This window comes from Sceloporus occidentalis, unplaced genomic scaffold, assembly GCF_023333645.1.
Source record: "Sceloporus occidentalis isolate IW3139 unplaced genomic scaffold, rSceOcc1.0.p SCAF_6, whole genome shotgun sequence".
Classification (NCBI taxonomy): Eukaryota; Metazoa; Chordata; class Lepidosauria; order Squamata; family Phrynosomatidae; genus Sceloporus; species Sceloporus occidentalis.
The window spans coordinates 106,741,070-106,885,248 of NW_028316986.1; the positions used below are offsets into that span (position 1 = coordinate 106,741,070).

The window sequence follows — 144,179 nt, forward strand, 5'->3', positions numbered from 1 at the left end:
CACAAGAGTCGGTTGGATTTGCTGCAACAGACTAATATGGCTCCTACTTTGGAAATGTTTTCACCATTGTGACTTGGGTGTGAGCGACCTGTAGGCATGTGGCTGAGCCATTGTGGTAAACACAGCATAGTACTAGAATATGGACCTTGTTTGAGGCCAACAAAATACTTCTTAAGTTTGTCTGTTACTCCCACCCAGAGGGTTATACATTACAGAGGCACCTTTTAAATATATAACAAACTTCTGCCATGAAAAGGAAGTGCAGTGTTTTTTAAAAGAGCCCTAGCAAAATTTCAGCAACCACCAATATGGCAATGGTCCATGGAAAAGTACCTCTAGTTAACTTTTTTTTTTTTGGTGGGTGGGCTTTCTTTCTCAGTTTCTTCTGTTTTTTGCAAAGTGAATAAGATCCCCTCCTCAGACCGTGACATAGTTTGGTTCACAGCTTCATTCTTCCCAAGCTTGTCTGCAGATTTTTAAATGGATTCAGTCTATAAACATTTTCTTCCCAATCACTCTTGCATTGTGTAACACCTGGCGGATGCTCCTGGAGCACTGAAGACCCAGTACATAAAACTCTTAGCCGGCATAAACAGTGCTGTTAACTGATGACAATTGTGTTGCGTCAAAAGCTTTTGCCACCTGCTGTTCTTACCCTAAGTCAAACGACAGATCCTTCGTGTCGCTGATGTCTAAAGCGCAATACTGGGCCACATTGCTGCATGACTGGGACAAAGAGATGATGATACAGTCTGGTTACTATGGCAACAAAGGAGGGATAGGGTTTTTTAATTTAAAAAAAAAGGTTCCAAACACCCACTCTCAGTGCTGTCAAAGAATTCTTGTTGCTGCAAGGAACATGGTTTTAAAAATTTAAAAAACAAACAACCCTAAAGTGCCAGAGCTTTTACTGATTTATGCATACTTTCTAATGTGACACATTTTCCCTCTTACTTTAGCTGCAGAGAGGGGAAGAAAACACAGCACACACATACACACACATACAGAGGCCACGTTTTCTGCATGTAAAGTGTGTGTGTGTGTGTGTTCTTAAAAAGGCAGTGGTTGGCTGGTTTTCCGGACATGATGTGGTTGAAGCTGTCATCGTAATGGAAATTCATTGCTGTAGCTATGGTAAATCGAGTTTTCTGCCTGTGCTGAATGCATTAGTCTAATGAGATGTTTGCAGCTGGAGAGCGGAGCTGCTGGAGATGTACGGTGTGCTAACAGACAGGGAAAAGATGGCTTGTGGAATGGTCTGTGGGCATGTGCTCCAAGTCTTCTACACTTTGGGCCAAAATACCTGGTGTCTGTAAAGAAGCCGACCCATCACTAAACATAAGCAATAGGTAAGGGGGAAGCTTTCTCTGTGTGTATGTTTTTCCCTGTGCTTTGTTGCTGCCATTGAGTTGCTGTGTTATTAAAAATAAAAATCAGCTGTCATTATATCAGCATGCATTGCTATAGACATCAGTGTTTCTAAACAGCACCATATCTTCATATGGTTTGCGCATGTGTACATGTCTGCACATATGTGCTTCAAGGTGTATGATGACATAGTCAAGTTCATCTTAAGTTTAACCATCTTAATGCTAATTAATAGTACCTTCTTTGGAGGAGCTGAGTGGGATAGAACCCATCTTCCCACACATGAATATGTGGGGTTTGTTTTTGTTTTCTCTAAATGTGTGTGCTTGTATATGACTGGCAGCCTCTGTGATTCTATGTGTATGGTGATAAATTTGGGTGTCTTGAAGATTTTTCCTATGTCTGTCAAAGTGGACTTTCCCTATTTCTGATGAGTGGGTGTGTTTTATATCTGCTTCTTATTGCAGAGCACAAAAAGCATGCTCTTGCCATGGATTTTTAAAATCAGACCATGAATGCCTTTCAGCATTCGTTCCAAAAATGATCTATTTATTTATTTTAAAAATTATTCTAATATCTCTCTGCTGAAGTTAACAGGAAACCTCTCTCTATATCTGCAATTTTAGCATAATGATTGCAACTTGAAAACCATGAAGCATGTAACTTATACAGAATGCAATTTTTAGCCTAAGGGGTGTGTTTGACTCCTTTTAAAATTCCTTCTTGCTCTGTTAAAAAACAGTATTTTGGAACATATGTATAACCGCTATTCAATTTTACACTCAAAACCAAAAAAAGCCAGGTGAAAAAAAATCTCACTTCATAAAGCTCTCACAATATTACTAACATCATAACCTTGCACTTTAGACTAGGACAATTAACATCAAGTAGTAATTAAACAATGAACATTTTTGGCATTTGTTGTTTTCCATCTCCTCGTGGTACTTTGTAAATAAGATCCTATGAATAGAGTTTAGGTGAACAGGCTCGTCCCAATAAGAAAGAATAATATGGAGTTTTCTCTCAGCATTTTTGTGACATTTTTCTGAAATTCAAATTATTATTATTATTATTGTTATTATTATTATTGTTTTTGTTGTTGTTTTTAAATGCCTGTGTATTTGTGGTCTAATAGCCTCTGAATAGTGGATGCTTCTAAAAAGAAAACAAAAACAAACCTGGTTATTCTTGGTTTCCAACACTGGAACCACAGAAAAATTGGTGTGTGTGTGTGAGAGAGAAAGACACACAAACAGAAACAGAACATGCAGTGTGTTTGTGTATTGTGTATGCAGGGCTGCAGCCTGAAAAGCAGCTGGAATTAAAAGGTTTGTATCTTTTAAAAATATATTGTGTTTAGGACAAGCCTTTAAGGATAATTCCCAAGCTGCTATAAGCCAGAATTGTCCTTAAAGCCAATAAAGCTAGAGAAGTTGGATTTATGTTGATTTGGTGTTGCACAAATTCAGTGAGTTACTACATCTCACGATTCTGATATAGCCTATCTGTGGACCAGGGGGAGAAGCTTCAGTTGCGTATGTCAGCTTTAATCATCAGTGAATCTGCTGACCTTTAGAATAAAAATGCTTTGAGAAAGAGAGAGAGAAATCCTTTAGCAATTTTATACAGTTTAATCTTGTCCACTTGTATGCATGTATTTTATCCAGCAAAAAGCAGTTGAAGTATTGCTGAGAGGAGAGAATGGTGAGAATGGTTTAATTTCCACTTCTGGGGAAACGAATGGGATGATGTCTTGTGCTAGATCAAAAATTTGAGATGAATCTCTTGTCAGAATCAATCCTGACATGTAGCTTTGCACAAAGGTGTCAGTTGGATAGATTTGATACCTCAGTGTCTTCAGAGACCTGTTTGAAGCATTTGTAAGCAGAACACTTTGTAATACACAGGTGAATGCCATGGGGAACAGAATTAATACTACAAGCTGATGTGTGAGTTTGCACAGCCTTCTGAAACAGTTTATATTGTGAATGAACAAACAGTGACCACACAGTCTGTAATATTTTTCAGGTACTTACCAAGGCAGCTCAGTTCTCACATTCACCTGGAGACTATCACTACTTAATTTTGATCTGCATCCTCCTTTTTACAATCTCCACATAGAGATAATAGTTATTTAAGATGGTGTGGTGTTTCCCCCCCATCCAAATTGCCTCCCTTACAAGCCTCACCGCCCTGCTCTTTGAACTTGTTGTTTTAAGGTGAATTAAAGAAAATACAAATGATATTCTCCATCTCACTCTTTGGCTCAAAGCATATATTTTCAAGACACCTAGTGTGGTATAATGTTTGGAGCCTTGGATTATGACTCTGGAGACCAGGGTCTGAATCCCTCTTCAGCCATACAAACCCACTGGGTGACCCTTGGGCAAGTCACACTCTCTCAGCTTCAGAGGAGGGCAAGTCAAACCTTTCTGAACAGATCCTGCCAAGAATATCCTGTGACAGATTCGCCTTAGGGTTGCCATAAATCATAAACAACTTGAAGGAACACAACTTGAAAGCATACAACAACAACGTATATTTTTCAATAACATTTTAAACTGTGGTCTGTTCAAACCTGTACTTATAGCAGAGGAATATGCTATGATTTTTTTAGCTTCTGGGTATCACAGTTTCTGTGCCTCTTTCTTCCTCTTTGCTCAAGCACTCAATAAATTAACCTCAGTGATGCAGCATCATCTTTACTTATTATTACTATTATTATTATTATTCTTTTTTTAAACCATAAATTAATGCTAGGAAACATCTGTACATATTTCAGATAGTACACTGTAAGATGGTGCTAAGGGACCCCAAAGTAATGAGGATTTAAGTAATTTGTGGTCAGTCAATAGTACCAATCAATCAATAGCTATAAGCACTTAACAGAACCTCTGTAGCTGTAGATGGTTTATTAGATGCTGGGGGACAAAGAACAAGGAAGGACTTTCTTGTTTGTATCCTGTTCGTATGGTCTCCTGGAAGATCCCACCTGGACACAGTGGGAATGGGATGCTAGACTAGCTATCGCTTTAGGATGATCTAAGAAAACTTTCTATATATTTGTAGGTCCACCCCAGAGCCTTTTTTCCTTTGTGTCATCAGAAGCTATAGCATTTAGAAGACCATGGTTTCAACAAGAACAGAGCAGTGACAAGATGGCACACCTTGAAACAATACACTTCTGCCATGGATAAACTCACCACTGTCCATGGCAACTGAACACTTGCTTTATTCTAGGATCCTAATGCTTGTGGCTTTTTTGTTTTTGTTTTCTCTCTCTAAAACACAAGCTAAACCCTGAAAACTTGATTCCACCTTAAAAATACTCATGTCTTTCAATTTGAACTGACTGACTGATGGCAAGAACAAGTGTTGCGTAGTGGCTAAGAGACACAGCTGTGAAGCAGGGGGCCTCTGAATCAAACCTAATGTTTCCCATAATGTCAATAGCCTTCAGCCAGTCAATCTCACCAGATCTCAGTCCTGCCCATTTCTTGGGCAAAAAATGAGAAAATAAATAAATAAATACTTAAAGTTAGTAATGTATTAATAATTTCAGCAAGAGGATAGATATTACAGAGTAAAATCAAAGAAGAGAGGGACAAAATTGATTCATCTTGCTCCAGTCTGAAAAGATCAGGAACTTGATTTATTAATTTGTATATTATGAATCATTGCAAGTGTGTATGTTATTTTATATATATTTGTTTTATTTATCCTAACTTAAACATGTAAAATCAAAGCACAGGCTTAATATTACAACTACTATAGTTATTACTGCTTTAAGTAATAATGCTTGTTGAAACTACATTTGTATGGAAAGCTAAAAAATATGAATAATAATAAAAAATGTTTTGTTAGGGGTAGTGGATTTTCCCTGCACAAGGACCCTGCTGCCTTTAGGGTCCTTGATGAACAACAGTTTTTATTTTTATTATTATGGGCAGGGAACCATCTAATTAAAAATAATAATTGTAAGCTGCTCTGACAGCCTTTAGTGCTGAAGGGCGGGGTATAAATACCATAAATAAAATAAAATAAAATAAATAATTATTACCTGTTCAAGTTAATGTAAGATATGGTCCATTCACTTGAGTTCAGTAGAAGATGATAGCTCCAATGTCTGCAGGGTGGTGAATCTGTTCTGTTTTAAGATAACTGTTAAAGGAGTTGTCCAAGGTACTGAACCTATTGTAGGGCTAGGGTTAAGCAACTAAGGTAGCTCCACTGAAATTGCATACTATGTACTGTATTAGCTACCTAGAGTATCTTGCATCTCTCCCACACTGCAGAAATAAAACAGTTTGACACCACTTTAACTGTTTTGGTATTCATCTTGGTCTGTCAGAAAGCATTGGTGCCTCACCAAACTACAAATGACAGGATTCTGTAGGAAAGAGTCACAGCAGTTAAAGTGGTGACAAACTGCTTTATTTCTGTAGTGTGGATACACTCCCTGTTAGGTGTTGAAAACATGAGCACATCAAATCCCAATTCTAAGGTTCAAAACATGTTGCAGAAATAATCCACTTTGAGACCGCTTTAACAGCCCTTACTCAGTGCTAAGACATCCTGAGACTTGTAGTTCATTGTGGCACCAGAGCTATCTGGCAGAGAAGGCTAAATGTCTTGCAAAATTACAATTCCCAGAATTCCCTAGAATTGATCCAGGGCAGTTAAAGCAGTCTCAAAGTGGATTATTTTTGCAGTGTGTTTTGGACCTAAGACATGCTTTGCTAACTTAGTGGCAAAAATCAGAATAATTAAAAGAACCTTTAAGACTAACAAATTTTATTTGGCATAACTTCCAAATAACTTTTTATTTGGTATAACTTTCATGGAACTGATGAAGTGGGCTACAGTCCACAAACATTTACACCAAATAAAATTGCCAGGCTTTAAGGTGCTACAGGAGCCTCAGTTGTTTAACCCAACATTACATGATCAGACCTTTACACATGCAATGGGGTTTCCATGTTTTCTTCTATAACCCTGTACCCATGAGCAGGTGCACACAAGAGGCTACCAATGGTGTCCATTCTGGTGAATGACTGACATAGCTGGATGCAACTTTCTGTTCTGTTTCTTGGCCCAAATTACAATATACAGAATGGCAGAATGGAACATGTAGCAAATGCTTTATGTGTGTTTTACCAGAGTAAAAATGTTACTTAATGATAATAGAGAATATGTTTACTTATGCATATGGAAAATACATTGATTTATTCCTGAATATATGACGATGGGAACTCTTCCAACTTGAACAGTTCCCAAAAGAGCTAACAGTTTTCAGATTTTTTTCAATGCAGAGTAATTTACAAGAGTCAAATATCTTTTTTTAAAAAAAATCATATCATTTGAAAATATCTCACTTTTCATATGCCTTCACAAATGAGAATAAAGAGGACTAAAAATAAAACATGTGTGTTTAAATCTCTTGACCTATTCCTGTCTACTTTTCCCCACCCCCTGCCCATTTGCTTTTAAATGGGTGAAATTAGCCATTATTAATATGCAGGAATATATTAATAACTGAAGCAGAGATGTGCTGATTAGTGAAATGGCATTTCCCTCTACTCAGGATGCATTTTTAAGGAGGGTTTCTCTCTCTCTCTCTCTGTGTGTGTGCTTAAGAAATCCCTTGAAAATAAAAATAACTCAGTAGTATTGTATGCCTCTATAGCAAGAAAATCTTGGAATTTTCTTGGAATTACTGGAATGTCTAAGATGAAAGTGTGTGTGTGTATACAAAACATTAAAGATTTTAATAACTGAAGGATGAATCATGGAGTAATTTGACTTGTTTCTTTCAGTCGTTTATTTATTGCCCAGAAATCACAAATAATGGATTATAATTGAACACATTGATTTCGTAAAATGTATAAAATTTAAAATGGTGCTTAAAACCAAGTGGAGAAAAATTGAATAAATATATTACCATAATCTCATAATCATGGAGCAGTCATAAGTGTAGAGCTAGGTGACATGGCAGCATTTGTATCCCCACCTCCCTTTTTCTTTTCTGCAACATTCTCTTTAATTGAATTGTTGGAGCCTGAATGTAAAATGTTAGGCAAAGATTCTGAAGAAGGTTCCCCACCAAAAAGCTTTTTTTTTTGTGTGTGTGTGTGTGATGGTTTTGTGAACTATAATCCCTCCTCACTCTCAGTTCTGCTTTTCAAGAAGAAACTATAGTTATAAATGACTTGTCTGTCCATGGAAGACATAATATTGTCTGTGGACATGAAAATGGGTCAAAAGGCTGCTAAGATAGGGTGAAAAAAGACCCATCCTTTATAATACAGTACTAATTTTGAGAGAGAATTTCACACCTAAAAGCAGTGCAAAAACCTGAAAGAGAATATCATCTTTAGAACTTGTATACATCTTATTGTGTTGTATACTAGGATCACATCTTGATTGAATCTTACAGAATTCTTGTAAAATATATAAGAAGTTCCCATGTCTTCCATCTCTAAGAATTCTCCTGAGGATAAATTACTGTGGAAGACGGGGGGAGGGATTCCTCAAGCCTATGCCATTGAGCTACAAGTGGACTTAAGAGTACGGGAAAATGCTAATGTTGTCAGGAATCTTCTAATCACAGGTATTGCCTAGGTAACCAGAGACTGTGAAGGAAGGAACTTTAAAAAGATTAACTGTTGCCATGTTCATTGTTTCATGAAAGATGATGGGCATATCTTTATTAAACAGATATAGAGACAGAGTGTGTAGTCAAATTCTGTGACTATATAACATTGGAGAATGCTGGTCTTCACATTACCTCCAGTTTTGTAAATCAGTTTTCCCCAGGCTGCTTACACCATTTGTACTATTACTGATTCTCAAGACACTTGTAGGGATCTTCTGTTTTCCCTGTCATCAGAGCACAATCTCTCCTCTCTTCAAGGGCCAACAGCAGGACATGGAAGGCTGACATTGTCTCAGGAAATGTGTCAGGTCCCAGTATCATCATCAAAAGCAGAAAAACCTTCTCTTCCATTTGAGTCTTTCTTTTTATGCACATTGACAGATTCCTCCTTAATGCAAAAAATGACAGTGTGTGAGGAAAGGAGTGGAACCACAAAAGTGGACATAGTCTTAATTTCTTGGTTGCATGATTGTTAACTGCATAAGGAAGAATGTCCAGTTAAAATTGATCCAGACTAGAGCTGGGGAATGCCGCTGTTATGGAAAGTAGATTCTGTGAGCTGTACCCTCCGAAAGTAACTTTTCCAACCCCTGAGCCAGATTGGCAGTTTTCTGAGTGAACTGCAATTGATACTGGAGTGAGGAACAGGTTGTATTTACCTAATGCCTTGCACCATATCCCACGAATTGTCTCTGCCTTGACTCCATTTTCTCTGTGTTTGTTTTCATACTCTCTGGCTTATGAATGAAATAAAACTCCTGCATGATTGGCATGACCCCTTCCACTTGGGAATTCTTCATACATGATGCGTAAATCACCATTTAGTCTTCTTGAATTATTTATGCTCATGTCTGAGCATTGTTTATCTAGGATTACAAGCACAAGCAAAGCAGCATTATTTGCAATGTGATATTCTGGCCAATGTAGATTATATCTTCACATTAAAAAGTTGTTAAGCCCCATGTATAGGTACTTCCAGTTTCTACTTTTCCCCATGTATAGTTTCTGTCTGCAAACACACACACATTCACACATGCTTTTAACCATAGATTTGTGCAGTTGTTCCCCAGTTCCTGTTTATTTGTCAGAAACTAAACCTGCCTACCAGGTGAATACTGAATTTGGTCATGCTCCCAATGAATGGAATTAAATACCTCTTGATAAAGGGAAGGCAACTTATTTGGTTGCTTTGAGGTTAAATGGATAATTGTGTATAGGCCATGCTGAGTTCCTTGATATAAGTGAAGGAGGGATAAAAGTGTTAGAGAAAAAGGAAAAAGGATGGAAGGATGGAATGAAGGAATTTTATTTTATTCTAATTTTATTTATATCCCGCCTCTCTCCCAGCACAGCACTCCAAGTGGGTCACATCCCATTTAAAACAAAGTACACTTCCTTATGGGAAGATGTTGGATGATGGTTAACTTTGTTATGTTTTACATTTCAGGTTGAAAAACTCTATAAAACAACAAAATATGCTAAAACCCTTTTTGATACAAAAGTTAAAAAATTAAATAAACAGTTCTAGTAAAACATTAAATTAGAAGAATTAAAAACACATTAAAACAAATTGTAAAAGTAAAAATATACCATGCCCCATTAGAAAGCTCAGTTTCCCAGAGTAAGCTAAAAGCCAATGGTCTGGCGGAATAAAAAGGGCTTTGCTTGCTGACAGAAAGAGAGGAATCTGGGGGGCCAACTGAGGCTGCTGTGGGAGGAAATGCCACAAACTGGAAGTAGCCTTATCCTCAGTGAATCCATTGGATGGTGGCAGGACAGAAAGAAAGCTATAAAACCTTTCCCCAAACATCTTAAAAATCAAGCAGGCTCATACTGTCATTAAGAAAGTCTGAACCCAAGCCATCTTATTTAGACGCTGTCCACTACATGTACTCTTTAATAATGAAAGTAATATCTGTATGTCAGTATTAAAAATCTTACAGAATATTTTTAATAGATGCCCCAACTGCAGCTGCCATATTCAAGTTTAAATTCCAAACTGGGGAGGAGAGGATGGAGTCCTACGAATAAAAAAGTAACTCATTGGAAACAATTTTTTAACAGGTTAGAAAACAGCACAAAGGCTCTCTCAGGCACTGATGCTAGCATTCTTAATGCAGGAAAACATCAGGAAAAGAGGGAAGGGATAAAGCATAATGCCTAAGATTCCTGAGGTTCAAAAAGGATGGGGAAACTGAAGAGGGCTTTCTGAGGTACTATTGCTGGAATGATTCCTGATTATTATTATAAACAGATGCTGGCGAAATGTCAGTAAGAAACTCTTCCAGAACATGGCCACGTAGCCTGAAAAACCCACAAAAAACTATGGATGCTGGCCATGAAAGCCTTCGACTCCATCTTTTGAGTGTTAGGAAAAGGTCCAGGAAGTGGCAAGTACACTGCAAATAGCAGCAAATTATCTCAAGACAAAAAGCAAACTATCTAGCAGAGTTTCTTCCTGATGTTTCACCAGCATTCTCTGAAGATGCCAGCCACAGATGCTGTGCCTGAAAAACCCACAAAAAACTATAAATATAGCTTGGTTCTAGATCTGGGAATCCAAGGGTTTAAAGGAAACAGCTTACTAACAGAAGCACCTATTTATGCATGTCAGGGTGTTGACAAGCAAAGTGACAACTAGATTGTGAGTCATTATCCTATAATAGTGCTGTAATTTCCTGTTGGCCTTTTTATAGGTAAAATGGCAACCCCCATACACAAGGGGAAAAGATCAGAATTCCAAAAAGCTCTTTCTTTCAAAGACTTCTCACAGCCAGTATGACCAGTATTAGGTGGCCATGCTGGCTTAGGAATCCTGGGAGTTGTTGTGTAAAAAACCCTAACTTTTCCAAGCTCTGGCTTCAGCATAGTTGGAGAATCCTGAGAGTTACAGAAGGACTAATAATCTTTACAAAAGAAATGCTCAGAAACAACAGAGGGCTGGCTGATTTTTGGGGACAGATGAGAAAATGCATGGAATATCCTGAATGATTCTTAAGTTAATAATTTTTACCAAAAAAAAAAAAAAAAACCTAGGAAAAAGGAGTATCCTGAAAGAAGACACAGCTGATTGGCTAGAACAATCCACCGTGTGACATTTTGGCACCTGTCCCATTTGTAAATACTCTAATTGGAAAACAGAGCACTGTTCTGAAACCCTCAAGTACTGGCTCATAAGGCGGTCCAGTTCATTGAAGAGAGATTTGCAGTGTAAGTGATTATATGATCTGAAAATATTACAACACAGAAGTGGAGGCATCAGAGAGAAAAATGTGTGCATATGAGATTACTGTGAAGAATCTATTTATTATTAGTGCTACTGAAACTGCACACTTTACCCCTGCAACAGAGAAATATTTTGCATATATCTTATCTCCTGATTCCGTTTGGTGGCCTCCATCTATTTTCCCAATCAGTGATGAATGAGAGCTGTGCCTTGTAGCACTCTCTCATGGCTCAGTAAATATTCGAATTTATTTGCATATTGTTAGTGGCATAGCTAAGTGCAGCATTTTAAAATAACCCACAATGGGTCTAGATCATACGAGGAATTTATGTTTCCAAGATCATAATTAACAAGGGATAATTGAATTCAGGAAACTCTGGAATCATGTGCATTAATATTAGTTTTATTGAGTCTCCACTTACAGGGATTCTTAAGTCAAATGTGGTTATTTCAGGCAGTCAATTAACTGTTGAAATTAAACACTGGAGTTTCTCATTATTGCCTTTTAATCTGGAGCTTCTCTTGATATATTCCAAAATCCTTGTTTGTCTGTTTATTTGTTTTGGATATTCAGAATGTGCTATTTAAGAAAAGTGTGATTCTCAGAAAACTGGCCCTTGCACTTGGATACACAAGTCTGCTCACCCAACAAATAATTGGCACTGTCAAATTGTAACAGAAGGGAGCTGGAATCTGGCCCTCAGCAAGAAGTGCTGAGAGCTTGAATCCAAGCCGCCACTTCACTCCCTCCCTCTCCAGTTCCTCCAAACAGGGAATTGGTGTGACAGTACTGACTATGTGCGATGGTATGTTTGCTACTGACTACAGTAAAGAACCACACAAATAAGACCTAAAGATTCTGGATGCTGAAGAACATACCTGTGAATGTTGCATTCAGTACTCTCTGGCATGAATGCCCTCTCTCCCCCCCAAAAAACCCAGATAGAGCATAGATTAGAATATGTACTAATTTGCACACACTGATTTGGCAGACAACCCCATTCTTTCTTTATGGAGTGAGCTGGGCTACTAACTTAGATAGTAGTCCCAGTATTAATCAGTTAAAAAATAATTCAACATTCCTATCTCCCATCCCCCCGATGTCATCAGTTTGGAAAGACACACATCCCACTGGTGTGTAGTCTGAACCATGCCATTTATTAGTTTAGTCTGTAGCTTGCAAGTTAATCCTTACTGAGATGACTTGGAAAAATATCCAGGAAAAGGTACATTTTATTTCAGTGGAGTTTAAGTTCCATTATCCTGACAGCCATGATGGCATGCAAATCATTCTTTTATTTATTTTTTTAAATGCAAATAGAGACTAACAATTGTTCCTGCAAACTTTATATAAAAAAGGGTTAGTTATTATTTATTAGTCCTTACTAGAGTAAACCAATTGAATCAATCCCACTTCCATAAATGTTGACTTACCCAGGTCCTCTTGATTTTATGGTAGGTTAGCTGAGGATAACAACTGGATTTAGTTCAATGAAACAAATTGGATTGTTCTCCTAACCTGTGTACAATGCTTGCATAATAATGAACAGGTTTTTGCTTTGCTTGGATAAATGCACATTGAATGAATAACAAAATGGCTGTTTTGACTTTCATTTCCCCCTCCCTCAAAATGTCTCCTAAAACATCTTCCCTCATCAGAATAACTCACAGGATGTTGTTGTGTACTTTAGGTCACCTTTAGCACACAGTGACACACACAGAAAAAATAGAGAAAAAAGATAGAGTTCAGAGTGTACAGTCACCCCTCTATATCCACAGACTTTTTTTATCCATAGATTCAAGCATACACTGCTGGAAATTATTTTTAAAAAATATAAATTCCAAAAATCAAACCTTGATTTTGCCATTTTATATAAAGGACACCATGCTGCTATGCTATTATATTTAATGGGACCTGAGCATTCATGGATTTTGTTATCCACATACTGCCTTAAAGATGTTCCATATATGTTCATCCTTAGTGGTCTATACCGAAAGCTACAGTTTACAACTTGTAGCATGATTTGTAAACATGAAATATTTTGTAGGGCTTCCTTAAATTATCACTATTATTTTGTGCTTACTTCATGTGTTTAATTTTGGGATTTAAAAATTTAATAAATGAAACTGATGCATTCTTAAATTCCACATTTCAGACATGCTCCCTTTTGGTGGGGTCCCCATTAGTACACCACTTGATACTGCCATAAAAATGGTGCATGATAATGCAAATTAAATTTGATTGAATCACAGATGTACAAAAAGTTAGTTTGTGCTTCCAAACTTCCAGGTTTAAAGCTTGCACACTTGCTGATCTGAGAGATCTCCTCCCACCTGCTCCCCCTTAGAATGGCAGTTACAATGGTTGTTTTGGAAGAAGTCTCATGCTTGATAGGATTTGTCATGTATTTGTAGGAAGTGGCTTTTGTGTTTTACGTTATTGTTTTTCTCTCTGGCAGTTAGTTTGATTGCATCTGAAATAATCCAATGTCTTTTCTTTGAAATGACATGAATGTATTAATAGTCATGGATGTTACCTATCCCAGGTAAAACAAAAAGAAGCACTATCCCTTGAATGGCAGTGTTGTATGATAGATAGGATTAGGACTGGGGCTGAATAATGTTTCTTTTCTTACCAATGCTATCTTGTTGTCCTTGACAGGAAATGCTGCATGCCACTTCTTCCCACTATTTTGTAAAGAAACCTAAATATCCATGGAATAGTTCACTTTGTATAGTGAGCATTTTGCCTGGCATTTTATCTAGTTCTCCAGTCACTGAATAATTCTCAGGTCCCATCGATGTTCTTTGCTGGAGTTGCACTCTTCAGTCAATGTGGAAATATGTTCCATTGCCATCCTTAGGACTTAACACCCCATTCCTCTTATCTATGTTTAGTCTTAAGCAATTTATTAAGGATAATTGCTATGTATCCTAAGAAGAAATGCTGTATTGTATTCATTTTGCTCCAGTTATTTATTTGAATTGAGGGTTTTGAGTATGAACTTATAGAGGAAAACAGGGTAACCATTTTTTGTCTTTGTTTTGGACTGCCCTGTCAACATAGGGATTGAATCCACAATGAAAGAAATATAGGTGCTTTTTCTTTTAAATCTGACAGTCCTATTATCAAAGCTGTGGAGTTTGTCACAAGTTTACATCTATTATGACATTATCCCCCCTGGGGATGGTCTTTTTCTTAATTGAATTTCCATAGCAAATGTGTTCTAGACATCAATGACAGGAGGATGAAAGTCCCTTGGATGTATTCCCATGATGATTTCTCTGTTAAAGAGTATTGTCTGTATTTCAAGCACCTGCAAATTCCTGGGAGTTTACTCTTTTAAATGTCCTGTACTGGTAAACATACTATTTGAAAAGATATGGTTCCCCCCTCCCCCAGTTGATATTGTTGGACACATTTGTTTAGTTGCATCAGCTTGGCTCTCTAGTAAACATGAAAAGTTTAAAAATAGATTACCAACAAACAAATTAAATGTCATATTTTGCTTACTCTAATGAGAGGCACACTGTTTATAATCTGCTCTGTTTTTATTAAATTTGAAGGCTGCCTTTTGCAGGGAGAAGAACTGAGTTAGTAAAGTATGCTAATTCAGGCTGTAAGTGGGATGAGTGTAATATTTTTATTTGTTCCCATATAAAAAAAGAAGCAGGAACAAAATCTGTGGCATTAGAGATGAAGGTTCTAATTAATTGTGCTAGTTTCCTACTTGCAGGGGACCTCCCCCTCAACAATATCACATCAGTAATCTAAAGCTATGCAGCCGGGATACACACCGCCATATAGTACGTATTGTATACATACTAGGGTTAGGAAGGGGCGGTGCTTCCGCACCCCCCTAACCCTAGTACGTATACAATACGTACAAGATGGCGGCGCCCCTTCCACATGGGCGCCGCCATCTTTACGTACTGGACGCATAGCGTCCAGACGTGTCACGGCGCCTATGACGTTGCGAATGCGCCAGCGGCGCTTCGCGACGTCATCAGTGCGCCGCAAGAAGAAGCTCCGAAATGGAGCTTCTTTTTTGCTCCGCGCGGTTTGGCTGCTGCAGCTCCCGCGCGGAGCAAATGGCGCCGGCGGGGAAGCGCTGCAAAGCGGCGGTTTGTATCCCGCCATAGTTACACTTAATACTGCACCCAACATAGACCAGCCAGGAATGTAATTGATATGATAAAGATTATTCCAGTCCCATACTCATCAACAGTCCCCATTTGACAGGAAGAGTTCCAATTAAATCTCTGTTATACCACTTTTTCAGATGCTTTTAAAATGCCCTCTTGCTATTTTCTCTCTTTGTCCTCACCTTACATCAGTTGCTGCAAATTGGATTCAAAGCAGAATAGTTTGTTGTTGTTGTTGTTGTTGTGTGCCTTCAAGTCATTTTTGACTTATGGTGACCCTAAGGCAATCCTGTCACAGGATTTTCTTGGCAGGTTTCTTCAGAAGGGGATTGCCATTGCCATCCTCTGATGCTGAGAGAGTGTGACTTACCCAGGGTCACCTGGTGGGTTTCATGGCTGAGCAGGGATTTGAACCTTGTTCTCCAGAGTCATAGTCCAATGCTCAAACCAGTACACCAGGGACTCCATTAACTCACCGGGGGGGAAAGGAGAGATGGGAGTAGAGTCTTGCCCTTCCCATTCAGCCAGGCAAAAGCAAACTGTTGCAGCCTCTCCTAGCTTGTGTGTTCTTCTCATTAACAACATTTTCCATCTTGACCACACTCTGATGTTGTTTGGCTTCATGTGGCCTGGTTTCCATCTGTGAAATGTTGGAGGGTATGCACTTTTGGTATGTAGAGATAGGTTTGAAGTTTTAATCATGTTTGCTCTAGACTTGGCTTCCTAGTCCCTTTAGAATCTCCACATTTAACACTCAAGGTCTCTTCTCCACTTTGTCATTTCACCCAAACCACTCATTAAACAAAGCCTCAGCTGGGTCCAATGCATTCAGATTTAATTTAAATGATTTCAGAGAGGCAGGTCTTATTGCCATTATCTTGAAGGATTCCCTAGTTAGCAGTATTGTTTTCTTTTGTTTCATTTTTAAAAAGCTAAACAATTTCCCTAGAGGTTTTAAGATGAAGTTATCCTTCTAGAAAGTAAGCAGCTGGACAATGAATTAGTGTGAACAGGGTTTTAAACAGGTGTTTTAACATGGCATTTTTAATTAACAAAAATGCAACATAGGGCAAAATTTGTGCAAACCCTGGTATTCCAGGTACTTATATACCTTTAGTGGGTGTCATACATGATTCCTGTTTGTTTGTTTGTTTGTTTGTTTGTTTATCAGTTGGAAGACAATATTGCAAAAGTAAACAAAAGAACTCTGTAGCCATACCCAGTTATTTTATATAGTTAGCAGGGTCAGCTAGCTGTATGGTGCCAGCAAGGAGACTAAGGGGCGGTACAGATTAGCATTTAAACGCTGGCCCTTTTTGCTATGCAGTGTTACCGCAGCAATCAAATGGAGCGATAATGCAGTGCAGCAAAAAAGGAGCCACCTAGAGCGGCTCCTTTTTTGCGGCTTCGTAAAGGCTGAGTCGCAGCCCTTACGACACTGTTTCCTTGCTGAGACGTGTGGGTGCTCAGATGCCCATACGTCATCCCTACACCCCCCATGTGGGTGGTGCCACTGAATAGTGGCACCGGCAACAGGTAATAGGGCACAGGACCATGTGGTTGGTGCGTGATCTCGAGCCCTACTATCACCACCAGGATGTCACGTCCTGGCAGTGTGTATCGGGCCTAAATTATTTTACTAAAAAGCATGCCCATTCAACAGTGGTTCAGTTAACATCAGCATGTCAGGTCTTTAACCCTGATAGCATTAAAAAAACCTGTATTTTCCAGAACATTCAGGCACAAGAATCCACATTTGTCCCCCATTTTGTAAGAAAGAGTTATTTTCTTACTTTTAGGTAAGCATTGCTTTAAAACCAAATACCACAAACTCATCCTGGCAGATTTACATACAGCTTCTTTCCCTACTCACATAATAGAGGGTTTAATATACCATACAGATTAATGTTTGAGTTGGTAGCTTCAGACTAAAACCCATGTTATGTTATTGTGCAACTTTCATCATTCGTAAGCCAGGATCCAAAAGGTGTAAAATACCTTTCTTTTTTGTTGTAGAATGGACAAGCTCAAATGCAAATGTAGTTTCTTATTCTGCTTTCCTGGTGGCTGTATTTGGGCAGAATGAACAGTACCAGAGGTTATTGTAAGCTGAAATCAATTTTAAAATGTACACTGATAATTTGTTAAAACCATAATTGTACACAATTCTTTATTTGATAAAAAAGTGTGATATTCCTGTTTTCAAAATGTTGGAATTCCAGAATGCAAGACTTCCAAGGCAATTTGTATTTTCTGCATTTGACTTTTTAATGTGTGTGGCAGTCTTGCTTGTTGCAACTGCCATAGATTTGTTGACCCACTGAGCAAAGTGCTTATGCCCTCTGATATCATTGTGCTGTCATGAAGGGAAGAAACCAGTTTGTCCTCACATTGAACTTGTAAGAAGGTAATGGATGTCACATCACTCAGATGTTTCATCAAGTGCTCAGTAGGTAGCATTTACTAGATATGTCCTCTTCACATCTGTTTGTGGGCAACTCAGCAGTGCAAACTCAGATTTGCTATTTCAGCAGTCATTATTTTCATTAGCCTTGTCCCTTGGAATAAGGATGGCAATGGCTGTGTTAAGCTTTAACTCTTACATTCTAAAATTTGGTTTTGGTTCTTGAAAAGCTAAAGTCAACAAATGCTCCATGGCAGCAAGGAAATCTAAAACATAATGTACTATAGTGATAATTCTACAGTATCAGATGGTTGTGTGTCTTCCTATACAGAGAATGGTTTTTGGTTTGTCCTGTATTTCTACAATTGTTAATTTAGAGCAGAGGTTGGTATAATGCTGGTGATGAAGCCATTCCCCCTTTCTCTGGAGAAACAGGCTTTCTGGAAAGTTCTTTTCTCCAAATTCTACTGGCACCCTAGGGATAATGCCCACAGGCCCTATGCAGCCCACTTCAAGTTTAAAGATAAAGATCTACAGTATAACATGAAAAGGTGAACTGTGTCTTTGAAGGTGTCCATCAAAAGTTATACCTGATCAATAGAGTGAGGAGTCACAAAGACACTGATCATGTCATCTTTCCTAGTGTGTTGACAGGTACTGCATTTCTGTTTGAGTTATTGTACTTATTTCTAAGCAACATCAATGCATATCAGTTAGTGAAGGCAAATTTTAAGCAAAATGTCTTCCTTTGGCCTCTTTTTGGTGCTGCACATGTGGTCATCGTAGAAGTCTAAGAGACCAGCTGCAAAGAGCTGAAACAATGGCCTGTTACAAACGGGCCTTTTAGTACGGAGTCAGTCCGTACTAGGGTTAGGAAGGTGCGGTGCTTCCGCACCCCCCTAACCCTAGTACAGACTGAGTCTGTACAAAATGGTGGCGCCTCATCTACATGGGGGCCGCCATGATGACGTCACGACCGTGCCGCCTCTATACGGGGCGGCGTGGATGTGACGTCGTCGCAGCTTTTTCCAGCAGCTGAAATATCTGTTAATACACCTTCATCAGAATCAAACAGTTTTGAGTTCTGTATTGAACAATTGAATGGAGTGGTCAAAATATAAATATTCTATATGCTTAGGTCCAGCCATTTGAAAGCGCATATCTCCTCATATGAGCCTACTAGAGTCTTACTATCCTTGGGGGAGGGCTAGGTTGGTGGGCAAAAGGAAAGAACCTTCATGGCAGCTGCTTTCAGGCTTTGGACCTCCATGCCAAATGAAGTCCCATCTGCCCCTCTCTGTTGTCTTTTTACCAAAAGGCAAAAATCTCTTTGTTTAAACAGTTCTTCAGCCTTGGCTGACTAGGGTAGCTTGATGTGCAACTGGGTGTGCTAATAATATGCATTGTGTATTTCAAGTGTTTAATTGTTTTAATTTTTAATGTTTTAAAAACAGTGCTTAAATTGAAATTAATCTTTAATGCTCTTTAAAACGTTTGTACTTAGAATCATAGAATCATTTAGTTGAAAGAGACCACAAGGGCCATCCAATCCAACCCCGTGCCATGAAGGAGTACTTCATATTGTTTTAACTGCTCTGTTTCAATTTATGCTGTGAGCAGCTTTGAATCTCATTCAGGAGAAAAGCTGGATCATCATCATCATCATCATCATCATCATCATCATCATCATCATCATCATCATTTTTAATATATAAATTTTGAAATTAGATTGCTGCTGTAGTCCCCTCCACCCCAAATAGTGAAGAATTAAGCTCTCCAGACTAAAATCTTTAATTTCTGAATGTAAACATGAACTATTTTCATGCATCATTCCTTGTAGGCAGTATTAAGATTGATAGATGAATAAACAGATTGATCCTATGTTTCTAATGTTGTAACCGCCTTAACAAGATTCTTAGGCCCGGGACAGACTGCCCCAAAAGGGCGGGCTGGCAGCAACCTGTTTCCCTCCGGATGGACACTGCAGCCATCAAACTGTACGGTGTCCTTCTGGAGTAAAAAGAACCCAGAAAAACCAGGTTCTTTTTCAGTTGCCAGGTGGATATCACAAGTGCGCCAATGGCTCATTTGTAATGTAAGCGAGGCGCAGCAATGTGTATATGCTGCTCGTTGCTTACGTCAAGATGGCAGCGCCCATGTAGACAGGTCACCACCATCAGGCCACCACCATTACTTACTAGGGTTCCGGACCATGCGGTTGCTGTGTGGTCTGGAACCCTAGTATCGCCCCGGCCACACCCTTTTCGGCCCATCTGTCTCGAGCCAAAATCATTCAGACTCCCCTTGTCTCCTGGCCTTTTCACTTTTTGAGTAAAACTATTGAGTTTGTTTTTAGTTTAGATAGTTTGCAAGACAGTAAATATATGTCTATACTTCACATGAGATTGTCATAATCTCTGTTTAAAAGTATACATTGGGAAAGAATTGTTCAGTGAGTCAGTGCTTCCTCACTCTGCTACCTCCCATACTGGGTTTGGGCTAGCTGAGGAAGTCACAAACTTGTGGAAACTGCTTCAAAGGTAAAATGATTCTAGAGAGAAATCAACACAAATTGGTGCACTGGTAATTTAAAAATACAAAACCAAATCATTAAGTTTGGAAAAAGGTGTACAAAGGAAGAACAGACATGTTAGGGATTTATAAGATGTTCACAGTGCATAAAAAGTTATATACTTTTTTCTGTCCAGCAGTCTATCCACACTGTGCAATTATTGCATTTTTATACCACTTTAACGGTCACATCTCCATCTTATGGAATTCGTATAGTTTGATAAAATCCTTAGAATTCTCAAGTGTACTGTTCTGAACTACAGTACTAGAGCTTTCTGGCAGAGTAATCTAAGGACCTCGCCAACCTACAAATCTTGGGATTCCATGGAAAGGAATCACAGTATTATCAAAGTGTTATAATTTCATGGGGTGGATGCACCCTAAGTGTTCTGCATACAAGTCTTTCAGTTACAGCTAGAGAAGATGAGAGTACATATATGAGAAAAGCATATAAATTAAGGGAACAGGCAGAGATCTTAGCATTGCCACAGGAGCTGAATCCATGGGACATGACTCATGTTATCTCAAAATGCACTGAACTGCATACAAAATGTGTGATTCCTTCTCCTCACTTAAAATATAAATATTAGATTTAGAAAAACCCTTTTTCATATCTGTACTTAGTTACCCATCATTTTAAGTTATGAACATACACTTTTGCCTTTTTTTCAGATTTGTGCTTAGTTATCCATCATTTTTCCTTATGATCATGCATTTTTGTAGGTTGGAAATACCCCAACCCCACCCCTATATTCTTGAATGACACTAAAATATGAGGGTCAGATTAAAATGTTCATACAGCAGGTGGGGATTCAGCCTCACTTGCAGAAGTAAGTTATGGACTCCTCTTTTACACAATGGAATGTGTTTTAATTCAACACGATGAGTGACATGACAAAAATTACTTATCCTAGTGATGTTAATGGAGCAATTCACCTGAATATGAGTGTGAATTTTCTGTGCATATCCTACAAATAGTATGAAAGACTTCATTAAATTGCATGTCTGGCTCTGGAACATGCATATATGGAATGCATATAAGTTAATTTACTCCACTGAGATTTGAGTCCTGCTTCAGTAAATAAATGACTGGAACAAAAGAGTGTGTTGAAACAAGAGTGTGCTGAAACAAGAGAGTGTGTTGAGAGGCCCTCATAATTATGACTCTGGCTGCTGTTTGATATCACTTTAACTGCCAAGGCTCAGTGCTATGGAACTTTGGGATTGGTAGTTTGTGAGATACTTAGCCTTCGCTGTCAAAGATCTCTGGTGCCTCACAAAACTACAAATCCCCAAATTCCATAGCACTGAGCCATAAAAGTTAAAGTGGTGTCAACCTGCTTTATTTCTATAGTGTGGAAGCAGGCTGTGTAGCCTCAGACTCTGCTTATGAAACTGATGAGAAATGGAGCAGGGAGAATGTAATAAATATAATTAATGGGTTAGGAAGAAGTGGCATAAAGTATATATGAAAGCAACAAGGGACATGTCTCAAGATGTTCAAAAGACAGTTGTTTAGTGGAAGCAAAGCCTGAGGTATTTTGGCCTATTAAGGCTTTCTTCAAGGAGCTAATTACAATCAAAATTCAGAAATTTCTGAATCAAGAATTCTAGACTCATTTATTGGGCAAAGGAAAGGAAAGTATGTAGGAGTGTATCTGATGAGGTTAAATGCATGAGTGGACAGGCAGTGAAGATGCAGTGAGTTTTAGAGGATGCCTCAGGACTTAAAATGTCTACATGTTTGTTCACAGGTACTTTCCCCTTTACTCAAAGCTTGAATGTTCATGTTCCACACAGAAAGTGCAAATTCTTGTGCAGAAGAGAAATATTTACATTTATCTTGTGCAGCAAACCCACAGAAATAACTCAGGCCGCAGTTGTACCTTTGGCCAGCCAAGTACACAGCATCAAGTACACAACACAGTTTTGTGGATTTTGTTATATTTTTCTGTATGGCTAACTCGGCTACCCCTGAACACATTTCCTGATACTAAATTTAGCTGCAGCAGGGGAATCCTACAGCTAGTGTGATGTAGTAGTTTGAGTGTTGACTTATGACTCTGGAGACCAGCGTTTGATTGCTAGCTCGGCCATGAAACCCACTGGATGATCTTGGGCAAGTCACATGCTCTCAGCTTCAGGGGAAGGCAATGGAAAACCTCCTCTGAACAAATCCTACCAAGAAAACCCCATGAGAGGTCACCTTAGGGTTACCATAAGTCAGAAATGGCTTGAAGACACACAACAACAAAAAACAAAAACAAAGGGAATCCTAAACAAGAGGGACAAAGAATTGGAACTCTTTAAGGTTTCTATCTCCAACAATGGACTATGATTGGCAAGTGCTTTCCTATAGAGCTCTTAACCATTTTTCAAGATGTAATGATACTTTCTTTTATTAAGAAATTCAATGTTCTTTGCCTAAGAAAGGTGCTGGTAGCCTCCACAGGACAGGGACAGCTTGGATCTCAAGGACAGATGTTTTTCTGTTGGTAACGGAGTTGCAATTTGATTATCTAGATTTTACTGCTATTTGTTTCCTAGTTCCTACACAGCCAAAAAACATGGGTGCAGCCTCTGCCTGCTTGGTTATCTGATTATCTTATCTGACAACAGAAGTAGCATCTTAAGACAAGACTTGTGACTGTAATATCATTGTTTTCTTCTGTATGATTTTAAACACCTTTGTTTGATGAAGAAGCCAGTTGAGCTTCAAAACCTTGCATGAAATATTTTGTGCTTTTATAGGTGTCTCAGTAAAGGTATCGTGCTTTGTGGATTTTGTATTTTCTTGTATTTAGAATAACTACTCAGGGAATTATTTCCTATGGGAAAACAAACATAGATAGTTCCACTCAGACTGGATCCTTTTTCAGGATCCAGACTAAGTGGAACAATCTGTTTTTCCATAATAAATAATTCCCTGAACAATTGTTCTCCAAGTCCATAAGCATATTCACTTGGCATTATTCTGAAGCTGCTAATGTACTTGGGCTTTCTCAGTCTGCTTATTGTCATGTTCAATGTCAGCACCGGTGGGCCACAATGCCCATAGCATTAGTAATATTAATAAAATCTTACCCTCTCTTACCACTTTTGGCTATGGCACAGATGGATATATAGGCGTGGTCTAACATAAGTGCCAGTTCATGGGGGTAAGAACAGTGCTCCATCATCATCATCATCATCATCATCATCATCATCTGTCCTCATTATCACCTCCACCTCCATTATTCCCTTTAGATAAAAAGAAAAAATGCAGAGGTATAGCTACGAAGTGGACAAAATGAGCAATTATCCCACAGATATGGATTCTGCCCCCTTCATGAAATTATCCTGCAGCCTCCAAATTTCCAGCCAGGGACGTAGCCAAGGGGGGGATCTTGGGTCCGCCCCCCCCCTTCTGTTAGATAAAATGAATGGTGTGTGCTGCCACACCGCCGCACCCAAGCCCTATTATAATGGTGTCACTTAGTCTGGACCCCCCTTCCCAAAATCCTGGCTACGTCCCTGTTCCAGCATTGCATAGAGTGAGACACTGAAAATAGATTACTCTGAGAAGTCTTCTGTTTGCTCTTCTTGTAGTGTTTCCTGGCCCTTTTCTTTGGATTCCTAAACTATACTTCTAAAAAATGTTCAACTGAGGTGTTCCCTTACAGCAATGCTAGCAATGTGGGCTCTGGAGGAACATTTAATTGGAAGGAAGAAATATTAGCTAGCTGCATTCCTAGCTGTGCCCCTGGAAAACATAAGATTATAAGACCTTATAAGATCTTTGCCTCAATCTTGGCGAACCGACTTAAAAAGATTCTAAATGAATGGATTGAAGAAGACCAAGCAGGCTTTTTGCCAGGAAGATACCTGAAAAACAATATAAGAACTGTGGTAAATATACTTGATTTATGTGATAAAAATGTGAACAAAAAAATTGGTTTGGTATTTCTGGATATGGAAAAAGCCTTCGACAAAGTATATTGGGACTTTATGAAAGAGGTGCTATCAACATGTGGAATTCAGGTGTCTTATACAAAATGGATTAACATGATATATAATAAAAAAAGTTCCCAAGTAATTGTTAATGGTGAAAGAACAAGACCTTGTAACATCTGCAGAGGCACAAGGCAAGGATGTCCTTTATCTCCATTATTATTTCTAATGGTTATGGAAATACTAAACAGAAGAATAAGGAATAAATTATTATCTCAGGGAATCAAGATCAACAAACATGTATATAACCTTCGTGCATTTGCAGATGACCTGGTAGTCTTTCTAGAAAATCCAAATTTGAACATAAACAAACTACAAGAAATATTAGATGAATTCGGGCAGATAACAGGTTGTATGGTTAATAAAAATAAAAGTGGTATTTTGATTAAAAACTTAACAACTCAAGAAAAATCTGAGTTAACGAACAAAACGGAAATTAAAATTGTAAAAAAAGTTAAATATTTGGGTATAACTCTAACTGGAAAGAATACAGAATTGTATGAAAATAATTATACTAACTCTTGGAAAAAGATTAAAAGTGACCTGAAGAAATGGAATAATCAACAATTATCACTTATGGGTAGAATTGCATGTATACAAATGAATGTACTCCCAAAAATGCTTTTTTTTTGTTCCAAACATTGCCGATAATATGTAATAAGAAACCATTTAATGATTGGAACAAGGATATATCCAATTTTCTGTGGCAGGGGAAAAGATCTAGAATAAAATTTAAAATAATGTGTGATGATAAAGAAAAGGGAGGTCTAGGATTACCAAATTTGGAATTGTACTTTAAAGCATGTGTGCTAACTTGGATTAAAGAATGGATATTACTAAAAAATAAAAAAAATAATTGACTTGGAAAGTTATAATTTAATTTTAGGTTGGCACGCATATTTAAATTACGAGAAATGCAAAGATAAAAAATTGTTTAATGAACATATCTTTAGAAAACCGCTTCTGAAAGTTTGGAATATTTACAAAAAAAAATTTTATGGAAAAATCCCTAGATGGCACTCTACACAAGAGGCTTTACATAAACATCAAAAACTAAAAAGACAACATTGGCTGTGTTATGAGGATCTAATATGTAAACAGCGGGACGGTGTTAAGATAAAATCAAGGGAGGTCTTACAGAAGGAAGGATTTGATATCCATTGGTTCAGTTATATCCAAATTGTAGATGACTTTAGAAAAGATTCAGTAAAGTATGGGATAGAAGTAGAATCGAATAAAATAGATAAAATATGGAAAGGAGAAGGAAAACATATGATTTCAAAGCTTTATAAGATTCTATTGGAAATGGAGATGGAAAATGAAGTAGTCAAAAATAATATGATAAAGTGGATGCAGAACATTAGAAATACAATCCCAATGGATAGTTGGGAAAGATCATGGATAAATACCCATAAATCCTCAAAATGTACCATACTAAAAGAAAACTATATTAAAATGTTTTATCAATGTTATGTTACACCATTTCAATTAGCTAAAATTAAGAGATCTAGTAACACTAAATGTTGGAAGTGTAAAAAAGCCTCTGGTATGTTTTTTCACATGTGGTGGCAATGCAGAATTGTACAAAAATATTGGAAAAATATCCATAGGTACATCACTAAATACATGCAAAAACGTATACCTTTTGTTCCTGAACTATTGCTTTTGAATATAATTGATACTAACAATTTGAAATTAAATCCGGATGAAACTAGTAAAATATTGTATATGATAACAGCCGCCCGGCTTGTATACGCAAGGTATTGGAAAAAATCCCAAAGCCCCGTAATTACAGAATGGGGAACCAAAATTCGTGATTTTGCAATAATGGATAATCTATCAATGATAGCAAAAGGTAAATCTTCACAGCAATGTCAAGTAGAATTTTTTGTTAGAAATTTAAAGCTCAAAGATATTTTTTTATATATACGAGAAATAAGCAAAGAATCTAGATGTAAAATATGAATTTAGTTACTGGTAAAATATGTAAATCTAGTTTTTTTAATGATTCGAGTATATTTTAGGTTAAAACTGATAACAGATTAATTTTTTCAATATATATTGTCAAATCTGTAAATATAAGTCAATAAAAAAAAGAAAACATAATGATAAAAGAAGGAATTTTCATAGTTACTGTAAATAGTAGTATGCAAATAAAGCAATCAGGAGCAACAATGGCCATGCTGGCTGGAGGATTCTGAGAGTCACAGTCAAAAAAAAAGTTTATTAGTTATGACCAAGAGGCAGTGAAGTGGCTCCTCACATGTTTAAGGATTGCTCTTTCCCCTCATGTTCACCAAAAGAAGTAATTCCTGATAGCAGGTATATTTTGTTGATATATGGTGAAAGGCATATTTTATTGAAACAATGTCTAACAGTCTCAAACAAGTATGTGCTGGTTTGAATCTCTTATTATTTGCACCTTAACCTTCCAATAGCTATTCTCCAGAAACATGGCTAGGCAGAGTCTGCAGCAGAAAAAAAAAGGAACGTTTTATGCATTCATATAGACTGGGTGAACTGATTAAAAATTAAAATTGATTTAAAAATCGATAAAGGGGACTGTTAATTGCCGCCATTGCTGCTGTGTGATTTCAAGTGATATCCGACTTTTGGCAAACTATCACAAGGGTTTCTTGGTAAGATTTATTCAAAGGGGCGGTTGCCATTGTCCTCCTCAGAGGCTGAGAAAGGGTGTCCTAGTCCAACAGCTAAACCACTGCATGTTGGCCTTGGAGGATAATATTTGTGTTGTGTGCCTTCAAGTCATTTCTAACTTATGACAACCCTAAGATTATGGAATTTTCTGAGCAACTTTTGTTCAGAGGAAGTTTGCCATTGCCTTCCCCTGAGACTTGCATGTGACTTGCCAAAGGTCAGCTAGTGGGTTTTATGGTCAAGCGTGGAATTGAACCCTGGTCTCCAGAGTTGTAGTCCAACACTCAGCACACTGTGCCACATACCCAAGTGTAAATGAGCCATATGCAGATTGTTCTTATGGTTTTTGTTCTCTTTTTGTGAAAGTTCATGTAAACACATCAGTCCAGTATGTGTTGAAAGGTGTAAGATATTTTCTCTGCCTTGTTATCCCAAATCTCTGCCTCTTGCTAAGGCAAAGGCATATTTGCTGTAGTCCTTCAGGACAGAGTGTCTGAGGGGCAAGGGGAAGAAGCCACTGCAGATCATTTCCTTTTAGCTCAAACAATATCTCCTATATCTTCATCTGTAGTCTGGGGAAAAAGTGACATGTTGTTGCACACCAGTTGAAAAGGCAGCAAAATACAATTGTGAGTGTCCCCCTCATTTTCCCTCTTCGCAAGCAGACCAGCATGTGGTCAGGCCTCTTACCAATAAAAAGCAAGCTTATGCTGGTCAGACAAAGAATGAAAAGGAAGCTGCCCTCTGGGCTACTATTTTATCAAAGGTTGATTTAACCATCTCAAATTCAAGCAGTGTTTCTTCAGTGCATTGTGTTTCCAGATTAGATTAAACACTTAATCTTGTTTTCAAGGTCAAGCAGAGTTTGATTAAGTTTTCTGGTTCAACTTTATGTGATTAAAACCCACAACTGCTCCTTTCATCCCAGTTCAGGACAGATTTGTCCATATCCCCTTTGCTCATAGACTGTTTGTGATGGAGTACTTTGAAAACAAGAACTGTGGACAACATCCTCTTATTAGAATCAGGACTGTGGCCTTAATTTTGTCCTAGAAAATGCTTAAAATTGTAACTATTTTCTTAGAAAGATATGGAGAAAATCTATTCAGAAGAAATATCCTTTTATTTATTTCTGTTTCATTTGTGACCTTTTAATTGTGTAATCCTAAAATATGCCCAGTTAGAAATAAATGCCATTGTATTCAGCTGGGTTTGGTCCAAGAAAGTAATAATACTTAGGACTGCAGCTCAGTTTTGGTTAGGATCCAAAGAACTGTGCAATTGGTTTCACACAGCCCAAAATGCTTTGGGCTTGAGTTTATTGTTTATTTGTTTTTATTTTATTAATACCCCATCTTTCTTAATAAACAATTTTTAAAAACAAATAAATAACCCAATAAAAATATTAATTCATTTAAATTGCTGCTGCTGAAGTGGTGTCATTTCTGTTTTTTTGTTTTTTTTACTGACAAGAGTATGTTTCAGACATAACTTGTGTGGATGATCAAATGCATTGAAGCAGTGAGTTATTGGTGTTTTTAACATTTGTCTTTTATTTACAAATGTTACAGTTTAACCCTCATGGGAGCCACAACTTAAGCCAGGAATGGGCAAACATCATGGAGTCAGGGCCATTTTTCTGCCCCCTTCTGCAGCCTTTGCACAATAAAATGCACCACCACCACCCCTAGATAAAACTTGCTTCTGGTACAGTAAAATGATCTTTTTGAGGAAAAACAAGGTGTGTGTGTTTGAAACAACCTTTTTAAAAAAGAAAAAGATTTACCACAATCAAAACACAATTAAAGCACTGGAGAAATGTTAAACAAGAGAAGAAACAGACCTTCTCCTTTGTCATTAAAATTAATATTGTATTGTATGTGGATTTGTTTCACTCAGGCTCCTGAGCATATGAAACTTGATAGCCCAGGATTAGACAGCTGAGTAAAAATGTAAGAGGCAGTGGTAGTTTCTATTTCAGTTGGGTTATGAAGCTGCTGTATATATGCTTGTATCAGGTGATGTAGACAGTGAGCTAGTACAAATGGGCATCTTTGGATGGCCTGGGGGTTGAGTTGGGGTATGATGTCTACATGATAACACTCCGACTCTGTCCCCAGGCTGGTGTGACACCATGCACTGACCACACAGTGCACAACTTCATGGTGCCCCTCTGGCGCTGCATCTACATGCACAGCTATGGTGCCCTTTCCATGGTGCAGAAAAGAGCCACTTTTTGTAGGGCCTTTTTGCACCATGCAAAGTGAGATCAGGGCCATGGCATGTGGTTGCCGTGGCCTCAATCTGGATCTAAAAGGGGGATCTGCTGGCCACCCCTTAGGGGTGGTCTGTATAGCCTGAGTCTACAAAAGCTTATGCTGCAAACTTTGCTCTGTCAGTTAGTCTTAAAGGTACCACAAAGTTCTTTTATCCAGCAGTGTCCTTTTCCTGGGATATTGCCAGTCCTAGTAAAAATGTCTGACAAGAAGACTCAAAGGTGCTACAAGATCCCTTTCTATACTAATACAGACTAACAGACTGCCTATGGAGATTATCAGATGGGGGAAAATTGGGAAAGAAAAAGGCATACTCCTGGGATAATTGCATGATCACACTGAAGATTTTCAAATGACATTATCCAGGACTTATCCTGAGAAGAACCAGGAATGCTCCAGCAATAAACCATTTGTAGGACTTCCCCATGAATAGCTTGCTGCTGGAGCATTCCTGGATCTTCACGGGAGAAGTCCTTGATAAGTGCAATGTGTCTGAAAAATTTTAGCGCAATGGTGTGACTTTGCCGGAGTATGCCTTTTACTCATGCCTTTTTGTTTCAGGTCTGAAAATCTCCTCTGGCTTTGAGTATTTCTGCTGTTGGATAAATAGTGAGAATCACTGAGTGACACACAGTTGTTGGACACCTTTATAAAAAAAGTGAAATTATTAATCTACATGGCTTGCCAAATTCTGTCTAATTTATCATTGTAGATAGAAAGAGATGTTCATAATTCTTACTCACATATTGCAACATCACTCTCTTACTCTCATTAAACTGTTCATTAAAATTAATAAAATAAATACACTTTAACTGCAGTGCACTCCTATGCATTCAGTTTTGGGGCTAGCAGAATAGCTCCTTGCTAATCTATCCTCAAATATCAAAGTCAGAACACTTGGGGCAATTGTGTTATAATACAAAATGGATACAATTCAACATTTTGTTGTTATGTGTTTTCAAGATATCTCCGATTTATGGTGATTAGGGTTTTGTGTTTTTTGGTAAAATTTCTTCTGAGGTTGCCATTCTTTTCCTCGTTGGCCGAGAGAGTGTGACTTACCCAAGGTAAGCCAATGAATTTCCATGGCAGAGTGGGGTCTTGAACTTTGGTCTTCTGGAGTCTAATCCACCACTCAAAGCTGGCTCTTAAGTTTAAAACTAAGAGTGCTCTTTTGATGGCGCCCATGTCAAATAGATACCTCCTCCAGCACAGGGATACAGTTACAATGCCATACAAATGTCAGGAATGGATAGTCTTAAATAATTTGCAACATTCATAATTTAGGAGAGGTTTGGATTCAGAAAAGCATCAGCTGGCCTAGTGTTGACTCAGCTGGTCCTCTTCCATCTTGGCCAGTTAGGATACTATATGTTTGCAGAAAGCTACCCATCTATCCCCATTGTTCAGTATCCTTGCACCATAGTGCAGTGGAGGACCTCCAACTTTTTCTCACTCTCCTCAAATATCTCTTGTAAATTCTTCAGTGGATTGCAGTCTGCTTATATTATGATACCTGAGTATCGATTGACATAGGTAATCAGAAGAAAAGGAGAAAAATTAATAAAACATTCATAAAATGTTTATTCATTGAGAGTCTGGGAGGGTCTGGTATGCAAGGAAGAAGCTTTCATAGCTGTTAGTAAAAAGACTCCCTCCCCTACACATGCCTTCTTCTTGGATTTTACCTTTATTTTACATAGCCTCTACTCAAGTGTGTTATGCCCTTAACCTGCACCATGGAAGTCAGAGAGATGGTTGATGCCCTTGTGAAGGATCCAGCACTCACAGAGCCCTTGTCATGCTGATTCTCCTGCAAGGTTTATTGGCATCCATTGTCAGAATCATATTTATACGCAGTCATATTTATACCCCAAATTTGTTGGCTAAAGCTATTTCCCTTTCTCCTCCCTCAGACAGTTTGTCATTCCTCCATGCAGCAAAGATTTCTTAGCTCTTTTATCACCTTCAGGAAGGATAAAGGAAAGATTTTAATCAAATGCTCATACCTCATTCAGACATGTTCTCCACACATGCAACCCCCCACCCACAAAAATCCTTACACATCCCTGTAGGATGTGTGGTTTAATGTGCCACGTGCAGTACACAACAGATCAAGTACTGCAAACATCTAGGTGAATTTTATAGTATCCACTATATTTTTATATTTACTTTTATTTATTTATTACTCTTACTTATTCCTGAAATCCCTTATATGTCACTTTTATTGATTCCATACTTTTCCAGTTTGTTTAGTAAATGTATAAAGTTAAGTGACTATCACTTAATTGGAAAGCCCTGCCTTTCTCCAATGCATCAGCAGAACAGACTGAATTATATATTCATTATAATTACCTATATACTACTAATATACTTCAGATTTTCTTTTTTTAGTTTTAAAAGTTAATTTTTTAAATTTTATTATTTAATACAAACATATAAAATATATATAGATTTTCAAATGGTATGTGCTGATGACTGATTATGAGCCATCTCATGACCATTATGTCCTGAGTGTAAGCTTCCCAGAGGGATTTATTTGTTTGTTTTAGGAAGATTCTGCTAAAATTAACCCTCTTCCTAACTGGGTTGGATGTAATTTAAAAACTATATCTATAAGAATCCTTTAGCACATTTCAGACTAACCGAGAAATTTCTAACACAAGCTTTCATGGTATAGGGTCAGTAAATGGTTGCAGTAATGCCCGTATGAAGATATTATTTAGTAGCTATGGTGCGTTACAGACTGCCCAAAACGGGCGGTCTCGCACCGCTACCGGTTGCTCCGCGAGGGACCTGCAGCAGCCAAACCGTGCGGCTCCCTCGCGGAGCAAAAAGAAGCCCCAAAATGGTGCTTCTTCTTGCGCCCTGGATGGGACGCCATGAGGCGCTACTCGTGCACTTGTGGCATCATATCCGGGGGGCGACGTGCGGATGCTATGCGTCTGGCATGTAAAAATGGTGGCGCCCATGTATAGGGCGCTGCCATTTTTACGCCCCGTCACGTGCTAGGGGTGAGGCCAGTGTGGACGCTAGGTCCTCGGCCAACCCCTAGCATGTGACAGGGGCACCGCAAAGGCCCGTTTGTAATGGGCCTGAGACAACTATTTGTGTTTTAATATGTCTCGTGCACCAAGAAACCCCCATCTCTGTTCAAACCACTGCCACTGAAATGGAGCTTGTAGATACATCCTAATTTCTTTCTTTCTTTCCTCCTCCTCCTCCTTCTTTATCATGGACTGTTGTTTGAGGTCCAAGATAGAATGAACAGGAAGGTTAAATGTCGTGGAACTGTTTTTGAGTACAGTGGGCCCTCAGTATCTGTAGGTTCAATATCCATGGATTAGAGCAACCACAGCTTAAAATGAAGAAACATTTAATTTCATTAAACTCCTGATGCCCTGGCTGAGAAGTGGTCCCATGGCAATAGCAGAGGCTGCTGCGATAAGACCTGAGCAACCAGATGCCACCTTACCCCATGGAAGTCAATCTCATCACAAAACCACAATGAGAACTTAAACCTCTTCCTCACTCTCAGTGGCTTTAGTGTTCAAACCATTACCATTGGTTTCAAAACCGTAACAGATCTTTTACTACACAATGACTACAATATGAAAAGGCAACTAAGGCCTGAAATAGACAGGCCAGAAGAAGCCGCTTCTGGCTGCTTCTGGAGTGTGGTGTTCAGATGACGGACACATCCAAAGGAGTCAGAAGCCTCTCCGAGGCTGCCAAAGGTGGCCCAAAGCTGCCGGAAAAAGGAGCAGCAAAAGGCCACACCTGCCAGTGGCCACTGTTGAAACCGCAGTGGTGACCTGCTTGGAGAGCAAGCTGTGTGGTCACCACAGTCCTGGGCTGATCATGGCCAGAGGTCTCACTTTCATGTACATGTTTCTGGTGGACAGGTCTAAGGCCTGTATATAGAAACTATAGTATAGTATAATACAACTGTGCAAAGGGATCTTGTAGCACCTTTGATACTAACAAAGGTGCTACAAGATCCCTTGGTATATTCATATTCCAGACTAACATGGCTATGTCTCCATATACTGCACTTCAATACCCTAAGGCACCAGGTCCTGTCTGATCTTGGAAGCTAAGCAGGGTCAGCCCTGGTTAGTATTTGGATGGGAGACTGCCAATGAATACCAGATACTGCAGGCTGTATTTCAGAGGAAGGAACTAGCAAAACCACCTCTGAGTATTCCTTGTCTAGGAAAACTGTGTGAAATTCATCTGGTCACCATAAGTTGACTAGCAACTTGAAAGCACATAGACACACACACACATGAAAACCAGGTGCACTGGGATATATTTTTAAAAAAGACAACAGCAAACCACCTTTGAATATTCTTTCCCTAAGAAAATCCTATGCAATTCATGGGTTGCCATAAGTAGAGGGGTGACTCAAACACACACTCACTCACACATTCATTCACACACACACACACACAGACAAGATTATAAAAGCCCTTTAGACTTTTCCTGTTTTAAAAAGGTAGTGCCTCTTGTTTTGTTACCTCGTTAGAATTTTTCTCTTACAAGGCAACCTTTGGAATTTACACGGACATGCTGTGTGATTAGTGTAGTAATAAGGTCATTTGTGTGAGCCATCAGCTGACGGAGCACATGAAAGGGAACTTAACAATACAAACTTTCCAATTTCAATGAGATTTCTCATGGGTCAATTAAGCTGAAAGGTTTAAAGGCACAAGCTCCGTTTCGCCATGTTCATGGCAGCACATTTATTTCAGTGTTGTCTCATTAAAAATAAGTATCTTATACTGAGGCAACATAAATAAATGGTTCTATTTTAGTCCTCTCTGAAAGGGCCAGACTCTGTAGTCTGTGATTAATGCCAGATCAGCTTTTCAATTGACAGAAGTTATCTCATGTTTCAAACCTGTATTAAGCACCCTGTTAACTAACTATGGCTTTGGTCAACTCAGCAGCTCCCTTCCTTCAGTGTTATATGGCCATTTGACCAGAATTGGGTGTAATCATGTGCAATTCAGTTCCATGGCACCTCTCTGATGACCCCCACCAAAGGTCCCAAATTTGAATGATATTCTTCTGGAAAGTTATCTTATACACAAAATGAAAGGCCTGTGTTCCAGGCATCCTGCAGAGAGGAGAGTATGCTGAACATGGTTATGTGGGGTAATAAAGGCTATGTGAACCTAAAGTGGTTTGGATATGTACAGTCCATTTGTTTAGTAGCTAGCAAAATGGATACCCCAAACTGAAGTGGAATAGTTGTTACTGTGATAGCCAGCATGGCATAATGGTTAGACGGTTGAACAATGACTGGAGACCAGGATTTGATTCTTAGCCATGAAACCCACTAGGTGACCTTGTGCAAGTCACATTCTCTCAGCCTCAGAGGATGGCAACTGCAATCCACCACCAACAAAACAGATCTTGCCAAGAAAGCCTCATGATCGATTCACCTTAGGGTCACCATAAGCTGGAAATGACCTGAAGGCAGACAAAAACGAGTTGTTGCTGCATTGCCATTTGAAAGGTAATAAAGCAGATAAATTTGGAGAAAGTAGATGGATAATATGAAAGAACAGAACAACAGGGACGGTTGACACATTTCCTCCATATCAGCATATTATACTGGGAGTGAGCAGAGCAGATTTGTAAGAGTTATGTCTAGCAAACAGTTGGGGGGGGGGGGTTAATACAATCAGTCATTATGCCCCAACATTTCACATATGAAAACTAGGTGATGTGTGGCCAAGCAACACCAGAGTGTGGATATTAATGAGGAAAAACAGACAAGCTAGGAGACTCTGTAGCAGTTTGCTTTTGCCTGAGCTTACTAGGAAGTGCAACAATGTATTCCTTCCTCTTCTTTCTCCTTTGCTGAGCTGAGTGCAAACTACTTTTGCACTTTGAATTCAGTTTGCAAGAATGGAAATAAGCAGAGGATAAAAGGGGGAAAGTGGAAGGAGGATGGAGAAACTTGGAATTTTGAATGTATTTGAAAAAGTGGGAGGGCAATAAGATTAGTTGGGATTGCTCCTGCCAATTAGGAATGGAGGGTGTGATGGTCCTTAAAAAGTCAATAACTGAAATCCTCTTGACCAAGTAGAGTAGGCCCATTGATTCTATTTTTGAATTGTGAGTCACCACATAGAGAAATTGCACTGATTCAATGGATCTATTCTAGCATGGCTAACAGGCATTTAGTCTATTGTATACCAAAGTGTAAAAAAACCCTCAAACAAACCCCACCCCCCACCCCCACTTGTGAAATGGTAATGTTAGCCACACATATACTCTGCTTTTCCAATGATTCTCTTAGAACTTTCTATCATCCCTCTTACAGGTACTTAGTCTTATATATTTGTATGTATGTATGGTATATCTGCCAGAAATAGGATGAACAGTGCCAACAACAAACAAACAAGAAAGACCACCTGGGCTTTGAAAATGCACGGTATCAAATTAGAAATATTTAAATTTGACTTCCTCATTCCCAAAAGGACTTATTTCATTATTAATCCTCCTCTCCCCCTGTTATGGAATGTTTATCAAACTTTTACCATTGGATTCTTGAAACAAGTCTAGTGATCACAAGATGGCTAATTCTGTGCAACTAATCATTTGTTCAGAGAACCTTTAATCCACGTACAGTCCTACATCATATTTTTTCTTCTACTGAATGCATATCACAGTATTTTGCTCATCATTTGCATTAATTTATTCTTTCCCACTTAATTATTAATTTTTTCTCACTTAAATTCTGCCTTATTCTTCCAAATAGAATTTTTCACATTCGTCATCCCTGCTCTTTTAAAATTACTTCATCCTCCTTTAACATATTTCTTCTCTTTTTCCTATTATTATTTAAAGCATTAACCTGTTGTTGTAGTTGTAGTTGTTGTTGTCAATCTCGTAGATATCCAATTTCCTCCCACACTCCCTCTAGATATTTCATTTTGGAGGACACCCTCTTTTTCCTCTTCCACAGCAACTACACTATCTCCTGGATACCCTCACTTAGGTCCATGTTTCCTCATCCAACATCAACATGAAAGGTTCAAACACACACCCATTGGCCCTATGATGCCTGACATCACTGCCCCATGTCAGGATGTTCTGTGGAGGTACAGAGGGCAATCTGTGTTTGTGAAATCAGACAGGATAGTTTTTATTGATTGACCGGAGATAGGGCTAGGCTTCTTGGATCTGATGAGTTGGTCCCAAATTTCAGTGTTGGTCTCCAGTTTCCCAGCCCTCAGCTTGAGGGGTGGAATCTCAGGGTGAAAATCCTCCTTTTTCTTTTTTTAAAATATGTCTATGCTGATGAGTCCAGCAGGCAGGGTTGGCTGGTTTAAACCTTGGTTTGAACTGAAATACTTTTTTTTTAATGCACCTTTTTAAAAAATTGACTAAATCTCGCTATTATTATCATTTTCCAGTCCTCTTACTGGAACAGCTATGACGGTTTGAATTTAAACATTTTAACTTTAACATTGGTAGTTGTTCATTGGTAGACTAGTATCCAGTGTCAGTTGCTTCTTTTTAATCACTTTATTTTATAGTGCAAGGAGTGTCATGCAGAAACAAATCCCTCATTTAACATAAGTTCAACCAAAACAATTTCCTTTAAAAGAGGATTTTTTCAAAAAGAATACCTATTATTTAAGCTAGTGGCCAAAGCATCAGAACAACATTTTGCTTCTTAATTTTTTGAATTCATCTTATATTGGGTTTGTCCAACATTTTAATGCAAAAAGCAAACAAAACAACCAACCAAAAAGCCTAGTTTAAATTTTAAAAAATGGTTGGTCTACCCAGCCATCTCCTCTGATTCTCGTCTTTCATCAGAAGTTTCCCAAAACTCCTCCAGCACCAGTGTTCAGTGGAAGGGAACAGTCAGCAAGGGGAATTACTGAGCTTCCTAAGGATTTGCTACATAAGAAGTCGAGAGTATTGCTGCTTTGTACATTTTGTCATTGTTTTCTTATTTTCCATATCTATTCCCAGCTTCCTTACATTACCCTAGATCAACAGTTCTCAACATGTGGGTTGCGACCCCTTTGGGGGGTCAAATGACCCTTTCACAGGGGTGGCCTAAGACCATCAGAAAACACATATTTCCTATGGTCTTAGGAACCGAGACGAAAATAATTTTATGGCTGGGGGTCACCACAACATGAGGAACTGTATTAAAGGGGTGTAGCATTAGGAAGGTTGAGAAACACTGCCCTAGCTGCTTAAAAATGCCGTACAATTCCCTTTCCTTTTCTGAGGCATATGTGTTCTGTACTTAATTATCTGCCAGTAATCTTCACTAAAAGTGGTTTTGAGTAAATATGAAGAGAGTTACACTGTAAATTTTATAATCCTTGTTAACCAACATGACTCTGGTTTAAACATGTGTTAGATTCAACCTAAGAAAAAGAAAATTGCAGCACTTTGGAACTACATCTCCAGTTACTGATTTTTCAGTATTTGAAGAAAGGGGCTTTTGAAATCATATTTATCAACACATGCTTCAAACTGTCACATTCAAATCCATCTATGTGTTTGATTATGGATGGATCATATCTGTACTTTTTCCCCACAGCAGTTAAAAACAGAAAAGGATTCTCATAGCATTTTTAAAAGCAAGACAGAGACTGCTTGTTATGTGAATATCAGTATACACCTTGTTATCTAAATCTCTTTCTCTCACACACACACACACAATCCTACATTTTCATCAGTCTAATGAAATAAATGCTAAAGCTTGGAAGACTGAATTTTGACAATCCTCCCACTCCCTTTTAAAATTTCCTAGTTCATTTTGTGCTTATCTTTTTGTTCCAACCTGAAGGTGATTTCTTCTTAAATACACATTTTCTAATTTATTTTGTATGTAGTCATTCTGCTTGGCAAACATATGACTTTGCCAGAGACATTTTTCACATATTTACCTTTTTTTTTAAAAAAAAAAAAGAATATTCTGTCTGAATCATTCTTGTCTGTAGCCTCTTATACCATCAATCCATTGCCATAGGCAGCTAGTCTTCAACAAAAATGTCAGACCAAATGAAGAAAGGTAAGACTGCAGAAATGGAAGTTGGTCACTTCAACTCCTCCGGGTGCCATTCTCTCAAAGATTCTTTCAGGTTCTTCTGGCTCATTAAGCAAACCTGAGTTGGAGGCGTATGCAGCTCCTGCTCTTCCTTCTGTCACTAGAGTGTCATCCTTCAAAGAAACATCTCCTGAAGGACAAGAAAGTGTCACTGCTGGTGAATTCAGCTTTTTAAAAAAATGTACAGTGAAATGACACCAAGGACCCATTTGCTCCCATTCTCCTTCCTCCCTGAAGTAAGAAAAGAGCAGAGGTAGTCAGTGCTAATTTTGAGTTTCTGACGGATTTAGAAAGAATTCCTCTAGATATGACTCCACTGAGATTCAATCAGTGGCTGCAAGAAAAATATAATGGTTACATTCTGGCAGTAACTTTAATCCAAATACAGCCAAGACAATTAATGGCCCATGAAATGGTGACCATGAAAAGCTAGGAAGCTGAGCATGAACCAGGTGTGTTCAGAATTAGTGGAAGAGCAGCAGAGGAGCTAATTTGCAGATTAATCCTTTTGCCCTTTGTCATTGCCATTGAGTCAACAGTTCATAACATGAAGCAGCTTCTCTTTGCATTGCAATTATATGTGCAGTTGTGAATATTGATCACATTTGGCTGTATGATACAGCTGCTGCTGCTATTATTATTATTATTATTATTATTATTATTATTCAAATAAAAAATAAATAAATGGCTGGTCCAGCTAGGAGGGCATTTCTCTCAGTGAATTATTCATAACTATCTTGTCTACACATATTGCACTTCATTATTTTACACTCACAGGGAGCCATGTGTATGCCAGAATGTTAAGACATAAAGCTATCAATGTGGCATCAGCTTGTGTATAATTTGCCACTCAAACTTGCAGACATGTTTGGACAATTTAACATTGTCTCAGGATTTCAGTTCTGCCCATTCTGTTTTCGGAAAAAACAACATTAGTTATTAAAAATAACAAAGGTAAATAAGTGGCATCCCATTTGGGGTATATTTTTGCCCTCTGTCAATTATGAACATCATATTCCCCTTTGCTTTCTTGGTCCTGTGAATGTTATACAAAGTGATTCAGATGAACAGATGTAGAGGTGTGTGGTTTGTGGTAATAGCACTTATGAGATAAAATTGCTAGCATGAAGACAAGGTATTTGAGTGCCCTCACATGTCAGAGATGTGTGGTAAAATCAAAGTCACCACCTCTTGGAGAACTTATAAAATCTGGCTTTCACCGAGAGGTGGCAAGTTGCAATCTCACTATGGCTGTACATCTGTCACATATCAAAACAGTCCATTAGGTCATGCTGAAACAAGGAGAAAATCACCGGTTTCACCATTCTGCCATTCCCTCAACTGATTGGAAATCTCATAGTACACAGAAGAAGACAGCGCATAGAAGGCTATTAATGATAGAACGGAAACAAATGTAGTTTAATCCACCTTATATTGTATGATGATAACTTTTACAGAAAAATAAGGGCAATTTATTGCTTTAAAATTATTTTTCAGGGAAATGACAAAAATGAAAATGTATAAGTGCTATGCCACAAAATATCTCCTATTACACACAAACTGCACACACTTTTCTTATATATAAGCATAAATGTATAGTTCAATTGTGCCTTTTTTAAAAAAAAAAAACCAAACATACCCTGCTATCACTACTGTGATATAGGAAGCAAAATGGCTGTCACATGCAGTCTTTTTAAAAAATATTCCCTCTGGCATTGTTGCCAGGCAGTAATGAATTACAATAAAGTAAACTTTTATGTGTACAAGCAGATTTTTTTCCAATCTCACCACAAACAGAAACATTTACCAGGGTGAGTAATTTTAAGTTTGGCAGCCATTTTGTTGACTAGCTCATAATTTTGTCAAGCTCTGCAAGAATGCATATATTGGTAGAAAGAGTAGCCTCAGAGAAGTAATTAATGCCAGGATCCTGTGAGGTACATCCACTGATGAGAAAGCTTAAGTCAATGGAGCATCCCAGTGTTGCCCCATACGGCCTAAAAACCCTCTATAGATGGTTGAGAAATTATCCAGTACCATTTTCTGAGCTGGCAGTAGGGAGAAGGAGAGCAAGAGAAAATACTGTGATACTGATGCTGTAATGCCAGTGCAATGTTGGATTTAAGCCTATGGCCCTGTCTGCATGGGCCAGAATACACTGGAGCACCACAAAGTATTCTGGCCCCAGAATTGCCCCAACATCCTGTGTTACTTGGCATTTCCAAGGAGCCCTGGTGGCACAGTGGTTAAATGCCTGTACTGCAGCCACTCACTCACAAACCATAAGGTTGTGAGTTCAGTACCAACCAGGGGCGCAAGCTCAACTCAGGCTTGCATTCTTTGGAGGCTGTTAAAATGAGTACCCAGATTGTTGGGAGCAATTAGCTTACACTTTGTAAACTGCTTCAGGAGTGCTTAAGTGCAACAACAATAGCAAGTACATTTCTATACCACTTATCAGTGCACTTAAGCACTCCTTAAGCAGTTTACAAAGTGTAAGCAAATTGCCCCCAACAATCTGGGTACTCATTTTAGCGACCTCGGAAGAATGCAAGCCTGAGTTGAGGTTTAAACCTTTTGCTGATATTGAACATGCAACCTTATGGTTTGTGAGTGAGTGGCTGCAGTACAGGCATTTAACCACGGTGCCACCAGGGCACTGATAAGCGGTATAGAAATGTACTTGCTATTGCTATTCCCATTGTAATGCTGGGCAGCTGTTTGCAAGGATGTTCTGCTGTGCCACCTGCTGAGCAGCAGATCTTCCAGGAAGATCTGGAGCAAAAGGTGAGTTTTTCAAATTCGTTATGCAGGAGGGTGTATCCTGGTTTTGGTGCTGAACAGGCCAGATGTCATCTGGACTTTTTACAACAGCACAGGGGTTTGGACCATGCGGCATCAAGAGGATGGGAGGGGCGACATTTTATTTGACCTGTGCAAATAAGGCATCTGAGGTTTATTTAATTTTTATTTGCTATTTAGGCTACTCACCAAAATTTCTGCATTTTCATGCATGAGTTTTTCATTACATCAAATAATGACCAGTTCAGAAAACTACAGCCCTTCATTTCTTGGCTCTGGCCTCAAGTTTAGGAATCAGTGTCCTAGAATGTGGTTGAAAGGGGATGGAAGTTGAAAGATTAATACAGGCTGTAGCAGAAGGTTAATATACCTCATTTAGAACTCCACAATCTTGACCTTTAGCAAATGATATCAAAAATCCATAAAGCCATTAAAGCTGCCTGTTAGTACAGGTTAATTTATATAGTACTTCTCACATTCATGAGGCTCAAAAACATGAAAGGAACTTGCCTTCTTTCAAGTATTATCTCCTGCATATCAAATTTCTTGTCCTCCACAGGAACTTTTAACTCTCTTAAGCTAACTATATAGGAAACCATTATTTCATGAAATGGAATCTGAAAATTAACTGCTTCCTCCTCAGCAACTTTGCCCTAAGATATATAATCAAGTGGGTAGAGTCAATGTAGATGGAGTCTATGTGGATTCTCTGTGTGTGTCTGTGTGTTTTAGCAGGTAGCCAGTAACCTAGATGCTCTGTTTTGGTGGCTATTTATTCAAATCAACTATATTTAGCAATAGGGAATACCACTAGTAGTGGGTGAAGATGAAACTAGTTATTACTGCTTTGCAAGAACAGAATCACTTGCTAATGCAGGGATGCTTCTATGCAAATTTTAAATTTGTCCAGCCCATTACTTTTTCACATTGCTCAGAAGTGACTATTTTGAAATGTATAGTCATTTAATCAAGTGTTTATATGCAAATCAGCAATAGAACTCTTGTTGTCTCTGGCCCTGTACACACTGGCCATTAAGGTTGGCATGGGGGTGGAGTCAGGGCATAGCGTCTTCACAATGCAAGCCCAACTCTGCCCCCAAGTGCCCTAATGCCGAGTGCCGCTCCACCCAGCATGTGGCATCATAGCGCTCCTCCAACTATGGCACCCTTTTGAGGCTGTACATTTCCTAGCTGGATTGGGACTGCAGCAACCTCACACCATGGCCCTGATCCAGCCTTTCCAGGGTGCGAAAAGGAACCGCAAAAAGCAACTCCTTTTTATGTCCTAGAAAAGGCACAATAGCTGCAGCAGCACAGCTATGCAGCACTCCTTCAGCACTTTGTTGTATGGATGCAGCACTGGAGGAGCGCAGTGATGCCATGCACCATGTGAATTGGTGCATGGCATCATGGCACACTGGAGGTAGAGTTGGACCATGCATCGTGAGGATGCTATGCCCTGACTCAACCCCGATGCCAGCCCAAAATGTTGGTCTGTATAGGGCCACTTTTTGCAGCTCCTTTTTGCACTTTTGGCGGGTTACAGACCACCGAAAAGCGGCGGCCTGCACCCGCCCCTTTCCCCGCTGGATCGGGGCCTCAGCGGCCAGAGCGGCAGCCACTGAGGACCCGATCCGCCGCTTTCCAGGCTGTGGGGAAGCAGCAAAAGGCCCCTTCCCCAAGGCCTAGAAAGGGGTGTCCTTGGGGCTTCAAGCCCCAAGGACACCCCACGGCGGCGGGGAGGAGGAGAAAGGGGCTGCTTGGCCCCTTTCTCCTTTGCGTCGCCGGGCGCAGCCGTCTGAAGGCTGTGCCCAGCGACGCAAACGGCAAAAGGACCGCCGTTTCGGAGGTCCTTTTGCGGCCGGGGAAAGAGCGCACTATGTGCCCTGGCGTGGCATGATGACGTCACGTCCGCGCCGCCCCGTATAGAGGCAGCGTGGTCATGACATCATAATGCCAGCGGCCGTGTGGAACGGCCGCCGCCATTTCGTGTGCGCTCCACACATGCTAGGGTTGGGGGCGTCCGGAAAGGACACCCCTTTCTAACCCTAGCACGCACGGAGCGTGCACTTTAAGGCCCATCTGTAACGGGCCTTTGAAAGGCCAGATTTGGATGGCCCGAATCTGGCTAGGAAAAGGCCAGCATTCCACCTCCCCTTAGGGGCTGTATGTACCTCTCTCTATTCTGAAAGAGGAGGTAATGCTGCATGAAATAGGGGCTTGTCTACACAAGTGAAATAAAGTGGACTCACCCTGTCCTCACAGTGACCTGCCTTCACAACATAGAGCAAAATCCCCAATCTGGGTGCACACTGTCTTCACAATGTAAAGCCAATTCCACACCGAATCCCCCCTTTCCTTCTCTTTAAAAGGTTTTTTAAAAATTATTTTTTGCTCCAGATTTTGCAGGAAAACCCAGAGCTCTCTGTAGTGTCTCCAGGCTCCTGTCTACGCAAGTGTTCCATCTGTGCCACATGGGGCTGCTGATGCTGGCATGAGTTACTCCCTCTGAGGTCACAATGAGACACCCAGCCACATGATTACACTGGGCACCTTGTTTCTAATAATAATAATAAAAATAATAAATGATAAATAATTTTATTTCTATTTCCCGCCTCTCCCTACGGATTGAGGCAGGATTACAACTGGGTAAAATACAATCAACAATATAGCACCATATAAATGCTATCAACAATGATAATTTAAACAAAAAATTAACCCTCATAATATAATAAACAGAATTAAAAGTTAAAATTCTTATCTAACCTCTGACCTTAGACGGACAGACTCATTCCAGTAGTAGCGGTGCCAGTTGACACAGTGGGGACACATAGCTGCCTGTTGTTACTATGGAGTGTAGAGGTAACAGGTGAATCCAGGGCAGCTCTGGGACAACAGCAGCCCAGAGTATTCTGGCCATTGTGGATGAGCCCATAATTGTTGCTTATTGTGTAAGAGAGTTTGGATTCCCACTGTAATTTTTCCAGCTGGTAAGCAACCTATGGTTATGTTCTGTGGTTCACCAAGTATCTTTGGGGAGGTGGGGACAGTTGCCAGGGGAGATATGAGTTCTCTCAAATCTCCCCAACAATTCTGATGGGACCAAGAAAGAGTGCCCTACGCATTCCATCTCAGAAACGGAATTCTAGAGCTTGAGATGTTAATTTTTATAAAGTAATTTGCTACATATTAATTTCTTATTTTTGAAAAGTTACCTATGGCGCAGTACAGACTGCCAAAAAACATCGGCCTGCTGGCACGTGTTTTACTCCAGAGGTACAGTGCAGTCCCCAAACCTCGCGCCGTCACTCCGGAATAAAAAGAACCCAGAAAAAACGGGTTATTTTTCCACTGGCATAGTTATGTCGCAAATGTGCCAATGGCGCACTCATGATGTAACTGGCGTGGTGCAATGTGTGGATGCTATGCGTCTGTTACATCATAATGGTGCCTCCCGTGTACACAGGGCACTACCATTATAGCGTCGCCAGTACATGCTAGGGTTAGGGACCCTGCTGTTGCCGCACAGTTCCTAACCCTAGCTGCACTGCTGCCATGCCACAAGGGCCCGTCTGTCTTGGGCCTATGTTACTTCTTAACTTGTTATTTTGGATAAGTAACCTATTGCCATAACCCATTATTAAAAGAGTAATTTAGTTTATTTCTTATTGTTGTTGTTGTGTGCCTTCAGATTGTTTCCAACTTATGGTGATCCTAAGACAACTTATCACGGGATTTTCTTGGCAAGACTTTTTCAGAGGAGATTTGCCATTGCCTTCCCCCAAGTCTGAGAGCATGTGAATGTCACTCACTGGGCTTCAGGCCAAGCTGGGAATCAAACTCTGGTCTCCAGAGTCATTTTTTTTGTGGGTTTTTCGGTCTAGATGGTCTGTTCTGGAAGAGTTTATTCCTGATGTTTTGCCAGCATCTGTGCCTGTCATCTTCAGAGAATGCTGGCATGGAAGTGAGTGGGGAATATATACTATGTGACCTCTGGTTGAGAGGAAGTGATTTACATGTTAATCTGTGTATTGGTCTGTTGCTGAATGGCACTCAAACACTCAAACCATTATGCCACACTATTTTTGGTTATGTAAAACTTAGTTTTAAAGTATGTTTTAAAATACAAAAATGACACCCAATGGCCCCCAATCATCCCCTTTGTGGTCTTTCAGAGATGTTTTAAGAGTCTCAAGTAACCATTACTAATTATGTTTTAAAAAAAAGAAAAAGAAAAGATGTACTGATGCTACCAGCTGTTACGTTATTTTAAAAAGTAATGATGTTAGTAATGTTACGTATGAAGCAACGTAGTATAGGTAAAAGCCCCAAGCTGCCTTACTTTTGTGTTTCTTACAGTTTTATCCACATGAAACGGAATAGTAAAATGTCCAGATAATGAGAAGTACAGATAAATGGCAATCCAGTACATGTACTGTTGCATCTACCTGGGGGAAGGGAATAAGAGGTTACATGAATTCTGATAAAGAGGGATTTAGATTTTCTATGGCAAAAGTGTCAAACAAATGGTTTGGAGAGTGAATTCCCCATCCATCAGATGCCTAAGGTTTCTGCCCACATTTTTTCCACTAAAAAGCCAGTTCTATGTAGATTGGACATCAAACCATTAATTTCACTTCAGCTAAATACTAACATTGGAAAAAAGGAGAAAATGCTCCTATAGCTTGGAGTGAGCTTTCTGTACTGAAACTTGTAAAACAAAAGTAAAATATATCAAATATTCACATTGAATATACCCTGCTGTGTCCTCCTGTGGGCTTCTCAAGTGCATTTCATTTCCTACTGAGTAACCTCAGCAAGGATCTACACATCTGGATTGCAGACCAGGTTTTCTAAATCCCTTCCAGCAGATTTGAAATGAACGACTTTGCTGTTCAATAGACACCATTGACAAGTCAGGTCTTTGGCCTACTTCTTTTAAAAAAAAGACTTACACCCTGCCTCTCAGTCAAATGGTCCTCAGGGGGCACCCTACAATAGTGACTACTACAGGGCACAGCACCCTGCACCCACTAGAGCCTGGAAATTCTAGTTACAAATAAATTATTTGAAATTAATTCCCTTTCTTAATCATAAATATATAACCATGTTATCTTACATTATACATGAGGGATAGCATAACTCCTATTGCAGTGCAACTATAACTTTTTCTTACTTTTATAGTTTTAGGGGTGTAGCCTTGATAAATGGTAAAAAGGGGGATATCATATGGCTCAGGTACTGGCCTGTGCCATGCCCTTATGTTACTGCCTTCAGGTCTATTGTGAGTATTATGGTGACAATAAAGTGAATGGGGGTAGCATGTGTTTTGTTCCATGGGCCACAGGAATGTGATTTTAAAAATAGTAACACTAATTTAAAAGGCAACAATTTTAGGCACTTTTGAGAAAGTAAAACACTTTTTTAAAAAGCAGCTATACCAATAACTAAGTGTGGCTTTGACAGGGCCTAAATACCCTAAAGGCTTCAGATCCTGTCTGATCTTGGAAGCTAAGCAGAGTCAGCCCTAGTTAGTACATGGATGAGAGACTGCCAACAAATACCAGGTGCTCTAGGCTTTGTTTCAGAGGAAGGAACTGGCAAAACCACATTTTTCTTTGTCTAAGGTCCAAAACACACTGCAGAAACAACCCACTTTCAGACTGTTTTAACTGCCCTGGCTCAGTGGTAGGGAATTCTGGGAACTGTACTTTTGTGAGACATTCAGCTTTCTCTGTCAGAGAGCTCTGGTGCCACAATAAACTACAATTTCCAGGATTCTCTAGCACTGAACCATGGCAGTTAAAGTGGTCTCAAACTGGATTATTTCTCCAGTGTGTTTTGAACCTAAGAAAACCTTATGAAATTCATAGGGTTGCTATAAATTGATAGGTGACATGAAGACACATACAAGTATGCACACAGGTGTGACTGTAAGAGCCTTTGTAACTATATCTGTAACTAGATATTTGAACTTTCCTATCTCTGGTATCCACACACACATGCCCCACATGGTCTTTAGTCCCCTGTATCATGGAAGAGGCCAGAGTATGCTTGCCTTTAATCCTGCAGTCCCAGGGCAAGTAGCAAATGGAGCAGAGGCTCTTTCTAGCATAATTTTTAAAGGCGTCAGCTCTCTAACTCTGGGTATAGTGGCAGCTATCTTGATGAACTCTAAAGGTTGTTATGATATTTAGGCTACTATATCTTCCACTAGATGTTCTAGCAAGCTGAGTGCTGACCTCAAGAAGCTTTTGTGCATGGTGTATTGTATCATTGAGACAGGTTCCTGGATAACCACTCTTGTTGTCCTTTAGGCAGCCTATAATGACTTCTCTCCCATGCCCCCCTGGGTTTTTACCTGCTGGTGCTTCTTTTTAACTCTCCTGCCTCAGGAGTCTATGTGGCTTTAATGCTTTTAATGAAGATGTTAATAATTTAGTGAGATTCTTTTAACGATTAAGATGTTTACATTTCAGGGATTAGCCCCTAGACATTTGGTGGCCTATAATCTGAAAGCTTTTTTTTTTTTTTTTCTAAATAAGAGGTTATCTTTGGAACTGTTCCTTAATCTTCTAGTCCTGAAAGATTATATTTATGTTTTAATCTTCTGCTGTTTTTATATTTTCATGTAGTGACTGTTTACATTGTTTTATTGCTTAAAAGGGTTTTAAGAGAAGAGTGTAAAACTATTAAATAAATAAAACTGAGGGTCTGATAAAGACAGTGGGTGTGTTGTCATAGGTGATCAACAAGTTTTTATTTTCTAACAGATAACGAAAGCAGGCAACAATATAAACCAAGATAAGCAAATAACAATCGATATAGAACAATTATTAAAAATAAAATAAAAAAATACAAAAACAGAACAAAAACATTTAGCAATAAGTGAATGGCTGTAAAAATGACACATAAAATAAATGTAGACACAGGGGCTATGCAGACTGCCCCTAAGGGATGGCCTGCAGCTGCCTCTATCTGCACTGGATTGAGGCTGCAGCAACCTCATGATGCAGCCCTGATCTCTCCTTTCCATGGCGCAAAATGGAGCCGCAAAAAGCAGCTCCTTTTTTTCGCCATGGAAAAGGCACCATAGTTGCTGGCGTTTCCTCGCTCCTTTGGTACTGCATCATGAAGATACAGCACGAAAGGAGCACCATGACACTGTGCTTCATGTGGTGCAGTGCACAACATCACACCGGCCTGGGTTGGAGTTGGGGTGTGTGTTGTGTAGACGCCATGCCCTGACTCCTCCCCTAAGTCAGCCAAAGATGCTGGTTTGCACAGCCCCACAGTTAGAAAAAGACCTTCTATGCTTAAGAATTTGTTTAGCAAATGGTGGCTTTATGAGCAAGACTTGTTTCACTAGACAGTTAAAGCCTGTTCCTTTTCTTATTGTGACTTGATTTGATGTAAATGCGTGTGTTTGTTAGTGGGGGTGAAAATCCTGCATAATTACAGGAGATGTCTATTCTGAAAGATAACAAATTACATCAATAGAATATGCATATAAAGAGCTAGTAGTATCTATCTCAGTAGCATTACCACATTATTCTTAGACAATCTATTAATTTAGATTCAATGCATTTATCATCTCTCTTGGCAGCATGTGCTTTTATACAATTTTAGATCTTTTACCTTGTGTCTGAGAGTTTTTGACAGCTGGTGTTAATGGCATTGTAACCAGTCTTCCAATCTAACAGTATAATGGAGTTTTCTGAGCCCAGAAACAGTGTTAAAGGTACCTAGTTATCTGTTAAAGATAACTATTTAAAAATAAATGCATTTGATTCCGCACAATTTTGGAGGCCTGTCTGTTTCTACTTCTAAGGATTATTTTGTCCAAATATGCTCAGAAATATGGGAAGATTATTGACAACACCTACTATCATTGCTTGTAAAAAAATTTCAGGCTTCTGAACTTTGAAGTCACATAAACGATGTTTAGAGTTCACCTTGTCTGTTCAACAGAAACTGGTTATAGCCCCAGTACTTAGCACCAGACACTTTTCTACAATAAGGACAATTTTAAGGCCATTTGCAGAATGCATTTCTCTGACCACATGGGCAACTCTGCATGTCAGAGATTAAGAGGAAGAGGTACAACATCTGAATATATGTTTCTGAAGTGAACCAAAGTTTTTATATCTTTTATTTTAGGAATTAAGGGTTGTTAACCATAAGTAGGTATAATTATCTTAAGGGTTAGGAATCTGTGGTGTGTTACAGACTGCCGCTTTGCGGCGGTCTGCCAGCGCTGCTGTTTGCTCCGCAAGGGAGCCGCAGCAGCCAAACCGCGCGACTCCCTCACGGAGCAAAAAAGAAGCTCCAAAATGGAGCTTCTTCTTGTGGCGCAGTCATGACGCCGCGAGGTGCCAATGGTGCACTTGTGACGTCATAAGTGCTGCATGACGTGCGGACGCACAGCGTCCGCTACGTCAATATGGTGGCGGCCGTGTGGAGCACCGCCCCTTCCTAACCCTAATACGTAGTGAATATGTACAAAATGGCGGTTTGTAACCCGCCTGTGTCTTTTTTTAAAGCAAGTAGCACAAAAGGTTTAGTTTCATCATATTCAAAAATCAGTCTTAAAATTTGCATTAGAAGACATTAGCATTTAATATATTAGCTCCCAAAGTGTGTTCCATCTTGTAGGGATATATGAGGAGGCTCCTCCAGGTGAAACATGAAGCCATGAGGGGAAGGAAAAAAAGGGGCAGTATTTTACACTGGCTTCATTAAATATACCTTAGGTATAGCTATGTAACTTCTCCTGGCAGGACCCCCCCTCCTCCCACAAACATAAGGAAACACCATTCACCCATGCTCTGATTGTTGGCAGAGTTCACCTCCTTCCCATGAAGCAGATACCTGGAAATGTAGGTGGGGATGGGAATTACAACTGTGGCAATAATGTCACAGTCATGACTAAGTAGCAGTCCTAAATATGGCACAGTTATGGATGAGTAAATCTAGGTAACAGTTCCATATTCAGGTTGCTACTTTGGGTGCATCTACACTGTAGAAATAATGCAGTTTAACACCACTTTAAGTGCTGTAGCTCCATCCTATGGAATCCTGGGATTTACAAAGTTTTTTTAACTTTCTCTGCCAAAGCATGCTGGAGCCTCACAAAACTGGAGCTATAGCAGTTAAAGAGGCATCAAATTGCATTATTTCTACAGTGTAGATGCACTCTTAGGGTATTATTCAGACAGTGAAAACAATCCCAGTATAATGTAGGCTGAATCTTTGTTGTTCACATGAATTTTGAATGCAGCTGATTAAGTTTGGGGGGAGGGCTGCCAACTCCTCCCCCCCTTAACCCTGGATAATGGACCTCAGTCTTTTCCCTGATTTTTCCCTAAAAGATTTGCATTGTCAGCTGTGTGGATAAGCAATGCAAATAGACTCAGGATAAACTGCAATAAAACTCTGCATGCCTTGAATGTGCTTCAAATACATCTGCATCATTGACTCCATCTTTATTCACAATGTTGACACGTGTGAGCAACAAAACTCACAAAGATGCTCATAGATACAGTTCTGATTAAAAAATAGTGTGAACAGCAAAACTGGAATGTGAGAGTTAGATTATTTGTATAACAAAAACAACGCCTGAATGACCCCTTAGTCATGCTTGTGACACTATTACCATGACTGTAATTTCCCCCAAACTTGGAGTTTACTTTACGGGGCATCAGCTGCATGAGGAGAAGGAGGTCCATTCTGCCAATAATCAGCGCATGAGTGAGTGATTTTTCTGTCAGATTTGGGGAGGTCAGGGCAGGAGAAGTTACTTACTTAGGAGCTGTGCTCTGCATGTGTCATGTGGATCACACACCCTGACTCCACCCTCAGGCCGGCCTTTCCCACCAGTCTGCACAGACCCTTACATATCATTTTACTTATTGTTTTTGTATTGCTAATGGAATTCAAATTTTATCTCCTGGACTTTGGAATGCTTTGTTTGGCCAGAAGGAAGAGGGACCTGCTTGTATAGCTGTCCCGTCACAGAACAACACAACAGCAACACCTTGAGAAAATGCAGGCCTGTGACTAACATCATTATATATATATATCCTATAAGATTTTTTAAACAATTTTGTCTGATGAAGAAGCCAGTGGAACTTAGAAAGCTTGCATAATATATTTTAGGCAATTACACAACAGCAACACTTTGAGAAAATACAGGCCTGTGACTAACATTATTTTTTTATACATTTTTTTCTCCTATATGATTTTTTAAACACTTTTGACTGGTGAAGAAGCCAGTGGAGCTTCTTCATCAGACCTATATTTTAGGTATTTTGGTTAGCTGAATAAGTGTTTCACTGTTTCATGGCCAACATGGCTACCCTTGAATATATTACTTATGTACTCTTTAAGTGATGTGGAAAGCTGGCCGTTATTTTTAATGTCAATCACCTGCTTGGAGATTCCTTGGTCTTTGGCCTGTGGGGTCCTTCAGGGTTTAATGTTGTCTCCTTTGCTATTTAACATCTATATGAAATGACGGGGAGAGGTTTTCCAGAGTTTTGAAGTCAGGTGTCAACTGTATGCTGATGAGTCGCACCTCTATCACTCATTTCCAGCTAATTCCAAGAAGCTGTTCCTGTACTAAACTGGTGCCTGGTGGCTGTAATAGACTGGATGAGAACAAAGAAACTGAAGCTTAATCCAGACAAGACAAAGGTGGTCCTGGTCATTCAAGAGACAGATCTGGGAACAGGGATTCAGCCTGTGTTGGATGGTTTATACTTTCTCTGAAAACACAGGTTCACAGTTTAGGGGTACCCCAGGATTCATTGCTGAGCTTGAAGGTCCAGGTTTCTGCAGTGACCCGGAGCACTTTTGAACAGTTGGAACTAGTGCATCAACTGACCCCACTCCTGGAAAAGTCAAATCTCGCCATAGTGGCACATGCCTTGGTTACATCCTGTTTGGACTACTGCAGTGTGCTCTATGTGAGGCTACCTTTAAAAAGTGCTCAGAAAGTTCAGTTGGCTTAAAAGTTGTAGCCAGGCTGTTAACTAGAGCTGGCTACAGGGATAATACAATCCCCTTGTTGCAACAGCTTCATTGGCTGCTGATCCATTTCCGGGCACAATTAAAAGTTCTCATTTTGACTTATAAAGCATATATGGCTTGGGTCCAGGTTATTTGAATGACCACATCTCCCTTTATGAACCCATTAGAACACTAAGATTATCCAGAGAGGCTCTTCTCTCTGTCCCACCATCCTCCCAGGCATGTTTGGTGGGAATAAAGAAGAAACCTTCTTGGTGTCTTCTCCCAGGCTCTGGAACTCTCTCTCTCTCTGGAAATGCCAGGATGAACACATCCCCTGCTTTCCCTTTGGCAGCACGTAAAAACATTCTTGTGTTCTCAGGCTTTTTTCAAACTGAAGAAGGTTGCCTGAGTGATCAAATAACTTTTCAAAAAAGTAACTGGAGTATGAGGTTTTGTTGAAATCCAAAGAAGGACAGAGTAAGATAGCAATAGTTACATATGGTTATGTCAAAACGCATGGGAACCACTAATGCAGACAAATTAGACACAAGAGCATTTTTTTCCAGAAAAGGCAAGCAAGTAAGTAAATTGATAAATAAATAATACTGATTGCCAAGGTATGTGGCTAAAACGATGCTAATGAGATATGTAATATTCCTGTGGAGAGCCAACATAGCATAGTGGGGTTTGAGTGCTGGACTATGACTCTGGAGACCAAGGTTTGATGCATCCATGAAACCCACTGGGTGACCTTGGGCAAGTCACATGCTCTCAGCCTCAGGGGATGGCAATGGCAATGGCAATGGCAAACCTCTGAAGAAATCTTGCCAAGAAAACCCTATGATAGGTTTGCCTTAGGGATGCCATAAGTTGGAAAAGACTTGAATGCACACAACAACAATAACAATGTTGCAGTGTGCCAATGTATAGATGTGAGTGACAGGCTTATCTAGATAGGTCAAAACTATACTTCTTCAAAAACCCGGGAAAGCAGGAGACAGTGGGCCTTATCACACAAGGGGTTTTGCAGCTCAGATCCGGAGTCACTGCAGATCCAGCCATGCGAATTCACATTAAAATGTGATGCATTATCACATGTAATTGCTTTCTATGGGGGAGGGGTCATTCCGAGCCGGATCCACAGTCAATTTGTCGTGACTCCCCATTTTTGTGAATTCGGTAACAAGCTGGCACCTTGCATCCTATCCCTTCATCCCTAGCCTCCTCATTCACCCCAATCTCGCCCTCCCTGGCACCTTGCATTCTATCCCTTCATCCACAGCCTCCTCATTTACCCCGATCTCACTCCCCCCGTGGCACCTTGCATCCTATCCCTTCATCCCCAGCCTCCTCATTCACCCCAATCTGCCCCCCCCCTGGCACCTTGCACCCTATTCCTTCATCCCCAGCCTCCTCTATCACCCCGATCTCGCCCCCCCCGCACTTTGCATCCTATCCCTTCATCCCCAGCCTCCTCATTCACCCGATCTCACATACCCCCGGCACCTTGCATCCTATCCCTTCATCCCCAGCCTCCAGAGCCCCACTGAGCATGCGCAAAGAGTGCCGATTCGAATCGTTGAATGTACCGGTGTGGTAATACAATGTGCATTCGCTCCGCTTTGCCCAAGTAGAGACCACAATTTTGTTCCTCAGGTATGATAATACATCACATGAATTGCCTTGGATCCAAAGTGACTCTGCTCTCCCCTTGCTTTGGAAGGGCTTTGAACTGGAGCTCCTGTTTCACGTGTGATAAGGCCCATTGCTAATATTCTGTTCATTCAAGGAGGAGGAGGAAGAGGCAGCTTTTCTTTAGTTGAGGCCTAAATCCAACTAGGGACAACCACTGATGGAATTGCTTCTCTCAGTGCAATTGGGTCAGTGGTTGGGTGATATCCTTTCTCTAATCTAATCCTGTGGTAGACACCAAAAGCCTATTCAAGAGGGCAAGAAAAGCTGTTGCTACATTTTGAGTAGCTCCGAGGACTACAGGAGAGGGAGGAGATGAAGAAAGTTCTGTCACATTGGTGTGACAGTACCAAAGTGAGGTTACATCTAGGGCTGAGAAATGATGGAGAAAGCGCAGGAGGAAATTGTTTTAGAACAGCATTGTATGGATCAGGTGCGAGGGATCTTTGGTCCTCCAAATATTTTTGACATCAGTCATGGTAGTTGTGATCCAAAACATCTGGAGAGCTAAGGTTCATGTAGATGCACTATAACAAGTGACTAAAAAGTGTGGCAATTCCACAGGCAATGCCTAATGTAGAAGTTGAATATGCACACTTCTAATATGATACAAAAGCTGAACCATAGTGTATTGAGTAATAGGAGTTAACTGAGCACACAACCACATTGCCATCAGCAGTATGGATATGTCCTTAATCCTCTTTTAAAAAATACAGCTCTACCACTCAAATGTATGTCTGCTGCCTTTCTGGATGGGAGGTTTAATAACATGCAAAGTACCAAAGATATTGCATCTGTAAGTCTGATGAGGATATTGCCCACTGTTCATTAGGTTGCCTACTGCATAAATCCCTGAGGCAAAATGTCTTGCTTGCATTCCTTGTTCTTTATGAAACAGACATGTATTCCTTGAGGAGGCTGTGATATTTTCATTACTGTACAGGTTACTAATTTTGCTCTGGCTGCTATAGAATTAAGAGTCAAGCACCAAAAAATTAGCAAGGGGAACAGAATACACACAACAAAAATTTGTATCTATGTTTATTTTAATATGGGAGTGGCTTGGTGTGTCTTTTATATTAGAAGGGAAAGTTTTATTATAAATATTATTTTTCGTAATTTCAGCCATTTTAGGTATGTTCTTTCAGATACATTACACTAATTCTGTATTTTATTTTAGTGTACTAAATTGTAATGGACTGTGGCTATAAAAAATAAAGTCGGAGGTATAGTTATAGCTACAGTATGTCTTTAATCCAGAGGTTAGGTTTAAGGCTTTTTCAGATGATCATTGCAGAATGACACAGAGCAACAAAAGTACTGGCCCAACCATCTTCCATCAAGGAAAAACATGGAGATACTCCAGTTTCCCACTTTCCTAACCACAATATATTATCACTGGGGAGATGAAATTCTTCCCTACTTAGCAGATCTGAAGAAATTTTTACTGGGGGTCTGTCATCACGAATATTGAAGCAATTCTCATTACATTATTAATGTAACCCTCCTGTAAAGGCTAAAAATGGGAGCTGAATGGATTTGTTTCCATATTAAAGATGACAACTAATCTTCAAATTTTTTAAAAATTGCTGCTTTGATTTCCTAAATATGCACACTTCTTTTTGGGGGTTAGCAATTCTTCTTTAAAGTAAATGGTGGCTGCGGGACTTACCCACAGCTGTTTTGCTGCCCAAAACAGGGTAAGTGTTTGGTTCTCTCCTGATTGGCTGCACTGGGTGGTGGACCTGAATGAAGACTACTCAGCCTAGTCTTCATTCAAGTCCAGCCAGCCTGCATATCTTGCTGCCCTGCCAGCCTGCTTGGGCCAATTGCTCCTCAGCATTTCCCACCTTCCCTTCCTTTGTGCATGCCTGTTTTTGTCGCAACTCTGTGAGCACAGCATGGCAGTAGGATCTGGGGTGGATTCCAGTACTCTGGAAGGGGTACAGGTGGGAGGTCCCCTTAAGGGACCTGGGGAGGGGAGTGCACCAGAAATGGCTGCGCTTGGGGATTTCCAGCAACTCCCGTTCAAGTGGATGTGCTGGGGGGTCTTGTCTGGTTGGGTGGCCAGCCAGGCGAGTCCTAAAGGGCTCCACTTCCATTCTCCAGTTGAAGCCAAAGGTTTGTGGGTTTCATCTGGCAGCAGGTGGGGTGGCCGATGCCCTGATCCTATCCCATGCTAGTGCCAACTAACTGCAACTGTAATCAATAAAGAGTTGTGGCCTTTTGCAATTCATTTTTCTGTGTCAGGTCTTTATTTGCATAATGGCCATCCCCCCTGGACATGCAACACTATTTGTATAGTCATGAAATTCTCCACTATTTTTTTTTATAAAAAAACCACCCTGAACATTCTGTGGAGTAGAAAGGTTTTCTGAATTTCAAATATGTGTAAGAAAAGGCATGCCGGAAGAGATCCATCTTGACAGTTTTTTTGAAGCTGGTAATCTGACGGATCTCATCCGGCAGGCTGTTCCATAGTCTGGGAGCCATTGCAGAAAAGGTCCTCTGGGAGGTAGCAGTTAATCTGGTCTTTAAAGAGTGTGTGGGGTGGATTATATGAGAGTAGGCGATCCCTCAAATAGGTTAGACCCAAGCCATGTAGGGCTTTAAAGGTAATAACCAACACCTTGTACTGCGCCCAGAAACTGATAGGCAGCCAGTGAAGTGATTTCAAAACAGGTGTTAATCTGGTCACTCCTAGTTTTTCTGGTGACCAGCCTGGCTGCCATATTTTGCACTATTTAAAGTTTCCGGTCTAGGCACAACAGTAGCCCCATGTAGAGCGCATTGCAGAAGTCAAGTCATGAAGTTACCAGTGCATGTACTACAGTTTCTAGGTCCCTTACTTCTAGGAAAGGGTGCAGCTGGCATATCAGCCAAAGCTGATAGCAGGCACTCCAGACAGCCACATTCACCTGATTTGTCATGAGAAGTGATGGATTTAGGAGCACCCCCAGTCCTCTGAGGAGATCGTGACCCCATCTAGGACTGGAGGTTGCAATTTGATACCTAGTTTGGGGGGCCCTACTGTAAGTACCTCCATTTTGTCTGGATTCAACTTGAGGTTATTTTTCCTCATCCAGCCCATTACTGCCTCAAGACACTGATTGAGAGGAAAGATGCCATCTGTCATCAGAGCTGTTGACCAGGACACGGAGAAGTATATTTGGGTGTCATCAGCGTACTGATAACAGCCCGCTGCTTTGGAATTTAGTCCCAACATACAAGGTGTTCAACCCTATGTCACAAATAGGTTCATCATACTGTTTAACGCCTATAAACTTTTGATTAAAACTCAAAGTGGATTCACTGCTCCCATGACATGGAAGTCACCCATCATCACACCATATAGTATGATTAACTCTTGATAGTGAATGATATTCTAGCAACAAAGAAATTGTGTACTGCCCCCTGTTTTTGAACAGTGCCTCTATTTTTCCTGGTTGCAGATCCTTTCCTAATGAATCATTTACCATCACTGCCTCCAGGACTGGATACTGTTGACATGCAGTCTCCCAGAATACCTGGTAGAAAAAGAGGAAGGCCCCCACTGCATTCTGCTCCTATGAAAATGGCTGTTCATAATCTTTATTCTGCACCAGCTGGTTCTTTGCCAGTTGTGAAGATCCCAAAGAAGCGAGGGAGGAAGCCAGGATATAAGGTATGTGACCTACCTAATTCATTGGATAGATGGCTTTTGGGGGTCTCTGTTTAGAGTATATCTGTATCAATTGAACAGAACATTTTCTGCAATGCTATTAAGGATTTCAGTAGATAATCAAAGGCGGGTTACAGACCGCCATTAAAGTACGGACTCAGTCCGTACTAGGGTTAGGAAGGTGCGGTGCTTCTGCACCCCCCTAACCCTAGTATGGACTGAGTCCGTACAAAATGGCAGCTCCCCTTCCACAAGGGGGCTGCCATGACGACGTCATGACCGCGCCGCCTCTACACGGGGCGGCGCGGACGTGACGTCATCGGTCCGCCCCAGGGCGCCTAGGGCGCCCTTTCCATAGACCAGGAAGGAGCTCCGTTTCGGAGCTCCTTCCTGGTTTGCGGCAGCACTTTGCTTCACTGGGCGCAGCCTTCAGATGGCTGCGCCCAGCGAAGCAATGGAGAAAGGGGCCAAGCGGCCCCTTTCTCCTTCTCCCAGCCGCCGCGGGGTGTCCTTGGGGCTTGAAGCCCCAGGGACACCCCTTTTCAGGCTGCGGGGAAGCGGCGTTTTGCTGCTTCCCCGCAGCCTGAAAAGAGGCGGATTGGGGCCTCAGCGGCTGCCGTTCTGGCAGCTGAGGCCCCGATACACCGGGGAAAGGGGCAGGTGCAGCCCGCCCCAAATGGGCGGTCTATAACCCGCCTAAGACCTGTTATCTGACCTGTCAGGCCCAAGACCTTTGCTTCCAGATTCAGTAGGCCTGCTGCTCTCTTTAGACTGACTTTTGTCTGGGCCAGTTGTTGAAGGCAATGGATGCCACAATTTCTGGCCACATGCATTAATACAAATGGAAAAGATGTCAACAAATGTCATGATTCTTATGTTTGCTGTTGCTGGGTGCCTAGAGAGCAGAAAGCGCTATCTTGCAAAGTTGCATTCAGAGCTCAAAAGGTTATTTTTAAAAAGTAATTAGTGAATCTTGATCAACAATGAAAATAACAACACCTTTGTTTACTGGAAATAGGAAATAATTCCAAACAATGCAGTATTTATAAGTTATTTCCAAGCTCTGATCACATTAGGGCAGAACTGGTTAGAAGCCTGTTCAAAGCTGTTGCCATGATTATTTCAGGCCATTTCCGTCTTCCAGATGATTCTGTGTATACTATATATCATGCAGCAAGCAACCACACAAACTGCTCTCCTCCTGTTTGCCTTTTCCTTTGCTTCAAGCTCATTCATGAGAATTTTGCTCCATGCACAGTCACTCAGTGAGAATTTCAGTGGGCGCTTTTGTTGTTTTTAGTCTGATTTAGAGCTTGGAAATTATTCATTAGAAATAATTTGTTACATTTTAATTTTGTATTGCCTTAAGGGAGGGCAGAACATCAGCAATTTCACAGTTTAACATAACAAAACAAATTGCCCACAAGGTTAATGAGGTTTTATCTCTTTTTCATTCTCAGTACCTTATGCCTTATTCAAACTGGGCACTTTCCCCTTCATTGTTAAAGGTTTACTTAACATGCCAATTCTGTTGGTTAATTGAAAGGCTGAGCAGAGGTTGTGGGGAGGGGGAAGTGAAAAGCTGGAGTTGTGGATAAAGCTGGGAAGCTGGTTTAAAATCTGCTTAGCTGCGGTTTGCTTTTGACACTGCCTTAATCACACAAGATCTGTCTGTGGTATATATATCTCTTACCTTTCTTCAATGAATCCTTCCTGTTTTCCTCGAAATTCCCTGCCAAATTTAGAAAAAAGCTGCTCCTTGTTACATGAAAATTCTCAGTGTACAGTTTTTAATTCTTATTATATTTTAAGGTATCATAAACCTTTATACAGAATAAACTACTATCCCTTAATTGATTCTTTAAAATACTGTGCCTATATAGTGATAAATGTGATTTTGTACCTTTGTCATTTACTTTCATTAAAAAAATCATACACATGTCTATTCAGAGGTGATATATTACTGCACACAGCCAGCACAACGATAAAATACAATACAATAATGACCACTTATACAGTCATAGAAACTCTAACATGTGTCAACTTGCAGGGCGTTTTAAAAGGTTGTAAAAATGTTTCAAAGAATCTCTTTAGCATAGTCTGCATATCAATAACAGAAATTGATAAAAATAATAGAACAGTATAAAAAAACAACCCTATCGACCATCCTATAACCAAATAGGAAAGCCTCATCAATCAGTTTATAAAAGATAAAATTTCATACAACAGATTACATGTTTTAATAACAATATCAGCCATAATTAGACTTCCAGAGTTCACTGAATCTGTTTTAAACAGCCTCTCCGAAGAGTAATAGCAGCTGCAAGAAATTTAGCAACTCTGCTAGTTACATCTTCATTAATATATTACTGCTGTGAAAGTACAGCAAAGTTATATACATGCCTACCGTAATCCTATTTAGTCCAATAGGGGTTACTCCATGGCAAATGACTACAGCATTGCAGAGTTTATTTCAAATAAACCCATTTTCCAGATGTTCCATTTAAGAAATCCTTATTTCTTTAAGGTCTCTCCCCCTTTGCATAAACAGCTATCCCAATGTTTAGATCAAAGGTATAGTGTTTAGGGGGGAAAGATGAGTGATAAGGAAACTACCACAGAGTTCTGTGGTTGTTATGTACATACCCAATTCTTTAAACTAGAGAGGCTAAGAACTGTATTTTATATCCTGCCCTGACCCCAGCATGCAAAGCATATGCTCTATCACTGACCTTTGCAGATAGTGTTTCTTAATTCTAAGTGGTGAAGGAGAGGATGCAGCCACTCAGTAGCTCAGAAAATATCCCTCCTTCTCCTCCTTCTTTATTTCTATCCTGCTTTCCCCCAAAAACTGGGACTCAAAGTGGCTCATAGTTTAAAAGAACAATACAATTAAAAAGATACAAAATGTGAGCATTAAAATAGAATTATACTATTACAGTACTATAACATACCACACATTAAAAGAATAAAATGCAGTTGAAAAAGATAAAAGAGCTTTAAAATGTGTACTTTAAAATTGTGCTTATATAATTGTACAATTAAAACAATACAGGACCCCAGACCATGCTTTAAAATTTTTGTTTTAAAAGCCTGTTTGAATAGAAAGGTTTTGGCCTGCTGTTGGAAAGACAATAAGGAGGCGACCATTCTGGTCTCAGTGAGAAGGCAGTTCCAGTGTCTTGGGGGAGCCACCGTGAAGGCCTCTCTCATGTCCCCACACTTGCAATTGAGAGAAGCACCTCTTCTGATAATCTCAGGTCCCAGACCAGCTCATACAGGGAGAGATGGTCTTCCAGATAGCCTGGAGCTGAGCCAGATTCCTGGGTGCAATAATCTCCTGAGTCAGTTATATCCTAACGAGAATAAAAATAACCATTACTTACCTTTTCTAATTCAAGCAAACTCCTGGTTATGTGCAGGGTAAATGAACAGGAAATACTTTAGTAGGAGTGAAAAAATGGGATTAAAATGGAGATCAATGGCCAAACCTAATTGTACAGATTGTTAGAGCTGTAGGATAAACATTATTTAGTAATTTTTAAGTCACATTTTCACATCCTGCAATTTCCAAACATATTGGACAACAGTTCCCATCACTCCAGCTCTCAAACAGATTGTGGGATTTGTAGTCCAAGGATCTTGAAACTGCCAGGTTAAGGAGGGCAATGTAAACACTAAATATTACTTTTGAAGGAGCCAATGCAAAATCTGCTATTAGGAGGCGAAAAATAGTGACAACTAGTGATATGTGTAACACAGGAGTTCTGTCATTGCTCCAGTGTCCATTCTGTGTTTTTTTCTGTAATTATTATTTTCCTTTCATGAACTGTAGAATGGAAAATTGCTTCTATAAAATAGAGAAAATACATGGCAACAGAGTACATCTCCCTTTATGCTCCTTATGTATCATTCTCTCCCCTATCCTTGGTCTCTGTTGATTGCTGGTTTTTCACCATCCTTCCCTTACAATTTTGTCAGTCAGTAAAGCAATGAAGAGGCTGTAGTTTGCCGGTTTTTAGTTCAAGAAACAGAGTTCTGGAAGACTTTAAAGAACTGTATTTCAGTGCAATGAATCCCTCCTTAAAGTATATTTAGTCATCCATAATGGCCACTTTGAGCTCACTGAGGGTTGTTTTTTTGTTGTTGTTTTTTAGAAGTTCAAGTCTTCTGACACTTCTTCTCTACATACAACCCTGAATTTTTGAACATTTGCAACATCAAATTATTTTTGCAGGAGGGGAATTAGTAGAATCATAGAATCATAGAGTTGGAAGAGACCACAAGGGCCATCCAGTCCAACCCCCTGCCATGCAGGAAATCCATATCAAAGCATCCCCGACAGATGGCCATCCAGCCTCTGCTTAAAGACTTCCAAAGAAGGAGACTCCACTACACTCCGAGGGAGTTCGTTCCACTGTCGAACAGCCCTTACTGTCAGGAAGTTCCTCCTAATGTTGAGGTGGAATCTCTTTTCCTGCAGCTTGGATCCATTGTTCCGGGTCCTGTTCTCTGGAGCAGCAGAAAACAAGCTTGTTCCCTCCTCGATGTGACACCCCTTCAGATATTTAAATAGGGCTATCATATCACCTCTTAATCTTCTTTTCTCCAGGCTAAACATCCCCAGCTCCCTAAGTTGTTCCTCATAGGACATGGTTTCCTAGATTCCTAGAGACAACACTTCTTTAGGTACTTGTAGGTCCTCCAGCCCAATTCTATCTTCAATTTCCAGTGGATGTTGACCGTAGAGTTGGGCTGAAGAGTCTAGAGATTTGTAGAGAGGTATTCTCTCAGGTAAAAAAAAAGTCCCCCCCCCACATTCATGGGGCTCATAAGCCCCTAACCCCAGTGAATGTGGAGAGGGCCTACTGTGCTCTTGCCTACATTCTTTCCCCTACACGCCCTGTTTGCCCTGTGGCATTAAAAGAGGAATAGAATCATGGCAACGGTTCTTTTAATATGGTCCAGTTTCTCAATGTCCTTTTTGAATTGTGGTGCCCAGAATATCTTCCAACTATCCCAATGTGGCAAAGACTGTCCTGATTAAATGATGTGTTGTCTCACTTTTCAAACTGATTTTACAATGTCTCATTTTCTCTCTCCTCTTTCAACTTTCCCTCCTTGTCCTCCATTTACTTCAGTTGCTGCCAACTGAATTCAGAGTGCAGAAGCAGCTCTCATAGTCAGCACATAGGTTGAAACAATTTCTTTGATTCAATGGGTCTACTTTAGGAAGGACTAGCAACAGAATTCAAGTCACTATTTCTCTTGCTGCACTTTTAAACTTTACAACCTACAGCAACACAGATTCAGCTAGAGGTCTGAGTGAATACTTCAGTTGATACAAAAAGTTTGTAAGACGTACCGTATATACTCGTCTATAAGTCTAAAAATTTATGCCCCAAAATCCCAGGTTGACTTATTTATGGGTCACTATGGTAATGTGATAGCATCTCTTTCAGATTTCCCCATGCAGTTTCTTTCTCTCTTGAGCCAAGCAGAAAGAGTCCTGGGTGACTGATTGATATTGCTGTTTGTTTAAGAGTCTGTCCCCTGCCTGCACGAAGGCTAAAATGAAAGCTAACGCTGAGTCCCTCTTGCCACAGGCACACATACATATACTGAAGAAGCCTCCAAGTTTTACCCTTGACCTATCCATGGATCATAGCAAAATCCATAATTTTTGCTTCAAAACCTGCCCTCGACTTATACATGAGGTTGACTTATAGTTGAGTATATACAGGTAAGTGACATCTATATCTGGGTAGATCGAGGGAGTTCCATAGTCAAGGTCCTTGTAATTGAGAATGCTTTTGGGTTGCTACATTCTTAATCCTTAGTTTATGTGGCACCATCAATCCTCACTAAATGTTAACATCGGGGCAACTATATTTTAGTGTGGAATCCCCACTGATTTAAAAACAGCTGACAGTGGGTAATCGGGGGTTCTCACCATGTCCTCTGTGGAGTAATTAGGTAGGGTCCACATGCTTACGACAAGTGATCTGTGGTGACGAAGCTTTGGCCTACATTGTCATTGGCCTACAACCTTTGACTCTTTCGGAGGGGGATTTCATTGGCCTTTCAGATTTGTCTGAATTTAGGGTGCCCAGGAATGAACTTGGAGAGGTGTCTTTGAATGTGGAAAACTAGATCTTCACTAGTTTTTCTTTTAAGTTTATATTTTAAAAATTTGATCTGCTTTGCTTATGTGGTGGTCCATAAAGCCTTTTGATGATGATGTAGTGGACTGCATAAAAGTTTGGGCGCTATTGCTTTGTTCTGAAAGTTAACTTTCTTTGCTGGAAGGAACATCTTCTATTCTTCCCTCCCTCCCTCCTTCCCCTCCCCTCCACTTCCTTTCCCTTCTCTTCCTATCAAAAAACAAAGTTTTTTGATCTACCTCACATATGCTGTCTTTGGGCCCGAACAGACAGGCCAAAATAAAGCTGATTCGGATCACTTTGGAGATATGCTCTTTAAATGATACATGCATCTTAAGAAGCCAGAAGCTGCACCTAAGCTCTGCTCCAGTCCTTAGGACTGGAACATGGCTTTGGTGCAGATTCCGGACTCTTAGGACATATGCATAATTTAAACAGCATACCTCCAAAGTGACACGAAGCAGTTTTATTTTGGCCTGTCTGTTCAGGCCCAAAGTGACTACATATAGGCACTTATCCCATAGCCTAATAAAACGATTTACCTCTATCCAGCTTAAATCTGATATTATCACAAGGTTTTTGCCACCTAATTTGCTGCCTGAATAGAACCTGGGACCATCCCTGCTTCCAGGAGCGCTCCTCCTGACTCCTTTTGGATCTGGGAGTTTTCGGAGTTAAGAAAATGGCCACTGGAGTGCTCCTGGAAGCAGTAATGGACCCGTGCTGTATTCAGGTGGCAAATTAGGTGGCAAAAACCTTGCGATAATATTAGGATGCCACCCAAATTAAGATTTAAGCCACGTAGAGGTAAATTGATATCTTAAGCCATGGGATACGCTCCATAGTATTATAGAGTACAACAAAACTGTTCCTAAGTGTTCTTGAGTTCCTTCAACTATAAGGGGTTGGAGGCAATGTTGTATTTCAATTCCTGCAGCAACGATAACATTTGCATTAAAAAAAACATAATTGGTTTAATACAGCCTGACAAAAATACATTTTCTTTTTTGCACGATAGAAGAAGAAAAAGGAGGAGGCAGTAAATTGAAAAATCATACATTATTTATTGGGTCTAGCTTAACGCAATCATTCCTGTCATCTAGTATGTAAGACTGGCACGTTCAGGGGTGATGCTGTTTCTTGATGAATGAAAACCAGAAATAAGACATCCTTTAGTAAGCAATGGCTTCAGATTCTGAGGTTGACATCAGCAATCTGTAATGCTCAACACATCTGACTTTGCGCTGTTCATTACCACTGGAAGATTTGTACACTGAAGCAACATTTCAGTTTCTACAAGAAACCTTTTCTGTCTCTCATGCATAGTTCCCACTATCAAAACATACAGCTCTCACTCACAGTTCACTTGCTGGTAAATTCTGAGACTACATTTTCTGATGGGTAGATCTCTTGGTTTAATTAGCTCAGAAATGGCATGGGTCCCTGCTACTGTGAGACTTTTATGTGCATTTCTAAAAGCTTTTGCACACTCAAATGGCAGGCAACCAACTTCTTTATGGCAGCTAATTGCTGGATTATTACAGAACAGATGGATCACAATGTGTCTGTATTTCACACACACACACACACAAAGAATTTACAGTTTGCTTTAAAATTTATTGTGATGGAGATTTGTTTTTCTCCAAAAACGATAGTAAATTCATCTTTATTATCCCTAAGATATATTTGACATTTTTTGCAGTTGTCATTAAACCTTCATGTTTGATATAATCAGACTATTATAGATACATAAAGGCAGAAAAGAGTTTATACATGATCCCCTTTTGTCATCAGTGATGACTGGTAGCTTTTATGTCAGTGCAGTGAGGAATCTATGCCAAGTTTTAATATGAATTTTAAATGGGCTATCTGGGGTGCTGGCCTTTTTGGGGATGAAGCTCAGCACCTTGTAGAATTCTTTTAAAGTTTGGACTAAACTCTGAAATGGATTCACCACCCCACAAGTCACCAGCCCACCACCATTTGTCAGAATGATCTCTGCACTGCTCCCAGTGTAGTCCTACACATGTTAGAAATAAGCCTCATTATTTTTAATGGGGTTTTCTTCCAGGTGAGTGAGTTACATACCCCTAAATTTTACTCTCAATTTATGCACGGGTCATATCAAAATCCGAAGCTCAACTTATACATGAGTTTGACGTATAGTTGAATATAGACGGTAGGTACCACAGGCTGATATCATTGATCTACAGGGCATAGATATCAGAGATTCTGGGGTCCATGAAAATCCATTATGCACCCTGTGCATGTACCAGAGTCATAGGTTCATCAATATTTTGTCCTGAATTTGTATATCTTGACCAAATGTCTAAATTTTGGTCCATGGACCATAATAAATTATGACTGAATGACACTATTTTGTTGTTAGTTGCCTTTGAGTTGACTTCAACTCTTGGAGACCCTATGGATAAGACATCTCCAAGACTCCCTCTCCTCTACCTCTCTGTTCTTGTCCTACATGTATCTGGCATGCTATCTTCCTCTCTTTCTACTGCCTTCCACCTTTCCTAGCATCATTGTTTTCATTTTTCCTCATGATGCATCCAAAGTATGACAGTCTCAATTTAGTCATCTTAGCTTCCAAGGAGAATTCAGGCTTGATCTGTTCAACCCATTTGTTTGACTTCTTGGCCACCCATGGTATTCTCAGGACAGTTCTCCTGTACTACATCTCAAACAAATTTATTTTTTCCTGTTTGCTTTTTTTTTTACTGTCCAGGAATACAATGGCTTGGATTATCCACACTTCAGTATACAGAGTTATGTCTTAACAATTTATGATCTTGTCTGTTTCTTTCACAAATACCCTTCCTAGTCTTCTTCTGATTTCTTGCCCTTCCTTGTCTCCAGTCTGATCAATATTTGAACCAGATGTTTGTTTCGTTTTGTTTTTTACAATTTCAATTTTCTCCTTATCTAGGATGAATTCTTGTGGATCTTCCATGGTCATCATTTTTGTCATTACTTAGGTTAGACTAAAATCTCCCACAGTTGTGTCTGGTGCTATAAAACTGCTGTAAAACAGTGACCACTTTTATAATGCTTTCCCTTTTTTGGTTGATCAGCAAAATACCACAAAATACAAAATACACAAAACATTGATAGTATTATTGGCCAACCAAAATGCACAAAATATATCATGCAAGCTTTGGAAGCTTCATTGGCTTCTTCATCAGGCAAAGATCTCAAAAAGCACACATGAGAAGAAAGGTGATAATGGTAGAGTCACATACCTACATTTTGTCTCAGATGTTACTTCTGTTTTCAGTTAAGGTGGTCTGGAGGGATCCCCATGCAGGCAAAGGCCTGTCCCCTTCTTGTCCATGTAAGGACTAGGGACAAAGGACAGTAAAATGTAGGTAATAAAATTTCAATTCCATTAGCAACAGGGAAGTAACTTTCTTTGTGATCCATATGCTGTCCCAGCCCTGTGTGAAGCTAACTGCCTCTTTATTAAACAGAGAACATTGAATTTCTCATGAAGTAACTGATCTCCGTGGAGATAGATTGATCAGGAAATTGATTGCTTAGGAAACTCCTGTAGATAAATCAGATGCTGTTGGGTCAGTTTCCATCACAGGGCAAAAAATTAAAGACAGATGTTGTCTTTGTAATTATTCTAACAATTTCACAAAGGTACAGGCTTGACCTGTATGATAAAGATATATAAAAACACAGCAAATGGCAGATGTTTTGAATCCTTCCATCTTGAGTCTGTGTGACTCTCCATGACGTTCTCTGCATATAGTTGTGCCAGATCTTTACTTGGAGATGATAACTTGTATACAGTATTTTAAATGCTGCCCATAGCAATGGAGTGACGAGGGTTGAAGCATGTGCAGAAATCGGTTGGGAGGAAGAAACACTGTGGTCTGGGTGAGGATCTGACACAAAGGTGGACATTATTTCTTGATACAATAAACTATATACTCAATAAAGTAACATCCAAAATCCACAAAACAGTAATATCTTTATTGAGACAAGCAAAATGCATAAAATGCATGATGCAATTTTTTTTTTTCATTTTGATTGGCTTAATAAAGATATTGCTGTTTTGTAGTTTTTGGATGTTATTAGACTTTGTTCTATGGTCAACATTGCTAACCCTGGATACACATTTAATATTAATTGTAGATCATTTCACTTTGGCTTGTTGTTTATGCTTCGGTTTTCTACATAAGTAATTCTAAGCACAGAGTAAAATATAAACCATGTTCAAACAATTAACAGTTTAAGAACAAATAATTCCCTCAAATCCAAATCAGCCATTAAAACAATCAAAATACTGACAACTGATTATCAGTGGAGAATGTAAAACACCAGCAGTGGATTTAAAGTGCAGAGATTTTTTAAAAGGAATGTGGAATGGCTGTTGAGATGGTTAGGGAATGCAACTCCCTTCATGCCTCATCACAGACACTGGAGATTATCACACTGCCTTACCTCCCAACCTCAGTGCAGATTGAAACTTTTTAAAAATGGTTGTTAGCACACTCCTCTGTGCCCAGTCCAGAGGCATCCTGCACCTGATCTTGGCATCCCGTACTCGATCTAGACGTCTCCTGTACTTTGCAAAGTATGGGAAACAAGATCAAGTACAGGATGTCTCCGGACTGGGCATGGAGGCATGTGATAATGCTCGTTTAAAAAAAGTTTCAGCCTGCACTGAAGTTGGGAAGTAAGGCAGTGCGATATTCTCCTATGTTAGCTAGGACTGGTAGAGACTTCAGTCCAGCAACACCTGGAGGACCACCTGGTTCCCATCAAAAAGCAAAACAAAAGAGTCTTCTCTGACAACAAATAAGGAGGAAATATGGGCCCATTACTGATGGGCAAAATGTGGCGTGGCGGCAGTGGTACTAAGGTTAGGGAGCATGCACCCTGCAGATGCTCCCTAACCCTAGTACATATTCCGTACGTCAAAATGGCGGCACCCTGTCTACATGGGCACCGCCATTTTGACGCGACAAATGCTTAGTGTCTGCATGTTGCGGCACGCTTGTGATGTCACGAGTGCACCATTGGGGCACACAGGCATCGCAAGCATGACGCAAAAAGAACCCGCTTTTTGCAGGTTCTTTTTTTGCCAGCGGGAAACTGCGCGGTTTATCCACTGCGGCTTCCCGCCAGTGGAAAAGGAGGCACCAGCAGACCGCCCTTTTTGGGTGGTCTGTATCCCGCCATGCTCAATATTTACAGGTAAGCTCGGTTTAGTCTTTACACTGCCGCCAAAAAGTTCCTTTTCTCTTCCTGTCTGAGTCCATGGTTTGATAATGAGGTAGAAAACAGACTCTTTGCTGCTGATTTTAAGGGCCATTCAGGTTTACATGGAAATTGATGGTTCCTAGGGAAATTTGGTTATAAGGCCTTTGTGGCCAACATCAGCGCTTTCAATTGAGCCCAGGCATCCAGTCAGAATGTAGAAAAGAACTGGATAATACAAGTCTCATGGCCCATGAAAGAACAAAACAATAACACAAAAGACCTAGTTCTTTATCTTTGAAATTCAGAAAGTGGATAGTATTGCAATATCTCCCCACTGATGTTACTATTTCTGCTTTCTGCTGGCTAAAATTCATTTAGCAGCCACAGTATATTAGGCACTAACACTTACTCATTTTGGCACCAACCTTGTTCCAAGATTTTTATCAAGATTCCTTTGGCTGACAACTATAAATGTTTGCCTCTGTTTAGCTTAGTAGATAAACACTGTAAATGTCTGCCTTTGTTTGACTCCATAGTTTCTCCCCCCCCCCCCCCACATTGCCTAAACCTTTCCATAACTGAGGCTGAAGGGACACATTGGCTTTGACAGGTTCTGCTATGTGTCATGTTCTTGCCCTCGCCACATGGCTCTTTCACTTGACTGGAGCAAGTGCCTTGGGTATTGTGTATAGTCTTTTGTGCTGTCATTCTCTTCATCATATAAACATATCAAAAGTTACATCCCATCAGCATTCAAACAGTAAGATATGCCATCTGAAGCGGCAGGAGAAGTATTCCTGGCAATGATGGAGTCACCAAGCTGTGCTACGCTAATAATGTTTGGTGTGGTGATTCTTCATGATTGCCATATTGGGAATAATTTGTTTTATAGTTATTTTCATATGGGATAGTTGTTTTCCCTGGCACCCTTCATGTTCTGCTCTCATACAAGTTACATTCATTTTACCTAGTAGACATTTTTAAAAGAATTGACCCAGTTTGCTCCAGCTGAATGATTTCCAGTGTCAGCTTGTCCATGGGTATGTAGCAATATGTTAATTAAAAGCAAAAGCAGTTTGCAATTTAAAAGTAAATTCAAATGTTAACCACCTGCATGGGCTTATAACATGTGAACTTTTAGCTTGGATACATAGAGGTAACAAAATTTAAAAGTCACTCTACTCATTGTCTGGAGAGTGTACTCCCAGAATCATACTGAGTTCTAAAACAGGATTTCGTGATTTTGCTTCTTGTCTTTGTTTGGTAGAGATGGACCAATTAGGATTGATGTCTCTCTAAAAACCTGAATCTCTCTATTGTTTCCTACTGACAGCTCTTATTTCTGTTTTGTCAGTGAAGAAAAAGCCTAAAACTAATAATCAGAAAAATTTTGGATTAGCATTTTAGTGCACTGGTTTAAAATTAACCATTAGAAAGCTATTGGATTATCATTTTAATTCCATGGCTTAGTCTGTATCTAAAAGGACTGGAGACATGAAATGTTACAAAGTCAGCTCGAAAAAGGTTGGGTGGTTGACATGAGTGGCTGATTGATAGAGATGTGTGGATCCTAAGATACGTTAAGTGGAGGAAACTCATGGAGGAACAGGTTCTTGCACCTTTTTCATCTGCAGAGCCCTGTGATTCCTGTAAAACCTCTCAGAAAGATCAATCAGCATTGAGGGGCTGTTCTGAATGACATTGAGTTGGATGTTGAATGGGCTCTTGTTCCACTTTGGCCACATATCCCTGAAGGAATGTAGTCCCATAATAGTACCTATTGTTATGTGCCTTCAAGTTGACTCTGACATATGACAATACTACCATAGGGATTTCTTAACAAAATTTATTCCGAGATTTGCCATTGCCTTCATTGCAGGCTTCTTTTTGTCCAGTGGGTCTCCATGGTTGAATAAGAATTCAAACCCTGGTCTCCCAGAGTCATAGCCCAACACTTAAACCACTATGCCACACTGACTCCTATACCATGCTCGCTGCAGTCTAGCAAGGAGAAGTGGACTGCAACGTTGTGTGTGTGTGACTGTGTGCTCTTGTATATACCATTATTTTCCAAATCCTATCATTCAGGGTCAGGATATATTTATTCAGTCTCCTCCCATTGTCATATTTTTGTGTTTTAATGTTAGGACTATTGTCAGGTTTTTCCCTAATTTTCTCCCAGAATGAATTATAGGCAGTGAATGCATTTAGAAAATTTAAAACTGTGGCTGTAATGGTCTTTCCCTCTTTGGATGATGATGTGGACTATTTCACTCACTTCAAAATGTGGTACTCCATGCAAGAGGTCCTACCTGTTCGGTATGCTGGGGAGGAAGGGACCATGGACTTTTGTCCCAAATGTGCTACTGACAAATTCTCCTGTGCTGCAAATAAGTGATAAATTTTCCTGTCCTGCAAATAAATCCCATGAAACTGGGCAGAAAAGAGGAGCAACAGGTTAGAGCCCTGCTCATAATATGGTCCTATAGCTAAAATACTTAGATTGGATATGGACCACTTGGGATGGCTAGGACAAATCCATTATCAATGAAAGCATTTGTTGGGTAGAATGAACAAGCTGTTGCCCTTCTGGACCTTGTAGTTTGTAGTTTGTTGAAGTATTCAGCCTGGTTGTCAGAGAGCTCTAGTGCCTCACCAAACTACAGATATGTAGGACAGAGTCATGGCCGTTAAAATTATGTCAAACTGCTTAATTAATTAATTAATTAATTTGTTTTATTTATATACCGCTATTCCAAAGATCATAGCGGTGAACAGCAAGTAAGCTAATTAGCAAATCTGAAAATGTGTGTAAAACCTATACATGGTGTACACTGCAGGCCACAGCTCTTCTTTTTTTCCAATTGCAAAGGAATAGCTGGATGGAAACCCTGGCCCCAATTAGCTGTGTGTGGGGAAAAGTCCAAGTAGTGGTGGGGGAGTAATTGTAGAATGAGTTACTTAACACCTTCTTTTGCAAATACATATAAAGCACATAACTATAACAGGAGGATACACCTGTGTATGTCATCAGCAGAATCCTAGCCACTGTGTCCAAGCAATTATTGAGCATACACTTGTAACCCTAGCAGTTCAAAGAAGGTATGAAGAGCAATAAATAGTGACACCCAATGTTGAGTAATGAAACATTTACTGGTTTAGCAGAGCATTGCTCGATAACTCATACACTGTCTTAGCCTGCATACTGAGTGAACTGGGAAATTGTGATAACAGTGTAATGTGAATTGTTGTGTGGTTCTCTCTCACAACATGGAAATGAGGCAAGTATGTCAGCCCCCAACCTGGGCCATTCTTTATGCCCTCTCCCCAAGGTATCTTATAGGAACTCCTCCTATGGGACAAATGGAGTGGCTGGAAAGGTATACATTTTAATATGAACCTCCCCAGGAAAAGTTGGCTAAAGAACAAGAAAATGCAGATTTAGACTGCTACCATACTGCAAAATGAATGCAGTTTGACACTACTTTACCTGTCCTGGCTCCATCCTGTGGAATCCTGGGATTTGTAGTTTGTTCTATCTCCAGAGGTCTGAGACAGAGAAGACTAAATAGCTTACAAAACTACAGATCCCAGAATTCCATAGCATTGAGCCATGTCACTTAAAACAGAGTCACACTGTATTAATTCTGCAGTGCAGATGAAGCCAAAAATAGCTGATTAATTACTCTTATGGAAGAATTGGGTATAGCGTATACAAAATTTGAGGCAAAGGCATGCCTTTTATATTTGGCAAGTGGCACATTCACAGACAAAGGGATCATTTCACCTCCTGATTTATTGTGTTCTCTAAAGTCTATGTCAGATTCAAATTAGGACTTCTAACATGCAATTTTCTCCTCCATTGCTTTTGATTGTCTTCTTGAAAAGTCTCTTTATGCCAGAAAGGTTATTTTCCAGCTTTGTATACTTATGCCTTTATTACAGGAAGATTTAAAAAATATTATTATGTTGAAAATAGAAACATAAAAGCTGGGGGGGGGGACTTTCCTGAATTCTAGAATGTTGGTGCTTTCAGTGGCAGACAAACTAGCTAGAGCTCTTGCAATTGACCTAACTTGGACTTTAGTCCAAGTCTTCAAAACTTTCATTTGTTTCAGTTGGACAAAATTAGGTAGGGTTTACTTTGATTAGAAAATTGCTGTGGACTGGTCAGACATACACATTCTTTAACAACTGTCTAGTTCTCTTTAATGATTGGAAGTAACCATAATTTCACCCTGGAGTCAGATATAGGACTTCTTAAATGACCCCTTCTTATGAAATATCCTACCCCAGTATATGATCATGTTTTAAGGCTTTTTTTTTTAAAAAAAAGATGGGCCATTTATACTACTCAGCCTTGCTTGTGATTTATCCTTCTCCAATAGATGGTCCACTTTCATCCACTACATCAGCATAAGCAACTACTGAAGTTGGAGGGCCTTCCCATCCCATTTTCTCCCTCTTGGACTGGGAGGCTGTATCCACTCCTTTCAAAACCCCAAATGACTGGAAACTCTCTTCTAATTTTTTTTAAATGTCTGTTTTGGGCCTGAAACAGCTTTTAAATGGTTAGGTGTGTTCCTCCTGAATGATTTGGGCAGGGTGATCAGACATCCTTCTTTTCCAGGACATGTCCTACATTTCAGCTTTTTATCCAGGAGAAATTCCAAAATGTCCTCCATTCTGAGCATGACTAAGCAGCATGAATTTATATTTATATTAGTGTTTTAGCTATTATTTTGCAATGTCCTACATTTGCCTTGAATGTCTTACATTTTGAGGTGCCTTGTCCTCCTTTGCTGTTATGAGATCTGGTCATCCTGGATTTTGGGCTGCCCAGTTACTACACTGACACTAGACATTTGTGGAGACATTTGCTTCTCTTCCAAATGTATGTATGCACTGTGAAAGATCCCTTTCCTTTTTAGTGAAACTCAGGGGATTTGTAAGTTTACATGCTAGAGTCCAGTAGCTGCAGTGCCTGGCATTTTCAATGTTGTTGCCATCACATAAATCAATCCCAGATCAGTCTTGTCAGTAAAGTGCAGACCATTATGGCTTACTAATATAGGTCAGAAGAAAGACAAAGCAGGACTTGAGCTGGGGTACATTGAAACTACATACATGAAACCAGGATGTCTGTAGACAACTAACATCAGAGGGTGGTTAAAATGGCAAAAGCTGTTATTGAGGAAGAACAGACAAGCTAAGAGTGGCTTTTGCCTGAGCCTATTGGGAAGGACAAGATTTAGTTCAAATTACTTTTGCATTTTGAACTCAGTTTGCAGCAATGGACATAATCTGAAATTTAGGGGAGAAATAGGAGGATGAGAGAGAAACTGGGACATTTCAAAAGTAATTTTTATGGGATGTGTGATTAAAGAAGATTAAGTGGGTCTCTGCCAAATTGGGACACTTGGAGGTTATGCAACTATCAGTAAGTTGTGTATGGTCCCACATATAGTGTGACAATAGGAAACAATGAAAGGGAATGAAGAAGGTACAGCCCATGCTTTTAGAAAGTGCTTGCAGGAGAGTGAAAAGGATGAGGTTAATATACAGGAGTCTGTTTTTGTATGCATGTTTGATCCAGAGTGGGTTCCTCTGTGTGACTGCACTGGCAAACTCTGTTGCTATAAATTGTAGCTTTTATAGAAAATACAAAAGAGTTAATTGCATATACCCCACCCACCCAGCATCAATGATGGCAGTTCTGGAGGCACTGTGAAATATATTTACAGCAACTCTTGTTCCCGAAGGATATTCGACCAATGTATACATAGTTCAAGCACCCAAGCTTCAGCTACGTGGAATGCTTCTGTTCCGAGAGATTCATTGTGGCTTCTACACACTGTGCTAAGAATGGCATTTAAAAGGGTGGGGTGAGGGAAAGGTGTCGCAGAACATGTAGATTTCAGACAATTGACTTTTAAAATGTCCCTTTTCATGTTATCCGTCATCATATTACCTTCTAATGGGTAATAAATAGGGGCATAAATTTTGTTGTCAGGCAGTGACAGGAAACTGATGGGGAAAATGAGATGAAATACGGTATGTGGCTTTCTGTGTAGGCATTTGACAGTAGTCCCTGGTTTGTGTTTAGAAGTGCACACCATTTATCAGTTTTGTAAGACCACCGTCAAAGGATAGAATAGTCCCTTATTAAATTGGAAATGGCACTCTTCACAGTAGGGGACAGACACCCAGTTTGGACAACATGAGCAATCAAAGACGTGCAGGAACTCCAGCTTGTCATGTACATGTCAGTCAGTAAACAAGTCTCAAAACTGTACTCCATAGTTTATTTATTGTCCTGTCTGAACATGGGCACTTCCTTCTCTGTTGTTCTCTCCACCCTGCTAGCAAACTAGAGAAACATGCCTAAAACAAACCTCATATGCTTTCCCTAATTTTTTGGAAGACAAGCAAACAAGAAAGGAGAAAATGCCCACATCAAAACAAGATCTGCTCCCACTGTGAAAGGGAATAGCCTATGTTATTCTGGCAAACAAGTTAGTAAAATATGGGCTCAACAATGCAACCATTATGTGGATTTGTAATTGACTAATCAACCAAACTCAAAAGGTGCTCACCAATGGCTCCTCTTCATCCTGGAGACAAGTGACCAGTGGGGTGGTCATGGGCCAAGTGCTATTCAATATCTTTATTAATGACTTGGGTGAAGGAATAGAGGGTCATGCTTATCAAATTTGGAGATGACACCAAATTAGGAGGAATAACTAATATGTCAGAGGACAGGATCAAAATTCAAAAATACCTTAATAGATTAGAAAGCTAAGCCAAAACTAACAAAATGAGTTTCAATAGAGAGAGAGAAATGTAAGGTACTACACTTACATTTAGAAAAACTGAAATGAAAAGATGTAGGATGGGGATACCTGGCTTGACAAGTGTACATGTGAAAGGGATCCAGCAGACCACAAGTTAAACATGAGTTAATAGTGTGATGTGGTAGCTAAAAAGGCCAATAGAGGTATAGTGTAGATATAGGTATAGGGAAGTCATAGTACCATTCTATTCTGCTTTGTCCAGGCCTGACCTGGAACAGTGTCCAATTCTGGGCACCACAATTCAAATTGGAGTGTGTCCAAAGGAGGGAGACCAAAATGGTGACAGCTCTGGAAACCATGCCATATGAGAAGCAGCTTTAGGGATCTACCGCATATACTCATCTATAAGTCGAGAAATGTAGGCCCATAAATTGACCCCAAAATTCTGGGTCTACTTATATACAGGTCAGTATGGTAATGCCAATGATGGCAGCTCATTCAGTGGCAAACACACACACACACACACCTTCCTCCCCACTTTCCCTTGGTGCCTGGGAATGGACTGCTGGAAGAGAGAGAGTGCAGGGCAATTTTTATTTCTATGGGAGCAACAGCTAATCCAGTCACACACACACCCCTTCCTCCCCACTTTCCCTAGCCTAGCATGCATGCACACACTTTCTCTCCCTCCTTGCTCTAACTCCTTTTACTTTTGGCTCTCCCTCAACTGACTCTTCACCCCTGCCTCCTTCTCATCCTCTGTGAGAAGATAAGATGGCTGCTGCAGACAACTGCGGATGGGCCAGCAGTAAAGAGCTTCCATTCCAGGGAGAGTCTACTGTAAAAGTAAGTTTCTTGGCAGGATTGAAGGGACAGAGGGTGCCTGTGACTTTTTAACCACACTCTAAGGAAAAAATTGCTGCAACTGTGGCTCTTTGGTGCTTCCTCCCTGTGGCAAAGAAACAGTCTCTGCCCACTCACGGACGTAGCCAAGGGGGGGGGGTTTGGGGTCCGGACCCCCCCTTCCATTAGAAAAATGAATGGTGTGTGCTGCTGCACCGCCGCACTCAAGCCCCATTATAATGGTGGCACTTAGTCTGGAAACCCCCCCCCCTTCCTAAAATCCTAGCTACGTCCCTGGCCCACTCCTGGGGAAACGCTGAAAAGCCACCATGGATCTCAGGAGACTTGAGGTTTTATCTTTGACTTATCTATGGGTCATACCAAAATACATAACCTTGGCCCCAAAACTTGCCCTCGACTTATACATGAGATCGACTTATAGTCAAGTATATATGGTAGGTATGTTTAGCTTGGAGAAGAGAAGCTTAAGAGATGATAGCCCTGCTTAAGTATTTGAAAGGATGTCATACTGAAGATGGAGCTAGTTTGTTTTCTGCAGCTCCAGGATCTGGAGTAATGGATGCAAACTACAGGAAAAGATATTCCACACAACGTTAGGAAGAATTTCCTTACAGTAAGAGCTGGGCGATAGTGGAATATGCTGCCCTGGAGAGCTGTGTAGTCTCCTCCTTTGGAGGTTTTTAAACAGAGGCTGCAGGGCCATCTGTTGGGGTTGCTTTGATTGTGTCTTCCTGCATGGCAGAATGGGGGTTGTACTGAATGGACCTTGAGGTCTCTTCCAACTCTATGATTCTAAGTATACACCAGCATGATGCTGGTAACCAATAAGCTGGGGTTCTAGTTGATTCCCAGCTTATATTTTTGTCCAGAAAGAACCAATGTAGTAGAAGAAATCACTTTGACTAATCATTTGCTCGATGCTACTTGCCACTGCCTGAGCCCCATTATGAGAACAATCCCCCCCAGCAGAATGACAACCTGGAGCCCTCTGGGATCAAACTCACAATGTTGTGGCTGCAGTATCAGCATTTAACTGATACATTTAACTGTGCCACCAGGCCTCCCTTGATATGGGACCCACCAGACACCACTTTATTTGAACACAGGTACTGGGATGCAGTGTGGGAGAGAGAAGACTGATAAGAGATGGAATAATAGCAAATGGTTCTGTTAACATTAAGGAAAGGATTGCTGGTTGCTTTCAGCTTGCACAGACTGCTGTTCAGTCTATCAGTGGTGGTGGAGGCTTCAGCAAAGGGGAAGAACAGGTAGGAGAAACTGAAAACTACTTATGGTGAATATGTTTAGTGCATTTTTTCCTTTTTGCAGAAGAGGTTTGCCAAAGAGTAAAAGATATCAATTTCTCATTTTATATTGTTTTTCCCACCTATGTATATTGCATTTAGCATGCTTTGATGTGGGACTTGTCATTGGAAAACAAAAATTGGCTTAATTTACAAGCCTGATTACTGAGGCATGTAACTTTGAGGAAATGTCTTTGGGGAGAAAATGGGTTAATTGGAGGAAACATCCATTCCGTTTAATATCTAGCTTGACTTTCATGGAAATTAAAGATACCATAGAATTCTTTGGGATGCAGCCTAACCATCCTAGCAAAGATGAATTGCTTCAGAAGAGGAGTTGACAAAGACTCATGATATATGGAAACTGATACTGGCTATTCAAATATAATAGTGAAGCATATTTTATCATTACAAGTGTGAGGCTTCTCCCACTTTAAAATACATAATTTTAAATTACTACAAAGAAACATAAAGCAGCCCAATAACATCAGATGACATGTAATAAAGCATTTACAAGTCCTTTCAGAAAAACACAATAGGTAGCACCTAATATTAAATTCCAAAGCTTTGTAATTTTAATATATCATAGTTTCCTAGAGATCAGCAGGAGAGATTGGATGTGAAACTCAGCTGAGTTTCTGTTGCATATGAAATAGATAGGTATATTACATAAAACCTACCATTTTATCTATATTCATTTCTTAAAGATTGTATCTATAAATTATGCTTTTCCAGAAGGACCAGAGTTTGTCTTTCTACTGTGAAATGGATGAGACATTTCCAGTTTTGCCCAAGAATCAATCCTTCTACTAGGCATCCAAAACTAACCATGTCTTTATTCAATAGAGACTCATTAGTACATATAAACAGAGACAAAATACCTAAAGCAGGAGACATTTCTATAGGTTGGCCAGTGCTCACCTGCATTTTGGTGAACACATCTTGCCATAACTAGTCCTCTAAAGTGAAAAACAAGTGGTGTGCCTTCAAGTCATTTCTGACTTATGAGACCCTATCATGGGGTTTTCTTGGCAAGATTTGTTCAAAGGGGGTTTGTCATTGCCTTTTCCTGAGGCTGAGAGCATGTCACTGCAACTTCCCATACACACACACACACTAACATCTCCAGCATTCATCTGCAGCTACCTTAGTGAAATAACTTAGCTTGACAGTTGTTAAGCGCCATCAGCTCTCATGTTTAGGATTATGCTGTCTCAATTTAGAAGAAAAATAGTTAATTCACTTCATTTTGCAAATTTATGTTCCAGGCATTTACTTAAATAAAAATACAGAGTTCTTTCTCCAACAACAATTTTCCCTGTAGTGTGAGTATGTCCGCCAGGATCATGACATAATAAACTTGTCCAGCAATCCTTTTCATATTTGCTTTCAGTTGTATAATTGCCTCTTCGATGATGATGATGATGATGATGATGATGATGATGGCCAGAATCCTATATGGGAGTTGTGTCTTCATAAGAGGACTTATACATGCAGGAGTTAGAATTTGGCAGTTCTGTAATGTCCTTCTCCAGCAGTGGGCTGCCATTACGGTATTATATAGGAGAGCTGGAAAAGTGACTGATGTACATTGGGACCTATGCACAACAGGACTGAGGAGCATTGGTCCCCTTGTGCATCAAGACACTGGCTAGGAAGTCTCAGTGTGCATTGGTAGAGAGTCCAGTGTGCATTAGGAAACTCTTGCCACTACCCTGTTAAGCACCTTTCTAATTCACTAACACAGTTTCTTAGCATCTCTTGCTATGTAGCTAAGTATCGTATATGTAAAGTTGCATTATACAGAAAACAATATAGGATTCGTGCTGCAACAACATTTATATTCTGCCTTTTCCCCAGTAATGGGACTCAAGATGGCTTACAACTTATTAAAAACAATAATAATTAGAAACTGTACCAAAAAAAATCAATAAAAATATATAAATATGAAAGTTATTATTTAAAAAGCAGCTAAACAATCTGTACGTTTAAAACATTTAAAATTCATTAAAGGACTATTTAAAAATCATAAAAGTGCATGGCACACCATTAAAAGCTCATCATTTGCTATATTATTTGTTATCCAGTTGACATGTTGACCCTATGAATGAGAGACCCCCCCCCCCCAGAGGACCAGTCATTAACCGCCCCATTCACGTCTTGCAAACTCAGGGCTGTGGTTTCCTTTATTGAGTCAATCCACCTTTACTGCAGTCTTCCTCTTTTTCTTCTGCTTTCCTAAACTGTCAAAACTTCCAGGTCTCTTTGCAGGAGAGCAGAGGGGTGAGAAGCCCCAAGCTTGTATACATTACTGTAAACCAGGGGTTCCCAACCTTTTTGACTCACAGAGCCCTTACTTCTCTGGCGGAGCCCGTAAGAGGTCTAGCCTATGCCTTACAAGTTAATGGTGTTTAGGAGTATATATAAGGATATATTCTTAATCTTTAATTTCATCCGATTTTAATTTCTTTAATTCTTCTGGAGCGGCCACAGAACACCCGGGAAGTGCCCATGGAGCCGTAAGATCTCCTTGGAGCACAGTTTAGTATTAGATACGAATGGAAAGAAAGGGAATGGAAGATACATTTGTGTCTTTTTATAGCACACTTTTTGACCTATGGCCAGGGGAACATAGGAGATTATATACGGTAATCTGGGATCGATTGGGAAGGATATAGATCACCACTATGGCTCATTTAGTGTGCATATAAGTAGCTAGTTGCTTTTACTAGGGTCTTTTTGAAGCTCTCGTGGTTTATTTTACTGTAATCTTTGGCAGAGCCAAAACACTGACTAAAACACTATTACTATTTTACAAGCTTTGTTTGGGGTTCTTGGACACAGAATAGTGTTTCACCCTGAATTGTCAAGACCCGTCACATTCAAACCATTTGAATTTATGTTGTCTGTGGTTATTCCCTGTTTAGTATAGTGTTCAGAGATTATTCTTCTGTTAATGTCCAGTCTGGTGTATGAGAGAACCTGTGGATGGACACATTTCATTTTAAATAAGGCATTCATCTCTCTGTGTGTATTTCTTCTGCAGGATCATTATTTTTGCCTTTTACCATATATGGGAAAGGGGAATTATTGCTTTTTGGACATTTTGAGCTGAATGTGAAATGCACTGTCACAAGTGTTAGAAGTTCAGTCAATGCTGTGATGTAGCTTTTAACCTGAGATGAAAGGAGATCAAATATCTCACATGAACTATGAAATAATTAATTGACATTCAATTACCGAATTATTCGCTTTTATTGCCAGGAAGAATGACACTTGGGCAGGAGCAAAACAGGGGCATTGCCCCCATCAAATAAGAATTCTGCCATACCCAGGAAAATTTTATTTCAGTCTTCATCGAAATAACTTAAAATGTCAGCTGAGCATTTAGAAATACCATTTAGGCATCCAAAGAAAAAGAAGCAAAGTTACCAAGTGAATGCAAACACAGAAAATGTGCGAGTCCTAGATGTGAATGATTTTCAATGTCACACTCTCTACAATGCTAGAAATTTCAGAACTGAAGGAAAATTTCATTTGTGGGGACTGTATTCTTATTGGAGGGGGGTAATGCTATCAGTTTGCCTCCCCCCAATAGTTATACCCTGATTTTCCAGAAATAACATTAAGGATTTTGCATACCATTCTGAATGGTGTAGACACTGTAGTTTTCCAGATGCTTTTGGCCTATAATTCTCATCAGTTCTAGACAGCATAGACAATAGGAGATTATAGCAGAATCAGAATCATTTTTATTATGGTCATAGACCAGCACAGGTAAAAAGGGGATACAAAATAAAAGAAGGTAATGGTAAAAACTAGGTAAAAACACAGGTTAAAATCCAGTGTGGCAGGGCAAAATTCATACAAGCTTACTGCAGAAGTCATCACCGGAGAGATTTTAACCACAGCTGCACAGAATCTGGCAACATTATATACTCATGTATAAGTCTAGAAATTTTAGTCAAAAATTGATCCAAAAAACCTGAGTCGACTTATCCACGGTTCAATATAGGTACTGTAAGTATTGTACTTTAACTCTTATTTTTTTAAAAAGGAACCATCCCCTGTGAAAGGCAAAAGTATAATCTGTCCTGGAATCACTGCCCCCTTCTCTATTCTCTTATCCAGCCAGCCTTTATTTTGAGCACAGTTATGCCTGCTAGAATTTTGTAAGTTCTTTGGCATTGTTTTCCTTTGCATCATCCTTTAGATCCTTTGTTACATGCTCTTAGATTTTATCCTTGACTTATCCATGCATCATATCAAAATCCATAATTTTGGTTGTAAAACATGCCCTCAACTTATACATGAGGTCGACTTATAGTCGAGTATATACGGTATATCCAGATTGATGTTGAAAAGCAGCAAAGAAGTGTAAAATTGACTGGTGTGTCCTTGATGTTTATACAATAAAGGTGAGACAAGGCTGAGGTGGATGTCCCTGTAGTATGACCACTGGAGTAATAAGTGCTCTGTTGTCTCTATTTGGCTAGGGTCACAGGGACATAATCTCTCTGAGAAGGGGATCTTCTTATATCAGCCTTCAGCTGAGGGGAGGGCATGGCATCATACCAAAGTAAAGAGTCTCTGGTGTTTAGCTACTTTGAGTTTTGCTAAATATGCCATAGGTGATGCCAAGTATCTGCTGGAGTCATTAACAATAAAAGTTGGGGCGCTAGCTAGGTGTAGCTGTCACTCTATATCTATCAGTCATTGTTTGATGGTTGCTTTAGCATTTTAATATCCCATGCTGAGCAAATATCTGGAAAGAAGCCCAGTGAAGAAATTTTAATAATCACCATCTGTGAAGTCAAAGGCTTTCATGGCCGGCATCCATAGTTTTTTTTTTTTTTTTTTTTTTTTTTGGTTTTTCGGGCTATGTGGCCATGTTCTAGAAGAGTTTCTTCCTGACGTTTCGCCAGCATCTGTGGCTGGCATCTTATGTTTTCACATAGACTGGAATTAATCAGTCAGGGTAAGTGGAGCAAGGCTGGTGGGAAAGAAGGATAGTCTGAGCCAGTAGCTGAGTACCTACACTCTGGACCCCATTTTCATAAAGCCTGACTTCAATCTCAGAACTGCATTAGAGACACACTTTGGACCTTGAAATGCTGATATTAGACATTTGGATTGGACAAGCTCTAATGGTGCCTTATTGGGGAAAGGTCCCAGGTGGGATCCATAAAGCAGTTGTGCAACTAATCTGGCTTTGAAGAGTTTGAGTGCAGGTATATAGTTGTCATAAGAAATTTGAGGATGGCTGTTGAGCTCCTCTGTGCATTACCAGCAGCATAGTCCCCATGCACTCTCCTACTACCAGTAGCGTGAAAGATTTTCCCCAGATATTTGAAGATAATGGCAGTTGCAAACCCCAAATCCCAGGAGAGCCACAACACATCCTCCAACACTTCACAGATGACAATGAAGATACATGTCCAAATAACATTATAGTGTGGTTAATATGGCATAATTTATGAATGAGTAAGGATACAGAAGCTAAGAAAGGCAGTAGCAGTTTGCTTTTGCCTGATCCTGCTGGGAAGAATAGGATTCCACACCCTCCTTTCTTCTCTTGCTGAGTTAAGTGCAAACTACTTTTTCAATTTGCAGCAACTGAAGTAGGCTGAAGACAAAGGGGGAAAGTAGGAGGAGGAAAGAGAAACTGGGACATTTTGGCGGGATACAAACCGCCGCTTTGCGGCGCTTCCCCGCCGCCGCCGTTTGCTCCGCGCGGGAGCTGCAGCAGTCAAACCACGCGGCTCCCGCGCGGAGCAAAAAAGAAGCTCCATTTCGGAGCTTCTTCTTGCGGCGCCTCTATGATGTCGCGAGGCGCCTGGCGCGGACTCGCGACGTCATAGGCGCTGCGACACGTCTGGACGCTATGCGTCCAGTACGTAAAGATGGCGGCGCCCATGTGGAAGGGGCGCCGCCATCTTGTACGTATTGTATACATACTAGGGTTAGGGGGGTGCGGAAGCACCGCCCCTTCCTAACCCTAGTACGTATACAATACATACTATATGGCGGTATGTATCCCGCCTTTGAAAGCAGCTGAAAAAGTTGGATGATAGAGGATTAATTGGGACTGTCCCTACCAAATCAGGAAGGTATTCCACAATTGCCTATTCTTGGGACTGGCTCCTGAATATGTTAAAGAGAGCCATGCTGACAGAACAGGGACTTTCCATAGCCTATTTATTAACTGTACATCCCACCTCTCTGTCAAACACCAGCACTCAGGATGATCAGACAAACCCTCAGTACAATTAAAATATAAAAGCAGGTTAATGCTTTTAATGATCACTAAAAAGTAGCAGCATCCCTGTTAACATAAAATCCAGCTAGCTGCCAAGGTCTGGGTAAAAAGCAGTGCTGCAAGTGACTGAAAGGTAGTCCGATGGGCTCAGGTATCTTGTCCACTCTTGACTGTTGTAAATTTAAAAACAGCCACTCACTGTTTCTTCCCTATGATCATTTACCTCCAACAGTAAGTAGGATGGATTGATTTAAATTATGATTAAATAAATAAATAAATTAGGTTGAAGAAAGTGCAGCCAGCAGCTGCATGTGGCCCTGACAGCCAGCATCTCAGAGACCATGGGGCACCTGATACAAAATTAGTTAGGAAAAAGTGAAATCTGCCAGTGAAATCTGGAATTGCAAAGCAGTGATAATGCTGAAATTCCATTGCAAACCATGGCATTTTCATGTCTTGCAAAATGAACACATATCTGCTATTTGAAAATGCCGTTTATTGCAGAAACCTGTTTAGGAGGAGGTGAAAAGGGGGCATGTATTTAAAATGCATGTGCATATTTATATAACATCCATGTTTTCACCAGTGGCTCCTAAACTATGGAACAACCTCCTGGAAGAGATCTGTCTTATTACCTCTTTGGAGGGTTTCAAGAGGGCAGTTCACCCAATCTTCTGTAAAGACATCATTCACTCTTCTATTCAGGATCAGAATATTATATCTTATAATTGTTTGACTGTGCTGTTTTTAACTGTTTTAATGCTTGAAAATTATATGTTTTATTCTTGTATCTTATTGTTATTGTTGGGTTGTAATCCCACCTTGATCCACCTGGGAGAGGTGGGAAAAGATAAATACATTATTATTATTATTATTATTATTATTATTATTATTATTAGGTGCTTTGTACAAGGCACAATTTTTCAGAGGAGGATGGCAGACAGCGAAGGATATATCCATGCTATATGGATGTAAATGCTAGTGCCCCCCGCCCCAATTCACCATCAGAAAATTTCACACTGGTTGTTGTTTCTTTGAAAATTCTTTGAAACCCAAAGGCCAGTAGCTACACTGCTAAGCCCATGACACCATTCTGATTGCTTTAAAAAAATGTTTGCATTTTAAATTTTTTAAAATTTCAGCAATAAGAAAAGGACATTGCCCTTGAAACTTCTACACTATGCCCTCATCCTTAGCTCTCTAGCTGTCATTTTTATTCATAGAGTGAAACAAATACAGGTTTTCCTGTTTTTTCATATTTGATTGTAGGTAACTTAGTGTGTGAATGTGACAGTCATTAATTTGTTTTTACAAGAATGTAAAAATCACTCCATCTAGGTATTTCTGATGTTTGTGAGTTTCAGGTATGCAATGTTAGTTTGGGCTTTTAAAACTGTTAAAGATGGTTTTAACTGATATTTTAAAATGAGAGTTGAGAGAGAAATGTCATTAATTGTTTTTTTTAAAAAACATACACATTTAAATAAAATTAGACTTAAATGAAAAAGAATCCATTTTTTATTTTAAAAAATATCACCAATATTTACCCACCTGTTGGTCTTTTGTTCATTTTTGCATATGATGCATGTTTGGTCGTGCAGCTTCATGCCTTTGATGTCATGTCTGCTCAGATGAAAACCAATGCTTGGGGCTTCTGTACTCAAGTATAAGTTTGTTTTGTTATACCCTGCCCTGTCCTGAATGGCTTTCTTGGAACAATAACATCAGTATAAACTCACTTTGAGGGACTAGATTTCTAGTAGCTAGTATGACCATGGATATGTGGCTGAGGGTTTCTGGGACATAAAGTCTAAGAAAAAGTAACTTAGCCTTTGTGTGTGTGTGTGTGTGTGTGTGTGTGTGAGAGAGAGAGAGAGAGAGAGAGAGAGAGAGAGTGTGTATCAGACCAAAAGTGCTGTGAAAAGGGTGGATTTCACAATTGCCAGGGAATAGGTAATTCCCCAAGCCCTCTTTCCCAAAAGACCTTGGCACTCTGAGGACTCCTATCTCCAGAGATCATGGAATGCATTGAAGAAAGAAAGGGCTTGGAATTTGCAGCCTTATTTCCCATTGCCATCTTTCTCCTTTTTCCTTGATGCTACTGACCTGTCATTTTTCTTTTTCTTTTTGGTCTTGCTGTTGCCTATGCCACTAGTGGCAGCAGCATAATTATGCCTGCCGATCCAGAAGAGTTTGGCTCTTATTACCTAAGGGCTCCATTTTGCTTGTAGCTAAAATGGTGTAAATATAGATACAGTTTTAAAGATTAAATGGTTCATTTCAAGACAGATACTTACTCTGGCTAAGCGTCAGATTGATAACACTGAAAGAACCCGGAATCCAAATATTCATAGGATTTGGGGGTGTATTTTTTTAAAAGAAATAACACTTTGCAAAGTACATTCTTAATAAGCTATATATAGATAGTGCCTTCTAGGATGTAAATAACTATTTCATGAATTGCATAATATTTTGCATCTTACAGCATAAAATGGCAATGCCTACTGCAAGTCATGTGGCTTTTTTCTTCTGAAGCATTAATAGGTCTATAAAAACTGTGACAGTATAGAAATTTGCTAAAGTGTGGGAGTTCATAAATGTGGTATGATAGAACAGATCCTGTATGTATTTTCATTACTTAAATTGGTTTTGTCTTCCAGCTGAAATCTCGTGTTCTAATGACTCCTTTAGCAATCTCCCCACCAAGAAGCACACCAGAACCTGATATTAGTTCAATCCCACAGGATGCAGCTACAATACCCAATTCAGCAGCTCCACAAGCCCTCACAGGTATGTGTACTCAATAAGCCATCATAATGAAGTCTGTGTATTTGTGTGTGCACATGCACATTTATTTGGGGGATTTCTCTGTCATCAGGTTCCCTATGCAATGTTACAAAAACAAGCTGGCAGATTTCCTTTTAAAATGCAAAGTTTTATTTTTTGTTGATAAAGGCAGCTTTCCATTTGTTTTGTGGCTATCTATCCAGTTTTCTTTTTTACTCTCCTTTCCACAAATAAACAAGTCACATTCTAGGTCTGAATTAGGAAACACCATGTTCTGGGAATAAAGTCTATGCCATTTTGTATTTAAAAAATTGTCATCAGACCTTTGTAATGCTGTTTGTGTTCCTGTTCATGCTTGTAATGGTTTTCTCCTGTTTGTTTGTATGGCCTTTTGATAGCTTAAAGTGCTATGTAATGCTAACTATTATTGCCATTATAGTCCTATTTACTCAGAATAGATTGCTATGAGTCTTTTTATTGTTCAGCTTGAGCGGCTGCTAACACTTCAAGCACTAGATTTTCATTATGGTGATACTAACAGTATATTATCCTGAACATTGCACAGCCATCATCCACGTTCTTCACTCTGTTATAATTTCTTTTGTCACCTATCTGATTTCTGTCGCAGGGTAATGCTATATGTTCTGAGTGATGACAAGTCTGGCACGCTTGCAGCCAGCAATAATAATGTGTCTTATATTAGACTGATTTAGACCATGTCTGTGATAAGCAAACACACCCACCCACCGACAAGTCACAGAAATGCTGGAATCTCCATTATCCCCCCATTTATTTATTTAAAAGAAAAAGAAGTGTTCTGATATGTAAAATGGTTAGGACAATGGTGCTACAAACCATTTCATTAATTGTGCATCAATATGCAAAAGCTAGACTGATGTACTTCTTTCCTTTTAGCAGTGTCCTCTGTAGACAGTTTAAGCACGAAGAATATAGAATATAAGACAGACAAAAGCAAAATCTCTTACATAGTCTACTGTGAAGTATAAAGAAGCATCCAAGATGGGCTAACAAATAACAACAAGATTAAAAGGGTTCTTACTCAACAGGAGTTCAGTCTTCACTTTTTCTTAAGTGCTTCATTTTAATAATCTCTTAGCAGTATGGATTCCTAGAATTATCCTTTTTAAAACTGAGCAACTATAAAATGTAGTCTTGTGATTCTCTCCTCCTTTCCATATTAGTTGCATGAAACTTGGAACAATATGCTGGCATTCTGAAAAGATATATTTCAGACTGCCCCCCAAATTCACCATCAGAAAATTTCACTCTGGTTGTTGTTTCATTGAAAATGCATATTGCTAAGTTTATTTAGTTCCCCTTTTCCTGACAAGAGCTATATTCTGTTACAAGTCATTGGCTGGGAGCCACATGTCAGCAGTGCTGACACATGTCATTTTTGTTTGCTGTTTTCCAGGTTGATGCAGGAAAAGGATTTACTTTTGTGAAGCCTTTTAGAGGACTTATTTTGGTAACAACAATATTTTTTTTTCCTGTCTGCAGTCTGCATTTATGTCAACAAGCAAGCAAATGTGGGGCCATACCTTGAACGGAAGAAAGTGCAGCAACTCCCAGACCACTTTGGACCTGAAAGGCCTTCCATGGTGCTACAACAGGCAGTCCAGGCCTGCATTGACTGTGCACACCAGCAAAAGACAGTCTTCTCACTTGTCAAGCAGGGCTATGGAGGTGAAATTGTGTCAGGTAAAAGAGTGGGAAAGTCTTTTGTGCCAAGTCTCTGTTTTGAACAGGAAAAAGGCCATGGGACTTGAAAATGACATACTCTCCACCTTTTCTGATTTGGCAGGGATGGTTCTGAAGAATCCTTTGCCATTCCACTTTTCCAACTGCATCAAAAATGTTCTACTTTCTCTTTCTCTTCCACTTTCCTCCTTCATCTTCAGCTTACACCAGTTGCAGCAAACTGATTTCAGATTGCAAAAGTAGTTTGTACTCAGTTACAGTGTTGCCAACAAGCCTCAAAGATATTCCCCAGAATGTTTTACCAAAATCCAAAATCCCCAGAATTCCCCAATATTTACCAGAATAGTCAGTCAAAATCCCCAGAAAGAAATTAATTAAATCCCCCTGATTCCAGGGAATTCCCCGGAAATTGGCAAAGCTCCTCAGTTAATGTAACGGGGGGGGGGGGGGGGGGAGTAAGATCAGGCAAAAGCAAACTGCTGCAGCTTCCCCTAGCAGAGGTGTCACTAGAGTGTGTGCAGACTGCTCTGGGTGACACCCGGTAGGTGATATACCTGGTGGGACTGGTATGGCTACTGGGTGAGCAAGAAAGGGCATTGCCTCCTTTTCTCACTCACCCAGCAGCCACACCAGACTCCGAATGGACCCTCTGGAGGCCATACCACTGCCCCACTCAGCAGCTATTGTGGAGAGGAATGTCTTCTGTTGAGAGTCTGAATGTTGCTCACCCAGTAGCTGTGCCTGATCCAGAATCTGCAGCGCTAGGTGTCTTTCATTCAGAATCTGGAGTGGCTGCTGGGCAACCTGGGCAAGTGGCTGCTGGTTTGAGTAATGGGCTATATTTCTCAAGATACTCTCCTGGCCCTGTCTAGCCCCTCTCCAGACTTCTTGTTTTGACATGTGAATAACAAATAAATATCAGTTAATGCGGTTCTGAACAGACATGCCTCTTATTGTGCATATACTTGAACATGAACATGGGTTGTATTCCCTCTCCCACCTGACCATTTCATTTCTGTTTCATCTCATTGTTAACATTTTCCCCTCTGTATCCTGGTGTACCCCTACCTACCACCAAAGTTATGTATTTGAGAACATGTTCTGTATTTGATAAAGTGGAGTAATCCATAAAAAGATTTTCTCATAATATATCTGCAAATCTTTAAGGCACCATATTACTTTTTCTCATTTTGAAGTTCTCGCTTCTTTGAGATGGCTGGAACAATACACCCGCTAAAATCTCTTAACCCCTGTGGCTGAGATCACATTCCAGTTAAAGAATCAAAATATTATGTAATAGGCTAGGATAATACCCTTAATTTTCTTATGTATTTCTAATCCTGTATGAGCAACAACAACAAAAAAGGAACAAACAAGTGAGAAAAGGGAGAATGCCAACCCAGTATTTTCATGTGACTATCCATAGCTCAGGTCATGGGAGAGTGGCTTTCTTAAGAGGAGATTTTTCTTTATCTAGGGAAGCTTTCCACGTGATCCAGAAAGGTGGTTTTTCTGCATTCTGGATCATCCTCAGAGCCTCCATCCATAGTGAAGGCTCTCCCCTTCAGAAAGCCACTCTCTACATGAAGAGAATGAAGGACGTGTGCAAGGGGAGCTCACCCCTTGTCACATGGTTATTCTGTAATATCTGAAATAGAGTTATGGTCACCTATGTCTTTACAGATTTTCTTTTAAAAAACTGAGCCACAAAATGTAGTCCATAATTACAAAATTACTTGGAAATAAAGGATGTTAATTTTTAGATAATCTTGTTAAAATGAAAGTGAAGAACAAATGCTCTTAAAGATCTGTATTTTCTACTGAAGATAGATCTGGAGAAATCTGTTCCTGTTGCAGTGGTGATACTATTTCTATGGCATCACTGGGAGTCTGTGTGCTCAGTAACCCTAAGTTTTTTCCCCTGCTGTGCAACATTTAATTATATCCTATTTCCATATTAACTCCCCCCCGAGGCACTCTGTTCCCAGTTTGCACCCTTATTCAAAGAAACAAAAGGCTGCACATGTTCAAGAAATTATTTGAGCTAAGTCCTGAAAACATGCCAAGCAGTTGTGTCCAATAAGGTTCTTTTTTTCTTCTTATATGGGCATGACTGAATTCCTATTAATTTAAATGAGATGACAGCCTTATGGGTTCATGCTTTAGATTCATTATATTTAAGCTGAAACACCAATAAGCATATTACTGAGATCACAGTTTTTCTTTGTCAAAAGTATAAAACACAAAACTCTCCACTACTAACCCTGGTCTAAGAGATGTTGATTCAACAACAACAACAACTTCCAACCAATTTAAAAAGACATAATAGGTTTCTATAGACCTACAGTGAGAGCCAGAATGGCGCAGTGGTTTGAGTGTTGGACTACAACTCTGGAGACCAGGGTTCGATTCCCAACTTGGCCATGAAAACCCATTGGGTGACCTTGGGCAAGTGACGTGCTCTCATCCTCAGGGGAAGGCAATGCCAAACTACCTCTGAACAAAGCTTGCCAAGAAAACCCTATGATAGGTTCATAAGTCAGTAAATGACTTGAAGGCACACAGCAACAACAACAACAGATGTACAAGGGTACAAGCAATAGGTTATAACTGCACTGTTTGAGTACTAGTTGGTTCCTATTCAGATTAGGGCCCAGACAGTTGAACATATATGACATACCAACTGATATTGCCAATTTTGGGCCCATTTCCCCCAATGCCAGGCTTACCATTAGGTAGAATGAGGCAGGAAATTCAGAAAGCAGAGTCTGGGGGGGATCAACAGCTATTAGTGGAGCTGAATGGGCTCTGTGCCCATTCTGTGGTGTCTAAAGTAGCCTGCTGCGTTTATGTCCAGTGGAGGATTCTGTCCCATTGGCAGTGTTGATGAAAGGTTCATGAAAAGATTAAGATACTTGTGCACTTAGCTTTTGAACATGGAATGTAGATCTTGTTCTTAACTATATACTTTAAGATGCTTCTACAGTATTTCCCCAATCCATTGTATTTTCCCCCACTACAAATGTGAACTAGTGTGGATCAATCTGATTTGTCTGTTGTTTTAAATCTATTTAATCTATTCATTAAAATAAAGCTAAGGAAAAGGCAGTTAGCAGCCTCATGCTATTTTGTAACTTGTGTAAACAGCAATAGCATACATTGGGGTCAGTGTAGATTGGGGTTGGTGGTTTAAAATACCCCCAATGTGCTTTTGTGAATTCATCCTTTGTACCAGATTGGCAGGAAGCCATGTCCAGAGTACTGTTTTCCTCAGGCTCTGATGATTTGATTTGACTCAGCACAGGGAGAGGAATTAATCGCAAAGTTTGTATGTGTCCTTGGAAATGATCCACACAGTGATTCTGGAAGAGAAATCCAGGGTTAACTCTTTCTGTGAAATATTTAGAGCTGGAGTTTGGTGATTCCAGGTGCAAATATGCTTCCTTGAGACAACTGTGGGTTGCTGTAACCACCCTTAGCAAGAGACACTTGATTATTCCCCCCATTAAAAAAATCCTACCTTTATTTTCAAGCAAAACAAGGTGGATAAACCTCATTCTAAAAGAAAATTGAGCCTCCTGGAGGCTTCCATGCATGTGATTCTCCCCCTTTTAAATGGAAAGAGTTTGTGTGTGTGTTTATGTATGTTTGTTGCTGGCGGTTTCTGTGAGCTCCAAATGCTACAAAATTGGGTGGGAGCACGTTCACCCCCTTTACTGTGTATTTGTACTATCATGGTTCATGTATTCATTTAGTGGATGTTCAAAAGCGTCATCATTCTCAGTCATGCTTTCAGATGGACAGCACCCCATTAAGACAACCTAAATTTGTTTTAGAATGGCACTGTTGTTTATGTTGAACAATATCTCTAATTCCTGCAATTTTTTGTCTAGTTTCTGCTTCTTTTGATGGGAAACAACACCTATTGAGCCTGCCAGTTGTAAACAGTATTGGTTATGTTTTGCGGTTCCTCAAAAAGCTTTGCCGTAGCTTATTGTGCGACAATCTTTTCAGCAATCAGCCTTTCCCACAATACAGTACTTCTGAAAACCCTGAAGAATACGAAAATGGACGCATGGAATCAGGTAAGTTTTAACAGCGGGTGAACTATATAGCTGTGGATACCCTGCAAAACTGACCTTATTTCCCATTAAAAGTTTATATCACACAAGTCTGTGTGCATCATCAGTGGTGATGGAAGTTGCATGCCATATCCCAGAATAACTTCCCTTGTAAAGAGCTGAATTGCATGCAATGGAGAAGCTCTATTATATCTCCTGTCCCAAATATCTTTTTTACTATAAAAAATCCATAAGGGGAGGTGAACCAGCTGTTCTTCAGAGCTAAGTCAATCTCTACAGTTGCTTTTAGCCTCACAATGTGGGGAGAAGAATGTGGATATCTGACTCTTGGCTATATTTTCTTCCTACTGAAATACTGCATTTAAAGACCAAAGGAAGGAATTTAGACAGGGGAAGATATCAATATAATTCACATTGTGCTACTAACTAGGGTTGAAACTGGAATTCCTCACAGTAGCTTTAAAGAACACAGAAGTGGAAAAGTTGACCATGTCTCCCCCATTTGGGTTCTGGTTTGGCCTTAAGAAATGTGTTTTGTAAGACTTGCTACACATTTAGATTTTAACTCTCTTCTCCAACACAAAGCTGAGACCTAAGCTTTAATGGACATTCTGGCCCTCTCTATGCCATTCCATACTTAAGTTATGATGCATTCACTAGGTTGGGAAAATTACCATTTGGGTTCCCTTTATGCTATAAAGCTATTAACTGCATTTGTGGGATTTGGTTGGGGTCGTGGGGCATGGCACTCAGATTACTTTGCTCAATTGGTTGGTGTTATATATGCATTACAGAGTTATTTGGATAATAAATCCCAGAATCCCACATTGGTAGTGACCATGCAGGCTGGGACATTTTTGGAGTTGTTATCCAGAAAAATAGTCAATATTTCTAAGCTCTGTAATCCACACTACTGCTTAACTCTCTACAATTATTATAATTGTTATGCTTTTATGTATCCTTTTAGTTGAAATAAATAAATAAATAAATAAATAAATAAATAAATAAAGCAACTTTCATTTCATTTTGTTGCTTGATGATTTTATGTCTAAAAAATGTCTAAATGTGCTGCCACCTTCAGATCTGCCAAATATCAACACTTCTTGGTACAAGCTGAGTGAAAAAAGTGCTTGGAGAACGAAGGACTGTAATGACATTTACAATTTTGTTTGGTCTTAAAAAGTTATTAATTTAAAAACCCCACCAAGGACTTTATGAAAATTCATAGAATTTCTGGACATAACATTCATGTGTGTCTGTTGCCTGACTTCAAAAGGATCTTCTGAAGAGGCAGAGGAGGGGAAGTAACACTAGATCAGTCCCTCAAACACAACAAATGCCCTGTGTTATTCTTTCCCTTATTTAGTCCTGTGGCAGAACTCAATCTTGCCTTTCCTCCTATAATAACTGCAGCACATAGCTTTGGAGTACAGTCAAAATAAATGGCTTTTATGGTTATCAGTAGTCCCGGCTTTGCTTCAGCATTTAATTACCTGCACAAGCCATTTATTGCCTCATATATTCTTCTGCCATGAACATTATCCCATAAACAATAAATAAAATATTAAGGTCAGATTTAAAGGGGGAATGGGAGATCCATGCAATCCACTGAACCACAGCAAAATTTAATAGAAAACTATTTGCCTGATCTAAAAAGGTTTGCGGAGAGGAGGTCATTATGTTGTCTGAAGCATTTGAAATGAAATGGAATGCGATGATGGTATACATGGATTTTTCATTCTTTTTTGACAGCTGAGTTTGAGTCCAAAGTGGGGTTGTGGTATTGTCGCCTCTGTACCCCTTCCCCCCCCCCATTCAGACACTGTTTGACAGTGATTCAGTGAAGGGAACATTACATTAGCATAATATGTTATTTGTAAACAGCTACTTTGCACAAAGTAAAAACGGACATTTATTTACTTCAATTCATGACAGCTTTCTAGTGTCTTCATAGAGCTACACTGGGATAATGTCTGGTAGATTTTAAACCAGACTTAGAAATTTTGTTATTATTTAGCCACGTGATGGTTTGAGGGTTTTGTTGTTGTTGTTGCTTCCAGCATATATTCACTATGTTTATTTTCAATATTGTACACAGTCATGCAACAGATTCAATTGCCACCATTCAGATACACTGGAAGAGGTGTGTGTGTGTGTGATCAGGCTATGGCTACTCACACTGCAGATAGGAATATAAGACTACCATGCATGGGGGACTCTGCTATGTATTCTTGACAATGTAAGCAGCTATGTAGGGTGGTACAATGGAAGGAGCAGCTAATTTTCCCACAGGATTGGATGGCAATGCAGAGCACATGATGGAAAGGAGAGGCCTTTCATTCATGTGTTGTCCTTAGGTTGCTGACATTCCTGTGGCCCTGGAACTAATACAGCCATATGTGATCAGATTCAGGGGGCCTTGCTTATATGACAAAAGAGATGATTTCAGGTGGAATCTGAGAGCAGCCGTGGAAGACCTTGCAAGCACACGTTTGTTGGACATGTCTCCCTTACAAATACTATTCTATGCTTATTTCCCTTCCCTCATTGTATGTCAGGTAAATGACTTTCTGCACCAAAGGTGTCACAAATTTAATTTTATAGACATTACTGGTGATCTGAAACTACACAATCAATTCTTACATAATATCCGTGATGAATTGTATGGCAGAACTTATCCAGAAGAACTGTGTTCTGCAATATAAGGGAGATGATCAGGAGCTGTGCCATCTCAGGACCCTTATCTTTTTTAATTGCCAAACTAGAGTTCCTACACATCTAGTAACAGGCTACCAAGTCAAATAAAGAGAACCCTGGAATATTTATATCACCAACATTTTTCTTAAAGCCTCAGTCATACTGTTTTTGATCACAACAAAGATTATCTGGAGCTAAGATTTGTTGGTCTGGAGGAAAGTTATTTTTGTTTCAATCAGTTCTTTTTCTAAATTATTTTTTGATAACAGTTTTAATGAGTTGTCTGTCCTAGGGTGAGTAAAGACCTGATGCTGGGATGGACATGAAATCCATCCCAGCATTATGTACCAAATAATTATAGTTATTAAATATTTAGGTAGTCTTTCAACTAAGGACTGATTGGATCTACTCAATGTGGTGCCTAGGAAGCAGGTCATACAGTCAAATAAACCAACAGCATAACTAAAACAGGGAGCAAGACCGGGTGGCCATGAGATCATGGTGCTGAAAATAGATGGGTCACATCTGGTCATCCCATTATAAGAAAAATATTATAGCACTTAAAAAGGTACAGAGATAGGGTCATGGGGTGATTTCAGGATGAAATAATATGAACAGTGCCAGTGAGAAATGTGCCAAAAAATGAGAGATGCAAAGAGGGAAGGGAAAGGAAAGACGGAGATTTCCCTAGGGAGTATTAATGAGGAATTGAACTGGGATAGTCTCAAGGAGTGTAATGCTGCCCAAAAAAGATGTTAAAAATAAAAGTATAAGCTATGTGGAAGGTGTTTCCTACATGTGTGGTGGATACTTGTATTGTTTTCAATGGTCTTTATTTTTTGTCACCTCAGGAGCCCTTACAGAATACAGGAGCCCAATACAGAAATACTTTAAATAAATAAACAAATCCATGATACACCATCAAAATAAAGTGATTCTCTTCAGGATTGACAAAGGCTTGTTACAGACTGCCAAAATAAAGCTGCTTCGGGTCTCTTTGGAGGTATGCTATTTAAATGATGCATGCATCCTAAGAATCCAGAAGCTGCACCAAAGCTGCACTCCAGTGCTTAGGAATGGAGTGTGGCTTTGGCGCGACCTCCGGACTCTTAGGACCCATGCATCATTTAAATAGCATACCTCCAAAGAGACCCGAAGCAGCTTTATTTTGGCAGTCTGTAACAGGCCAAAGTATCCTTTCTGAATAACAGTCGGTGTACATTCTGCTATGGAACACAGTACATTACAGAAGGAAGGTGCCCACATACCCAGAAAATAGATATATATTAGCCATAATCGGGTATTCTTAAGTCTCTTTATTCACCACATTAAAAAGAAGAGCATGCTAGCCCTGACTTTGCCTGTTGTGCTTTGCTCATGTGAAAAATGATGATTTCTGAACATGATTTCTGCTCATGAAAATTCTTCATGTGAGCTATACAGTCTCCACAGAGAGGAGGCTTTGTTCTTCAGCCTCATCACTTTTCATGTCAGCAAAGTGACAACAGAGAAGATAGGGCTTACATTCTCCTTTTTTGCATGTTAAGTAAACAGTAACATGCTTTAAGACAGTGGAATAGGGTTATACATACAGAGAAGTGTGTGTGCGTGTGTATGTGTGTGTGTGTATGCCAGTCAAAATCCATTTTTTGCTTATTTGTGCTTCTCATTGGCTGGTATGAGTTTTTAATCAGCAAATTGCATGTTTGTTTTTAATTGCTGTAAGCCAGCTTGAGTCCTGAACTGGGAAAAAGGTGGGATGGTGATAACTGAGAAGAAGAAGAAGAGTATGTGTATTTCCCTCTTGTTTTCCTTTGGCAGTAAAGGAAAACAGGGAGCTTAATGGCCAGGAAGTGTGCTACCTACCTGGTGACTCATATCATGCCATTAATAAAAAAAAAATCTGTGTCCCAACAGTCATCTCAGTCTACATACTTCTTTCATAATATACTTTCTCTAGGTATAGAGAAACATACTGTGATGTCCTGCCAGGACTGATTGAATCTCCCCCTGCATTTTCTTTCATATTGGTTCAGGCCATAGTATGTTTAGTGTAGGAAAAGTTCTTTGTATTAGTTTGTGGGAGGAGCTGTAGGATCCCCTGCATTATTTCCAGGTTTGGTTTGCCCTTTCCCAGCATGCTCTGTTGTAGCTGGAAGCTTTTAGTTTTGGAGCAGTCTTTGCTGTGAGCAGGCAGAGAGCTGTCTTTTGGTGGCAAACAGGCCCAGACAGCCGGAAAAGGCATTTCTTACACTTTAGCCATTTTAGTTACCAATTTAGCCAAATTAGTTACCATCAGCAAGAAAATAGAGGAATTCAGGAGCTGAAAGACCCTGCACCAGCTCCATTGAGTGAGGAGAGCAAAATAACATCAGACCCAGAAAGATGACATCCAGAAGATTGCTGAAGCTGTAAAGTACCTTTTGTTTAGAGCTGGGGAAGAGAAAACTCTTTATTTTGTCCTTTAAATTAAATTTCCCCCTTTTTTAACTTTACATTCAGCTTCAGAGCCTTTTTGGGTAAAGAGTTTGATCTCACCAGGGTACCGGCGTTGCACACCCAAACCTGTCACCACCTTTAGTTGGGCGTGTCTTCACACATACCAAACACTACAGTCAACTAACATCTTTGAGTTAAGTTGACCTTTTTTATTATTAATTGATTTTAGAATTAGAAAACTGCTGTCTCAGAAATTAATTCAAATTCATTTTCTATTATAAATCCTCATTGATAAGGTAAACTCACATGGTACAGTTCTTTCCCTTTTGTTCATACTTGAGTTTGTAAATGGGTTTAAGCTATCTGGCTCATATTTAAAAGAAAGTGAAAACTGACAAGTTTTTTTTAAAAAAACAAGTCTAGTTTAGCTTTGGTAAAAAAAATCAGTGGCTTTCATTTATTAACCCCTGAAATTCTTTCCTTCTGAACAGAAACAGTTATACCAGAAGATTACTTGGTTGATCCAGTGACTACAAAACACTATAGTGTAAATCCCTCTGATTCTGCCTTCAATTGTATGGGATCTGTGTACTCTATGCGGCAGAGTTCTGGAGATGGACGCCATGGTGGGGGATCATCTTCTTCCTGTGGTCATCGTTCTGGTCAGATAGCTTCTGGAGGACCATCAACTGCTGGCCTGAGGCACCAGACATCAAGCCCAACCCGAAATGGAACCTATCTGGAAGGAAACAGAAGTGGTAAACAATCATTCTCCAATTATATTTCATTTCCTCTAATAATAATAATAATAATAATAATAATAATAATAATAAAAAATCGTTTATTTCTAGCCCGCCTTTCCATGAGATCAAGGCGGGTTACAACATCATAGAGCAACAAACGATAAATATCAACAATGAAGTTAAGATTATGCTGAGTTCCATTTAATAATTCTTATGGTTTGGTTCTAGGGGAAGGACTTACAGTACTTGTGTTTACAGGGAATTCATATAAATAGGACTGGGGTGCTGGAAGAAAGCCCTGATCTTGACCTGCATGGAATCACTGTATGTATCAGAAGTGAGGAAACTACAGGTCTCCAGAGTTGGACTTCCACTTCTATTTTTCCTGACCATTAACAATTCTTATTGGGATTGATGGAAGTTGGAGTTCAGCAACATCTGGCAGGACACAGATTCCCCATTTATGATCTCTTTGAATCCTACACATATACCTGTCTGCATATTCACTTAGAAACTATGCAGTCTAGTTAACACTAGACTAGTGTAGTTTGGTGCTGTTGATACCACTGCAGCAAATCTCCCAAATGTCAATTTTAAAGAACTCTTCTACCATCATCACATGTATGGCAGGAGAATTCTTAGGAATTGCCATTTGGCATTTTGGTTTGCTCTTGTGGTTCTCCCATAAAGTACCTGGTGCAGAAAATTCCAGTGGGCCCATAACAAGGTTTATACGTCTGTTCTTTGTTAAACACCAACCATGATGTTACTTTTTAAAATCAGATTACACAACAACCCAATGCAGCTCACTAGGCTTATATGGTCTATCTGTAGGAATGTAAAACAGAACAACTGACAGGCCCTAGTAACTGACTTATGGTCTGTGTTGATAACATCACAGCTTGATGTAAGCATTTAACAAGGCAATCTGATCATGTTTATTCAAAAGTCCACCAAAGGTTCTTATTCCTTATTAAAGGGAAGGGAATTTTCAAGCATGAATTCTAAAAGGCTCAAAAACCAGTATCACAAATAGTTGCTAATTAACAATTTTAAAAAAAAAAATTACTTGAACTTATTATTGAAGGGTGGGAAAAGAAATTGAATCATAATGTGTGAACTAAATACAAACAAACAACAGTTTTGAATATGTTTTCTACCACTGCCTTAGGTCCGTGACAGAATCCCGATAAAAATAATATATAATATATATAAATATGAAAAATATGTGAATTACTCTTCAGATGACTGTGGGTTTTGTTTTGTTTTGTTGCATCTCATTTTTTAAAACAAAAATTACATGGTTTAATTTCTAGCACCTTGACATTCGTTTATAACCCCCAGCCCTCAATAATGTCTTGAATGTATTGGGTAATTCCCGAACTGGCCTTGGATTCATTTATTCTGGCAAAGTGCCTGCTCTGTCTTCATGAAAGAGATCAATATTGCCTGATCTATACTAACTAATCTTAAAATGCATCATCCTCATCTTCTAATCAGTTAAGTGTCATGTCTACATTTCTTTTCCTTTTAGAGGCAGAGTTACAGTCCTACCCCATACCCTACTCCGCCCCAGAGCTAGCTGTTAAGGAAAAAGTATCTCTTACCAGTAAAAAGATTCTGCTGATGGCATTGGGAGGATGGAGTGGGGAGATTATCCTAGCAGACCTCGTCCACCAAAGGATGGTGGACCACCAAAGGATTGCTATCATTAGCTGGTGGACCATCCTAAAAAGAAGCATTTTAAGGACCGTCCTAAAAAGGAGCATTTTAAGAATGGGGTTGAATGAATCACCAGCAGTTTTGGATTCACTGGATCCAAACCCTCTGGGATATCCCAGATTCAGGCATGACAGCCTGGAGTTGGCATGGCAACCCTCCCTCCAAATTACTTGCAATTGCTGACTTTGGAGTAACCCTTCACCCACACACAACTCTGCTGAGGAAAAAGGGTGGAAAGGGAATCTACGTGTCCTATAGGCTTTGGGATGTATCAATGGATTTACCACTCCACATCTATTAACACCATTTGGGCATTGCTGTGACCTCCAAAAAGCTCATTCTTTGGGTCATTTTAAAGTCATTAATGTTTATTGTTCAGATTTATTAACTGGTGTACAGAACACCTAATATTTCTAATTTGTTGGACGTATTTGAGAATAAAAATCTTCTATACCACATAATCAATTTGGCTGAGGTGAACTTCCTGCCATGTTTACATATCACATCAGTCTTATTTGTTTATTCTCATAAGGCACACATCAATTCTACAAACTAAGGCAGCTATATCTTTGAATCAATTTCTGTTTGCCTTATTTTTATTGTGTCTTTATGGGTTTTTTTGGTCACAAATCAGGGCTAACACATTCATTTCTAAGAAATCATTTCCAGTTTTTAGTGAGGGATGGTGAGAATTTTGACCTAGGGATGCCTTATCTCTGAACTAGAAACTGTTTCTTTATTTTATTTAATATGATCAAATATTTTCCTGCAAGTCACTCTCTGAATATCACCTTCTTTCCAGCCACAATAACTTTGGATTTCTGAAATAGTGGCTGGGAAGAAGATAATGTTCAAAAAGTGATTTGCATGAAAATATTACGAGTAGACTGAGTAAAATAAAATTAATCTGAATAAAACTATCCCAGATTTAGTCTTGAGGAAAGCAGAGGGACTTGCATAAAATTAATTTCTACATGAAGTGCTTAGTTATACTGACTGTCCTTAGGAAAGCAGCAAAAACCTATGTCAAACTAGGCTTCTGAAGCTGTTTTATCATCTAGTTGCAGCAATTGTTCTCTCAAAACCCTCACAATACAGCATTTTAAGAGGAAAAGCTTACTTTGGGTAGAATGGCAGCCTCAACATGTCAGACTTTACCTTTGGCCTACATGCAGATTCTGGGGTTGTTTAGTTGTTGTTGTTTTGGACTACAAGGCCTTTGTGGGAGCTTTCACAAGGCACTCAGATTGCTTTGCTCAATTGACTGCTCTTAGATATGCATTAAAGAGTTAGGAAATGTTTCCCTGAATTCCCCAGTTACCACAGCCACTTCAGATTCCTCTCTAATCCAATGTGAATCTCCTTTGATCCTTTTTTTTTTTAATTCTACTACATATAATTTTAATTGTGTTCCTATACCATCCTGGCATCTTACCTGATGATGAGCAGTTCCAAAACATTTTAATAAACCTTTAAAAATGAGAATAGTTTAGATTATATGTATAATTGTGGTGGAAAGAGCCTATTAATACTCTATTGCACAGTCATATATACACTGTTGGTTTTGTATAACTCAATAAACAAATAAACCAAGACATGCCTACTGAGCAGTAAGCCTCATTGAGTTCAGTGAGATTTTCTTCCAGGTAAGACTGCAGCCTTGATAGGAGACTTGCCTGTTCATTCTGCCTATAAGTAAAACAACAAAAACAAGAACAACAAAATCCTATAATATTAGATCATTCTTTTGAAAAAGTGCAAATACTATTACTTGGGGGTCTTCCTCTTTAGTTTCACTTATTCTGTTCAATTCTGAAATGTTATGAGCTATCTGCTCAGCTAGCCAGTCCAGTTAAGTAACAGCATTATAGTGTTTTACCTAAATTCCAAACCATTTCCAGATGCTACATGACCATCCACAGTCGTTGTTCAAGAATAGATAAAAAGGTTTGCTTTCTCTCTGAAATTCTTCCTGAATTTCTAAGCAACCCATGGTTCATTTACATTTTTTCTTGCCACCTGCCAAAGCCAGGAAATTGGATTTTATCTAAATTATGATCTTTAAGGATAATTATTGATACAGAACACTCCTCTCTCTTTGTAATCTGTGCATTCTTTATCATCTTGATTAATTCTGATGACATAATGCCCCAGGATACTTTTGACATGTGAGAGATGAGATCGTTATTAATGTATTTAATCCCTGGTGTGAATAATTTCAGGTATGTAAGTGCAGGATTTATATACCAGTAGGGTTCCTCCAGTAAGAAAATATATAAAAAAATAAAACTAAAAATTAATAAAAGAGTTGCATTTACTATGCGTGAAGAACTGGGGAATCAACCAATGGTGCAACAGCTCCATTCAAAGTTAAAATTATATTGTATTTATAGTGGTGGGTCCAATGTATCTGACAGCATACCTCTGATAACCATCTCTGTATGTTAATATTGTCTGGGAATGCTTGGCTTAGACCCACATTTCTGCATTTTAAAAATGTTTTTTCATTTTGTTTACGTTCAATATATGATCAAAAATAATTCCAAAATCGTTTTCACGTGTAGTACTACTGAGTTATGTATCTCCCATCCTATACCTGTGCATTTGTTTTTTGTAGTCTAAATGTAGAATGTTGCATTTGTCTCTGTTGGATTTCATTTTATCAATTTTGGTTATTTTACAGTTTATCTAGGTTCCTATTTTCCACCATATTATCCACATCTCCCAGTTTTCTGTCATCCACAAACTTGATAAGGATCCCCTTCACCCTGTCATCAAAGTCATTTATAAAAATATTGAAGTGTAATGGCCCTAGGATAGAACCCTGAGGTATTCCATTCAAAACCTCCTTCCACTTTGAAGCACAACTATTGTTGTCATCTCTTTGAGCATGGTTTTCCATCCAGTTTCCATCTGACAATGTTCCCATATATTCCATATTTAATCGGTGTGCTAATCAAAACTTTATGGGGGACCTTATAAAATACTGTGCTGAAATCCAGATAAATTACTTCCACAATATTCCCACCATTTAAGACAACAATTCTGATGATTGGAAGATCAGAAGGTTGGCAGTTTGAGGCACGAGTGCTGCTTGATGAGGTGAGCTCCTGACACTAGTCCTAGGTGAGCTCCTGTCACCAGCTTCTGTCAACATAGCAGTTCAAAAGCATGCAAATGCAAGTAGATAGATAGGTACCAGTTAAGTGGAAAGGTAACATTGGGGCTCGACAGACATGCTGGCCACATGACCACCAGAGCAGTCCTCAGACAAAGCTTATCTTAGAAACATCTCGAGCACCACCCCATACAGTCATTTACGACTACACATTCATGTCAAGGGACTACCTTTACCTTACTAAACTAGTGACCTAATTGAAATAAGATATAAGATTATTTGGCAGGATTTGTTCTTGATAAACCCATATTTGCTCCTACTGTTCACTGCATTGACAACTGTGCTCTCTTATACATTCTCATATATCTGAAAGACTTTGCATGTAGAAGTTTATCTAAAGAAACTAGAGTTTATCCGAAGTTTATCTATTAGTTTCCGGGCACAGTACAAGGTGTTGGTTATAACCTTTAAAGCTCTACATGGCTTGGGCCCAACTTATTTGAGGGATCGCCTGCTCCCACATAATCCGCCCCGCACCCTCAGGTCCTCTGGGAGGAATCTATTGCAGCCTTTAAAAACCAGACTAACAGCTACCTCCCAGAGGACCTTCTCTGCAATTGCTCCCCAAACTATGGAACGGCCTGCTGGCCGAGATCTGTCAAATTGCCAGCTTAGACAGCTTTAAAAAAGCTGTCAAGACGGATCTCTTCCGGCAGGTCTTTCCTGAATAAAAGTGCCCAGCCACAGAATGACTGCCCCCCACATCATGTATCAGCCCACCGCTCTCTCCTCATTGTATTTTTAATTGTGTTTTTAATAGATATTTTAATTGTAACATGTTTAATCCTGTTTTAAGGGGCGGAATTTGGGACATAATTTTGTAAATGTGGATTTTAATGTGTTGTGAGCCACTTTAATTGTCTCGTCACAGAAAAGCGGGATACAAATAAAAGTTTTATTTATTTATTTATTAAGTAGTACTGAAATTGCTGTTTGTAAGTTCAGTGGAGAGCAGGCAACCTACTTTTGACAAGATGCCCTTGATCTGGATATTAGTAACCAATAATGGAAGGAAAAAAGGCAATGAGGATGATAGCAGAACTGATATGGTTAAAAAAAAAGCTGAGCACATTCAAGTGATGGCTCTTTATAGCTCTTTTTTCTTATTAACAGGTGGACTGGATTTTCACATGTACTTAGAATACCTAAAAATCACAGAGTGGTACTTGCTTTAAAATTTTATTTTTATTTTATAGCTACATGCCAGAGATTCCAGATGGCATTTTAGCCATTGAAATGGGCATTTATTCTTCAGGGATCCTGCAGAACAGCCTGGTTCTATGTCCACAGTACCAATAATAGCCTTCTAATGAGAAGACTTAAAGCCACTCCTTTATTCTCAGTACAGTTATCTATTCATTCTGCAGTGACACCTTTGTATTTCACATCAGACCTCAATAAAGATATTCATCAGCCCAGGTCTGCACACAAAATGTTGTACCTCATTGCAGTTGATACTTTATAAATGCAAAAATAAAACTGATTAACATCATTTGGCATGAATCCTGTTAGTCCTGAACAGAAAAAAGCAATTGATTCAGTTGGATTTATCTATGTGTTGACTCACCATTAAACAAGTGATTCAGTGGGTCTACTCTAGCTGGGACTGGCACAGGATTCTAACCAGTTATTGCAGCAAATATAATACACTGGCACATAATATGTGGTCATGAAATACAGGAAGCCAGATTTTTGGTCAGTGTACTCTACTCCAACTCCAACCATTTTTCTGGTGGTATATCAGGGCATACAGGTGTTTCATTAAACCAATTACATTTACTCATATGCTTATGCTCATGGCAACCTATACACCATGAATACTGTATGTAGAGAATGTTTGTCATAGAAAATGCTCATTCCGTTTTACATCAGAGCTGACCCTGCGTGATTCAACAGCACCACATAAACTGTAGCTTTATTTTACATGATGCCATCTCGTCTGAGCTCATTCACCTCCTGTTCTCCATGCAGACTCTCTCACATATACACCCATACCAGAAACAGAAGTAAACACAAAGCAGGCATCATTTATTCTAACATAACATAGCACTTTGAACGTGGAGAGGAGCAAACAAAGGGGATAGAGTTCAGGAAGGGAACAAGGTGCAGAGATAGCAGTGGAGATTTATAATTCTACTGAGACTAAGAATAAAAAACATAAATGCACTTTCATCCCAATGCACTTTATTGCCTTGATTTAATGTTGAAGGGGGCTGACGTGACCTTAAATCATCTTAGGCTTGATGCCATTAAAAAGTCACGTGCACAACATTCATCTTGGTGCAGTTTTAGTAGCCAAATAGGAATTCTTGGGGGATGCTGCTTTGTAAAAGGCAGTGATTAGTTGGACATCAACAAGAAAGCATCCTTGTACTGCAAAGGGAGTTAAGGACTGTCTCATGTGTAATGAGGGCTTTCTCTTCATCACATAGTATTAATGTAGGGAGAAGTGGGTGCACAAAGGGCCACAACACTGAAATACTGCCTTTGCCATAAAGGCAAAAGCTTCAGCTTTCAGGTACATAAAATAAAGCAGCACCAGAAGTTCATGCCCAGATGTTTTCCCCCCATTACACTTCTTGGACCGTTTCACACTACACATGCTATGATCCCACATTAACGGCCGTAGCAACATCCTGGAATTCTGAGATTTCATCGCCTCCTACTATCCCAATTCGATAGAGACAGTCCTGGTTAATCCACTGCTGTCCCACTGTTCAGCAACTTTTAAAATGGCCCAGTTTCTCTCTCGTCCTCCTACTTTCTCCCTATTTCTTCCATGTACTTCAATTGTTGTAAAGTGCAAAAAGTAGTTTATATTCAATTAACCCAACAGGCGGAGAGGAGAGGAGAGGAGGAGTGGAATCTTGCCCTTCCCAATAGGCTCAGGCAAAAGTAAACTGCTGCAATCTCTCCTAGCTTGTGTGCTCTTCCTCATTAATAACTTCTGCCACCTTGACCACACTCTGATATTGCTTGACCAGATGCGTCCCAGTTTTCATCTGTGAAATTTTGGAGTGTATGGGATTTACAGGTGAGAGACGAATATTTAGAGTTCCTAGCCAGAGCGCTCGAGGGCCTCACAAAACTACAAGCCCCAAGATTCCATAGGATGCAGCCATGACAGTTAAAATGTGATCGTAGTGCTAGAACTGTGTAGTGTTATAGGTCCCTGTAGGAGGAAAAAAACATGTGAAGTAGCATGTACCCTATCAGTACATGGAGAGAAAGAGTCTCCTTAAGTTCTCATTTGCTTTCCTAACTTGCCAGCTAACTTTTTGACTTTCTTGTTTGTTGGAAATCGCGGATCGTCCATGGAAAAGCGGTATACAAATAAAGATTATTATTATTATTATTATTATTATGTATTGACCATTTTCATGCTTTTAATTCCAGATGAGAAGATGGTGTTCAGGTGAGCCACTATCTGAGCTGCCTGTAGTTCTGACAGCAGGGGTTATTCCATTAAGAGAATGGCAACTGGCAGATTTTTCTTTTCTACAGCTGGAAACCAGGGACTTAATATTTTTAAAAGCACAGCTCACCAGTTAAGGATCACATCTCCTGCTAATCAGTGAAATACAAAATGGCTGGCCTCCACTCCAATTTTATGTATTTATTATTTCACATATTTATTATTTCTAAAAATGTTCCTTTATTTCTCAAAAAATAATTTTTTGAGATAGTAAACATAGTAGAACAAAGTGCCTGTGTTCAGCATGCATACTTATTTGGGTGTAAGAGCCATTAAATGTAGTGAGACTTAATTCTAAGTGAGGGGGAAATGGATAGGAACAGGCTAGGAAACAGGAAAATCAATGGTATGGGCTTATTTAAAAGCTACTGATCTCTGCTTAGAGGCCACAGAGAAACATATCTCCATGGTGATGTAACCCCTACCATCTCCCAAAGTTCATAGTTCAAAAAGTTATGCACAAATACTCAGAGCTCTTTCCCGTATCAAGTCAAATTCTCTGTCCTTGAAATGCTACAGCACTGCCTTCTTAGTGTTACACATTACCTTGGATTTTTCTATTTTCTGTTGTTACCCCAACATCTGTCTGTTGAGACTAGAACCAACATCACCCCCAGCCCAAAGTGTCAATTGGTTGGCTGGGGCTACGGTGCTGACTAGAGGCAGTTGCTTGGGGAAGGCTGGGTTAGAGCCTTCTACTCCTTTCTGCCCAACTTTAGATATTTGTTCAGGCTCCACACACACACACATCCTGGCAAGGTTTTCAAACACAGGACTGTGGCAGTGTTTCTTCTGGGGCAAGGGAGAGGCGCAAGACTGGAAACTGGATAGAGCTTGACACTCACATCGTTTCTCTCTTTAACTTGTCTGTCATTAACAAACATTACTGATGCAGAATACTTTTGTTAAATGGTGACACTGTGAGCATGGACTAAGTTAAGTGGTTAACAAATACTTGGTTTTACAGAAAGCCTTCACAGCAGCTGTTCTGAAATTGTGGAATGGTCTTCTGGAAGAGATCCGTCTCATTATCTCCTTGGAGATGTTTAAGAAGGCACTTAAGACGGATCTCTTCCGGCGAGCTTACTCTCCTGACCTTATGTAAGAAACACCCTCTGACTAGTGTATAACTGTATTGCATTGCCACTATCTGAAGAGTTAGTTTTAAGATTAAATGTTATTAATTTTATTGATATGCTTTTATATGTATTTTAAGTATTGATGTATGTATTTTAGTGGACTTTAATCCCGCCTCAATCCATCTGGGAGAGGCGGGAAAATATAAATAAACTATTGGCTTGATGCCAATAAAAGTGCCCGGCCACAGAATGACTGCCCCCCGCATCATGTATCAGCCCACTGCTCTGTCCTTGCTGTATTTTATTGTGTTTTTAATAGATGTTTTAATTGTAATTTGTTTAATCCTGTTTTAAGGGGGGCGGGAATTTGGGACATAAATTTGTAAATGTGGATTTTAACATGTTGTAGCCGCTTTGATTGTCTTGTCACAGAAAAGCGGCCGGGATATAAATAAAAGATTTATTTATTTATTTATTTATTTATTTATTTATTTATTTATGCTTTGATTGAGATTTCCTGCACGGCAGGGGCTTGGACTGGATGGCCCTACCAACTCTACGATTCTATGATTCTATTATTATTATTATTATTATTATTATTATGTAATGCATTGTGTGTCCACCCCTTCCCTTGGCTTTTCACATCTATAGCCTCAAGTCCTTCACCAGAAAGACAGGATGCAGCTCGGCCCGCAAGCAAGAATCCTTTGACATGGACTGTTGATGATGTGGTTTGGTTCGTAAAAGATGCTGATCCTCATGCTTTAGGACCTCATGTGGAACTCTTCAGAAAACACGTATGTAAGGAAGTTGTTCATAACAAAATAAGTCCATTCTTCAGGGGAACAACAAAGTTTAATCTTCAGGGGGACAAACCAGACCTGTAGAACTTGTAATGCACCCAAGCCAAATGAAGCCCACCAGAAAAAGATGGCAGTCCCACAAGTCCTTAATAATGTTCTGCTTTGCTGTTTGCCTGGGTTGGTGAGAACAGATGGTGTGTGAAGCACCTCTTCGATCATGTTACATGGCTGGGCCTGGTTTGACTCACTGAGACAGAGTTTGCACAGGCCTGCAATAAGAGCTTAAGGTTTCACTGCATTGTCTTCTTGATGTTATAAAATCATCACAAACATCGCTATGTCAGTGTTTACCTAGCTAAAAAATAGACCACTCCATTTAAGGGACGGGGGAGTAAGTAAGTAAAGATTCTCAGTGGCTACAAATCCTGATGATTATAGATAACCTCCAGGATTAGTGGCAGTATCTATATACCAGTTGTTGGGGAACATGTGCAAGTGGTGAGGCATATCCTCCCCATGCTGCTTGTGAACTTTCCATCAGCATCTGCTTGGATTCTTCAGAAAGTAAAAGCAGAACTAGACAGGCCTTTGGTCTAGTCCAGCACACCTCTTCTTTTGTACATTTTAAAAATGTTTCTTAGACTTTAGTTCAAATGTGAAATTAATTCCATTAACCTCCCCCTTCTCTTCTGCCTTTTGTAGTCAGCAGCTGTAGTCATTTATATAGTTATGTAACTATAGCTATAAAGGTGTAACTGTAGAGCAAAATGCTCTCCTCCTGGGCTCATAAAGCAACAGTTGTTAGAAGTTGTTATTTTATACACACACACACACACACACACACACGGGAACGATGGCGATTGTGCCGAAACCCTGGTTGAGAATTGGAATACGAACCTCACCGGTGCAATAGACAGTATCGCTCCTGAGCGTCCTTACCATCCCGCTCCAAATAAAAGACCCTGGTACACTAAAGATCTTCGCCAGATGAAGTGGGCAGCGCAACGACTAGAGTGCCACTGGTGGAAACATCAGAACATATCTGACAAGACACTCCATGAGAAGATGTTACGTTCCTACGGAGTGGCAATCGATGCAGCAAAGAACTCATTCTGTGCTGCACGGATTGCATTGGCACAGTCTCACCCAGCGAGTTGTTCAGGGTGGTCAGGGAATTAACCCAACACCTGGCCACCCTGAACCCTTTATTAGAGCCAACTACAGCCTGTTGTGATGCTTTTAATGACTTTTTTGCCGATAAAATCTCTCAGATAAGGGCTGATCTTGACGCTGGCTTTTTGACAGAACCTATAGTAGAGGCATCCAGTGACTCTGGAAACAAGGTTATTCTGGATCATTTTGAGTTTGTCAATACCAAGGACGTGGGCAAGCTTCTTGGTCGGGTGAAAAGGACGACCTGTCCTCTCGACCCTTGCCCTTCTTGGCTGACCATTCAGGGAGGAGATGTTATAAAAATAGCATTACATCTCATAGTAAACACATCTCTTCAGGAGGGTAAATTTCCATCGGCCTTAAAACAGGCAATAGTCAAACCACTTCTAAAGAAACCCTCCCTTGATCCCCTGTTGATGTGTAATTATCGACCGGTCTCCTTATTACCATTCTTGGGTAAGGTGATTGAGAGGGCAGTCGCCTTTCAACTCCAAGCAGTCTTGGATGAAGCTGATTATCTGGACCCATTTCAAACTGGCTTCAGAGCGGGACACAGAGTGGAGACTGCCATGGTCACCTTAGTCGATTATCTCTGTCTGGGCATCGACAGGGGAAGTGTAACCCTGTTGGTGCTCTTGGACATCTCTGCGGCCTTCAATACCATCAGCCATGGTATCCTTCTGGAACGCCTGAGAGAGTTAGGTATTGGGGGCACTGCGCTCCAGTGGTTCTGATCCTACTCTCGGGAAGATTCCAAATGGTGAAGTTGGGGGACAGCTGCTCTTGGAAAAGAGAGCTTACATCTGGCGTCCTTCAAGGCGCCATTCTGTCCCCCATGCTATTTAACATTTACATGAAGCCGCTGGGAGAGATAATCCGGAACCATGGAGCATGGTGTTGTCAGTACGCTGATGACACCCAGATCTATCTCTCCATGGCTCCGACTGATACAGTGACTAAGGATGGCACCTCCCCTCTGGATGCCTGCTTGAGGTCAGTAATGGGCTGGATGAGGGAAAACAAACTCAAGCTGAATCCAGAGAAAACAGAGGTACTCGTGATAGATACCCCAAGTCCAAACAGGGAAATTTGTCATCCTATCCTTGACGGGGTCACGCTCCCCCTAAAGGATAAAGTCCGCAGTTTGGGAGTACTCCTGGACTCATCTCTGCAGTTATCATCTCAAGTAGATGCGATGGCTAGGAGTGCTTGGGACCAGCTTCGGCTGATACGCCAACTGCGTCCCTGTCTGGACCGAAAGGACCTTGAAACAGTAGTACACGCACTGGTAACCTCCCACTTGGATTTCTGTGATGCACTCTACATGGGGCTACCTTTGTTCCAGGTTCGGAAGCTTCAACTGGTCCAAAATGCTGCAGCCAGATTGGTCGCGGGAATTTCAAGATCCGACCATATAACACCTGTACTAAAATCTCTCCACTGGCTGCCAGTTAGCTTCCGGGCGCAATACAAAGTGTTGGTCATTACCTATAAAGCCCTATATGGCTTGGGCCCAAGTTATTTGAAGGAATGCCTCTCCCTACATAATCCGCCCCGCACTCTCCGAACAACGGGGAAATATTTACTCGAACACCCCAGAGTGAGACTGACATCAACTCACCAGAGAGCCTACATGGCAATAGCTCCATCAGACTCAGCCTCACATCGGAAGCCTTTAAAAAGGCACTGAAAACCCATCTTTTTCAGTTAGCATATCCTTCCAACTCTATATAGAGATATTACACCCCAATAAGACCAGGATGCCTAGCCAAAACTGATAGTGTGACTGTTTGGTATATTGTTTTTAAAGTTTTTAATCTGTATGAAATTATTGCTGTATTGTATTGTATTGTAATATATTATAGCTATGATATGTGAACCGCTTTGATCTGGAGGAAAGGCGGTATACAAATAAAAGTTTTATTATTATTATTATTATTATTATTATTACATGTATATAGTGTATCTAATATGCAGAACATACTATAAATTAGTATATCTAGTATATAGTTGATACCTATATCTATAGTTTAGATATCTAGTGTGTGTATATACACACACACACACACTAGATATTAGATAGTTAAAGAACAATAGAACCAACATCTGAAGAGTAGAAAGTTAAGTTTATTAATATAATAATTATTTTCTGTTCCATATGACAAATATGTATGTGAAGACTATTATAAGACTAATAATAATAATAATAATAATAATAATAATAATACAGCTTTTAAAGTAACAGTAAAAGTAAAGTGTCAGAGCTCTTGAAGTAACAGGTGGGAGCCTAATGATGACAGAAATACAGATAGCCTCTGCAATGGAATAATGTAAACAAAGAGACCTGTATTAGGAGTCAGGCATTGTTAACTTTTTCATACATAATTTGGCATTGAGGTAAGTAGTGTGGTAGGCAGGTGTGCAGATGAAATTAAGTATACAGGATAGTGAAAGTCCAGTGGTCCTGTTTGAAAGCTTCAGAACTATTTCTTCTGACCAGAGATGGACAAGGGGTTAACAGGTTGGTAATGAGTTAGTTAACTCTTGATAGGTTATGACTTGAGTTTTTGAGGACATTGACAGTTAAACTCTTAACCCTTTTAAAAGTAACTTTCCCATCTCTGCTCCAAACTGGATAGATGGGTAAAAAAATGGCAATTGAACTTCGGTGTATATTAGTGTAAAGTGATATATGATGGGGGGAAATCCAAACATCACATATAAATTAAGGGAGTCTGAGCTGGTGATGGCCATCCAAGGAAATAATGGAATCAATGAAAAAAATCAATCCAGTGAGTGACAGAAAGGAAACAGTACTTGTAATGATTGGAAAGGAATTAGTGTAGTGTCTTTATAGAAATTTGGCCAACTTTGGGTAACTGTATGTTTCTGGTTTTACTATCTTTAAAAAAAATGTTATCAGCGAGTTGGAAAAGTTTCAGAAAAAGTTAGGGCAACCTGAAGAAGGATTTGGAAGGATGATCTCTGCTTCCATAATAACTAGAGGCCAGAATCCTCCTGATCCCTTACACTAGCATAAGCAGGGGTTACACCAGTGTGAGTACTCAGATGGGCACTGATTGGCCACAAGGGTGTCCAGGATGTGCCTGAAAGCTCTTTTCCACTGCCAGTTGGCTGGTCACCTTTGCTGTCCCAGAAGTGGGTGACAGCAGCACTTGCCTTCTTATGAGTTCTTTGAAGCACCATAGTGGCTGCTGTGGAGAAGAGGATGCTAGACAGCTGGACTTATTCTGTGATTTAGCAGGCTTCTTCTTAGGTTTTTCAGACACTATCTAATACTCTTGTTTTTGATTCCATACTGGAGTCCTTGATAATGGTGGTAGAACATAGAAGTTGTTAATTTTTTAAGATCTGAACTCTCAGTCAGCATGGCCACATTTCCAAGCACTGAATGGCAGGTGTGGATTGAAAGGTAGATGGGTTCTAAATTTCCCCTACTGAAGCACCAACTAACCTCCTGCTTATAATTCAGTCAGCTTCACAGGGAAACATACAAGAGGTCTGGTGCTTGATTAAGGCCATCACACAATTCAGCTCAATTATGCCTTTGAATTACTCATTTCCCTGCAATTGTTCAACCTTCATAGCTAAACTGGATTAGCAGGAAGACCCCAGAGGTGAGAGACAAGTGATTACTCCATTAACCTTAGCTGTGTCTTTCTGTGAGTTAAATGATTCTAAGGAGCAGGTGCGTAATTCAGTTTGAAGCCCTGAATGCCAATGACATTCCCATGTAGCACCTGAAATCCTTGTTTTTGCAGTCATAATTTGGCCATGACATGTCAGGATTACTGAACAAGCGGAAAACTCGGGTGATTATCATGATGAGCTTAGCTTCCCAGTGCTTTTTACTGTATCACACAACAAGGGACATGCACTCAGACTAGGGAGATAAATTTGTTTGGTTTGCATTTGAATGCAAACTTAACCTAATTTTCACTTCATGGATCAGCCAAAATGCAGTTACATTTCAGTATTCACACACACACACACACACACACACACACACGAATTTAGCAATATGTATTTCCAGTCAAACATATAAGTACAAAAATCCATATATTAGAGGAAAGTGGGCACACAAATTGTGCATTGCCTCGGGAACCCTAGTGAGTTAAGAAACAATAAATAAATGCTTTGAATAATAATAAAAATGCATATATTTGGGAGAATCATGTACAAAACCACATTATATTGAAAAAATTGATTGGGTGTATTAGGAAATGTGTGTACAAAATTCATGTATAGGCTATCCGAAAGAAGGTCTCCTTCCATATGACCCTGTATGGGATCTGACATCTTCAGAGACAGATCACACAGAGGTTACGTTGGTGAATACACAGACAGTAGTGGCTGGGAGTTCCCATGTCAGTGGCATGGTGAATCTCCTTTGGGAGCTACCTATCATGTGTGCAGTGGGGATAACAAAATTCAGACTTAACCCCAGAGCAGATTCAGTTATCCCGATGGCATAGAAACTGCTAGCTACAGCTGTACACACAACAAGGAGGATTCCCCATCCTTGTTGAAGTTCCAGCAGATACTCAAAATTGAACTATTCTGTATGTTCTTTGGTTTTTAAAATTGGATTTTTGAATTGGTTTTAAATCTGTTTTAAAATAGTATTTTATGGATCTTGTGCTTTCATTTGTGGGTCCCGATGAGGAAATAAAGGCCCTGATGAATTATAAGTGTGCATGGAATATGTCTGAATTTTCATGCAGACGTTTGTTTAAAAATTGCACACTGATGTGGATGAGGGACAAAATGAACATAAAGCTGGAAAATAAAGAACTGGGTAAAATCAAGCTTGGCAGAATCACCTATCCCTTGATGAGATCAACAACATGGTTAATGAAACCATTCCTCTTTCTGTCTGTGAGAATGCTTTTTGAGTAAGCAGTTTTTCATTCCTCTTGGGTGATTGTAGATACAAAAGAAGACAAGCTGCACCTGGTCCAAATTTCCCAGATGGGATTTCTTTTCCTGAGGGAGGTATAGCAGAGGCGGGATACAGACCACCCAAAGCGGGCGTTCTCCCACCGCTCTAGTTTGCTCCGCGGGAAAGCTGCAGCCTCCAGACCGCGGGGCTTCCCCACAGAGCAAAAAGAACCCTTAAAAGACGGGCAGCATCACAAGCGCGCCGGGACGGCAGATGCTAGGTGTCCGTCATGTCAAAATGGCGGCGCCCATGTAGATAGGACACCGCCATTTTGACATCCTGGCAATGTACTAAGGTTAGGGAGCGTCTAAAAACTACGCTCCCGGGCAACCCTAGTTTGTTGTCAGGACGTACTAAAAGGCCCATGTAAACAGGACCAGAGTTTCTGGAAAGTCTGACCTAGAAAAGAGCAGGAGAAAAATTTAGAAAGGTAGCAGTGAGTAATGCAGATAAAGATCAAGGAAAACTAAAACACAGCAAAGCCAACCTGACACCCTGATGATGCAATGAGCTGGCCCTTTAATTTTGATTTGTAACAGGAAAATGAATATCGAAGGAAGAGTAAAGCTTTTGAGTTGAGGCCAATTAAACCTATTCTTTCAGAATTATATCCTGCCTCTTCCAATGATGGATATTATAACTGAAAGCATATATTGTTTCATGGAGCCGAACCATCTTTGTATTGATTATTCTAGCTTTCTTCCAATTAGCTTACTGCCCTTTACAGTGTTTCTTGAACACCGTGACTTCACTGCTGGGCAAAGTCATTCTTTAGCTCCTTGGAGCAGCAGAATAGAACAAAGAAATTGGGTTGGCAGAGCCATCCTTTCATTGCTATTCCATTACCAGCAATGTTACACTTTAAGCAGTATGTTGAACTTTAAGTAGTCACAGTGAAGCCAGCTTTCTGATTTAGTGCCTGTTTGTGTTGGTTGGTGGACCTTTTCACAGTGCTTAACACTTAAGCTTGAAATATTAAGTTTGGCAGTCAGTGTGCTCAGGATTAGATCTTAAGAAAGCAACATGAAATATATCCAGCTCCTGTATACTTCTGCTGTCTTTCAGCCAAGTGTGAGAAGCTCATATAGGTCATAAGCTTCAGCAGCAGTTATAAACTATTGTTGAAATTATTAATACAGATAAGATCTATAATTGGACTCCACTTTAATAGTGGAGTCTGTGGTGGGTCAGTGACTGTCATGCTACTTTGCACTCACTAAATCTTTCTTTCACATCCTACAATAATATATTAGAGGCTTCCACACAGCCATACATAACAGTACAGCTTCCTCTGGGGTTTCTAGTTATACAGAAATACAAAATATGCATGTGCCACCAAAAAGGTGAAAAATATACATGTATGTATTTGATGGAACATGTTTCTTTCAAACACATGCAGCTCCCTGTAAAATGCAGAGGCTCTCCAATTTGTCTCATCATAGCCAGAACTATATTTAGTTGGGATCAGGATGAGTGTGTATGTGTGCGTAGCTAGATATAGATATAGAGAGAGTCCTATCCAAGCTCTAGAAGGGCAGTTTATCTTGTCCCCTTCTTTAATGGACTTTTACCAAATGGTTATAGCCTTGAGTGTTTAAACTTGCTAGATGCTGTCCAGTTAAATAATTTTTAATGGCTGTGTATTTTTTATAATTTTGGTCTGCTGTTTTAGTGTTTTGCTGCTGAATTGCTTTTAATTCTTTGTCTCTGTTTATATGTCTTCAAGTTGCCTGTTGACTTATGGTGACCTCAAGGATTTTGTAGAGTTTTCTTAGGCAAGAAATACTCAGAGATGGTTTGCTAATTGCCATCCTCTGAACTATAGCCTATAGCACCTGGTGCTGCTTGGCAGTACCAGGTGCTGTACTCCATCCAAGTATTAACCAGGCCTGACCTTTCATAGCTTCCAAGACCAGACAGGATCTGATACCTCCAAGGTATTTAGGCTAAACTACAGTCCGTCCTCGCCTTACGCGGGGGATCCGTTCCGGATCCCTCCGCGTAAGGCGAATTCCGCCTATGCTCGAGCCCCATTGGAAACAATGGGGCTCGTGCGCAGCGGCGCGCAACAGGTGCGCGCGCCCATTCAATTGAATGGGACGCGCCGCCCCTTCCGCCCCGTGCGCGCGCCGCGGCTTGAGCGCATATGCTCAAGGCCGCATATGGCGCGCCCGCGTATGGCGCAGGCGCACTGTATAGGGTTTTTTTACACACTTTTAATTTATTGTTGTTAGTCTCCCTGACTTCAGGTGATGAAAGTTCTTTTGATCCCATGGCAGCAAAAGCTTATTTCCCTTGCAAGATATCTCAAAATGCTAGTCCATGTTTTTGATTTCTTCTTTCTTTTTTGATTAGGAGATTGACGGCAATGCTTTGCTACTACTGAAAAGTGATATGATCATGAAATATTTGGGCCTGAAGTTGGGACCAGCGCTGAAACTCTGTTATCACATCGATAAACTGAAGCAAACTAAATTCTGACATTTTCTAAAAATATCTGACAAACCCAATGTAATTTGAGAAAGGAGACAGAAGGTAATGTGTTGCCTTACAGAAACCTGTCCATGTTCAAGCTGTTTCTCCTTCTTTTTGTACTGAGAACTTGATCTTTATATAAGGGTACATCTTTACCTTTTTTTAATCCAACAGAGGGGGGTGGTGTTGTCTGTTTTGCTGGTCTGTGTTAATTTCTTCAAGAAATATATAAGGATAATTATTTTGTATTATTCATACTGGTATTATTGTTAATATTATTATTGTTATTTTTGTAATCACAAGTGGAAAACCAGAAACAAAAACAAAAAGAACTTCACAACTGTTAGGGAAAGTGGTTTTTTAAGGCTTTAGGAAGCCTTTCTCTGCGCTGTTTCACATTTGCATGTTTATTAATTAATCAGTGAGCACACTGCATTGTCTTTGTGAGCTATCACAGTTGCAGGACTTTCATATCATCTCCAGTGCAGAGCTGTTTGGTACAATCAATTAAGACTTACATCTGCAAATTGTCAGTTGCTAACTAGTCTGGTGGTGTGTGCGCATTTGGGAACCAACTCAGAATCTAATTCTGTTTTGCCAACAGTTACCAGCATTCCCCTGACATTAGAGGCCCAACTTTATTTCTCCAAGTTGCCTGGAATGGTCACAGAAAATATTCTGGGATTACAGTAGTAGGACTGCTGTTCACACAAATGCTAATGTGCAGCTACATAGGAGACACACCACAGATTTGTGCATATTCACATGATATCCAGTCCCTGAAAGTTATCCAGCAATTGTGCTGACCTTCATATTATTTCCTACTTTCTGCATTAGCACCATGATGTGCTAGCAAACATAATGATAGGCATGAAATTTTCTAGACTTGTAATCTTAAGATACCCAGGGGCAACAAGCTGTTTTGTAATGTGATGGGCAGGCAGCATTCCTCTGGTTGAAAGCAAAGGTGAAATTGCTTTCCATTGGCTTCTGCAAAATCGTGGTCATTCATATAGAGATTAGGAAAATGGCTAAGGATCTCAGTCTAGCTATTGCCCACACAAGCTGGATTCCAAAGAAAGGCTACCACTAAATACCTAGACTATCAAGGTTGCACACTCCATGATGTTTGATCTTGTTGTGTCATTTTAGTGTCAAATTATTCGAACAAGGGCTCAGCCTAGTAGCTAGTAACTCTGTGGTTGTCAGCAATCTTTCCCAAAGCCCTCTAGTATCTGCAGAGAAAGGGTGGAAGACCTCTCATTTCACAGGTATAGGAGCTGAAGACAGGTATAGGAGCTTTGGGGTCTGCATAATCTCTCTTTGTTGCAAAGCATAGTGTAACACAAAACTCCTCCACCATCATATTCTCTGAAATTTGAGGTGAGCTCAGGGGAGTGGAGGAGACCTTGGCCATGGCAAGTGCCATCAGTTGGCAATGTATGAAATCTGTGGAGGTCTAAATGAAACCTCATGTTAATAACGTTCCTCTTGTAGCCGCATTTCTCATTAAGTGGCCTGGATGCTGCTGCTATTTGGTTAAGTAAGCCTATACTGAATGTATTTATTTGATGCTAGCACAATAATAGCAGGATGATGAAATAAGAAACAAGAGGTCTAGAGGTGTTTCCAGTAAACTTTCTGTGCTATGTCATATGAAAAACCATGGTTTTGTGTGCTTTCAAGTAGTTTCTGACTTATGGTGACCATAAGGGAACTTATCACAGGGTTTTCTTGGCAAGGTTTGTTCAGAGGGGGTTTGTCAATGCTTTCCCCTGAGGCTGAGAGAACCAGACTTTCCCAAGATCACCCATAGGGTTTCCTTGGCTGAGTGGAGATTTGAACCCCAGTCTCCAAGAGTTCATAGTCCAATGCTAAGACTACTATACCACATTGGCTCTGGCAAAACACACCCATGGTTTGCTGTACCTAGAAACCTTGAAATCTTTCAATGGACAAAGAGAAAAGGGGATTTGTTCAAACTCAAGCACTTTGTTTTTTTCCATTTAAGGCACTAATAAACACCACACTTGAGCTGCAATGAAATTGTTTCTCTCTAAAGAGCAACTTCTCTTGAGAGATATTTCACCTTCAATCAATTGTGGAATTGCAGCTAGTACTCTAATCAAGCTTTCCTAATTCACAGATTGTGCATTCTGCTCTTCAGGCACCCAAAAACATTCTTGGGAATACCACCACAACAGATAATAAGATCTGTTCCCACAATCTGTAGATAAAAACCATACAAAATTGGAAAGAAGTATCCTGACTAGCTCTCCCCTTCTTAATATGGTCCTATTTTGAAATACATTTTTTAAAAGTGAGATGAGGGGATGATCAGAATGAAGAAAGAAAACAAAATTATTATATTGTAGCTTCAGAATGACATTACATTTAGAAGAAAAATAGGTTTTTTTTACTAGATTTTATCTTCCAGCCATAGTTATATGAGCAGAAAATTTTGTTAACTCTTAATAGACATATTATGGTATAAAATGGAAGTACATAACATTTGCCATTCCACATAACAATAATTTGGTTTTATGCATCTAATAAAGGTTGTGGTTGGAGGAGAATGACAGCTAGAAGTTTAAGAGGAATATTTGAGGAGATGTATATTATCTAGTTTTTCTCTTATTTTGAAATTTGTGTCCAGTTAACTGCCTTTCATAACAAGCGGGTGTTTGTGTCATAACATGCTCTGAATTGTTAGAACATGCTCTGAATTGTAAGTTCCCACGCTTATTTTTGTCACGTTAGCCTGATACCAAATGTCTTGAAATTTTTACAGAGTATTGGGGTACAGTAGTAGAGTGAACATTCTCATGGATATGTATGTACATTTGAAGCCCTTTCCTGATTATGCATCATTATCATGAATAGTTTTACACATCTGTGCTGCATAGACCCATAGAACACCATAGATCTTCTTAACCTTCTTGTGCTGCTGGAACAGATGCTGGTAAAGCAGATGAAAACAGAATACTTGGAGAATGTTCCACCACAAACATACAAGTGAGAAACAGGTACAAATAACTGCTGCACAGACATCCACAAATTGGGACTCTGTTAGCATGAATCCCCTATACTGTGTGATCCTCCTGCATGAAAAGGAGCTGTTGTGAGGAAGAAACCGGCTCTTACCAAGTGCTAGGAACTTCTTTTGATATACCATTTCGATAAATGCTCAAGCGATTTTTGTGGGCACATGTTAACCAGGTTACGCTTGCAAGTGCCTGTCCAATCTAACCTGGAATGCATGTGTGAATGAAACTACTGACACACACAAAAAATGGAAAGTTTTATTAGTCTGTACCTCAGATGTCCCACAGAGGTTGACTCGAGGGCAGTTAACAACAAATGTTGATCATATTCACATGAAACAAGATTTTTGGTAGGGAGAGAAAGAATATTTGAAAATGTTACAAAAATAATTGAAAACATGTTTTTGAGCATTGAGAAACCCTGACAAGAAGAATCCTGGACTGATGAGAATCTTTGCAGTGCAGGACTTACTCTGCACAAAATGTTGTTTTCTGCAGAAAACAACATTTTCTGAATGGAAAATAATATTTCAATGCAAAATAATAATTCATGTGCAGAATTTTTTCTGTGCAGAAAAAAGCTGTAATTGAGAATTTCTTCTGCATAAAATTTGCACATGGTTGATTTGCATAGAAATCAGCATACAGTGGGATCTTAGTATCTGTGGACTTGCCATCCGCAGATTTGAGCATCTGTGGATGGCAAGCCCACGTTGTCTCCAGTGGTGATGTATGTATGCTGCTGAGTCACCATTGGGGACAACTGCACTGAAATCCCCCCCCCCCCGAGGCTTCTCTCCTGGGCTTGGCATTGGAGGTAATTCAGAGATGGAGGCTGGTGCCCTGTCGGCCAGAGAGAGCTGGGGTTGCGGCTTGAGACTCGGAGCTTGGAGGTTCCATCCTAGGTGTTGGGCCTGGGGGCGGGGGGGGGGGGGGTAGACTCCAAGACACAAGACCCAGAGCCTGCCAACGGGCCTCCAGCCTCCTGCTCCAAACTTCCCCCAAAGCCAAGCCTGAGGCAGAAGGAAGGAAGGAGAGAAGGGGGGGTGGGTGGGAACAAAACAAAAACAAAAAGAAGGAAGGAGAGAGAGAGAGAGAATATGGAAGGAATTACTGCTGCACTGCCATTAGGGACAATGGGACTTGAGCATCCACAGATTTTGGTATCCACGGGGAGGTCCAGGATGGATTCCTTGCAGATACCGAGGGCCAACTGTATTCTGCTCAGAAAACAGAATTTCTTGCACAGGAATTAATATTTCTACATTGAAATATTATTTTCCAAATAATTGTTGGTTTTTAGTTATTATATTTATCCTTTGATATTTTATTTTTTTCTCTGTTTTAAACCCAGTTTTCCTCTTTAATTCCTCATTTTCTTCTGTAGTCATATTTTTGTTAATATTTCTGATTTATCTATATTTATCTTAAAACCAGCGAATTTCCTGTATTCTATCACCTTGTGCATCATAACATCTATACTTTCTAATGTTTCTTCTAGTATAATGACCATATCATCAACAAATGCTTTCATCTTTATCTCTTCTTTCTTCACTTTCACCGCTGTAATAGTGATCTCATCTCTTATATTTCTATACAGAATTTCTAGCACCAGGATAAATAGCAATGGTAAAAGAAGACACCCTTGTCTGGTTCCTTTTTCAATCTGGATATAGTCAGTCATTTCATCATTTATTATTATTCTTGTTCTTTGATAACCATAAATTCCCCAGATTCATTTTATAAAATTTTCACCAAGTATAAAATCAATGTAATATTTCAATGTAATATTTTGTTATTCTATTATTATATGTAATTATTATGTATATGCTTATGTGTATATTTCAGGTGTAATTTGTTCTATGTATAATTATGTAATTTTTTTCATTTTTTATTTTATTTGTATCTTTTTGTTTAAAAAAAAATAAAATTTAGGAAAAAGAAAAAAATATGTATTATTTTCCATGCAGAAAATGCTGTTTCCTATGCAAATCAGCCATCTGTAAATTTTACACAGAACAAATAACCAATTATGGCCTTTTTCTGTTGTGGAAAACATTTTCTGTGCGGGAATTAATAGTTGTACACTAAAATATTTACCACGCAGAAAATGCTGTTTTCTGCACAAAACAGTGACATGCAAATTTTGTAATAACTGTGTGGTTTTTGAAGACTTTTTTACAGTATGGAGAATCGCTGAAATTCCTCATTGGCTTCCTTCAGGAAGAAACTTGGTGACAAATTGCATTCCTATATTTTGTACAGTTAAGTACAATTGCTGCTTTTAAGCCAGGTTACCTGTACATCAAAGATGGTATAGCTTATGAGTCTTCTTAAGTTTTAGTGTGTGCTGCATGCATATGTGTTCACAGTTTAAAATCACTGTAATGTTTTGCCCTGAAAATTCTATGATGATAATGTCTTCTACAGTTTCAAAGTAGAATTGTCTTCCTGATGGGAGTTTTCTGGCTTCCCTTAAGAAAAGCAGGACTTCGATGGATCAAATCCCTTTTTTACTCTGAATGTAGGATCTGCTGCAGATTGATAACACCACCCAATTTCTGTAGACTGTAGCCGACTTGCAGCTGATGAAATGGTCTATAATCCATGAAAATTCATGCTGTGACACAATTTTTAGTCTTTAGGACTTTTTGTCTTTTTCATCTTATGAGTTAGAGTTTACAACAGTTCTGCAATTTCTCTTCTCATCTATCCATTACAGTTATGCTCAATGTGCTTTCAATTTTCCCAGTTGCTACTTGTGCCAGGGTCCTAACTGCCGTGTTAAGCAGATACCATAGGTGTGATCACATGCCCATTTACTTTTGAATAAGGGGCTGTACAGACCATGCCTAAGGGGTAGCCTGCAACCACCTCTGTCTGTGCCAGATTGGGGCCACAGCAACTGTACACTGCGGCCCCGATCTCTCATTTTTGTGGCTCCAAAAGGAACAGCAAAAAGCGGCTCCTTTTTCACCCCAGAAAGGACGCCATAGCCATTGGCGTGCCCCTTTTCTGCATTCCTTTGGTGCTGCATCATGTAGATGCAGTGCCAGAGGAGTGCCGTGTGCCATATGGAGTGTCACACTGGTCTGAGGGCAGAGTCAGGGCATGGGTCATGTGGACGCCACACCCCAACTCTGCCCCCAGGCCAGCCTTAATGGCTGGTCTGGCGAGCCCCCAAGTCCCATTGAGTTTAGTGGGGCTATCTGCTGCCTTAGGTGCTAAGAAAATAAGCACCATGGCACCACTACTACTATTTATTATAGATGAATTAATTCTTATTGGGAATCCTGACAAAATGAAACAACACTCCACACCAATGTACCAGAAACGGAAGGAAAGCGAATCATTTTATGTATGTGGAAAAAGGGTGATTGAAGTCTATTTGAAGAACCAGTGCTTATTTAGTGATCTTGAGCATGTAGCCACTCATGCTCACAAACACTGATTTATTTTCTCTTGCTTTCAATATCTTCTTTACTCACCAAACCAACCTGTACTTAGAGTAATTGACAATAAGAACAAAGCTTTCTTGAACTATAAAAAGACAGGCAGATTTTATAACTCGTGCATTTTTTTTAAAAAAAATGCATATACAGTAATTGCATTTATTGATGCTGTTTCTAATTTTTAATATACATATTATTTTTTATTAATTTTTAATACGAACAATCTAATTTACAATCAAAGTAATATACATTCACAAAAATGAAAAGAGACATATACTGTAACTAATACACAACAGGGCTTTGACTCCCCAGCCCTGACTGTAATGAAGAGAAATGTAAAAAAGAAAAAAAAGTAATATTTTTTGTGGGGTTTTCAGGCTATGAGGCCATGTTCTAGAAGAGTTTCTTCCTGACGTTTTGCCATGAACATGGCCACATAGCCCGAAAACCCCCCAAAAACTATGGATGCCGGCCATGAAAGCCTTCGACTCCATATTAAAAAAAAGTATTATTTGACTATTGCAGATCCAACTAAATAGTTTTACTGCAATTACAAAAAAAAATCATAACTACAGATTATTACATCGCAAGATTTCTTATTGCTCAAAAAATTCCATAAATAGTCTCAAGTTTTTCAAAAAGTCTCAAGTGGGTTTATCATTTAAAAATCATGTTAATTTGGCCATTTGGGCCAACACAGCAACCTTGACAATCCATTCTTCCATTGTTAGTGCTTCATTTCAATTCCAAGTTCGAGCAAACAATATTCTTGCTGCTGTTGTATATATCAAAGAAGTGATCCATATTTACTCTCCAAATCTTTCTCCATAGCGCCTAACAAAAATATTTCTGGTAACATTCTAAAATCTGTATTTAAAATCTTTTGAAATAACATATAAATCTGAGACCAATAACTTTTCGCCTTCTTACTTTCCCACCCCATATGAAAAAAAGCATTCCTTATCTTGACATCGCCAACATTGGTCTGAAATATTCTGAGACATATTTGGACAGATTAGTAGTCTTAGATACCATCTGTACGTCATTTTATACATATTTTCTTTTAAAACACTGCACAGAACAAATCTTTATTATTTTGGACCATATTTTCCCCCATTGTGCCTGAAAATTTGGGCCCACCTTATCATCTACACTACAGATCTATCTTCAGTTTCTAATTTCAAAATCCATTTATACACTTTTTAAATTGCATGGTCATCATCTTTACACACCTCTAAATATAACTCATTTATCTAAACTCTATGGCTGCACTTCTCTTGTCTTGGTTAAATCTATCTTTAAGTTGCATATAAGCAATCCAATTAAGATCTTTATTTTCCTTGAAATCTTCTCTCTTGGCTTAAATTTCCAGTTGTCTTGTTCAAGATACAAAAGATTGTCATAAAGCAACCATCTCCAATTTTCAACTCATTCCTTCTTTTAAAAGGCTTCCTGTGGCAAGGTGACTAAAAATAACTTAGGAAAGTTTCTGGTTATACGTATACCAGATTCATAGGAGAGCCTTTCTAATACCATACAACGATTTTTGAATTCAGCATGTACCCTTTTCATAGCAAAACTAACCATGCCAACCAAATCTTAAATTACAACCTTCAAGTTCCAAACATCACACCTATCTAAGCAATATCCATTCCTTCAGCCATAAAAAACAACAGACTTAATAATACAATTTGACATTAGGGACTCTTTCCTTTCCTAAGTATCTCGCCATGTTTTACGTTTTATTCTGGGTTTCTGAGCCTGCCAGACAAATCTGGAAATCTCTTTCTGCCATTCCACAAAAGCTATTCCATTTCTTATCACAGGAATAATCTGAAAGAGAAATAAAAGCCTTTGCAAAGCATTTGCTTTTATTACTGCAGTTCTAACCATAAGGGATAAATTTAACTTCCTCCATTTTTCTAAGTCTCTTTTGATTTCTTTCCAGACTTCTTCATAGTTGTTATGCTATTTGTAATCTTCAATTATGGTTTTTGGAATGGTCAGAGAGAGAGAAGATGGCTTGGTCCTTGTACAGTGAGGGTAAGAAAAACATGGAGTTTAATGGATTTTATTGCTATCAGGACTCACTTGGTTGCACATTGTAACATTTAGGAACTGAAAGGGCTAGAAGCAATATATCAATTACCACAATTCTCCCAGTCCCTTGCTCGCCTTGTCAAAGGCATTTGTTAAAATGCTGCTGTGTTTTTAAAAAGTGTCAAACCATTTCTTATGAATGGATGCTGAAGAGTCAGAAAATCCTAGCCATTAATTTCCAAACTAGGTACTATTTCAGACTGACTTCTATAAATTACATTTCTTGTAATGCTATCTCTTCCAATATACTTCAGATAGTAGCCAATCAGGTTACATTTTAGAAAAATGGATATGCCCTCCGATGCAATTATATGTGCCTCTTTTCTTTTATGAAAAAGGTCTGCTAGATCAAAAGCTGTTCCTTAGAGCAAATTTCAGAATGTTATGAACTTTCTATTTCCTACAAAATTCAAGAGTGAAGTCCAGGGGGAAAGTGGTTTGGTGTTGTAATATTGGTGATACTGTAGCTAAAACAGATATTAAATTTGCTGGGCTATCTGGGCTGCTTATCTTTGTTCTCTCTATTGCAGGGATTGGGCACTGGTACATAGTCCAGAGCAAAATTTCCAGTCCATGTTTTCAGGGATCATCAGTTAATCAGTGAATTGGAGTGTTTGCACAGACTGAATCTCGCTACCCATGCTTTCATGGCATTTTGATTTTGTGAACTCTTCCAACCCATCATCTTACTGTGCTGGGTCATTTTTGTGTCACTCTGTGAGACTTTCTCCCATCTCTTTTTACTATTCTTACATTTCTGGATGTGCGCAGAATTCAACCCAACTCCTTTAAGCAATTTAGGCTGCAATTCTGTTCTCATTTAACAGAAGAGTAAATCCCATTATACTTAAGGAGGGATATTTTTGAGTGGACTTGCATAGGACTGCATTGTCAAGCTCTTATCAACCTCTGTTTCTCCGTTGCTCTCACTTGCAGAATTTTTTTCCTATTAAGCAGACAAGCAAAGCATGTAACCAAGCAATCCAGGCAGACTATTTCATAAAATGTGGTGGTTGAAAAACCAATTCCCTTTAATACCCAACTCCAATTAGAAAAAAAAAACCCTAAAAGGCTTCTCTCAGTCTGTTTTAAAAACATTTTAAGTACATTTATTATAGTGAAGCTATAGTGAAGCTATGTCTACACACTGTAAACAACAGAAAAATATGATGATAAGAAAGAAGAGTAATTACTTAGATGTATAACTTTCTTCATTGTCTATCTGGAATGAAATTACCAAGTAATGCCCCAGAAATTTTCAGGTTTCCGACCGTTTCATCCAATCAAATGGAACTATGACTACATGTCTTGCCTTATTCATGCCTTATGACAGCATCTGTAGAAACAAAACTGGGAAAATTGGGGTTGTACAAGATGACACATTTAGCACACATTTAGAAGAGCTTCCCCATGAATGATGAAAGGCATTGATTTGTCAGAGCAGACGGTTGTCCACAATTCTGTATATTGCATTTAGTGTGTTTTGTTGTATATTTGGTTATTGGAAGGTAAATACAGGCAGATTATGGTAGTCTGTTGAGAAACACAACTCAGAGAGAATGCCATTATGAGAGTGGAAGACATGTTAATTGCAAGGAATATTCATCTCCTGCAATTTCTGTTTTGGTCATCAGAATCCTGTCCTTTAACAAACCTGAAGACCTTCAGTATTGGTGAAAGGTGAAACATTCATTTCTTCTGTTACAGATTAATTTACATCATATGTACCTCAGAGACAGCAAAAGCCCAGGCTCTTCGAAAATCAATTTGTCATTTTATTGTCCCCTTTAGCATTGATGAAGGAAAATTTGACTCCTGTTGCTTTGAAAATGCATAGCATTTATAGGTATAGAAACATTAATTTTCAATAAGTTAGATCTTTATTATGATACTGTTTAGATACTAAATGGCTTTTTAAAACATCTTTGATTTCCACACTGTCCTTCAGCATACCATGATGTCTAATGTAACTGGTAGCAATAACAAATGTGCTTTGTTGCAAGAGAAGCAATCACAAAAATGCTATGTACAGGCACAGAACAGCCATTCCCCACCTCCCTTTGAAACTGTCTGATAAAGACTTCTTTCTGTGTTCCTCTATGGAGTTTTGAATGTTTTCTTTCCTTTGCCTCACTGGTCTCCAGTGGACATTCAGTATCAATGCACCAGTAAATGCTCTCTAGGTTTTGGTGTGAACATTAAAGGAACTAATGAGGTGCTAAACATCTTGCAAGGGGTGGAAAGGTTAAGTCCCTTAGATAGGTCTTTTAATGCAAACCTCCAGCTGCCATTGATTGTCTCTCCCATGTTTATTGTGTGATTGGAAGTCATAGTTCCATTAATACCAGAAATACTTAAGTCATATAACTAACATATGAAGGATTGGCATGGGATTTTGATGGTTATTAATTGAAATAATGTGGCTGTTAGTACCGATCAAGCAATTGCATCAGCTGAACATTGCAAAGGAATAACATTTAAACTGAATTTAAAAAATCTAGCTCCAACAAACTGAGAAAAAGATGATGCTCCCACAAAAATTTTACACTTATGTGCTGATACTTTGTATTTAGTGAGAACACAAGTACAGTGTCTAAATACCATTTTATGGCACGTTACAAACGGGTGTAAAGTGCTTTACGCACACCCCTAACCCTAGTACGTCCTGAGGACGTACAAGATGGTGGCGCCCGTTATACACAGGCGCCACCATCTTGACGTCGCAGACGCTTAGCATCCGCACATCGCGTGGTGGAAGTGATGCTGCGAGTGCATGACTAGCGACTTGTGGCGCCACTTCCGGGGCGCAAAAAGAAGCGCCTTTTTGGCGCTTCTTTTTTGCGGCGCCGGGGAGCCTTGCGGTTTGACCGCTGGGGCTCCTTGGCACTGCTAATGATGGTGGCGGCAGACCGCCACTTTCAGGCAGTCTGTAACACATCTATATGTACCTAATTTTACTGACTGGAATCCTGTTGGTGAAATACACTGCATAAGTACCCTTTTGCCAGCAGCTGTCTTTTTGAGTTGATTATGGTTGTGCAAGCAGAATTCAGATAGATTGTGCAGTTGATTGTGCTTTTCATGGCATTGCACATGTGCATCCCCTAGTGCACTTTGACTGGTGACCTATGAAGCAGTGTACAATAGGAACTGTATGAGGTCCATTACCTTATAACAAAATAATTTATCAAGAATTCCAGTTGATTTTATATGTTATAGGCAAAACAGTTATCTATGGCTCCATTGCTTGTCCACATTACTTAAAAAACGCAAATCTGCATCACTCTGATGCAGACTGTGCGACTGATCTCTCAGTGGTGTAGTCCAATTTGTGGGTGACATAGTGCACCCATGGCATATCTGCACAGGGGTAACTTTGCATTGTGCAACTTCTCTATTGGCTCTTGGCTATTACACATGGCAGAGGGTTGGGCTGGATGACTCTTGTGATCACTTCCAATTCTATGATTCTATGTGTATTCTTTTTCAAGGAGGGTGTGGAGCTGTGGGTGGGAAAGGGACACTGTAGAGAAAAATAGATGTTATCAGTAAATAATATCAGCAGATTTAATGTGGATAGATGTAAACTACTACTTACACAGTGCCTGAATAGCCTATTAAGTTTTGATGCCTTTGATAGCTCAAATGCACAAAATCATCAATTAGGAGTGGCAGCCTAAAACATCTCCAAGAAATTAGCTAATATTGTTTAAGAATTAAAGGATGTTGCAAATTTTATGCCTTCCTTTTGAACCATTTCTTAGTCAGCTGATGCAGTCTTAAAATAAGCAGCCACTATGGCCCAGTCCAGATGGGCCAAAAAAGACACCTTTGTCATGTGCAAGGGGTGCCTTGGGGTGGCGCTTCAAGATGCCACTTGCCCCGTACGTGACGAGGGCGTCAAAATGGCAGCGCACTATACAGACAGGCGCTGCCATTGTTATGCAAGTTCCGTGTGGCACTTGCGTAACGAGTGCGCCAGTGGCACACTGTGGTGCACTCGTTACGCCACCACTGTGGCGTTGAAAGAACACGCTTTTTGTGGGTTCTTTGTCCGCCGGTGGGAAGCCTCGCTGATTGGTGGCTGAGGCTTCCCTCTGGCGGAAAACCCGGCGCCAGCAGGCCACCCTTTTTGGGCCATCTGTACCCCGCCCAAGTTTGTTAATGACATTGTTATGGAGAATGCCATGCAAATCAAATGCCCATCTCCTTGAAAATGAATTTCCCTGGCTTACCTATTACCTAGCCATTTCCCTGCCCTTCTTCAAGTATATTTCCTGATGGTAGGGTAGATTGGAAATATCTCCATATTTTCACATTGTACTCTCTCCTTTCTTGAGTTGTTGAAAGGTGAATAATTATGTATTTCTGTGGCCTGTTACAGACAGCCAAAATAAAGCTGCTTCGAGTCACAGTGGAGGTATGGTGTTTCAATAATGCATGCGTCCTAAGAGTCCAGAAGTCGCACCAAAGCCATGCTCCAGCCCTAAGGACTGGAGCGTGGCTTTGGTGTGGCTTCTGGACTCTTACGACGCATGCATCATTCAAACACCATACCTCCACTGTGACTCGAAGCAGCTTTATTTTGGCTGTCTGTAACAGGCCTGTGTTTGATATTCCAGTCTAAAGTGTCAAACTTTGTCCCTGGCAGTATGCCCAATCCCACATGATCATTCAAGGAACCACTTCCTGTGTTAATATATCCCAAGCGGCAGTGTCAGTGGATGGAGGATCTGCTCTGGAACTTAGCCCAGGTTTTAAAAGGACTTATCCATGGTGCTGAAACTCACACTCAATTAAAATTCATACCAAAACCCAGAACAGATTCCTAAACTCACCAGCATAGGAGTCCCCAGTCACCTTTGCTAGTTGCAGGTGGGGAGAATTTCCTCAGAAAACTTCCCAGCTAATGAAAAACATGACGACCCTTGCGGCTTGTGAGTAAACTTTAGATTTCTCTTCTAGGTGGTCTAACGTATATTACTTAGATTTCTTTTTTCTTAATGCTGCCTATCTCTCCCTCCTGTCTCTTGTATTTCTTCATTCCGAATCCCAATATATTCTTAATTTCCAATCTGGGGTCTCACCACATACCTCTGACAATGTTGGGATCTTTCCTCTACACACTACATTGCAAAGTCATGCTCTATTTTTGTCCAAAGAGAGATAAACAAAAACAGTCAGAACATGCTTAGTAGTGATGGGGGTAGCCCCCACTCCAGTTTAAAAATTAACCTGCAGCTGAATACTCTTACAAAGAAGTTGCAGTGAATTGAAATTTAGTGGCAAGCTGGCTGTAGGTTCATAGCGGCTGGGCAAACTCCACAATAACCCCCATTTTGTCAGTGTATTCCAGGGCAGCTACACATCCAAAGCATCTTCATGCCTTGGACTTTGCTTGTGACTGTCTGAATGCATGATGTAATAGTCAACCTAGCACAAACTGCAGTTTCCTTGTGACTCCCATGGATTAGAAGCTGGATATATCTGAGAATGCATCCCATCGTACATTATTTCCTCCATATGGTTGTATCCCCTGAGAGTGTAAGTGTACTTAATGTGGCTTTTTAGAACACAGGGACTGGCATGTTGTTTCCCCCTTGACATTAACAGCCTCAAAAAATTATTAAGTGTTCCCTGTTTTCAGTTGCTGAATAGGGAGTGGCTTCACAATTCCTTCAGAATTTAGATAAATCATGTGTGGGGTTCTGTGTGTACCTTACATGTGGTATTTTTAATTGTATCTTTCACTGGATTCTAAAAGCATTAATCTTTTATTCATCCTCCACAGTAGTACTTTTTTAAAAATAGAAGATAGGGGCTATAGCTACAAGGTGGACGAATAAAGGCCTTGCCCCAGCAAATAAGAATTGTCCCCTCAGCATGAAATTTTCATCCAGCCTCCAAATTTCTAGCATTGCACTTAAATAAAATATCAGTTGAGTATTTAGAAATGCATTTCACGCCTGTTTCTGCAGAATGATGAGTGAATAGTGAATAGGAAAAGATGTTAACCAGCTGTAGAGACCTGTTTTCTCTTTTTGAAAAAGAAAATGTTTGCCCATTTCCTAGGACAGGTATTTTGTAAAATACATAGTGTTAAGTAAAAGATACTGAAAAACAAAAGGAAGCTATGGTAACAAATAATGTTTAACATAATTATTACTTGTTTTCCCAGCCATAGGGCAAAAGGATGAAATAAAGATAGACTATGGGCCAAAACAGATGGCCATAAAGGGAAGGCTCTACACTACTCCTTTGAGCGCCAGATCAGAGCTGTAGTAACCTCACGCTGCAACCCTGATCTGGAATTTTTCTGGTGAAAACGCTGCATTGCAGAAACTCCATGACAACGCCTGCTGTGTGGTCAGTGGGGTGGCGTGATGCCAGCTTGAGGGTGGCATCGGGGTGTGTACACCATGCCCCCATGCCACCCTGAAGCTGGCGTTTTTGCCAGTCTGTTTTGGTCCTATATGGTGAGAATGACCAGAGGTGGTGTGAATGGCAGCATAATGAGATATTAATGACCACCTTTGATTTACTTTGACTTATAGTTTCTTGATCCACAGTCTGTTTTAAGATCACTTCTGTTTGCTGTATTGGAATGCTATTAATATATTGTTCAATACACCTGGGTTTTAATACACACACACACAATTACTCTCTCACTCCTCGTTATCTTCTTGATGTTTTTTTCTGATGTATGGATGTGTAAAAGAATCTGCTTACTAGGTAGTCAGCCATTTTATTTTTTAAAAAGAGGATTGGTGGTGGATTTTTATATGTTGTTCAATTTTCAACATTCACTTATTCATAATTATCCCAGATGTAATACTTTTCACTGAGTGCATAAGTCTGGTTGAGAAATATTGGCAGCGTCCTTACATTTAGAATGAGTTAGTCCTAATACTTCGATTTCCCTTGGGCAAGCCCATTCTGTAAGAATTATAATATCTTTATTACCACAGAGAAGGCATTTCTCTCCCCATACTCATGTTCTGTCACAAACAGATTGATGTTAATGAACCCAATATCTATATCTGCTAAAGAAAAGAAAGGAAATGTTGCACAAAAGAGGAAAGGCTTTTTAAGAACATGCTAAATGTAGTGCAAACATTAATGTGTAGCTTTTGTACTCTGAGAGCCATCCAAAGATTTGGGACAAATTCTGGGAACACCGACACCTAGAGGAACTCAGTTTGGCTGAAGTAGTCATCTGAGCCCTTTTGTTATGATCAGACCATATTAATGTGCAATAAATGTTTCTTTCTTATTTCTTTTTCATAGTACTATCCAATGTTCTGCTATTGCTGTATTCTATTTGTATTTAAAAGTGCCATCTTTTGTCACTGCATTGTGCACAAATGGGATAGACACTGCTTATCCAGTGAAATGTTGTGCATACTATTATTACAGAGGAGTGGGCAACAGGCAGAGGTTAGGGAGTCCATTGGCCCCTCAAGTGACCCTGCAGTGTCTGTCTGTCATGGTAGATAATACTGAGCTAGTCAGCTAAATTGGCAAATGATCTGACCTGATAAAACGGAACATTTTACACTCTTTTAGTCAATATATTATTAATATTCTACTATTCATGATCATGTAGTGAACTGGGAAGCTAATAACTACCTCTTACACCCAAAGATACATAGTGGGTTTCTAACACCATTACCCTTTCATGTGTAGGAGCCAATGGCAAAGGGGAAATCAAGTGAAGGAATGACATGGTGGGAGGGTGTTGATTAACCCTATTTTTCTCCATGCCACTTTGCTCAAAATTGCTGCTCACAAAGCAAATGTTTCAAAGGTGCTTCACAATTATGTATTTGATACCTTTTTGTGTACTGTCCATAAAACTATTTACAGTGGTGTGAGCCCTGGTTATACCAGCGTAAGTCACCAAGAGGATTCTACTTTAGGACATTTATTTATTTGTTCATTATATGTTTAGATACAACCAAGGGTTTTTAGGAGATTTTACATGCTGAACACATTAAGGAAGAACGTGTTCAAATATTTTTCAACATAACATGCAATGTTCACAAAGTTGTATTCACCAGCCCAGCATTAAGCCTAGACAAAATGAGCAAACTCTTGAAAACTCACATTTATTTAAATGTCAGCTATTCTGTGATAGTACTTCTAAAGAAAAAAAAAACCTCTAGAATTTCAGTGGCGTACCCTGGCACAGCTCACATGTGAATAAACATAATTCTTAAGTAATAAAGGGAAACAGATATTTAGGAAGCAAAATCTGATGAAGTCAAGTCCCTCCACTGATGAAGCTTTGAGAATGAGCTCTGTTGGAAAGAGAATTAATTATATGATAGCTTATTGGAAGGCTTTACTGTTAATTTGTATATTTGAAATGTAAATAAATGACATTTCTTTTATAATGGAGATGTGTCATAATGGTGGGATTATGGCCCCATAAAGCTAAAATATTTGTGACTAATTGTAAAATATGTATAATCTTGGTTTTATTTTTTATCAAATGGTATCATTTGGTGTCTTCTGGTTAGATTCACAGTTCTGGTGGAAAATTCTATCTCAGCTTTTTTACACAATCTGACCAGATTTCCTCATTGTCTCTATATACACAGGTGTTTTCCTCCAAGAGGCTGGTTTCATTTTAAAAGCAGACTATTGTAGCAACATTAAAAACAAAACAAAAGTTCAAGCCACCATGTGAATGATAGCAGCCTTCCCCCCAATGTATTCCCTAGCAGTCTCTCTCTCAATGCCATTGCCTTCTTACTTTCTCTTAATGTTTTCACAACACAGGTTACTTTCCCCACCTCTCTCGGTCATGATGTCACAACACTTTTAAGGCTTATCCTTCACATCAGCACAGGACACGAGCAATTCTATCAGTCTTAGATTAAAAATCTTTTCTGATATTATTGAAAAGGGAGGGGGAGAGAGGTGAAGGACAGAAAATGCAAAGATTTCATGCATCATTCCAGTGCCTGATATTCAACTTTTGCATCTTCTCTTAAAGTCAAAAGACTGCTTTAATATTAATGGAATTGAAGCACATATCATTTGATTTTTCAGTTAGGTCAGTGTCCAGCTGTGTCAATTCCATATTTGCAACATTTTATCATTGGAAGTAACAAACTGCTTTGATCCATGTTGATGTTCAGGTGTTAACTTCTATATTTTATGCTGCATATGGCTACTTGACATTATACTAAACAGACATATGTGATATCTCGGGGACTGGTGCCTTGACAATCCTACAACATGGTTAGGTGCAACCCTTACAAGGAGACTTTAAGTTATAGGTAGATATTTTAAGCTATTTGTTTACCCACAGAAGACCTTTCTGCCAATAAAAGTGAATTCCACTCATGAAAAGGGTTCCTTCTGTGAATGGGTGGAAAGCTTGACAAGACAATTAGACCATTCATTTACACTTGATGTTGGTTCTCATGGATTTTATTCAACAAAATGTATCGCTTTCTTTGGGCTGTTTTTCCCTGAGCTACTAAGGAAGCATTAGAAGGTTGCAGGTCTGTGTTTTTGTCTTTGTAAGTATGATTCTATTTTGCAGTAGGCCACACATTAAAGATAATTTATAGCACCAAATGTGATACCAGCTGATTGTGACACAGAGGCATCTTTTCCTTGGAGACAGTTCTGAGACACTTTAATTCTTCATTGTAATCTTAGATAATAAAAACACCCAAGACACTCATGTTGAACAATCATCACTTATCATACAACTGTGCATTCTATTCCACTTCTTTTTGTATTCCTGCTAGAAATATGCAGATTGCTGATAGTTAGGAGTTTAATGTATTTAACTGCTCCAAGAGGTGAAAAGAACATGGAGATAAAATGGCTGGAAATCTAGAATCAGCAGTGGCAATGATGTATGAGCAGCTGGGCCACTAGTTCAATATCCTTCAAGACAGTATCTTCAGGGCCAGCATACTTCGCATCCACAAAAAAGATCCTGCAGCAGCTGCAAATATATGAAAATATTTTAACCAAATAGATCATCTGCATGCAGCTCTCTGGAAGAGACTTCCAGGTACTGATTTCATGGGGTATTATCTATGTGCAAGCTGCACATTTACAGAAAACAGTTTCTGAACATCAATGTGTGAGCAGCTGCTAAGCTGGAGGTATGAAATATTGTATTAGAATGGATGTGTGTACATGTGACATCAAAACTAAGTAAGGATCAGCCTTTCCGGGTAATTTCCGGGTATAAAAAATTTATGGGGAATTTCCGGGGAATTAAACCTTCCCGTTGGATAATTAAAAGCCTTTCCAATTACGGGGAATTATTTCACTTCCCACCCCCCAAAAAATGGCCGAAAAAGCCTTTCTCGCCCCAAAAATGGTTGACCCGGAGGTCCCTGCCCCCTTTTGCCTTCCCATAGTGCTTTGTGGCCCCTTGACCCAGAAGCTGCTCTGATAGCCTTTAGGGCTGAAGGGCGGGGTATAAGTACTCCAATAAATAAATATTAAAAGTCCCGCCCCCTGAACAGGATGTCCCACCCCAGCCCAGATGCCCGGGGGAATCTGGGGGCGTTTTGGGGATTTTCAGGGGGATTTCCTTCAAGGGTGATTGGCAACCCTGGTAAGGATACATAGGCGCATTACAGACCGCCCGTTTGGGGCAGCCTGTAACTGGCCCTTTCCCCGCCAGATCGGGACCTCAGCTGCCACAGCGGCAGCCTCTGAGGCCCCGATCCACCGCTTTCCAGGCCGCGGGGAAGTGGCAAAAGGCCGCTTCCCCGCAGCCTGGAAAGGGGTGTCCTTGGGGCTTCATGCCCCAAGGACACCCAACGGCGGTGGGGACGCAGAGAAAGGGGACACTCGGCCCCTTTCTCATTTGCGTCACTGGCGCAGCCATGTAGAGGCTGCGCCAGTGATGCAAATTGTGGAAGGAGCTCTAAAACGGAGCTCCTTCCAGGGCCGCGGAAAGGGCACCCCAGGCGTCCTCGCGCGCCCCCACTATGTCACTTCCACGCCACCCCATTTGGAGGCAGCGCGGTCGTGACATAGTCATGGCAGCCCCCGTGTGGAATGGGGGCTGCCATTTTGTACGGCCTGGGGAAGTACTAGGGTTAGGTGCGTGCGTAAGGCACGCACTTTCCCTAACCCTAGTACGTCCCCAGGACGCACTTTACACCTGTGTGGAACGGGCCTTAGTTAGGTGAAGTGGTTTCATTCCAGGTGCTAATAGTATTGCTTTGTCCACTATGCTGCTAGTACTTTTTTCTGTCTGAAATTGTGAGAGTGAATTGAGCCCCTGAAGGATATTAATACTGACTTGAAATCACGTGATTGTTAGTTCAGTTGCTGTGATCCAGACTAAAAAAATAAATACTAGCAGCCAGATTTTGGGGAAGTTATTTTGTGAACAAAAACTCCCAGAATTTCCCAGTTACTGGCCATACTAGGTAGGATTCTGCAAGCTGCAATTTAAAAAGATAACATTTCCAGGCTCTGTGGTCAGCCTCCCTGAGTCCCTCTCCTCCAACTTCACCAGGTTGTAGTCTTGGCAGAAGGCATTTGGAACCAGGATGGTGTGTCCAGGTATGTGAAATAGACATATCAGGCCACTGGTGTGTTCTTCCTGAAGCCTGGGAAGGTTCCTTTTTTGGACCACAACTCTCAAAACCCCCAGCCATACTAGCTGAAGGATGCTGACTATGCTTGCTGGAGAATTCTGGGAGCTGTAGTCTCAAAAAAAGGAACATTTCCAAATTCTGCTTCCACTGAACACTAAATGTTCCCCTGAAATAATCTTTATACTTAACTTAGGTTTCTCTAGGGAGGCAAATTCATTTTCAGGCTGAGCAGACTTCACTCACCCATATCTAATGGAATCCACTACTGCAGCTGATAGAACAGTGGCCAAAGAGCAACCCTTTCAATAAAGGGAACCAGTCAACTCCCTTTTTTGACCTGAATACTTCAGAAGTGGTGTTTAGTAATGCTGAAACTGGATATTTCATTCACAGTGATCAGCTATCTAACATATTTAGGGAGCAAAAGAATATTAGCCATATTCTTATTTCATCAGTAGTATGGTCTCTCTGTGTGGTTATATATACTGTTACTATTTGGCATACACATACCTCTCTGTAAATATTCTTATAAATATCAAATACAGATGAATACAAGTGAATAAAGACCTTAAGTTCAGCATGATCTGTATGAGTGAGTTGGTTGTAATTCATTTTTAACCATGTGCAGTGTTTTAAAATACACATGTTGCAGTATACTAAACAGCATTATGTCCAAATGTGTTTTCTTCCTTCAGAGAAAGCCTTATTAATATTATTATTTGTAATTTATTCCTTCATGTGTATCCTCTGTCACTATTTATACGCATGTTTTTAATGTGTAACTGTATATTAACTGTTCTGTGTGATGGGTGCTGCTGTTTGCATCTAAATTAAGATGAGTACAGTATTACTGGCCTTAATGATGATGAATTTGTCCTGGATTAACTTTCATTTGGTTTTAGTACCTGAAGCTGTAGGTTTAAGATGCAGAGTACTGAGAGTATGTTTTTGATAACTCAAAAAAGAACCTACTCTCTCACATTTGTGATCCTTCATCAAAGCCGGTGCTTTCTTTTACTATTGCCAAATTAATTCTGTATTTTTTAATAATGGATGACATTGGTTTTATGTATGTTTTAATAAACTGTCTAATAAACTGTATTTTTAAGTAAATGCTTATTGTAAAATTCCTGTACACACACACACACACACACACACACACACACACACACAGTCTACTGTGTACAAACACAGAAGTTTAAATAAGCCATTTTGATGGGCAAATATTGCCAAGAGGTTGCATTCTTCCATATGCTTGCCAGGTATAAATAAATTAAATAATATTAATGCCCAGTCAAAGGATGAACTTGGAAAATTAGATTTGAACATTAGTGCAATGATGTTAACTTTTTAAAATTATCACCAATACTAAATACTAATAGAGGAATATGTTTAATTGGTTGCCTTCTTCTCAATTAATTTGCTATTTAAGACATTTGTTCCCTGGACAGATGGTGGGGTTTGCAGAGAACTATGGAGGTTGTCGCTATCATAGACCATATTGGTACCTTCAAAACTGCTCTTTTTTGTTGTTTTAAAGTTTCATTGTCCCAGACTGGATTCTGCCAAATGGACTACAAAATACATAATGCAATTGTTGCCTAAGGATAGCGGGAAGCATGTCTCAAAAACGCACTAGTTTAGAAAAAGCTATCCTAAACAATGAGATCTCAGTTCACAACCTGCTCAGGTTATTATTATTATTATTATTAACCTTTATTTATAAAGCGCTGTAAATTTACACAGCGCTGTACATACAATCTTTTTAATTGGACGGTTCCCTGCCCTAAGGCTTACAATCTAAAAAAGACACGACACAAAAGGAGAAGGGGAAGGGGATGAGGGCCAACAGTTCTTCTCTACCTCTGAGGCCTGGATCAGGGGAGATGGACTGGAGGAAGGACATAGCAATACAGGAAATGATTCAATAAAACAGGCAACAAAGGAACATCAAATAGCAAGCGACAATTATGCAATGGCTGGGAACGCTTCTCTGAACTGGATGGTCTTGAACTCCGTTTTGAAGCTGGTTAAAGAAGTGATGGCTCTTGCTTGTGGGGGAAGAAGGTTCCAGGAGTGAGGGGCAGCAAGTGAAAAGGGATGAATTCAAGATGGGGCAGAGGAAATCCTGGGCTGAGACAGCAGACCTTGACTACCAGAACGGAGGGCTGTCACCAATTTGCATCTTTCTTCACTCATCCTTTATTCACTAATCTGCACTCACTCATCTTTGCCAACATATACTTGTCCTTCAAACACCTTGGTTTTTTTATAGGCTAATAAGTGATATTAAAATTTTGTAAGGAATGTTGTGTTAATTTCAGATAGAAGCTACTGTCTACGGCAAGTACAGCGTTAAGTGGCTGGCTGCAAAGCACCCTACTCCCTATCAAGTATGTTTTCATCAGATAACTCAGTGGGAGTTACTTCTGAGAGATTTGTTTTTAAAGAAAGATACAGGCAGGGGTAGTAGATTTATTACGATCAACTGATCAAATATAGGCAGGGATAGGAAGATGTGCCTTTAGCTAACTGTATCTTTAACTCTAAACTTCAGCCTTACCAAAGACCTCAAAGTGTGTGATCAGCTGAAGAAGAAGCTGGGTGAAAAACAGAATGGGAGAGATGGGAAAGGGAGAGGAAGAGGGATAGAGGGAAGGAAAGGAAAGAGGAGTGAAAATTGTTTTGTTTTGTTTTTAAATTATCCAAATGTTCAGTATACTATTAGCAATAGGAAACACATTAAAGATTACAAAGGGATTCAACAGGATTTCCTTCTGAGTAGACATTACCAGGGCATGGGTTTAGTCATATTTTGGCTTCAGACATATGGCTTCAGCCCTCACCAAATGACACCAGCCCATAAAATCTAAATGTAATTGGATTAACTTAAATTTGAAAGCACATCAGTAAGAAAATGTGTATCACCCACCCATTAAAAGCTCCTTCAGTCAATTGTCAGCACTCAACAGCATGGGAGCCTTCTCTTGGAAGGGGTTTCCACAGCCGGGGAGCAGCCACTAAGGGAGGGTCTGGAGAGAAAGATAGATTTATAAATACTTGCATGGATTTGAAGAAGACCTTGTACAATCTATGCATTAGAATTCAAAGATATAGCTGTGTTAATCTGTAGAATCAGTATGTAAAGAGATCTTTCATAGACTTCAGTCTACTTCCTCAGATGCATATAACTATATGTGTGTGTGTGTGTATGTGCTGTACATTTTTTACATTGATGAATAAGATAATTCAGTCTTCCAAAAGGAAAAAAAAAATGAAAAAAGCCTTAAATTATCTTGCTACCTTAATGTGCTTTAAAGGTGGAAAATAAATAAATGCTACTGCCAGTAAAATGTACACATTGACAAAACAAACTTCCTTCCCAAGGTTTCTGGAGGTTTTCCTAAATATTCATCAATTTGGGGGAATTGGCATTAGTCTGCATATCCTGTTGCTGGCAACTATTAATTTATTATGGAGCCCTGGTGGCGCAGTGGTTAAATGCCTGTACTGCAGCCATTCACTCAAGACCACAAGGTTGCGAGTTCAAGACCAGCAAAAGGGCCCAAGCTCGACTCAGGCTTGCATCCTTCCGAGGTCGCTAAAATGAGTACCCAGACTGTTGGGGGAAAATTAGCTTACTTGCTAATTAGCTTACTTGCTGTTCACCGCTATGATCTTTGGAATAGCGGTATATAAATAAAACAAATTAATTAATTATTATTGTATTTCCTGTAGAATATGCTGAGGTATTGCTGCATATTTTGGCTGGCGGTACAGTATAATGTCAATAACACCCAAAGCTTTCTCCTTTTTCACTGCAGCTGTGGAAAACATACGCTCCTTATTCTTCCTCTTCTCTCTCAGCTTTCCAGTCAGCCTACCTGACATTTTCTAGATAGATATATGCAAAATGGACAGCATTCGGCCCCTCCACTTCCAGCACTGATTGATAGTTTGTGTTCATTTATGTCTCTGTGGCCTTTAAAACTAATCAAAGCTCTTTGTTGGAAGGAAAATGAGCCATCTTTTTAAAGACCTCATACTTTTCTCCTTGAACTTTTTTTCCCCCTCTTGTGAATGACTTGACATTAGTAGGGTAGTTTCTCTTAACTAATTGTTAACCTATTAGTTGAGGCAATAAAAATTATTGAAAGGCCAAAGCTAAAGCTGCTGAAATGAGAAATATTTCTCTACTATCCTCCTGAGAGGAATAAAATGGAGCTCCAGCCGCCAGAGTATCTGCCGCTTTCATGCTAAATGTATTTGAAGAGGGTGTTTTGTTAACAGTTCATTGGTAAATTACCATCACTAATAAATAAGACCATCATTCTTGGCTGGAGCCACAATTATGTGTAATATTTATCAGGGCAAGAAAGAAAGCTTTCTTTGCATGCTGCATAAAGTAGGAGGGGGATGAGTTTTTATGGCCCTCATATCTCTTCACATTCCATGGATTGCCCTTTGTCTGGCCAAAAAAGTCGGGTAAATTGCCTATGTTTGATGTTTCCAAGAACACACAAGCCAGGAGAGGCTGCAGCAGTTTGCTTTTGGCTAAGCCTACCCAGAAGGGTAAGATTGCACCCCCCTCCACTGAATTAGTTGACTGCGAAATACTTCGCACTATCAACTGAGTTCATAGCATCTGAAGTAAGCTGAAGGACAAAAGTAGGATTAAGAAATAGAAACTGGAACATTTTAAAAGCATCTGGGAAAGTGGGATGACAAAGCATTAATTGGGGCTGTCCCTGCCAATTGGGAAGAGCTGCAGGATATAATATGTAGAGAAGCATGTCAGCTAAGGCTGACAGTTCAGCAGCACCCCATTCTCTGAGATTTCAGAGCCAGGCATTCCCACATACAAATAAATTGCTTTGTGGTCCGAATCCATGGATCGCTTCGGCAATGGAGCGTGGTTCACACTACATTTGCCCTGATTACATTTTCTTGCTGTAAAATAAAATAACCCATTTGTGCTTCACATTGACAAATGAATTGATTCAATTTAAACTGCTTCCTGTGGGAGTATCTCAAAATAACCCACTTGTAGTTCACATTGGCAAATGAATTTGTTCAATTTGAAGCATTTTCAGCAGGATTTTCCCCCTCTGAACATCAATGAAATCACATTGATGTACTTCCATACGAGAGTCAAAGGGTGGGTGGACTCAAATTGTTAATTTCCACTTCCCCACCCTTTATCATGTCACAGTAAATCGATTCAGATCTACATCTAATTCACACTGATGCTGAATTGATTAGTGAATTTGATTCTTGAAATCGATTCTCAAAATCAGTTCCATTCCACATCTGGTTCATACTTGCGCAGAATCGATTTATCCAAAAATCAGCGTCAAAAAGACGTGGGTTAAATGGATCTACCATATGGCCCCCCTCTCCGAATCACTTCAGCGATTCGGTTCAAATGCTAACCAGGATAATTTAATCTGGAATTTGCAAACCAGTTTAAAATGTAGTGGGAATGAGGCCCCCAAAAAGATTGACTCACAAGACTGTACAATATGGTGTACATGGATAAATTAACTATGGCACGTTACAGACCGCCCAAAAAAGCGGGTGGTCTGCCGCCACAGTCAGCTGTGCCGAGAAGCCCCAGAGGCCAGACCGCAAGGCTTCCTGGCGCAGCTAAAAAGAAGCGCCGAAATGGCGCTTCTTTTTGGCACCCAGAAGTGGTGCCATGAGGTGCGAGGCACGCACTTGCGGCGTCACTTCCGCCGCACGACGTCCGGATGCCGTGCGTCCGAGACGTAAAGCTGGTGGCACCCATGTGGATGGGCGCTGCCATTTACTATGCGCTCTGCGCCTACTAGGGACAGGGCCAGTTAGGAAGGTAAGACCCTTCCTAACCCTAGCACGCCCCTTCCTAACCCTAGTACGAGCGGAGCGCGTACTACATGGCGGTCTGTAACGTGCCTACATTAATTAAAGAAAACACCTTGACAAAGTTTGTTGACTAATGGAAAGACCTGGTATTATATTTTTAAAAGAATTGGGAAAAGATAAGAGTTTTATGTTTAGAAGAATGAAATGAAAACAATCAAACAGTATATACATTCATATATATATATATATATATATATATATGAATATATATACTTTAAACAGGAGTTAGAAGCTTCTTGATGTCAAATACAAATAATGTATTTATTTAATGTTTAGGAATTATTGTAAATTGCTTAGATTATAAGAAACAGTAGTTCATAGAATCATAGAATCGTAGAGTTGGAAGAGACCGCAAGGGCCATCCAGTCCAACCCCCTGCCATGCAGAAAATCTAAATCAAAGCATCCCTGACAGATGGCCATCCAGCCTCTGTTCAAAGACCTCTAAGGAAGGAGACTCAACTACACTCCAAGGGAGTTTGTTCCACTGTCAAACAGCCCTAACTGTCAGGAAGTTCCTCCTAATGTTGAGATGGAATTTCTTTTCCTGTAGCTTGCTCCAGGTCCTAGTCTCTGGAGCAGCA

The 144,179-nt window shown here is 39.7% G+C and overlaps 1 protein-coding gene across 1 annotated transcript; it reads left to right on the forward strand.

Annotated features, from left to right (window-relative positions):
- Positions 1-1,266: 1,266 nt before the first annotated feature.
- Positions 1,267-117,675, forward strand: SCML4 (Scm polycomb group protein like 4). Its single transcript, XM_089528521.1, has 8 exons — positions 1,267-1,349; positions 57,348-57,559; positions 86,828-86,957; positions 88,476-88,676; positions 92,570-92,761; positions 98,386-98,652; positions 108,743-108,888; positions 117,386-117,675. Exons 2-8 carry the CDS (start codon positions 57,359-57,361, stop codon positions 117,509-117,511), a joined length of 1,263 nt encoding a protein of 420 aa, XP_089384647.1. The 5' UTR covers positions 1,267-1,349; positions 57,348-57,358; the 3' UTR covers positions 117,512-117,675.
- Positions 117,676-144,179: the final 26,504 nt, after the last annotated feature.

Excerpts from the sequence above, each read along its gene's own strand:
- SCML4 (XM_089528521.1), top strand. The coding sequence starts at position 57,359 with ATGAATCATTTACCATCACTGCCTCCAGGACTGGATACTGTTGACATG. Across the intron at positions 92,762-98,385 it reads AAATGGACGCATGGAATCAG|AAACAGTTATACCAGAAGAT; the intron begins GTAAGTTTTAAC and ends CCTTCTGAACAG. Across the intron at positions 108,889-117,385 it reads TGGAACTCTTCAGAAAACAC|GAGATTGACGGCAATGCTTT; the intron begins GTATGTAAGGAA and ends TTTTTTGATTAG.